General features: G+C 40.2%; 1 protein-coding gene across 1 annotated transcript; it reads right to left on the bottom strand.

The window, feature by feature from the left end:
* Window positions 1-74,992: 74,992 nt before the first annotated feature.
* CHIC2 (cysteine rich hydrophobic domain 2) lies at window positions 74,993-140,473 on the bottom strand. The gene is made up of 6 exons (XM_021701711.1): window positions 140,011-140,473; window positions 118,103-118,157; window positions 117,822-117,977; window positions 80,112-80,168; window positions 79,886-79,945; window positions 74,993-76,426 (listed from the first exon to the last, which is right to left on the bottom strand). Exons 1-6 carry the CDS (start codon window positions 140,127-140,129, stop codon window positions 76,376-76,378), a joined length of 498 nt encoding a protein of 165 aa, XP_021557386.1. The 5' UTR covers window positions 140,130-140,473; the 3' UTR covers window positions 74,993-76,375.
* Window positions 140,474-144,179: the final 3,706 nt, after the last annotated feature.

Below are 144,179 nucleotides of genomic sequence, written 5' to 3'. Positions count from 1 at the left end.
ACACACACCCCTTCCTTATCCATCAATGGAAACAGTTTGTTTTCCATATCTTGGCTATTATAAATAGTACTGCAGTAAACATGGGGATGAATATATCTTTTCAAGTTAGTGTTTTTGTTTTCTTTGGATAAATAACCAGAAATAGAATTGCTGGATCATAAGGTAGCTCTATTTTTAAGTTTTTGAGGAACCTCCATACTGTTCTCCACAGTGGCTGCACCAGCTTGCCTTCCCACCCACAGCGCATGAGGGTTCCCTTTTCTCCACATCCTCGCCAACACTTGTAATTTCTTGTCTTTTTGATACTAGCCATTCCGACAGGTTTGAGGTGCCATATTGTTGTGGTTCTCTTTTGCATTTCCCTGATGATTAACGATGTTGAGCATCTGTTCATGCGCCTGTGGGCCATCTGTATGTCTTCTTTAGAAAAATGTCTATTCTGATCTTCTGCCCATTTTTTAATTGAATTGTTTTGTGTGTGTGTGCGTGTGTGTTTTGCTATTGAGTCTATTTTTAACACAGTCTCCAATGCATAAGTCAGATTATATCATTCCTCTGCACCAAATCCTCAAAGAGTATCTAACTCTTGCAGAATAAGCCATAGTTACTAAAAAGAAAGTTTGTTGCTAGCCCCAAAATATTCTCCTTCCTCCAGGCAGACATAGTAGTTTTGCATCAGGGCACAAAGCTTGGTGAGTTCAGGCATCCTTGTGCAGTAAACAACCTGCACAATTGTACCCTGCGGTGCTACTCACAGTCTCTCTACATGGTCACATCACTTCTCACTTCGTCTATTACCCATCTCCTCACCGTCTCTGATCCAGCTGCACTTGAAGTTCTCTGAACACCCCCAAGCATGCTTCTGCCTCATAACCTTGGTACTTTCTGTCCCCACTGTCTGGGAGTCTCATCCCCTCTCTATTCTCTACCTTGCTCTCTCACGTCATTCCCAGTCTCTGCTCTAATACCATCTTTCCGGGGGCTCTTCACCTACTTCCATATTTAAAATTGGGATACTCGTCCCCCTAGCACCCCCTCATTCCCCATCCCTGTTTTATAACCTCCGTAGCACCTATCACCACCCAGCATACTCTATCTCTGATAATTTTATTTATTTTGTGTTCTTCTTCCCTTCACTGGAATATAAGTTACACAAGGACAGAACATTTTTACTGTTGCTCACGGCCGTATCCCCAAGGTCTGGCACATAGTAGGAGCTCAGTAGATATCAGGTACAGAAATGATCATCCTGAAGACAAGCCCAACAGCCAAGAAAACCTTGGCTCCTATCTCCTGCCTCCTTCTCAGCAGCCTGAGCAGCACCAGCTTTTACCTGAAGTACTGAGACATAGCTGTATGATTGCTGCCCTGGACACAGAGGGATGGAATGCGCTGCCTCACCAAGGCTCAGGCTTGGGGCTAGCATTCCCCAGAGAGGCACCAGGCCCAGAGAAGCTGTACATCCAGCCAGGAGTCCCGCAGGGGGCCTTGGCTTGGAGGAGGTGTTCGGTGGACATTGGAATGATTGGCCACATCCTCCTGTTGCTGAACTGAGCTGCCGGCCACAGAGCAGACAAGATGGTTCTCTCTCCAGCACGGGATCAGAAGGCCTGATTTCAAGGTCGCAGTCTGCATCTCACTCGTTCTTTGCCAGCTCAGTCACTTAACATCTCCAAGTGTCGGGGAAGGGGGTGGGTTAAATGGGTGATGGGGATTAAGGAGGGCACCTGTTGTGATGAGCATCGGGTATGATATGTAAGTGATGAATCACTAAATTAAATTCTACTCCTGAAACTAATATTACACTACATGTTAATGAACTGGAATTTAAATAAAAACTTGAAACAACAACTAAATAAATAAATGCAAACTATTGACCTAGCTGGGGGGAAAAAAAATACCTCAAAGTGTCAATTCTCTCACCAGCAAAATGGAGATCGTAATGTGTACACTGTTAGTATAATAGGGCTGTGATGAGGGTCAAGTGCAGTAATGGATTTAAGTGGCAGAGATGCTAAGTCTTCCCCAAATGGCCAATCTCCCCTTCTTCCACAATAATACACTTGTGAGCTGGGTATGCCTTTCCTTCCAGAAAAAGACCACATTTCCCAGCCTCCCTTGCTGTAAGTGGCCATGTGACTTAGTTCTGCCCAATGGGATAAGAGCTGAAGTATGGCAATTCCAAGGTTCTGCCCTTAGAGAGAGGGACGTGTCCTCCTCCTCTCTCCCCTTCCCAAGGATGGCAAAGCAGAGAAGGTAGTGAGCTATCTCAGGCCATGAGTAAGGCACAAACTGGGCTCTTAAACGCTTCATACGTCAAAGGCGGTATATCAGCTTAGACTTGTGTATGAGAAATAAGTAACATTTTTTTTTAAGCCACTGTTATTTTGGGTATATCTTCACTCATCCATTGATACAAAAAGACTTGGGTTGAGTACCTATTGTGTGCCAGGTAAATATTAAGTGCTGAGGCAGATACAAAAATAGTTCCTCTCCTTACGGGAAAACTAGAGGGGAGACATGGCATATACCAGTCATTGCAACATAAGGTAGTAAGAGCTTTATGAGGGAAAGCCAGGGTACCGTGGAACCCCAGAGGAAAGTACAGATGCTTAGTAAGCCCTACAACTCACTGTACTTTCATTCATTCACATGCTTGTTGAACACCTATTATGGACTAGGCACTGCCCTAGATGTGGGAGCACAATGGTGGACAAGACAGATAGGGTCCTAGCTTTCAAGGAGCTTACATGCCTTATAAACAAATAAATGATTCTTATGTCTAATAAATAAGATGAATTCTAAGAGGATTAAGTGCTACAGAGACCATAAAATGGGTTATTTAATAAAGGGTAACAGCTTGGTTGAGGAGGGGTGCCTACTTTAGACTGTGATCCTGGGAACCCCGGTGACACTGAAGCTGGGACCAGAGTGATGCAGAAACTGGGAGAAGAACACGTTATGCGGAGGGCAAAGGCAAGTGTTGGTGCAGAAGCCCTGATGAGGGATAAAGGTCAAGGTGGCTAGCGTGATTGCATATGCAGACAGTGTCAGAGGGATAGCGGGGCTGGACCCGCTATCCTTGTCAGCCACAGTAAGGAGTTTCCATTTCTCTGAGTGTGTTGGGAGCCACTAGAGGTCTCTAAGAAGGGGGGGTGGCACAGTCAGATTCATGTTTTAAAGCGAGCCCTCTGGCTGCTCTGTGGCAGGTGGACGGAGGGGACCTCAGTGGAGCAGCACAACAGGTCAGAGAGCTGATGCTTGGACGAGGCTGGCAACAGTGGGACAGAGAAGCAGTCCCATTTGGGATCTGTTTGGGAGGTAGGATTGGCGAAACTTGCTGACAGAATGGACAAAGACGTGCGAGAATGAGCATAATCAAGACAGAAGTCTGAAATGTGTGCCTCAAGCAGCTGGGCGGGTGGTGGCATCACCCACTGGGATGAAGAAGATGGGACATGGGAAAGGAGGGACATGTTTGGGTTGGGGTTGGAACACAAGTTCCCATTTCTGTGTAATGGAAGCTATTGGCAGCCATTGTAAAGACTTGGCTTTCCTCCAGATGAGCTGGAGAGCCTCAGCAGGGCTTTGCCACCCCTTCCCCAAGCCCTGCCGGCTCTCTCCATCCAACGGTCAAAGTCCCCACTGCACGACCCTACACCCCCTCACTCCCGCTGCCTCTCTGATTTCCCCCAGCAGGGCTCCTACTTGCTCCCTGGTGGCCATCTTGCCATGTCTCAATACCTCCCGTCTCGCTCCTGCCTCAGGGCATGTGTCCTTGCCGTTCTCTCAGAGCGGCCTGCTCAACCCCAGACATGCACCTGCCTCTCCCTCCACCTCCTTCAACTCTTTGGACAAATGTCACCTTCTCGAGGGAATCGGTCCCAGCCATACCACTCTGTGGAAAACTGCAAAACCATTCTTCCCCTCTTGTCAACAGACCCTCCCCCTCTCACCAACATTATTTTCTTCCAGGGAACTTACTACATTCGAATAGACCAGCATCTTTTTTTTTTTTTAAGATTTTTTATTTATTTATTTGTGAGAGAGAATGAGAGACAGAGAGCACGAGAGGGAGGAGGGTCAGAGGGAGAAGCAGACTCCCCGCTGAGCAGGGAGCCCGATGCGGGACTCGATCCCGGGACTCCAGGATCATGACCTGAGCCGAAGGCAGTCGCTTAACCGACTGAGCCACCCAGGCGCCCGACCAGCATCTTTTTAATTTATTTTATTTCCATATTGTCTGTCCCCTCCCATTTGAGTATAAACTTCATTAGGACAAGGGTTTTGTCTCCTTTGTTCACTGTTATATCCCCAGAGCCTAGAACAGTCCCTGGCACATTACTGGGAGCTCAAAAACTATATGCTATGTAAATTAAAGGGCATTATGTTCTCTTTCTTTCATCAGGAAATTATTGTTTCAATATTTACTTGTTTTTAGTAGGAAGGAAGGAAGAGGAAGTCCACGTCCAAGGTCCTATCCTGGACTGCTGACTAGTTTCCCAGGTAAACCAGGACAATCGGTCATCTCCACTATCACCCCATTTTACAGTAGAGAAAACTGAGGCTTGCTGAGATTCTAAGGGTTAGTGAGGCTTAGTGAGATTCTGATTTTTCTAGTGCCTTAGAAACATGAGCCTTGCACGGGCCTGTTTAGGTCATCCAGCCAAACAAGTATACCTGAGCAAGACCCAGCACGTTTTTCTCAAACCCCTGCTCATTTGTACTGTCAGTGAGGACAGGTTAGATCTTGGATGAGCACAGATTTGAAAAGCCCTGCCATTCATGAAAGATAAAGCTGTGAGTAACCTCTGTGTGGGATCCTGGGAAGGCAAGAAATCTTCTGGTCATCAATACAAAACCCTGGGCTTTGGTTTTGCTTCTTTGATATTTATTAAGTACTTATGACATACTAAAGAAGGCACATACACACAAATACTCATGACAGCGCTATTTATAATAGCCAAATGTAGAAACAACCCAAATGTCCATGAACAGACAAAGGGATAAACAAATGTGGTCATATATATATATATATATATATATATACACACACACACACACACAACAGAATCTCATTCAGCCATAAAGCAGGATGGAGTCATGATCCATGCCCCAGCATGGATGAACCTCAAAAACAGCATGCTGAATGGAAGAAGCCAGACACAAAAGGTCACATATGGTATGATTCCACTTATAGGAAAGGTCTGTACCTCCATAGAGATAGAAAGCAAATTGGTGGTTGCCAGGGGCTAGGACAAGTGACTGCTCAGTGAGTATGGTATTTTATTTTGGAGCGAGGAAAATGTTTTCAAATATAGATAAATGTACTGATTGCACAACCTTGTGAATGTACTAAATATCACTGAATTATTCACTTTAAATGGTTAATTTTATACTATATAAATTTCAGGTCAATTTTTTTTTTTTTCAGAGAGGGAGAGAGAGGTGGGGAAGGGCAGAGGGAGAGGGAGAGAAATCTTTTTTTTTTTTTAATTTTATTTATTTATTTGACAGAGAGAGAGAGACAGCAAGAGAGGGAACACAAGCAGGGGGAGTGGGAAGGGGGGAAGCAGGCTTCCCACTGAGCGGGGAGCCTGATGCGGGACTCGATCCCAGGACCCTGGGATCATGACCCGAGCCAAAGGCAGACGCTCAACAACTGAGCCACCCAGGCGCCCGAGGGAGAGAAATCTTAAGCGTGGAGCCTGATGTGGGGTTTGATCACACAACCCTGAGATCATGACCTGAGCAGAAATTGAGGGTCTGACGCTTAACCGACTGAGCCACCCAGGCGCCCCCATCTCAATTTTTTTTGTAAAAACAAAAAGCACAGGCATAAATTTGTTCACGCGGTCCTTACAAAAACCCTATAAATTAGATAGTATTATTCCCATGAGAAAACTGAGCCTAGAGAGGGTAAGGGACCTGGTCAAGGTCACACAGACATTAGACTTGAAGCCAGGGTCTGATTGACTCCAAAGCCTTGGCCCTCCTGAACCACTGGCTCCTCCAGCCCTCAGAGTCAGGTGTGGACCTGGGAGAACAGATGGCTAGTCGGGGGACTGGCAAAGGGGAGAAGCACAGGAGCAAAGAAAAGGTCAAAGCAGAAAGGCTCTGAGGTCTCTAGGATCCCAACTTAGTACCAGCAAAACTCAGAGTTTTGAACATTTCGGCTCCTGTTACTTTTGTCCTGTGGTACAGCTGAGCTCCTTGGCTCGGGGAACAGCCAAGAACCGTGGAAAAGGTGAGATGGGGGATGGGCAGGGCTGAGTGAAGAATTAGAAGAATACCCCAGAACCCTAGACCAAAGGCCCTATTAACAACGTCTCTATCCTTCTTAAAACGTCTGACGTCTTGGGCGCCTGGGTGGCTCAGTCGTTAAGCGTCTGCCTTCGGCTTGGGTCATGATCCTGGAGTCCCGGGATCGAGTCCCCCATCGGGCTCCCTGCTCGGCGGGAAGCCTGCTTCTCCCTCTCCCACTCCCCCTGCCTGTGTTCCTGCTCTCACTGTCTCTCTCTCTGTCAAATAAATAAATAAAATCGTTAAAAAAAAAAAAATGCCTGACGTCTTTGACTAAGTAACGGAGCACTTGAGTGACTTGAATGTAAACATATTTGGAAAGAAGAGCATATTTTAGGGCGTTCCATCTCAGAAGATTTGAATGTGGTGGAATTCAGCTTGTGGGAAGGCGCAGAGGTGGCTGGTGGGCGGACAGAGATGGAAGGATGAAAGTGAGTGTGGCAGAATGACACAGTAATAGGGCTAATGATTTCAACATTTAAAAAGTTTAACAGCTCTTAGTGAACACCAGAGAAAAGCGCCAGTGGGAGGCTTTAAAAAAAAAAATCCACTTTGACAGTTTCTGCACTTTTTTGAGCTTCTCCTGTTTGTTTCCTCTTCAAAGCTTGTTAGCACCTCCCATTGGGGAGACTTCGGCCACCTTAGGAGAGTAATGAGGCCTGGTTCCAGGGGACCCAGCCCCCAGCCAGGGCCAGGGCTGTTGACAATTCAATGTGAGTTTGTTTATAGCAGTGGGGGTGAGGAGGACAGAAAAGGCAGAAGATCCCCGGAGACCCTTTTTTGGTGCCATAACCAGAGTCTTCAGCCATCATTTCCTCTGAGACCCTTTAAGAAAGCAAAAGACTAATGCATAGAAAGAAGCGAGTACTGGTGACCTTGGCGAATGCAGAAGGGCCAAGGTATGACTGGAGATGAGCAGGGACTCAATCCACACCTCCTTCCAAGCAGAACAGAATTTCAGGAAAATGAGCCCTGAAATCACAAGACTAGCAGATTCTTCTCCTGGAACTCCGCCTGGGCAGTGGCTTTTCCTTTTGAAAAATCACGAAGCTTTAGTCCACAAAGTTGTTAAAGGGCCCTACAGGAAGCAAGCAACGTGTCTCCATTTTTGCTCCAAATATCCCAAAGCAGCCATCTGCCCAACTGGTACGGACGTCCTTCCGGGCTCGAGCTGCAGCCAGGATGGACACTCAGTCAAGAGCTTCCAATCAAGTGCCAAGAGGGTTGACTCCGTCCCCCATGTTTGCCCCAGAAAAGGATCAACCCCACTGAGTCCGTTCAGTCCCTCAGCTGTCCCACTCATTCACACCAAGGAAGAGGAAGCTGGAAGATTTGAATATGCAAAGGACCCGACTGCATTGTCCTCAGTCAGGTTAATTAAGGAGGTTGTTGGTGGAGATCAAACAGGCCAAAGAGACTGTCTACAAATTTATCAGCTGTCCAGGTTTGCAGGTCCTCTTGGTTAGCTCAGATCTTGGTGGTGTTTCTATTGGGTTTGATTCGCTAAGGATTAATTTACCAAGTTACTAAAGTCACATCTGGAGGGAAATTATATTCAGCTGCATGAGATAAAGACCATTGCATAAGGATTTTCTTCAGACACTCGCAGTGCTTTTTCTTTTGAAGGGCTCTCTTGTGCCTGATGTTTTAAATATAGTATTAAAATATGAGTGTAAAATATTTCTTGGGGAAAAAAAGATGAAATGAATCAAAATTAAATGGAATGCCAACAGATATATGTGGAAGGAAATATAATAGGGAATGTGGACCAGCGAATAAGAAACGACAAAATGGTCCTCTAGATGTTGTCAATGTCTCCAGAAGGGTTCCCTTCAACCTTTGAGTGAGCCACACAGCATAGTGGTTAAAATTTCAGGCTGTGAAGGCCGAATATCTAGGTTCAAATCCCTGCTCACTTATCAGCAGTGTGACTTTGGGCACGCACCTGTCTCTCTGTGTCCTGATCTTCTCCTTGGTGCAAAGGGGCCGCTACGACTTGTTATGAACGCTGTGAATGCATGGACACAGCCAACAGAGGGCTTGCTACACCACGTGTCCCTCGTGTTAAAAATATGAAAAATAATAAAGGAAGCATTTCCATACAGAAAGGTTGTTTCTAGAACCTTTCTAGAACCCTTGAGAAGCCTACCTAAGTAGGCCCTTTCCGCTGTTAAATACATATGTAGTGTTCTCCGCCAGGAACAGGGTAACCACTTCAAATATATTTGGGCTGAAATATAAAAATATCCACAATGTTGTTCTAACCTCTTCCGTGACTGTTTAAATGGGAATTGCTTTCCATACAATTGCGTTTTGCATTCCAAATACTGCCACAGGAAGGTTTGCACAGGTTCCAGTGAGGATGATAGGTTCCAAAAGGCTCTAGGTGGCCTACCGTTAGTTCCCAAGCCCCGGGAGAGGCACCAACGTAAGACCTGGCAGAAACAACAGTCACAGCGATTACTACTATTTCTGAGTGCCCTGCTGTACGCCAGGCACCATGCTGGGTATCTCCTACACATACTTCTGTATATGCCCCAAATGTTCTTTTCAGCTCCAGGAGGCAGATGCTATTAGCCCCGTTTGGCAGATGAGGATGGACCCAGAGCCGCTAAGTGCCACTAAGTGCCTGAAGCTGGTTTGAGCCAGACACATCTGGCTTCAGAGTCAGCATTCCTTCCAATCCACAGGGTGTCCAACCAGCTCTTGGTCTTTTCCCCTATTATTTCTGAGACCAAAAGCAATACATTTCAGGATCTTAGCATCTGACAGAAAGTTCTTCTCAGTATCTACTATAAATCTCATCTGCTACAATTTATGCCTCTCTTGGGCTTCTCCCTGCGTCCTGGACACCCCTCCCAGCCATGGTGACCTCATGAGCCATTCACTTTAATCCCCTGGTTCTCAACCAGGGAAGTTTTGCCCCCCTGGGGAGAGTTAGCCTTGGCTCCAGATATTTCTAGGGGAGGGGATGTGTTAATAGGCAGCTAGTGGGCGGAGGCCAGACGGGCTGCTAGACAACCCACTATGCACAGGACGGCCCCCCACAACCAAGAATTATCTGGGCCCAAAGGTCAATAGCGCCGAGCTTGTGAAACTCTGAAAACACAACTCTTGATTTCTGAGCCCCAAATCCACCTCTCCTGCAGTCTGCCCAATTCTCTGGGAAAGGCAACATTGCTCCCAAGGAGCTCAGGCCCCAAGCCTAAGAGTTTGCCCTGATTTGTCCCTTTGCTCACCCCTTTTTACACATAAATTTTAGCTGTCACTATTAGAAAAAGCATTGATTCTGTGATACTCGACTCGTACTTCAACCCTTGCAGTGGCTTGATGAATTCATTACGATATCCATTCATTCATTCAATCACTAAATGATTATGGGGAGACCACCAAGTGCTCAACAACCATATCAGCCTTCACTGGAACTTTGTAAAGCCTCCCAGCTTCTCAAACTTTGCAAACTTTCACACAACCACAGTTAAGCACCAATGGGCAATTCACTTAAAGGTGTTTAAAAGATTTTGCAAAAATGCCAAATGAAGTAAAGTTTAAAGATAAACATTTAATGGCATAAAGTGAAAAGAAAGCCAACCAAAAAGGAGATTCCAGGCAGGCTCAATGCCCAGGTCTTTACTAGGAGCTAGGCTGGAGGGGTAGGTTGGGGGAATGGAGAGTGGGGAGCAGTTGGAGCCTGCCTCAATCCTTGTCTTCGCGTTGCCTACAGTCTATACATAGCACAATGTGTCGGGAGGAGAAGAGAGATTATTTCAACAAGCTCCCAGAAATCGTAAGTCCCGCTGAGGGCTGCCTGCCACTGACCTCTCAAAAGACCTTCACCTCTCCTGCAGGTGACACCATTGTTCAAATCTAGAGAGAAGCTCCCACATGAGCACAAAGGCCATGCCATGAAAGGGGAGCCAAGTGCTCTAGAGACACGGTTTTTCTTTTCTGAGAAAGGCACAGGGCAGTTTCAGCCCACATCTCGTCCACTGTGTTTAGCTGCTCCTAGTAATCTACGGAGAAGCTTTTTTAAGCCGTCACCCCAAAGAGGAAACACAAAGAGGCTTGAGGCCGTAAGACAGGCCATCCCAGGAAATGATCAAGGTGCAACTCTGCCTTCTGGACCCAGAGCAACGACTCCGGCAGTACCAGGATGACTAAGGGGGGTGTTTCCATATCTGCCCCACACCTGAAGACCCCGCTCAGTGGGAGCATGAAGCCAGACAGCAAACCACGCTCTAGGAAGCTTTGTGATCCTGCCCCCAGGGAGTGAGCTGGACCCAGGACAAGCCTAAACAGTTTCCTTCCCCACTACAGATGTGGAATCAGAGGTTAGAGTCCCAGGTTAAGTTACCTTGGGAAAGTCACACAACCTTTACGAGCCTCATTGTTCTCCTTGGCAAATACCTACTTCAGAGAGTTCTGGATTAAATGAGCTGTTATATGTCAGGCACTCACAACAGTACTTTATATAAGGATTATGTAAAATTTCATAATTGCTATTGCTATTATTATAGCTTTAGCAAGAGCCTGGCACATCAGAGACGCTCAGTAAATATTAACTATTACAACTCACGCCTAGGGTCGACTTGAAAATCTTAGGTGATCTTGTAAAACCCTGAGATGCTCAGATTCAGCCAGAGTATAATCATTAGAAAGAGAAGTAGGGAAAAACAAAAGCTCATATTTTCAAAAGAAGCAAGAAACATTTATTAGGCACCCACTGTTTGCCAGGTACTGTGTAAGGCACTGAAGACACAATGGTAAGTTAGCAAAAGCTCCTGCTTTCTCAGTGGTTCTTAGGAATTGTAGGGTCACACACCCCCCTCTGAAAATTTAATTGTGTCGACTCTTCAATGATGAAATAAAGGAGGTGCTCTAGTTCTTAGTAATGTTTTCCCTTAGCCTTGGTTACAACCTACAGAGTTGAATCACCACAGCATTACCCGGTTAACTGGAAGTGAACTGTGAACGTCACTGGCTTGGCCTCCCCTCCCAGGACCCCCAGAGGTGGTTATCTAGCAGCAAGCAGATGCTTTGATAAAGGTGGGAGTGCGCTAGACCTGTAGAGATCACCATTAGGATTTCAACGGGATGAGCAGAGAGATAAGAGCAATGCATTGTGCTCCTTGGTTTGTTTTGCGTGTTTTTCTAAAGAAGTATCCAAGATAGCTAGACAGAGGCACGTGACAGTGGATCTGTACCATAATGCCTTTTGTGACTATACAATTCAGTTTTCTTATCGAGCCAGGCCCGGAGATTTCCCCAGGGCCATCCTCTCTGGAACGTAAGCCCTCCCTGCCTGTTGACCTTGCTCAGCGTAACTTTCCCAGGCTACAACTGTCTCAGAGAGATGGTCCCCGCTCAGGCGGAGCATCCCCTCATCCCGTGTTCGGGTCGTGAGATGTTCAGGGACAAGACAGCCACCCCTTGCCACCTCCACTAAACCAGCTTGTTCGGGCTGAAGAGCAACCATGGGCTGGTCTAGGGGCCAGTGTGGTCTGATGGATGCTGTGGGGCCTCCCTCTTGTCTCCGCCAACCCTGCAGGCCTCCCGGCCTGTCTCCAGACACTTGTCACCCTCTACCCGCCACCCCACGCCTTTGTCCCTCCTTGCCTTTGCCTGTGGTGTTCCCGCTGCCAGGAAGGCCCATCTCCTTCCTTCAAACTCCATCTGCCGATCCTTCCAGATCATGCTGGAGCCTCCTCTATTCCTTGCCGCCTTTCCTACTGCCCCTTGGCAGCCTTCCGTACTTCCCTCTCCTGAGGGCACCCCCCAAAACATGCCGTATACAAACACGTGCACACAGTGTTTCTCCCAGTAGCGTACATTCCTGGAGGGCTGGGTAGGGGCTGAGCTGATTTTTGTAATTTCTGGTACATGGGAGGCTCTCAGTAAATGTGGAATGAATGGATAACTAATTGAATAAATTCATGGCACTGGTTTCAAACTGTAACTAAAGTTACTCTTCTATAGGGTCACAGAAAGACTGTAGAGATCATTTTTCCCAACCCAGTTCTACTTCTTCCTATGTGGCCTTGGGTAAGTTACTTAACCTCTCTGGGACTCAGTGTCTTGATCTATAAAATGCAGATAATAGAATGAAGTATCGATTTCCCAGGGTAGCCATGAGCATCAAATGTTGTGTATATAAGGGACTCCGAACAATGCCTGGCACGCAGTGAGTGCTCCAGCCATGTCAGAGTTTACCGCTTTCATTGCAGTGACAGCATGAACATCCTGCCCTGCACCTGCTCCCCCCCACCCCACACCTGTCCCCCAGCTGCGAGAGCTGGCTATGAATGGCCCTCCCTGCCTCCTTTCTTTGCACACTTGCCCACAGCCAAAGGGAGCAGCCTCATGTAGACGGTCCCCCTGTAGGTAGCCTGTGTCTGAGCGGCTCCTCCGCAACTCATCAGCAACACCTGATTGACAGGAGGCCTGAAGGCTGCACCCTACCTTAAGGTAGGATAGACTTCAAGGGGCAATCTCTGCTCCAGAGCTCCCCATAGGAGTGGACTGAGCTGGAATCCAACGGAGCATATTCTGTCTCCCTGTCCTGCTTCCACACCCCCTTTCTCCTGAGGGCACCCCCCAAAACATCCCTTATACAAGAATCCGCACCTCAGGCTCAGCTTCTAGGGAGCTTGATCTACACCATCATCGTTACCACCGTTATCATCAGAGAGGGGGATACAGACCCAGAGCGGCGGCTTGATTTATCCAAGTCCCAGGGTTAGGAACAGAGCCAACTGGCAGGCAGGCTGATGGATTAATCAGAGGTAGTTATTTTAGAGGGGTACAGGTTTCTGAGCCTCCACGGAATTCTTTTTTAAATTTTTTAAATTTTATTGTTATGTTAGTCACCATACAATACATCATTAGTTTTTGATGTAGTGATCCACGATCCATTGTTTTCGTATAACACCCAGTGCTCCATGCAGTACGTGCCCTCCTTAATACCCATCACTGGGCTAACCAATCCCCCCTCCCCCCTCCCCTCTAGAACCGTGTTTGTTTCTCAGGTCCATAGTCTCTCATGGTTCATCTCTCCCTCCGATTTCCCCCCCTTCATTTTTCCCTTCCTTCTCCTAATGTCCTCCATGCTTCCAATAAACGAAACCATAGGGTAATTGACTTTCTCTGCTTGACTTATTTCACTTAGCATAATCTCCTCCGGTCCCATCCATGTTGATGTAAAAGTTGGGTATTCATCCTTTCTGATGGCTGAGTAATATTCCATTGTATATATGGACCACATCTTCTTTATCCATTCATCTGTTGAAGGGCATCTCAGCTCTTTCCAGTTTAGCTATTGCGGACATTGCTCCTATGAACATTGGGGTGCATATGGCCCTTCTTTTCACTACATCTGTGTCTTTGGGGTAAATACCCAGGAGTGCAATTGCTGGGTCATAGGGTAGCTCTATTTTTAATTTTTTGAGGAACCTCCACACTGTTTTCCAAAGTGGCTGTACCAACTTGCATTCCCACCAACAGTGTAAGAGGGTTCCCCTTTCTCCACAACCTCTCCAACATTTGTTTCTTTCCCTATTTTTGCCATTCTAACTGGTGTAAGGTGGTATCTCAATGTGGTTTTGATTTGAATTTCCCTGATGGCTAATGATGATGAACATTTTTTCATGTGTCTGTTAGCCATTTGTATGTCTTCTTCAGAGAAGTGTCTTTTCATGTCTTCTGCCCATTTTTTGACTTTTTTTGTTTTTTGGGTCTTGAGTTTGAGAAGTTCTTTATAGATCTTGGATACCAGCCCTTTCTCTGTAGTGTCATTTGCAAATATCTTCTCCCATTCTGTGGGTTGCCTCTTGTTTTGTTGACTGTTTCATTTGCTGTGCAGAGCTTTTTATCTTGATGAAGTCCCCAAAGTTCATTTTTGCTTTTGTTTCACTAGCTTTTGGAGATGTATCTTGAAAGAAGTTGCTGTGGGTGATGTCAAAGAGGTTACTGCCTATGTTCTCCTGTAGGATTTTGATGGATTCCTGTCTCACAATGTGAGACAAGGAATTATTTCTAACAACAACCAAATGAATTAACTAAGGGTGAGCTAGAAAAACAACAAAAAGCCTGTGGTACCTGAGTTAGGTGCAGAAAATCCCAGCCTTGGGGGGGGTGGGGGAGGGACGTTGAGGGAAGGCGGGGCAGCCTCTGTTGAGACCAGATATCCTGGGCTAAGAGCCAGCCGAGGGGCATAGGCCAACAGGGGGGCCCTCAGGCCAGCACAGCACTTAGGCGGGGTAAAGTGGAAGCAAGGCCCTGTTCCTGCTGGCCTTGGCCTTACCCTCAGGTCGTCAGCTCCCTCCAGGGCCTGACGCACCTCCCCACTCTCACCTGCACTGAGAACACGTGGTGCGCCCCCACCCCAGCTGCAAATCGTCTCCACTGATGGCCCTGGGGCGGTTATCAAAGTCTGCCCTCGTCCTGGCCACACTGTCACTCTAACCCACCAGGTCTTGGCCATGGATCTCTGCCCTGCCCCACAGGGTGACTGCTGCACCAGGGAGGAGGAGGGAAGGAAAGCCACAGACACTTGCTTGCTATGTGGCTGCAGTGGGGTGGGGTGGGGCTCATTACCACACTTTCTCTTAGGAGTGGGGGCTGGGAGCAGCCCTTTATTTCACAGCCACCCAGCTGCTGGGACTGATGAAGTCATGTCCCGCCCCAAAGTCTGAGCTAAAACTGACGAGGAAAAGGAAAATATACTCCAGGTGAGGAGTTTAAAGACAGTCGATGTAATTAGGTGAATATTCCGATGGGGAAAGGGGCTGGTAGAACAGCTTCACAGGGCATGGTGTAGGAGTTCTTTTTTTTTTTTTTTATGTGAAAGAATTTTTTTTTGGTAATTACAAAAGTAGCATATATTTGTAAAGAATTCAAAGAAAACAGTAAGTGCATAAAACAGATATTACTAGCGTCCGGTATTCCCTCCCACCCTCAGTAACAGCTACTACGAAGAGTTTGAATATTCTTCCATTTCTAATAGCCACGTCAGATGGACAGACAGATAAAATACAGACAGATCTGCCACTTTTCCCCTATTCTTTTCTCCTCTTTCAGATATTTCTCCTGTTAGTATCTCATTCTGTTTAACATCTGAAAAACTGATGTAACCATTCAGTAAATATTTATTGTGCACCTGCTATGTACCAAATAACGTGCTAGGCACTGGAGATAAGGCAGTTCCATGTTGGTAGACCTTTAGTGTAGTTTCCTTTTTTTTTTTTATTTCTTGCTCTAACAAACCAAACTATAAACATCTTTTTACATATACCCTTGAGTATTTGTTCAAGAATTTCTATAGGAAATTCTGTAGGAAATCAATGCATCAAATGCTTATTATACAATTGAAAGTTTTTGCCCATTTGTTCTCAAAAAAAAATTCATGATATATGTTTTCACCAGCAATGTATGAGATATATATTTACCCACATCTTAGCCAATAATAAGTATCACTCTTTTTATTCTTTGCCAATCTGCTAGATAAAAACTTACATCGTATTTTTAAAATTTTCATTTTAAAATTACTTTTATGATTGGTATTTTTCATATGTTCAATAACTACATGAATTTCTTCTTTAGTGAATTGCCTGCTCTACACTCATCTACCTGTTAGAAAAAGGTTTCTTATTGATTTGTTGAAGCTCCTTTTAAGTAATGGACCTCAATTCCTTTGTCATGTATGTTGCAAATATTTTTCCCCATTGGATTATTTTGCAACCTTCTTTATGGTAGGCTTTTTGGAACAGAAGTTTAAATTTTTACATTGTCAAATTTTATCTATCTTATCTTTTGCAGTTTTTGGTTTTCATATGCTAGAAAGACACTTTATTCATGGGCTAACAGGCCAATCAGGAGTTTTGATTTACAGGAATTGATTCTAGTATATGTGAAGCATTATACTGCATTTTGGGAGCATATAAATACTTTTGGGAGACAAGTTGTTTTTAAACTCCTGTAATTATAATTTAATACTAGACCAAATAATTTTTTAATTGTAGGAATAAGAATGCAAAGAACTACATTAAATTAAAAGTGAATAATGAATTGTTTTTAAACATATTTTTCTAATTATAGAAATGATACATATTTGGGGCGCCTGGGTGGCTCAGTCATTAAGCGTCTGCCTTCGGCTCAGGTCATGATCCCAGGGTCCTGGGATCGAGCCCCGCATTGGGCTCGCTGCTCTGCGGGAAGCCTGCTTCTCCCTCTCCCATTCCCCCTGCTTGTGTTCCCTCTCTCACTGTCTCTCTCTCTGTCAAATAAATAAATAAAATCTTAAAAACAAAAAAAAAAGAAAGAAATGATTCATATTTATCATAACTGGGGGAAAGGATTTCGTAAGAGCACAAAGGAATAAAAGCTTTCCTCATAACTGCATTCCCCCAAATTAGTAGTTTATATTTTACTATTTTTCATTCTGCCTTCTTCTTGTCTTGGGCACTTACAAATTTTTTTTTAACAAAATTGGGCTCATACTCCTCTGAAACGGGCTTTTTTCACTCAATACCAGGTTGTGAATTCAGGGGGAGGTCTGGGTAACTATTGTGTACTCCATTCCACAGCCTGGGATTGATTAATCTATCAGTATTTGTTTCCTAGGGAGAATCTTTTAAGATAATAAGGTGTACACCCAAACAATCTTCCTTGAAAAAAATCTCTTCCTCCTTTGATCTTTTATTATCTTGTCTTTTTTTTTTTTTTTTTTCCTCTCCTCTTGTAGGTAATTGTGGTGCTGTGCTATCTTGGGGAGATCCACTCCCTTTTCCCCATTATCAGCAGGCCTTCGTCGAGGACCATTTTAGCAACACTTCTGGCTGCTTTCAGTGGAATGCAGAGACAGCATTGACTCGCTCTTGGAGGCTTTGTATCAATCCAACACTCTCCTATTTTCCCGTGGACATCATCCCATCCCCTTTCAGAATGTATCTCCATTTCTGACGGAGGTCTAGCTTCTCAGGGGTGTCTCCTGACGTCTTGATTCTGAATTTCTGTCACACCACAGCCGCCCCTGGTTTCTGACAAATCTAGTAACATTGGTTGAGCCAGAATAGCCACATCAGCTGAACTGTGCCTGGTGGTGGGTGGAACCACACCTAAGGCAGCTAGAGGGCGCTCACGTTCTCACATTTCTGAGCAATTGGGAGAAGCTGTGAAATCGTCCTGTTTTCTCTTACCACCCAAACTCGACAAGCTTAACAGTCTCGCGGGGAAGGGGAACAATATACTAGGGCACATGAAATAACTGAAATAAAAGGGCAATATATTCGTTTTCCAGATAAAACTGACATATAATGAGTGCAGCACATCAGATGCTGTTCTAAGCCCTAAAACTCTTCCCCCAGCCCTGCAAAGAGCCAGGTACAGTACAGTGAAACCCTCCCTTTTAGATGAGGCACTGAGAGATTTGTAGTTTTCCCGAAGTCACAGGGGCAGAGGTGGGAGTCAGACCCAGGCAGCTTGCTCTAAAGCCCACACTTAATCACCAGGAACTGGCTCAAGAAAAAGGCATTTGAAGAGGGATGTCAAAGTAACAGTGGTTAGCCCTGAGCAACAAGGGGTATTGGGGAAGCACATTATTTACTTTTGACACGGAGCTCTGTATTGTCAAAAGTTATTTTCTCATGCATAAGTTATTATGGTTACTTTTAAAATTCAATAATTTGGGGGGGCGCCTGGGTGGCTCGGTTGTTAAGCATCTGCCTTTGGCTCAGGTCATGATCCCAGGGTCCTAGGATTGAGCCCCAGTGTCCTGCTCCCTGCTCAGCGGGGAGCCTGCTTCTCCCTCTCCCTCTGCTGCTCCCCCTGCTTGTGTGCTCTCTCTCCCTCTCTCTCTCAAGTGAATAAATAAAAAATCTTTAAAATTCAATAATTTTATAAGACATATATAATGAGTATAGCATGTCAGATGCTATTCTAAGCCCTAAACTCTTCCCCCAGGCCCCCAAAGAGCCAGGCATAGTTGCTCAACTGTGGTTAAGGGCAGATTCAGGTACTTCAAATGAAAAAAGAAATCACAACAAATTACAAATTTTTAGAAGGTGACAAACACCACAAACATAACAAAACCATGAAAAAATTCTATACTATACCTCTATTATACTCTTTCTCCTGGTTTTTTTCTTTTTTGGTTGCATACTCTGTATAATCATCTCTTCATATGACAACAATTTTACAAATGTCATCTTCATGGAGAGAAGAGAAAGTAATTTAAATGCATCTTAAAATGTCATTATATCGGATTGAGCCCCATAATTGTTTAATCAAATTACCCTTAAACTATGTACAATCACTTATGGGTGAATATGTGTGGGAGTTTCATCACAGGAGCACTTAGGTTGCTTTGCTGTGATTTTAGTGCTTTTGAATGTCATTTTTTCTCTAATTGCCAGGCTTCATCAGGCCAAGCTGTCTCAGATGCTAAGACTACTTCAATATATTGGGAGGTATAAAAGTGCAATTTGGCATGCATAATACTGCTACCTCACAGTTCACAGTCTTGCTACAGTTTTGGGCCTTCCTGACACAAGAACTCTGGTCAATTCTATTTTACATTGATTCTCATTTTAAACTTTTTTTTTTTTTTAAGATTTTATTTATTTATTTGAGAGAGAGAGAATGAGAGAGAGCAAGCACATGAGAGGGGGGAGGGTCAGAGGGAGAAGCAGATTCCCTGCCAAGCAGGGAGCCCGATGCGGGACTCGATCCAGGGACTCCAGGATCATGACCTGAGCCGAAGGCAGTCGCTTAACCAACTGAGCCACCCAGGCGCCCTACATTGATTCTCATTTTAAAAACATGGTAGTACGGTGCGTGCTGATTGCATAGGATTGTGATTTTCCTGACGGGTAGTTTCTGTCTTGACTAGTCATCAATGAGACCTGCATATTCCACTTCTAATTTTGTGCATCTGGTGATTAAAAGAGCATTCCTCAGACGAGCTTCTGTTTCTGCACATTTTGACTCTTTTTCTTCTCACTCTCACACACTTCCAGTTTCAGGCAGAGTGGGACACTTTTGTACTGCAGTATAATACGATGATGCCATGATGCCATGGATGAGTATGTTCTGAGGCCATCAGGAATATTCCTGGAAGTCATTCTTACCCTAGAATGGCTGACATAGAGGTAAGTGTGAACCATACGAATAGATCCATTGAACCCAAAACAGATGAATCTCCAACTCAACTTCTCCTTAGCTAGAGTCCCCCAGATGTTCAGGGTCCTTCCACTGACCCAAACTCCTCAAGGAAAAACTGATAGAGAGGGAAGCCAAGCGGGATGAGACCACATCCCTAGCCTATTGCGGTTAAAATATCTTACTTTTGCAACTTCAACCAAAGCATGTGACCGTGTGAACCCATGCAAGGACCACATTGTTGGCAGTTGCCCTTACAACGAACAAGTCTTGAAGCCTAAGCTTCTTTTGCTTGACAGAAAGTCTGCCACAACTGCAGCGAGGACGATATAATTGCAACAAGAGCTGAGACGGTGGATAAATCAGCGTGGACTGGAGTTGTCGAGAAAACTTCACATAGGAGGTAGGATTCGCTAGCCAGAGGAATAGGAAGCATCTTGGCCACGAGCTTCTCAGTCTGCCAAAAGTAGACACGCATATATGTAGACACAAAATGTGCTCCCCCGCCAATGAAAACATTTTTTTTCACCACTGGCTTAGAGCTATCTAGTAGGAGCCAATGGCAATACATTTACACATCACTAAAGAATGAGAACTGAACTTTCTTTTCAGCCCCCTCTCCCCGTTCCAACCAGCAAATAAAGACTCCGAGCCAGGATCGACCAAAGCTTCAGGCATTTGGCACACATGTGTCCACCTCGCTCCAACACAAGGATCCAAGAACGCTGGGTTTACGCTCCAGGGGAGGGGGAGGGGAGCAAGTGGGGAACTGGCTGGAAACAGAGTTTTCTGGGTAGACACAGGAAGCAAAGCCCGGCAAATGCCTGATCAACCAGTGTGAGGAAGGAAGGTCCAACCCCAACACTCCCCTGAGAGTTGACATTTAGCCATGGGCATATGCTGTGTTGAAGCCTTCATTGTGCTCCTCTTGATCCAGGTTCTACTCTGGAATATGGAAGAAATGCTCCCAGGAAGACCTCGAGTGGGCAAGGATTCTTTATACTTAAAGGAGCTCTGGGCTCAGGCAACCATAGCCATAACCATCAGCACTCCAGTCTGCCCAGTAAAGCACGAAGACACGAGGGTCATGTAATCCACAGACATTTACTCAGCATCTACTCTATGCCGGGTACTCTCTTAGAAACTACAGAAACAGAGTAGCTTAGGGTTCCCAAATTCCCCCTCCTTAAAGATCACAAATGTGATGACCCTCTTTTGGTTTCCCATAAATTGATGTCTAGTAGATTTGCAATGTGTCCTTTGCCCAAATATCACATCAACTCTAGAAGTCGGCTGGGTTGTTCCCCAGGTCAGCCTCAGGGTGGTGGCCCTGGGGCTTGTCCCCTGGTAATAAAGCAGCCATACCGTGGACCCATTATTTCAGCTTGGGGACTGAGTGCAATTCTGAACACTGGCACACATGGAAAGAGAGAAGCTTAAGGAAAAATTAATAAGGGCCAGGTTAGATTCATTTCAGGATGTGGTTCAAAGTATGAATCCGAAGCGCTTTTTCCCTGGTTTTATTTATTTTTATTTTTATTTTTTAAAGATTTCATTTATTTATTTGACAGAGAGAGACAGCGAGAGAGGGAACACAAGCAGGGGGAGTGGGAGAGGGAGAAGCAGGCTTCCCGCAGAGCAGGGAGCCGGATGCAGGGCTCGATCCCAGGACCCTGGGATCATGACCTGAGCCAAAGGCAGACGCTTAACGACTGAGCCACCCAGGCGCCCCCTGGTTTTAATCTTTGTATACAAAACCATTTATCGAATAATTCTTGCCTTCCCTTTGGGATGCTCACATCTTCTGTATTTCATTCTTTTGTGCCTTTAGATCCCTGCCAGCTCTCCAGCCAGGTTCACGGGGCTGCATCTGTATCGAGCTAAAAGCACACTGCGTTAACCTGGAGGGCTCAATCCATTTCTACACCTCACCTCCTTCCCTCTCATCACTTCCCGCCTCCCTTGCCCCTTTTTTCTAGGGAGATAAGAAAAAGACATAATCTGTATCCTCCCTCGAGGAGCTTGTATTCTATGGAGGAAAACAACCTTTATGCCCGTGCAATAAGTGAATTGCTCACAGTCAGCACTCAACATGGCTGGTTGGAAGAGGTAAGTTCAAGTACAGTGTGAAGACATCACTAACCAGCTTCTCTATAAATTACTCAGTACTCTATAAAAAGGGTTCCAATCGGGCGCCTGGGTGGCTCAGTTGGTTGAGCGACTGCCTTCGGCTCAGGTGATGATCAGGTCTGCTTCTCCCTCTGACCCTCCCCCCTCTCATGTGCTCTCTCTCTCTCTCTCTCTCATTCTCTCTCTCAAATAAATAAATAAAATCTTTAAAAAAAAAAAGCGTTCCAATCATTCCAATACCAGTGAATCTCTACTGGTGCACAATCTTGCTCTTGTTTTTCAGATTCGTCCAATTTAAATTGTATAAAGTAAAACTCAGCGTGGTGACTTCACCCAACTCACTTAGAAATAAAGAGCCAGTTATCTGAATCATTCCTTTTGTTTTCTTTTCGAGGGGAAAAATAAATAAGTTGGAACAGGAATATTATCAGATAAATAGTTTATAGAAATGTAAAGCCATGGACGGGGAAACAACTGGAATTTAGGGAATATTTCTCCATTGGCACTTTGCTGCTTTAGAAGCACAAGAATGTATTCTGAGTTATCAGATCACTTATGAACTTATATTTGGCATTTCCAGAGAAATGTAAAAGGCTGATTTAAGAAGACAAGACTTGTCCCATTCTTATGCAAATCAGGAGGCAAGATGGACAAAAAATTAAAAAGTGTTTTTTGCAATCATATTTTTCTGATTTTAAAAACTCTAAAATTAGGATGTTTTCCAATGACCCAAAGTTAATTCTGGGCTTTCAGAATTTTTAACAGGAATACTCAGCTCTTCATCAGCCATGATATAAAATCAATCTGTCTCTAGCCCAGCTCATCCGTGTCACCCCAGTTAGGGTGGAGCCTGCCTGGACTTTGAGGAGCTGAGTGGTCTCTGGATCCCTCAAAGGTCTAATTCTCTAAAGCTAGGTTTTGTGATTGGTACAGATGATACCTGCTCTCAACCAGTGTGTCTTGAACAATGGGATGCGTTAGAATCATCTACTGAGTCAGGCTGTCCTAGAGTGGGGCCCAGGCAGGCGACTTCCACCAGACTCCCCAGGAGATTCTCCAACAGGCTCCCCCAAGTCCTGGGAGCCCCCACAAGACTAGAGGCTCTCCAAGACAGAGGAGATCTTTTATTCACTCCTGTGTCCATGGCCTGGCACAGTACCAGGCAAGTAGGAAGCACTTTATAAGTATTTACCAAATTGATCATAATTGGTACTAAATTCTAGTTGGATTTAAAATTTTTAACTTTTTTTTTTTTTTTACGGAAAATAGATAATCGGAACAGCCTCCAAATGTTGTCAAAGCAAAAACAAAAGATACTCTTAACTTGATTTTAAAGAAAACACAAAAAGATATTTAAACTTTTTAATTTAACTTCAACAGTTGTCATTGCTACAAAATCAGCTGGTGTCAGGGATCACTAAAAACAAGATTTTTCCAGAAATGACAGATATTGGTGAGGATGCGGAGAAAGGGGAACCCTCCTACAATGTTGGTGGGAATGCAACCTGGTGCAGCCACTCTGGAAAACAGTACGGAGGTTCCTCAAAAAGTTGAAAATAGAGCTACTGTATGACCCAGCAATTGCACTACTGGGTATTTATCCTGAAGATACAAATGTAGTGATCCAGAGGGGTACATGTACCTGATGTTTATAGCAGCAATGTCCACAATAGCCAAACTATGGAAAGAGCCAAGAGCCAAGATGTCCATCGACAGATGAATGGATAAAGAAGATGTGGCGTGTGTGTGTGTGTGTGTGTGTATGTATGTGTGTGTGTGTGTGTATATATATATATATATATATATATAATGGAATATTATGCAGCCATCAAAAAGAATGAAATCTTGCCATTTGCAACGATGTGGATGGAACTAGAGGGTATTATGCTAAGCAAAATAAGTCAATCAGAGAAAGACATGTATCATATGATCTTACTGATATGAGGAATTCTTTTTTTTTTTTTAAAGATTTTATTTATTTATTTGAGAGAGAGAACAAGATAGAGAACATGAGAGGGGGGAGGGTCAGAGGGAGAAGCAGACTCCCTGCCGAGCAGGGAGCCCGATGCGGGACCCGATCCCGGGACTCCAGGATCATGACCTGAGCCGAAGGCAGTCGCTTAACCAACTGAGCCACCCAGGCACCCGATATGAGGAATTCTTAATCACAGGAAACAAACTGAGCGTTGCTGGAGTGGTGGGGGGTGGGAGGGATGGGGTGCCTGGGTGATAGACATTGGGGAGGGTATGTGCCATGGTGAGCGCAGTGAATTGTGTAAGACTGATGAATCACAGACCTGTACCTCTGAAACAAATAATACATTATATGTTAAAAAAAAAAAATAGGAAGGGAAAAATGAAGGAGGGGAAATCGAAGGGGGAGAAGAACCATGAAAGACTGTGGACTCTGAGAAACAAACTGAGGGTTCTAGAGGGAAGGGGATGGGGGATGGGTTAGCCTAGTGATGGGTATTAAAGAGGGCATGTATTGAAAAAAAAAAAAGAATATGGATGAATAAACATATATTTGAGTGTATATATAAAAAAAAAAAACAACAAGATTTTTCCATGCTGGCTAAAGCAAAAAAAACCACATCACTCTGTTTCACAAAAGCCAGAAGTGGGGGTGAAGGGAGCTCAGACAATAAACAGTCAGACTTTATGATATAGAATACTTAAAAATAAAATCCACCTTGAGATTGTGACCACACTTCAGTTCTTCCTTGTCTTGTTCTTTTCCTTTTTTGTCCCCAGCTCTTTCTCTTCCTTGACTCACTGTTCTCTCTGCTTGTCTCGCGCTCTCATCTTCTCTGGAGCCATTAATGGATGAGTTGTGCTCTGAGTGGGTGGTGGAAAGGCTCAGGCCAGCACTGTTGAGAGAGGAGAGAGAATGGATCCAGGGAGACCTCCTGAAGGATCCAGAGCTTGGGTATAGATAGGCTTCAGCTTTGCAGAGAGTAGCAGGGGGTACATCCCAGGATAGCAATTTGTAAACACGTGCATGACTTAGGAAGCTTGTTGTTTAAGTGGGAGTTCTACACTAGATTCAATCCAAATCAACAAAGATTCATGGACACAGCAGTGACGGTGAAGGACACAGTGTCTGCAGGCAGATGATCTTGTTTCCAAACCCAACTCCAAAACTTACTGCCTGTGTGACCTTGGGCAACTTACTTTTCTACACCTCAGTTTCCTCATGTGGGAAAGGGGGACAACAATAGAGATGACATAAAAATTCAACAAGGGTCTGATGACCTACAGATATTAGTCATGATTTTTTGGCCATCACTGCTTTTCTTTTCAAAGTAAATAGAAACAAAAGCTTATGATTTAGTTGGGGTAGTGGGCAGGATAATATGAACAACTCATACTGGTTTTCCTTTTCCCATGATTTCTGGTTTTGTTCTTAAGCAGGACATAGCTTACATCTATATATATAATGGAAGACATATTTACCAAGGCACATATCATCACCCCTATTTTGCAGATGAGGAAACTTAAGCCTGAGAGGGGTCATCAAGTTGCCCAAGGTCTCACAGCTAGTAAGTGGCCAGGCAAAGATGTGAACTCTGGTCTCCTCCCAATCCGGAAGCCCTTGCGCCACACCATGGAGCAACCAGAGAGTTTGAGAAGCGCCATTATCCCAAAGTTTTCACCTAGAGTTAAAACTGTCGACCTGCAGAAGAAACCACTTTTCTGCTAACACCCCTCAAAACCCCACCCAGCTGACTCACCAAGCAACTGAAAAGGCAGTGTCACTAGAGAAGTCACAAAAACATGGGAGATCTTGACTGGCAGCCGCCACGTTGTCCTTCAAGCCTCCAGGCTAAGTGATCAAGCTCTGGGGAGATTAGGTAATCTTTGGCAAATGCGGGATACTTGGCTGCCAGGATTCACAGGAACCTGTTGGATTCTGGTGTTTACTGGGCATTTACCGAGTTCACAAAGACGCCCTCTTGGAGCTCCTATTTTTTAGCCAGAGACAAGAATAAACTTGGAGTTAATTCATCCATTTACCAAATGAGACCACTTAAATTTGTCTACCAAGCGCATGGCATTCCAATATTTTCTCTCCACTAGGTCTTCAGCAATGGGCAAGAGTTTTCAGGTCTTGTCCCTACTGGCTAGGAAGGTCCCATTTCCCAGAAGCATTCCAGAGAGCTCTGGGGGAAGAGTGACTGCTCCGTGACCTTCGTGGGGTCATGTGTAGCTGGATTTGGATAACATCCAAGATCTTACAACTGATCTCCTCTTCTTCTTTGGATGCCATCAACCAAGGGGTGTTTAGGAATGTGTTAATAATTCCCAGGAGAAACTGGCCAGGATTACCTAGTCATGACTAATGAAGCTGTCATCCACTGATCCTTCCCGCTGTTCAATAATGCTTTCCAAGGAGTGCTTTATGAAGATGGATAGTACTGTAACACTGCACCCAAGAAACTGGCACAATGTCAATGAAAACAGAGGCCAGCTTATTTTGCATGCCACTCTATTTTTCATTATACTTCACAATAACTTGTTATTAAATGAAAATGAATTTGCCATTAGGGACTAGATACTATTTAATAACTGTTCAGAGATGTTTCATGATTCAATTTTTTTTTTCTTTTTGGTAACTAGTTGCAACAGCCATGTGAGTACGTGTCATTCTGGGTTAGGTGAGGTTGGCTTTTCTAGAACAATCTTAAATGTTTCACAGAATATGGTCATTAAAACTTGTGATTCAAAGCTTACTTTGCAAGATTCTGACTTTGAATTGGCCATTTGAAAAACAGAAAGAGTAAGGTAGACTGTCTCCATAATTACTCCCAGAAAATGACATGCAATGGGTTTAGGACAGGGAGTTTCCACGAACACACATGGCTCTCCCTAGAGGGACTAGGAGGTTTTTTGGAAAGCAGTCTCCCCAAGCTCCCTCTCCAAAGAGTATGCATGGACAGGCAGGACAGTCAATGTTATTTTGCAATAACAAAATAAACCCCCAAGATTCCAGGGGTTTAAATGGCACCGATCTGTCTCTTGCTTGTACTTTATGTTCATGACAGGGCTATATATCTGTCATGAGCTCTCTTAGAAGATAGATAATGAAGCACCTACTATCTGGAATAGTGGGAGAGGGGAAAAGAGCTCTGGAGGGTCTCAAAACAGCAAATAAAAACATGACCTTGAACTGGTCACATGGCCCCCAACCAACCCCGAGGGGTGGGAGGGGGCCAAGAATTACAGTCTTACTATGTGCCCCAAAAGCAGAAACATTATATCTGGTGATCAGCCCTAATAAGTACAAATGTGAGATCAAAATGAGGATTTTATTCCATCAGTTCAAGGCCTGAATAGAACAGAAAGGCTGACTCTCACACAAGTAAGAGAATTCTTCCCGCCTGAGGGTCTTTGAACTGTGACATCAGCTTTTCCCCTGTCTTCAGACTCCCACTGAAATATCAGCTCCTCCTGGGTCCTGAGCCACTCCTATTCAAGATGAAAATGGGCATATTCTTTGGCCCGGCAAGTCCACTTCCAAGCAGGCAAGTCCCTAGTGCCAGGCACAGTGCCTGCAGACCAAATGAAATGGGACAGTTAGAAATGTGATAGTTAGGGGTATAATATCTCAGACCCATCAACTACAAACAGCTTGACCTTGGGCAAGTAACTCCATCCTCAGTTTTTCCATCTGTAAAAGGAATGATAACACCTCACAGCATTGTCATGAGGATTAAATAGGATAAGTTATGTACAGCACAGTGCCTGGTGCGTGGTAAGCATTCAGTAATGGTGGCTCTTGTTGGGTATCACACCTCAAAACTGGTGGGTGGTCTCTTCCTGCAGGAATTGCCTCTGACTCATTAATTATGATAGGTAGTGGGAAAGAAAGTTCAGTCACTTAAATCATGGCATCTCGATCAATGACTCCTTGTACTTTTTGGTGTTAGCAAACAGCTTTTATGTACCTCAAAAAATTGTGAGACCCCCCTTCAAACACAATAATAATTGTGTATTTTTAAATCCTTGATTTAAAACATGAAGAAAACATATGAAACCGCAAAGCTTCTCTACATTTGGGCCTCAAAAGCAGCCACACACAGTAGTCTCCTCTTATTTGCAGGAGATTCCTTCCAAGACCTCTACTAGATGCCTGAAACCACAGAGAGTCCCTAACCCTATGTGCACTGTTTTTCCCTACGCACACATAACGAGAATAAAGCTCAATTTATAAATTAGTCACAGGAAGAGATTAACAACAACTACCAATAAAATAGACAATTATAACAATGAACTATAATAAAAGTTATATAAATATGGTCTATCTCTCCCCCTCTCTCAAAGTATCTTATTGTACGGTACTCATCCTTCTTCTGGGGATGATGTGAGATGATACAATGCTTATGTGATGAGATGAAGTGAGGTGAATGACGGAGGTAGGCCTGGTGACGTAGTGTGAGGCTACCACTTACCTTCTCCCGGTAAGTCAGAAGGAGGAGCATCTGCTTTGGACCACGGCTGACTGCAAGTAACTGAGACCACAGAGAGTAAAATCGTGGATTGGAGGGACTACCATGTGTCTTAAAAATAGTAGGGCATTGGGGAGGGTACGTGCTATGGTGAGCGCCGTGAATTGTGTAAGACTGATGAATCACACACTTGTACCTCTGAAACAAATAATACATTATATGTTTAAAAAAAAAAAACAACAAAAAAAGAACATAGTAGGAAGGGAAAAATGAAGGGGGGGGAATCGGAGGGGGAGACGAACCATGAGAGACTATGGACTCTGAGAAACAAACTGAGGGTTTTAGAGGGGAGGGGGCGGGGAGATGGGTTAGCCGGTGATGGGTATTAAGGAGGGCACATATTGAATGGCGCACTCGGTGTTATATGCAAACAATGAATCATGGAACACTACATCAAAAACTAATGATGTAATGTATGGTGACTAACATAACATAATAAAATAAAATTTAAAAAAATAGTAGGGCATTATGTGTGATTCAATCTAGAGACCATAGTTAGTGGACACCTGGGTTCAAAACCCCACAGTCTTAACTCCGAGGCTTAGGCACAGTGGGGGTCTGAGGCACAGTGGGATGAAAGACACTGAGTTGGTTAAGTGACTGTGCAAGTCAGAGAGAACCACCACCTTTTCCTCCTTGGGAGCTTGCAGTAAGTTGCACTTCCTTCTCAGGCTTCCGACAATGCGGCCCTGCCCAGGCAGGTGCGCACTGACCTGAGACTTCCCTCGGCCACCTCCTCTGGAGGGGCTGCCCCTCCGTGAACGTCAGTCATGTGCTCAGCTCCCGTATACACTCCAGTATGAATATGTGATTATGAATCATCACCTCGTTCTCAAAACTATATTTCTGAATGCATTTGCCAAAAGATAAAAACCTAGGGAGACCACACAGAGGCAGAAGTTGGAGAGCGGGAGATCCGGTCACTTCCACAGGAAAGACTGTCCTGAGACTGAATGGTCAGAACTGTGATTCTGGCTGTGGTCCCAAAGCCCAGGGAGGCCCATCTGGAGAGACACTGTCATCCTCTCTGCCTATGAGATTTAATTTCACCATCTCCGAAGACGACATCCCCACCCGTAGGAAGGACTCACTGGGGAAGGAAGACAAACCCAGCAGCAAGTTCACAGCCTTGCACATGAGCTGGTTCCCTCTTCTAGACATTAGGGCAAAATTGGCTTTTGAGTGGCTCTGGAGGTTGTCAGGTCTAGAATCTGATGTCTATAAAGGTAGGCCAAAAAGTTGTTTGCTCCTTGTCCCCAACATGCAGCCACACAAATCAGCAAGACCACTGATACTCCAAACGTGTGAAAGGTGTGGGGCCCAAAATGACAGATTACAAAGATCTTCATGTGTATGGCATGCAGGAAAACCATCAGGAAGAAACAGCTTTTCTCGGCTCCAACTCATTCATTCATTCATTCATTCAACAAATATGTATCAAACCCCACAATGTGTCACACACCATAGGCTAAGCATTCTACTCTGAAAAAGCAAAACAGGCAAAGCATATCTTCATGAAGCTGGCTTTCTACTGGGAGACAGACTACTTGTCAGTCACACAAACAAATGCAAAATTGCAAAAGTGACAATGATATAAAGGAGAAGTTCATGGTGCCAAGAGAGCCATAATGCAGGGTGTTAGCTAATGAGGAAGGACAGGGTAGGCTTTCTGGGGAGCAGATGTAAGTGAAGAGAAGAGGGGCACCTGGGTGGCTCAGTTGGTTAAGCATCTGCCTTCAGCTCAGGTCATGATCCCAGGGTCCTGGGATCGAGCCCCACATCGGGCTCCCTGCTCAGCAGGGAGCCTGCTTCTCCTTCTCCCACTCCCCCTGCTTATGTTCTCTCTCTCTCTCTGTCAAATAAATAAATAAAATCTTAAAAAAAAAAAAAAAAGAGTGAAGAGAAGAGGAAAGAGGTTTCCAGGTATAGGAAAGAGCTTGTGCAAAGGCCCAGGGGTGGGAAAAGTTCACGAGGAGGCGATTTTGACCTTCTCTATCCTGAAATCAGATAAATAGACAACAGTATTTTCTTCTTGCTCTTTTGTAGTTTCATTTTTTACCTTTACTTTTTTTTCTTTAAGATTTTATTTTTAAGTAATCTCTATACCTAACGTGGGACTCGAACTCACAACCCTGAGATCAAGAGTCACATACTCTACTGACTGAGCTAGCCAGGCGCCCCTCAGTTTTTTACTTTTTTTAAACCTCTCTGGAAAACAAGTCTGATGAACGATGGTTTGAACATCACTAAGAATGTCTGTTGGTTCCCTCACTGATTTGAGACACCTCCTCCCCTTGAATCTGTTTCTTTTCAGTGTCATTGACTTACTTGTGTGCAAATACTCTTTTTTTTATTTTTAAGATTTATTTATTTATTTATTTGACAGAGAGAGAGAGCGAGAGCACAAGCTGGGGGGAGCAGCAGAGGGAGAGGAAGAAGCAGGCTTCCCACTGAGCAGGGAGCCCGACGCGGGGCTTGATCTCAGGACCCCAGGATCATGACCTGAGCCAAAGGCAGAGGCTTAACCCACTGAGCTGCCCAGGTGCCCCAAAACTATACTCTTTTAATTATTGAGAATTCAAAATATCTTGCAGTGGCAGACTCCATATCCCCCTCATTCTTTTTTTTTTTGGAAAAAATAAAATAAAAACAAAATTGCAGAAAATAATATAACAACACCTAACACATATTATTAACAAATATTAATATTTTAGCATAGCTGCTTCAGACATGTGTCTTAAGAAAAAAGCACCTGGGTGGCTCAGTCGGTTAGGCAGCTGCCTTCGGCTCGGGTCCTGGTCCCGGGGTCCTGGGATTGAGCCCTGCATCCGGCTCCCTGCTAGGCAGGAAACCTGCTTCTCCCTCTCCCACTCCCCCTGCTTGTGTTCCCTCTCTCGCTGTGTCTCTCTCTGTCAAATAAATGCATAGAATCTTTAAAAAAGAAAAAAGAAAAGAAAAAGGTATAAAATGTAGCAGATTGATTCAAAGTCCCTGGCCCACTCGCCTTCCTCCCACCCTAGAGGGAACCAACAACATGAACTTGACATGGAGCCTTCAGGACATGTTTTAAAACTTTAACTTAATTTGTATCTACCCACAAGAAAAATGCCATATTGTTTTTGTGGGTTTTCACTTATTTATTCTTCCAGGTGAATTTTAGAATCATCTTGTCTAAATCCCTGTAGACTACTTTTCCTGGATTTTTATTGGAGATGCATTAAAGGCATTTATTACTTTGGAGAGAACTGACATCTTTACATTATGAGTTTTCCCCTCTAGGGACGAAGTATGTTTTTCATTTATTCAAGCCTCCAACAAGTCCCTTCGTAAAATATCTATTTTCCTTCTTGTCGGTACGGCACATTACTTGTTATGTCTGGGTAATTTACGATTTGTGTTGATGTTAAGAATAGGATTTTATTTTTGTATTATAATTGCTAATTCATTCTTACTGATATAAAAGGAAGAAGTTAATTTTTTAAATACGTGTTTGGTAACTGTCCGTTTCACTATTCTTATTATATTTCATACTGTAGTTTTTCAATGGATTCTTCTGTGTTTTCTTGGCAGACAGTTATAGGGTATACATAATAGTAGAAATTTGCAAATAATGATAATTTCGTTTGTTTCCTACTGACAGTCACACTCCATCTTTTTTTGTTTTGTTTTCTTACTCAGTGAGTTAGCTAGGACTTCCAGAACAATGTTAAAATACTTTGGCGACGTCTATTATATCATATCCAGTGAGGTATCTCCACCTTGTCTCTTTTCTTAAGAGGAGTGCCTCCAATACTGCACTTTTTTATAGAATGTCAACAGCTGTTTGAGACAGCTTTATCACGTTATCGTTTTTTCCTTTACAATAATGAGAGGCTTTTCCCCCCAATCTGTAAGTATTTACAGAGCAGAGTGGATTAAAAAGAAATTGGAACTCACTTCATTTTTTTGGTAATATTTCGCAAAATTGAAGATTCAACCCTCATCAGCTCTCTTTTCAGTTAGTTGTGTGGGAAAAAGCATGAGACTTTTTCTAGTTCAGGCTTTTGAGTCTAGTTAATGGTTTCATTTGGGGCAAGTCCTCTTACTTCTCTGGCCCTCAGCTTTCCCCCTGTAAAATGGAGGAGGATAAGATCATTTCTAAAATTTATTTCAATCTGTTAATAATTGAAGCCCTACTGGGGTGCCTGGGTGGCTCAGTCAGTTGAGCCTCCAACTCCTAATTTCAGCCTGGGTCTTGATCTCAGGGCCATGAGTTCAAGCCCCCCACTGGGCTCCATGCTGGGTGTGCAGCCTACTTAAAAAAAGAAAAGAAAAGAAAAAAAATAATTGAAGCCCTACTTTAGAAACCTCTATTTTTTTAGTCTAACAATTTTACGGAGGTAACCACACCCCATAATTTGACAAGGCTGAAGAGGATTAAATGCTTAGGTTGAGTATATAAGAAACTGAACTGAAAATAATTCAAAATAAGCAGACTGTAAACCTGCATGAAGTTCATGGCTAAAAAAAATTTTTTTAAGGTGATTTTATTTATTTTAAGTAATCTCTACACCCATCATGGAGGTTGAACTCACAACCCGGAGATCAAGAGTTGCATGCTCTACTGACCAAGCCAGCCAGGGGCCCCATGGCTAAAGTTTTAAAATAATAACTACTACTTATTGAGCATTTACTGTGTCCCAGGAATACGTGTTTTACTTATACTGTAGCCTAGTAATTGCTTATAAACAGCTCTACGAAGTAGGGACAATCATGATTCCCATTTTACAGCTGAGGAAACAGAGTGGTGGGGATTAGCTCACCCAGCACCGCATCCAGTTTCCTTTCGGTGCACCCTCCTTCCTGTTCACATAGCCTGGGAAACTCAAGTCCACAGTTCCCAGTCTCCCTTGCAAGTAAGATTCAGGATTTGATTTTGCTTTCATCCATCACCTGCCCTGGCCAGAGGCTGGATTTTGAAACGGAGTCAGGCAGGGAGAGAGGCAGAATGCCCGGCTGTGTTTTGCAGATCCTTGAGGCTCCTTTGCCTGCAGTTGTGGGCGTGGCTTCCTAATCCCCAGATCACAGTCAGGACAGGGGGTCCTGGCCCTCCTGGCTGGGATGGCAAGTTCCTGAATCTCCAGATTGAGGCAGAGAAGTCATTTCCTTCCACAGTGCCCTTCTGGAAGCCATTCCCAGAGGCCAGTGTCTGGCCACCCCTCCAGCCTTCCCAGCAACGCTGAAAGCACCCCGTCCCCTTATGAAATCCCTTTCTTCTTTTCTAAGATTTTATTTATTCATTTGAGAGAGAGAGAGCACTCGCACGAGCACATGTGTGAGGGAGAGGGGCAGAAGGAGAGGGAGAAGCAGACTCCCCCCTGAGCAGGGAGCCTGATGTGGGGCTCAATCCCAGGACCCTGAGATCATTACCTGAGCCAAAGGCAGATGCTTAACCATCTGAGCCACCGAGGTGCCCCCAAATCCCTTTCTTCTTAAACCAGCTAAAGTAATTTCTATTATCTGCCCTTGACCTTGGATCATTATAAGCCATGTAATTAATCTTCCTTTTCTCGTGTGCCTCCTTCAGCTAAATAGGAGAAGCCACATAGTCTAATGAATTTGGATCAGTGACCTGGGTTCTAGGCCCATCCTTGCTCTTTAACGGCTGCATACTCTGGGCGAGTCCACGTCTCAGGTTCTGTTGTTGTTGTTTTTTCATCTTTGACAGGAGGGAATACAGCGTCACTTCTGGCTCTCACATTCCATGATTATTGTTGACCCAGAAGAACATGAAACACCTGGAACTCAGACTGCCTGCTCAGCAGGTCACAGGAAGCCAATTCCACACCTGCCTCTAGCAAGGTGATTTTTAGTGCCCAAGTGTTGGCTCTTCCTCCGGCTAACCCATGTGGCAAAATGCTCTGTGGTGGGCCTAGGATCCAGACCCCTCCCCAGGGAGGGACTTGAACCTTTGGAGCCCCACACTGAAGGTGGGGAGGGTGTAACACCAGCAGGACTCAGCTTCATGAGGAAGCTGCCAAGCAGACAAGCTGAGAGTTGCAAAGCCAAGCAAAGGTCAGGAAACTGGAAAATCAGGACAGGACCACGGAGAATTCTGAGGGCAGAGGTCAATCACAAGTCAGGGATGGAAGCCAAGAAGTCTAGCCGGAGGCCAAGGAGTCAACAGTTCGAAAAGCTGCGGTCCAAGCAAGGATGAGGAAGGCAGTCAGTCCTCACCAGTGAGGACAAAGGATTCAAGGTTCAGGTTGTGAGTCGGCGGGGTGGGGGGGCACGCCCATCCTCCACTTGCTTGCTCAGATCTAACTGAACCAGCAACCTGCGTGGTAGGGAAGCTCTGATTGACTTGAATGGGGGAAGACCTCAGGGATCATACCAGAGCACATGCTGTCTCAGAACATGTTTCCAGCCCCAGTGATAAGCAGGAAGTGTTTTCATAAGTAAGCAGATCAGCTGCATTTGGGGAGAATGGTTCTGGCTGGCGGGAGACAAAACTAGGTGCAGTTGAATTCTGGCAAATTGTCGAGGGGGTGGGGTGTGCTCTAGCCGTGGAAGAGTGGACTTCTAGGGTCTCACATCCTTCAGGGAGGGTGAAGACCCACTCTCACTTTAGCACATGCACCTTCACACTTGCTCTCCCCATGCTTAGGGTTCTGCCCCACCCCCTCTACCCACATCAACTCCCTAAACAATTTGCTCTCAGGTCCTTCCCAGCAAGGAAGCTGACAAACAAATTTGTAACATACAAATGACTAAAATAGCACAATTTGTTTCCCTTCCCAGAGGTTGTTGCCTTTTTCTAGGCAAACTAGCTGATGATGAATTTAGAATATCAGGGGAAGACAGACAGGAACCAGGTTAATGAAATCTTACCCTGAAGGACATATAGTTAATCTGCATTATTCACCGATTCTGCACTTATGAGTTTGTCTACCCGCTAAAATTCACTGGTGACCCCAAAACCAAGACTTCACAGGAATTTTGTGGTCACTCCCAGACATGCACCAACTGGAGAAAATCTTGAGCCACTCAGCAAGACACATTCCCAGCTGAGGCCAAACAACTCTCTGCCTTCTTGTTTCAGCTCTCAGACTATAAACAATTGTCCTTTTCCTGGTCTACGTAGTTCTCTGTTTTGTGTGCTTTTTGTTGGTTGGTGATTTCACTGTTTAATGGCCCCAAACATGGTGCCGATGACATGCTGCCTCATGGCCTTAAATGCAAGCTGGCCGAAATGTGCCTTAGGGAGCAAACACATGTGTTAGAGAAGCTTCCTTCAGGCATGAGTTATAGCGCTGTTGGCCATGGGTGCAAGCTGAAGGAATCAACACTATATACTAAGTAAGGCGCGCTTAAATGGAGACACACATGCTACAAGGTTATGCACTGAGGGACTGATGAAGATGTTGGGACCAGAAGCTCGAAGGAAGCTAACTCCGCATTTCTCCAGGAGCAATAGTATTCGCTAAGCATTGCTTACAGTGATTTTATAAGACATAACTACCTGGAATAAAATGGGCTGCCCTTAGGTCTACCTCCAAACACTTCCTCACCCTAACACTGTGACTAGGAACTGCTTGCAGAGGCCTCCTGCATGATTCTTGCAAAGAATTACAATGAAAGTATGCGGAAACATTTTTTAGGATCTTTACTTCTTAACCTTTGTATGGACATGGCCAAAAATTCTCATTGACAAGCCTTGAATTTGATGGCCCCTTTAGGATTGGATGTGATGTTCCAGAAACTAAGAGAAAAAAAGAAGCTCTGCAGTAATTCTACCTGAAATTTTTTTTAACTGTCCTATAGCTTAAGGGGATCCCCCCGCCGCAACAGATTCCTGATGAATATGAAACTCTTGAAAGGGGCTCCTAAGTGATGAATAATTTCACTAAAAAGCGTTCACGCAGTTTCTACATGGAGTCTTAAGCAGCAAGCTTGGTCTGGGGCAGAGGTGGGTGAGCAGAGGTTTATACGGAGTCCTTACTCCTACTCTAGCGGATGGTAGAGGGTTTGATTCAGTCACCAACGGACGGAAATCTTTCTTTGGCCCTCAGTTCTGCACTGTTTCTACTCCTCCAGAATCCTCCTGACTGGACCTGGAGCCTGGTAACACTGGCAAGAACAAATGCGAATGACACTGGGAGACTGCTGTTAATACAGATGCCTGGCAAAGGTTCTTCTTAATCCTTAATGCACACAGCCTCAGACAAGAATCCTGTGTTTATTTTTAAGCAGTGATACCAGGTAATTCACTTCCCAAGACTGTTTAAGTGTATTGTGAGGATTTGAGGAGCTCAAATGTTAGCTGAAAGTTTTGCTTTCCTGGAGGGAAAGGCATTTCAAGGTGACATGGAGTCTCTTTTCACTGTATATCTCTGTTAAGTGGTGGTATATTTCTTTTCTTTGCATTTAAATTCATGGGATAAAAAGGAGGCTTTTTATCATCATACACTGCTCTTAAACGCCACGTATTCTGAACTGGACCCACATTTCTCACAGAAAAGCACTGACAGGCCTCTGAGTGCGGCTTCCCCAAGCCAGGCGCCCTCTGGGCCTGGCCTCCCTCAGGCCTCCCTCAGGGGCCTCCTCATGTGCCTCAGCAGCTCCCAGCTGAGCAGCTTGTGTGGCTGAGTCCAGGGAGGAATTTGTAACTGGGGGCCGGGGGGTCAGACGCCTTCCAGTTTTCTACTTAGTGACACGCTTTCTCACACAAAGGTCGAGAGTTCGGGCCTCACAAAAGCATCCTTGGAGATGAGCTGCGAGCAATGTTTTCTTAATAAGAGTCCTTTTCTTTTCCCTCGAGACCCTGAGAGTTTGAACCTCAGACCTTTCAATCCCTCGACAGACGCCATAAACCACAAGTGTGCTGCACGCTGAAAGGATGCGCAAGTGACCAGCCCTTTGGTCTTCCCCTCAGCTGAGCGCTTGGGCAGTCTGCCCACACGGGGTGGGGGGAGAAGGGGGGACACTGCTTCCTCGGCCACCAGGGAGCCGTCAGGACCAAGTCAACTCCCCAGGCCGGCTCTGGCGCCTGTTCCCAGACCTCTGCCCACAGGACAGGCGCTCCACTCTCTGTGGGTTTGTGGACGGCCTCCGTGTGCGACGCGTCCTCGTCCTCCCAGGCGCCTTTCCGAGGAGTCTCACGCGGCCCTCGCCGCGGCACAAAGAGGCCGGCCGCCGCTCCCGGGGAGCCAGCGGCGCATGCGCAGCTGCGAAGGGCCCGGTTCCCCCCCCCCCCGGAGCGAGGCCACGCCCAGGAGCGCGGCCACGCCCGTGCTCCACCCAAAGCCGCAGGCGCCGGCTGAAGAGAATTGACCACCGCGCAGGTTTCCCTCCTTCTTCCTTTTCTTTTTTCATTGATTTGCAACAATGTTTAGCAAATGATAGAATCTGTGTGTGGGGCGGGGGCGTTGGGATTTTCTTCATTTTGGAAAAGAGAAGAGCCCACAGAAAGGGCAGGGGGGTAAGCGGAGGGGAGGGTGAGGCCGGGCGCTCAGCTGAGGCGGTGAGGGCCGTCCCTGTCCCCCGGGGCAGCTCAGTGCCGAGGGGCTCTGGCCTCCGAGGGGTGACAAGGGTGGGGTGGCCAGGGGCAGCGCGGGTCCTGACGGAGCGTCGCCAGCTCTGCTGCTGGGTCTGAAGCAGCACCGGGGCCTTCCCCCCACACCCCCGAGCTGCGTTCACTGCTCCCGACATGCCTTTCACCCTCTCTGCTCCTGCACTTCCCAAGACAAGCCGAAGGAGCCTGTGACCAAGGGTGCTCTGGTTGGTCACAGGGGATCCAAAGGTGCAGCTGGATTCTAGAGAACAGGGCAGGGGGCCAAGCGCTGGGGTCCGGGGCATGAGGAAGGGACTCCTGTTCTCTCCTGGGTTCTGCTTAGTTCCCAACTGACCTAATGTTCTCTCCTCATAGCTGCTGTCTTTGGCCATAGAATTTCTCTTCTCTCAAAACGCGAATGTCCTCAGGGTGGGATAGCACTTTTAAGATTGTGACCATGGAGACCACATTGTCCAAACATCAAATCAGAATATTTTACAAAGCGCTTTCCCTATCTTTTTTTCATTCAATGAATTTTTTTTCTAGAAATCTTTTCTGTCATCAAAACAAATAATGTAAAAAAATTTTTTTTAATAAAACTATAAAAGGAAATCTAACCCAACCTACCCATACATCATCCCCTCCCATACGTTGCAGGAAGTATAACCACTGTCCCCAGAGTGTGGTGTGTCCTTCCCAGGTGTTTCTGAGTGCATGTGTGTGTGTGTGCATGTGTTTTAACAAAAACATTCCCAAGTATTCAGTTTCTTTTTCACTTACTGAATTAGAATCGTCTTTCCAAGAAGACATTTTTTTCAGTCTATGAATGTTACATGAAAAATCTTCAAAAGTTACATTTCATTTACTGCACATTTAACAGATGACCTTTGCTTTTGTTATTGCCCTTGGTCTTTGTTAAGCAGAACAAAATTAGAAGAAGTCAGATTTTCTAGAGCAGCACAGTCTATCAGCACTTTCGGCAATGATGGAAATGTTCTCTATCTGTGCTATCCAATATGGCAGCCACTACAGTGGCTGTTGAGCTCTTGACATGTGACTAGTGCTACTGAGGAAATAAATGTTTATTTAATTTTAATTTAGATGCTAATTTAAATAGCTACATGCAGCTAGTGGCTACTGTATCGGACAGTACATTTCTAGGAGATTTCAGATGATTCCATCATCTACTCCTAGAGGAGTTATAGGAAGAAACTTTGAAGCCAGACTTCCTCAATTTGAACCACAATTCCTTCCAGTCACCACTAGTGTGACTTTGGATAAGTCACTCAAGCCCTCTGAGCCTCAGTCTGCTCATTTGTAAAATGAGGATAATAGTAGAAATACCTTCTTGTGTTGTTATGGGGACTCCATGCGTTAATACTTATAAAGCAGTTGAACACATAAGTGTGCAATAACTATTGGAGATATAATTCCTTCCCAAGAATAGGAATGGATTGGGAAACATTGGGGGAGGGGAGGAGGCTAGAGAGAAGTACTTTCAAATGAATAAAAGGGTGCTTTTTTCTGTCAGGAATGGTGGGTCAGCAGTGCTAACAAATCACAATAGGTTCTCCGTTGCAGAGAACTTACCTTAACCACAGACTGTCAGAGATAGGGCAGTTAGCAAAAAGTACCATCTGGAAACCAGCAGAACTTCTTCGGCTACCTTTGGAATTCCTCCTTCCCCCCACTGAGGGTGCCTCCCCTGCAGAGCGGTTCACAACCACAACCAGGGCCCCGCCTGCACCCAGCCTGGGGCCCCCACAAGACAAAGGCCTGCCCCACAGCCCCCCTGCCTGCTCAGCCTCCCAATCCGGGTGGCTGCATAGGCCTCCGTGGTCAACAGTGGGCTCGCTGTTCCCAGCCCCCAGAGCAGTCCCCACCCTGCGGCCTTTAAGGCTAATTCCAGTAAAGGGCAGCAAAAGTAGAATCTAACTTTGTCCAAGAAGTGGGATCCTTCTCCCACAGGGCAAACAGAGTCTGTACAGTTGGAATAAATTGATGGAGTGAAGCAAGTATTTTTCTCTCGGGCTGTGTAAGAGGAGTTTACTACGGATTCATTCAGACCATTAGCCCTCCCTCCAATATGAGCACACAACTCGTGTCCAGGATGTTTGGAATGTGTCTCTCTGGCTATTGCCACCTCCTGAAACACGACTGCAGGGGGCAGACCAGCAAGAGACCAATCTGTCTCTCTCATCCCTACCCAGTGAGTGATGAGTGAGTGAATGCATAAATGAATGAATGATAATTGAGCGAGGCCCTGAAAACCCATATTCTAAAATACACATTCTCTGAACATTAACCTTCTGCACCATTAATAGAATTTACCCTCTATCTTGGGTCAGTGTGGATTGTCAAGAACATCAAGAAACACTCCCTCATCTTAGGAAAAGACACCAGCGCCAGACTGGCCATCAGAAAGCCTGGGTTCAAGTTCCAACTCTGCCCTCTGGCCTAGAGCCTCGACTTCCTTTTTCTGCCAAATGTGGGGGAGATACATCCAGGATGCCTCAAAGCTCACACACTGGACACTGCCTGGGCTCCTCAAGGTGAGCCGATCCTACCCACCCAGTGGCAATTTTCTCCGCCAGGAGGCCCTGGGAAGCCTTATTCAAGAGCTGCCGGACAGTGCTGGTTCTTGCTGCCACTTCTATATAAATAATTTTTTTTTAAGATTTTATTTATTTGGGGCGCCTGGGTGGCTCAGTTGGTTAAGCGACTGCCTTCGGCTCAGGTCATGATCCTGGAGTCCCGGGATCGAGTCCCGCGTCGGGCTCCCTGCTCGGCGGGGAGTCTGCTTCTCCCTCTGACCCTCCCCCCTCTCATGTGCTCTCTCTCATTCTCTCTGTCTCAAATAAATAAATAAAATCTTTAAAAAAAAAAGATTTTATTTATTTGAAAGAGAGAGAGAGAGAGCACAAGCAGGGGGAGAAGCAGAGGGAGAAGCAGGCTCTCCACTGAGCAAGGAGACGGATATGGGACTCGATCCCAGGACCCTGGGATCATGACCCGAGCTGAAGGCAGACGCTCAACCAACTGAGCCACCCAGGTGTCCCTCTTGCTGCCACTTCTAAAAGGACCAGTTATCCCAGTGGTGTGACAGAAAGGTCCCCAGCGATTGTCTTCTCGGGGAGCCACGCCACCCCTCCAGACACCGTTACAGCTCTGATCACCTCACTGGCTTCTGAGGAGGGATTTCCATCCACAAACCCCATTCAGAGGCTTTTGGGAAGCCTTCTGTCCGGGTGCAGTGAAGCAGGCTGCCTCTTTTTCCACCCAATGTCCCAAAGGGAAATGACATTCACCAAGAATTTGGACAAACTTTTTTAGAAAAAGAAACTGTGAAAATTGCACAGATCCTTGCTACTTAAAGCATTTGAGAAGCAAACTGCAGGAAGTGGTAGATTCAGGATATAAAGGACATCATTTGCCTGCCTTATTATCTCATTTTTCAGCGGAGCTGACAGGACAGCTGCCTGTTATTACAGGGCACACCAGGAAATGTTTAGCTGCCAAACAGAAAAGAACGAGTGAGGGATTAGCAGCCCTGCTCATGCCACACAAATAGAATTCTTGCACCTGGTCGTCATGCAGTTAGATTTATCATCTTCGTAGGGTATGTTACTTAAATCCCATTTAGCAAGAAACAAAGAGAACCCAAAAAAGGCGCCTTAATGTCATTGTAATTATGATAAGTATTAGTAACTATTTTGCAGTTTTAAGCCTAGATTAAATTAATTGGTGGTGGTTTTCATTTAATCACGCTAATCTTTTATTTGGCTTCTGTCATGTTATAAATTTGCTATTTTATGTTGCAAGTCATAAGTATTCTTAAAAATGGAAGATCGATAACAGTTTAATCCTCCAGCAGGCTTCGCTCATGAATGATGTTGTGTAACAATAGCGATCTCTTCGCAAGGTGGCAGATCACCTACAGACATGACATTTTAAAGAAAATCAATAATTTGCTTCCCAGCTTCTTTTTCTGATGCGGGGCGGGAGGTGGTGGGGGCCACATAGAGAAGTCAGCTCCCTGAGCCACATAGCACCACAGAGATCCTGAGTCTGAAGAGGCTGCAGGAGAAGGGCAGGCCGCCCTAAATGGCCTCCTTGTTCCCACCAGGAGTGAACTCAATTCCCTCACGCCAAGCCCCAGGGAGGAATCCAGCAGGAGGAAAACGTAAGTCTTAGATCCCAGGAAACCTACCCTTGAGTAGGAATCTTGGAATGAATAGAAAAGCAACTTCATCCTGGAGGCTTGTAGCTTGGAAGATTAGGGAAGAGACCCGAGAGTTTTAACTCTTTGTTCCTCTGTTGACAGTCCTTAGGGTCTCTCTGGCCAACCCTTCATATAAAGAAGAGTGAGCTCAATGTGGGCCCTGCAGGAGCTCTTCGAGGTCTGAGAGCACCCCTCTTCCTGGAGGCCTCAGGCATGTTTAGGTTCTCCTGGAGGACAGGAGGCAGATGGAGGCAACCGTAAAAGAACACACCAGGGACGCCTGGGTGGCTCAGTCGTTAAGCCTCTGCCTTCGGCTCAGGTCATGATCCCAGGGTCCTGGAATCGAGCCCCGCATCGGGCTCCCTGCTCGGCGGGAAGCCTGCTTCTCCCTCTCCCTCTCCCCCTGCTTGTGATCCCTCTCTCGCTGTGTCTCTGTCAAATAAATACATAAAATCTTTAAAAAGGAAAAAAAAAAAAAGAACACACCAGAGAGCTGAGAGGCAACTGCAAGAAGTCAGATAGAACTAGACTTGTGGCCGCGGAGGAGGCCGGAGCCAGAGAAGAGAGGGCCTCGAAGGCCCTTCTGATGGGCCAGGCCTTCGTCCTCTACCTGATGGAGAAGAGACAGCACCGGTGAAGTTGGGGTAATGTACTCCTCCAGCATGAACTTGAAGAAGCTGAGAGGGGAAATCTTGGGAGGCTGTTGGAGAGGTTGTCCGAGTCGGAGATGCTGAGGCTGCCTGGCAGTGAGCGTGGACGAGAAACGGGCCCCGCGGAGCTTCCAGACAAAGCTTTGACGAGACAGCAGCTGGACATAGGGGAGAGGGGCTGGACTGCCTTCTTGCACCAGCGGTGAAGAATGGTACCATTGGCAAAGATGGGGAATTCAGTAGAAGGATGGACTAGGGGATGAGGGAAGAGTTGATTGGTGCCATTTGGGCGTGCTGGGTCCCGGTACTGTGGGGTAGCCCACGTGGAGGTGTCTGTCGGGAGAGAGTGTTATGAGCATGCAGGTGCCTGGTGCTACAGATCTGGTAGTTAGCAGGAGAGCTCTTCTGCTCTTATGTGAAAAGAGGTAGTGGTTGTATCCACAGGATTCAGGAAAATCACTCCAGGGACCGTGGATTGTGAGACTAAACACAGTTTTAAAACAAAGGTAAAAGAATACCACTGGTTATGGACTGAATGTTTGGGTCCCCCCCCCCGCCCCCAAATTCATATGTTGAAATGCTAATCTCCAAGGTGATGATTTTATGAGGAGGGAGGAGGGGCCTTTAGGAGGTGATCAGGTCAGGAGGCTCTTAGGGAAGAGAACCCCCGGAGGGCTCCCTCCCCACGAGAGGATGCTGGGGGGAAGATGGCCATCCATGCACCAGGAAGAAGGCCCTCACCAGACTCTGAGTCTGCCAGAGCCTTGATCTTGGACTTCCCAGCCTCCAGAACTGCGAAAAAGAAACGTTTGTTGTTTAAACCGCCCAGTCTCTGGTGTTTCCTTTACAGCAGCTCAAATGGGCTAAGCTGCCACTCTTTAAAGCCAGAAAGAAGAGGCAGCAAAGAAGAACGATCAATTTTCCAGAAGCCGGTGGAGAGTCCAGTTTTCAGGAAGGACATTAGCAACAGTGCCACCTGCCAGACAGGTCTCGCATTCCTGGAGTGGACAATGCTGAGGCTGCATTGTAGCCAGAGCTCCCTCTTTCTGGGGGTGGAGGTGGGGCTCCCAGTGGGGAAGATCGAGGGCAAGGAGCAGAAGTGTCGCATCCTGAAGATGAGTGGAGCCCTAGAGCATGGGGACTACAGAGAGACTTTCTAAAGACTGGGGTAGGAAAGAAAGACCCACAGGGCGATGCAGGATAAAGGGAAGACTTTTGTCTCACCCTGAGCTTGCATATGAGCTAGAGGCAGGGCGGCAGTGAAGAGCGAGAGGAAAAAGGGTGGTAATGGGGAGCACAGGGGTACAAACTCCCGTTGTCTGGGAAGGGTAGCTGAAAGACTTGCTGCCTTGTCTCATGCTTGCATCTGCTGGTGCTCTTCTCTCCACTGGGAGGGCGTCTCTTTGTCCCTCCGCCCCCATCAGCTCCGAACCAGAATCCGCACCCTTCCAGGCTCCCTTATGTGCCCCTTTCTCTGAAGTCCCCCAATGCCTCTGGCCGCCAGTGATGTCTCCCTTGATGGCAACCTCGGCATTCCATCTGTTCTTTTCTCGTGGCTCAACCTGCTCACCCTGTGTTGCTGTTGTCGGGAATCAGGAGTTCCCACTATTGGTTATTTGGCTCTTTGAAAGGCAGAATCATACCCTGAGTCACTTTTGAGCTCCCCCCATCCGTTCACATAGCCCAAACAGCATGCTGCACCCATGGGGCATTCAATGATATACTTCAAAAGATCGAATGCATAACCTGAAACTATATTTACTCCCTACTGGCTTCAACTACTTCTTTTTTTTTTTTCCAAAGATTTTATTTATTTATTTGACAGAGAGAGAGACAGTGAGAGAGGGAACACAAGAAGGGGGAGTGGGAGAGGGAGAAGCAGGCTCCCTGTGGAGCAGGGAGCCCGATGTGGGACTCGATCCCAGGACCCTGGGATCACGACCCGAGCCAAAGGCAGACGCTCAACGACTGAGCCACCCACGCGCCCCTGGCTTCAACTACTTCTGATCCACTTCCTGCCATCATCAGTTTCTCTTTTCTAAAAATATAAAATGATTTCTGGGGCGCCTGGGTGGCTCAGGCGTTAAGCATCTGCCTTCGGCTCAGGTCATGATCCCAGGTCTTGGGATCGAGCCCCGTGTCTCGGGCTCTCTGCTCCGCAGGAAGCCTGCTTCTCCCTCTCCCACTCCCCCTGCTTGTGTTCCCTCTCTCACTGTGTCTCTGTCAAACAAATAAAATCTTTTAAAAAATAAAAAATAAAAATATAAAAATATAAAATGATTTCCATTTTAGCTTGAACTCCTAAATAAAAAATATTGGAAAAATAAATGTGCTGTGATCAAAGTCACATATAAAAATATCTGAATGATCTTTGCCACCCAGGGCAAGTTATGTAACCTCTTGGAGGATAGTTCCTCAATCAGTAAAGTGAGAAGAATAATAAAACCTCCTTTTAGTGCTGTTTCAATCATTAAATGAGACAATGCATATACAGTACTTAGCACATCTTGCATACAGTGATTGCTCAATAAATAATAGATATTATTATTATTAGCCAACTACACAATCTCTGAGACCTACTGCGGCTATGTTCTATGATTCTTTCTCCCCTAGTACAGATAATTAAAAGTAAACCATACCTATAAAATGCCCATATTTAATAATGCACTATAGCCATGAAGTTAGGGCTAATCCTATACTTGAAATTTAAAGTAGAAAAAAGAAGTCAGAACTTGAAGCAAACTGAGAAAACAACCCTTCCATATTTCTTTCTGTAAACATTTCTAATGTCATTAGGGGCTGTTATAGCTCATTCATTTTGTTCACTACACAAACAACTTGCGAGTACTTCTAATGTGCAGATTGCTCTGGAAGGAGCCACAAGGGAATACGGGGTGAATAAAACACGAGCTTGGCTCTGCGGTGTTCTGGGGTGGGGGGAACATAAATAAGAACACACCAAATACCGTGTTCTGCGATATAAAAAGGTCTTGGAGGAGACACTAGGATACACACACAAAATACACACACACAAAATGTCCTTGGCTTTAAAATATCTAAACTCACCATGTGCTGGTGGTAGTTGTGAATTATTTATGTCAACATGAGTTTTTGATGTTCTTAATAGAAGCTTTAGAGCATAATGAAGACTATTTGCTAGATACCTTGAGTTTTTTAATTAATACAAAATTTATTAGAGGAACAAATTTTAACTAATTCTGAAACCTAGTTTTCCTTAGACCATAAAGCTCAGTGTAGAAACCTTATGATTCTATTTATAGATGGAGAAAATTTTAACCAGCAGTTTCAAGGCGATTTAAACTCTGTCAATGAAAGTTACAGAAACTAAATTCTCCTAAGCCGTCTCATTTACAAACTCAATTCCATCAGAAATTCAAGCTCTACTATATATTTAATATATTGGATCATTTTTAGCCTCCAAATGCTTCTAACAAGCAAAATGTTCTCAAGTGCTTACCTGACTGTAGCGAAATATAACCATAGTGAATCTCAAGGTCTCTTAAGCATCCCAAAATGGTTTAGAAAGGTCTCTTTACACATTTCAACTAACAGAAATTACACTCTTCAAGTTGGGATTGCAATTCTCTAACAGGCCAAATCCTCCCTTATAAATACTTGAAATACCAAACAACGCACATCATACTTAAGATTATAAAACTCTCTTCCTAAAAAAAAAAAAAGAAAAAGAGAAACAAAACAAAACAAAAAAAACCCTCTCTTCCTGAACTTACACAAAAATGATAACTCTATAGATCTGATCAAGTTCACCATGTCTCTAGTTAACTCTAAATCTTAACAGCATTAAAAATTTCATTAAGGGGGTGCCTAGGTGGGTCAGTCAGTTGGGCATCTGACTCTGGGTTTTGGCTCAGGTTATGATGTCAGGGTGGTGAGATTGAGCCCTGCATCTGTGCCGAGCTCAGTGGGGAGTGTGCTTGAGATTCTCTCTCTCCCTCTCCCTCTGCTCCTCCCCCTGCTTGCACTCTCTCTGTTGCTCAAAAAAAAAAAAATCCATTAAGAAAACAATTACAGGGGCGCCTGGGTGGCTCAGTTGGTTGGGCGACTGCCTTCGGCTCAGGTCATGATCCTGGAGTCCCGGGATCGAGTCTCGCATCGGGCTCCCTGCTCTGCGGGGAGCCTGCTTCTCCCTCTGACCCTCCTCCCTCTCATGCTCTCTGTCTCTCGTTCTCTCTCTCAAATAAATAAAATCTTTAAAAAAAAAAAAGAAAACAATTACACCATCCCAAACAAATGAAAGTCACGCCATTAGTGGAATGAGCATTCATATTGGCAGGAGGTTTCCGGTCGAGGTATGAGATTTTATTCTCCCGTTGACAATGGCCAACAACATAGCGTACTCTTGTTATGATTACCATAGCAAAAGCAACTTCAAGTCCATGCCCTTTAGAGGGTGTTGGTCTCTCCCAATTTTAAGATGTATCATTCATTACCTGGGGTGCCTGGGTGGGCTCAGTTGGTTAAGCATCCGACTCTTGATTTCGGCTCAGGTCATGATCTGAGGGTCGTGAGATCAAGCCCTACGTTGGACTCTATCCTGGGCATGGAGCCTGCTTAAGATTCTCTCACTCCGCCTCCCTCTGCCCCTCCACCCCCACCCCTCTTGCGCTCTCTCTCTAAAAAAAAATAAATAAATTTTTAAAAAAGATATATCATTACCTGGTGTATCTGCACTCCAGATCCTGCCCATTTGCTTATCACTTTATTGGCTAGAATAACTGATTCATGCCTGATTCTATTCTGAATGTTTTTCTTATTCTTCCAGTCTGACCAGGCTGTGACTCTTATAAATATCTAAATGACATATTTATAAAATTCTGCGTATCTCCCTTGCCTTCATCTGGCTCTGCCTATAACTTGATCAAAGTGACGACCCCACACCGAAGTGTTTCCCTTCCCATGAGCCACTTCATCTCACGAGATGTGGGAAGGTGGACGTGGGCTCTTTTCCTCTCCTCAGTAGGCCCACCTGAAACAGAAATTGTCCCTTTGACCCCCCAGGGCTCCACCCAAGGTCAGCCACGGCAGACCAAGCCAGGTGAAAAGTGGCTCTTGTTTTTTTTTTTTTTTTTTAAAGATTTTATTTATTTATTTGACACAGAGAGAGTGATAGAGAGAAAGAGAACACAAGCAGGGGGAGCAGCAGAGGGAGGGGGAGAAGCAGACTCCCCGCTGAGCAGGGAGCCCGATGCGGGGCTCGATCCCAGGACCCCAGGACCATGACCCGAGCTGAAGGCAGACGCTTAACGACTGAGCCACCCAGGCGCCCCAAAAAGTGGCTCTTGTTAACAACACTGCCTCTCAACCCTGAGTGTGCAGGTGATGACAGACTAGGATCTCATTCAGATTCTGATGCTTGGGCTGAGGCCCGAGACTCCTCATGTCTCTAACAACCTCTGGTCATACTGGTGCTGTGGGTCTTCAGGCCGCATCTTGCATACGGAGTTTGATAGTTGATGGTATTTCAGCAGAATGGTCCATCTGGCCCCCAATTTCTATAAATTATGCACAGAAACATCCAGTTTCCCCTCACTAAATCCTTCTCTCTTATCAATCAGCAGTCCTCAGCTCATTTTCTATTTCTCTCTCTCTCTCTCTCACATACACACACACACACACACACACACAGACCCACACGGACACACACACACACACACACACACCCCCTATGTCTTTTCTCTGCCCCTTTTCAAACATGCCAGTAAGAATCTAATACGTTAGTCACCTTAAAAGTACTCGCTATGTGGAGTTGGAAAGAAGGCTTTATAGAGGAAGGACACAGATTTCAGCTATGTATTAATAATAATAGTCACCATTTACCGTGTGCTAATTACATGCCAGTGACAAGAGCTATTTCTCTCATATAATACAATCCTATGAAAAAGGTATCATTACTTACCTTTTAAGGGATGAGGACTCTGAGGCTCAGGAAAGTCATAGTAACTTGCCCTGGCTCAGAGGACTGGTACAGGTGGTCTGGTAGCTAGTCAGACACTCTTCAAAGCTCATTCTACCAGGTGGCCTTGTGACTAACTTTGTGTAGCAGAAGTGACTTCCAAGCTTTGACCTCAGGAGGCTTGAAACTTCTGCTCTCGCCTTTTTAGAACGCTGCTGCCTGGTGAACAAAATCGGTCTCCCCTCCTTGGGGATGAGAGCCTTCACGGAGAGTGAGGCCCAGTTATCCCGGTTGTTGCAGTAAACAGACACAGGAGGCCAGCAAGGCCATCCGGGACACCCCCCGCCGATCTGCCAGCTGACCTCAGATGCGTGAGTGAGCCCAGCCAGCACCTCGTGGGGCAGAGATGAGCCAGCCCGGCTGAGCCCAGCCTACATGACGAAATAAAGAGTTGCTGTTTTAAGCCACAGAAACACACGGTGGTTTGTTCTGTGACAGTAGATAAGTGAGCCAAGATTTGAGTTCCAAGGATGTTGGAGTCTAAACCTTTTCTGGGCCCAAAGCCAGAACCCATCAAACCCTAACTTGCTGCTCCATAACGGTCTTGGTCCTGCTTATTCTGAGTCCCACCTCAGGCCTAGCATAGCCCGCGTGTCACTATGGGTTTTCCTGTCTTGGACAGACTGCCTTCCCTTCCTTCTCCCTCGGTTCCAAGTCCCCTTCAACAACGCCCTTCCTGCTCTTCTCTGAGCTCTCTTCCTGGTAATCTTCATGTGAGGTTTAAGTTCTGGTCCTCCTTGGACGTTCTAGGCCAGTGTTTCTTAAATGTGGGTCTGCTTAAAAATGCTCTGAGGATTAGGCCCAGCACAGGGAACACAGTGGTGATACCGTCATAGTGATGCAAAAGGACGGACCCTGGCTAGGAGCTCCACTTGTGGGGAGCGCAGCACCATGTGTGGACTTGTCCAGTCATGATGTGTGCACCTGAAACTAACTAACACTGAGTGCCAATTACACTCAAATAAAAAAAAAATCTGAGGATTTATTAAAATGCGCACTCTGGTCTGGTGCTCTGAGATTCTGTTCCCAGGCGAGGATCACATGACTTTGAGTAGCAAGGCTCCAGGCTACTCTGTGAAGCAATGGGCGGCCCAGCTCCACCATTCACGGGAATAATGACCAGAGCTGCTGGGGGGGGTAGGGGCGGGGTGGACTCTCCAGCCAAATAGGGAGCCTCTGCTGGGCACTTGCCTACCGCCTTCAGTCCTCACACAGAGGAATCTGGAGTCAGGTGCTGCTATGAACTCATCATGCCTGACCCAGGGAATAATGTACAAGAACAGAAAAAAGATAGATTCTGTTTTCACAGCATCTATTCATTAGTACAACAAGTGTTTACCCAGCACCTACTGCAAACACGATGTGATAGTCTCTAGGCGGGGTACCCCAGGACATCCTCTTCTGGGGGCCCAGACCCCCTAAGCAAATAACATTTTATAATGACACTTTCTTTCTCTAGTCACCAGACAGTCCTCTGAACTAGGTGAAGCCAGTGGGCTTTGCCGAGAACGCTGTCTGATGCAATTTCATTGTGATCCAGTGGTGTGAGTTTAGGAGTTAACGTGACGTTTGCAATGTCAGAGTGCAGTTAGTGTTTAGCTATCTGTGTGTAGAGGAATGAGGTGTCTGAGGAACGATGTGTCTTTAAAAGTGTGTGCGTGGGGGGCACCTGGGGGGCTCAGTCGGTTAAGCGTCTGCCTTCGGCTCAGGTCATGATCGCGGGGTCCTGGGATCGAGCCCCTCGTCGGGCTCCCTGCTCAGCGGGGAGTCTGCTTCTCCCTCTCCCTCTGACCCTCCCCCCTGTTCATGCTCTGCCTCTCAAATGAATAAATAAAAACTCTTAAAAAAGTGTGTGCGTGGGCAGACCAACCCCTTTCTTAATAAGAATCAAGGATATACACAAGTGACCCCATAAATAAGGCCAGGTAGTTGTCTTATTTGATCTGAGTCCCTGAAGAGGATGTCCTGGGTCTCCCTGGAGAGGTACTACCCCATAATGTTTGGCATAGGTACTTGGAAAATATTTGTTATATGAATGAATGAATGAATGAATGCCTTGAAATTTGAATCTTTTATTTATTTTCCTCTTTTATCTGTCGAGGCCTCCTAGGACAAATGCTATCTCTCTGACCAGATGAAGGACCTCGTTTCCCTAGGGACCGATCACCTGCAAGAACATCCCCACCTTCCTCTGATAGCAACATGCATGCCCCTGCCTGGCATGGGGAGGAAATGTAATTCTTAACTTCTCTCTCCAGCCAGGGATCCAGCTCCTTTCTTTTCCTCTAGATGAGCAGAACGGGATTAAAGCTTGCTTTGTTGTTGTTGTTTTAAGATTGATGTATTTATTTGAGAGACAGAGCGGGGTGGGGGGGGGGGTAGGGGCAGAGGGAGAGAGAGTGTTAAGCAGACTCCACGCTGAGTGCAGAGCCAGATGTGGGGCTCGATCTCACGACCCTGAGATCATGACCTGAGCTGAGACCAAGAGTCAGGTGCTTAACCGACTGCGCTCCAAAGCTTGCTTTGTTTTATCCATTCCTGGGTTTGCAGTTCAGAGGCCTACGTCTGGAACTATAAACGTAACCTTTAGTTAGCCTAAGCCGGGACTGAAGAAGCCATGCGGTAGAAGATAGACACAGTCCTTCCCCTCTCAATGGCCTGGTGAGAGACCGACACAGGCATTTGGGCATAAAGTAGATCCACACCAGAATAAGCAGCATCTGGTGTTCCCATAGGAGCACTTAGTCTTGGGAATGGGGCTGGTGGTGGGGGCAGGAAAGACGGCCCTAAGAAATTATCACCTAAGCTGAGTATTAGAGAATGAGTAGCAACTGAGCTAAGCAAAAAGGAAGCAAAGGGTAGTAAGAGCATCGTGAAGGAGGAAAGCCATTGTGTAAGAGAAGTTTGAACAAACTGTTGAATCAAACTCACATCCAAGTGGCAACGCAACTGGATACATGGAGAAACTCTCAGCAGCACCATCTGGGCTGAAAATACACTTGAGCCAGTCCCTGGGGACTCTTTAGTTTAAAACAGGTATATGGTATCATTATTTATAGAAAAGAACTATTTACGGAAAGGAAAGAAATGCAAAACATTCTATTTCTTAGCATTTGGAGTGTTGCTCCATTCTTTGCAATTGTGCTTACTTCTAGAAAGTGAATTCCATCTTGGAATGCTTCCCCAGGGAATGTGTGATAATTGGACAATGCTGGGCTGACATTTACCTTTGCTGCACCTACAAAGGAAGAATTTGCTAAGTTAATGAGTAGAGGGTCTGAAAGCAGAGAATGTACTTAATCTACTTCAAGGGCACATCTTTTTCTTTCAGCATTTTGTTAAGTACACTATATGCAAATGATGTTATGCATTAAATTAAAAATCAGCCTCATCTAGTCATCAAAGCAAGCCGTGGCTTAATATCTCCTGGGATACACTTAGCCATTATAAAAATAAACTTGAATTTAATTACACAATGCAGCATTTCATAAGTGCTTTTATTAAAACTTCGTATGAATTCAGCCTGATCTTCTAACTTATCTGACTAGTGAGGTTTCACCAAATTTGATAGATGCTCGATTGCCTGTTCCTGACTTACATTTTTCTTAGCCTTGCATTATGGAAAGGAGAGTTTCCAAATCCTTCTTATATGAACAGTTTAAGCAGGACTATAATAACCAACTGATATATGTTTATTTATTAATACAAAACTTGGACCCAGCCTCTTTATCTAATTATCTCATGGAGAATTTATTAGTAAGATAATTTTTTTAATGTTCAGCAAAGGGTATCAAAAAATCATAAAATGTCGAGCTAGAGAGTAGCTCAGAAATTTTTCAAACTCAAAGTCCTCTTTTTACACTGAAAGAATTAATGTCTAGAGAAATGAATGATTTCCCCTAAATCCACAACTCTTAGTAAAATAGCACCAAAGGTTCACCGTCTCTTGTCTGAAATCTCAAAGGCTCTTAAAAAAAACAAAAGTTTTAAAACAAAACAAAACAAAACAAAGAAAAAGTTTTTTTTTTAAAGATTTATTTTATTTATTTATTTTAGAGGTGGGGGTAGAGGGAGATGGAGAGACTCTCATGCAGACTTCGTGCTGAGTGTGGAGCCCGATGTGGGGCTCAATCTCACGACCCTGAGATCATGACCTGTGCCGAAATCAAGAGTGGGATGCTTAATCGACTGAGCCACCCAGGTGCCCTTTAGTGCCAAAACTTATTAAGTAGCAAAACCTGGTCTAAGCTAACCTGAGGCTATATATCTCACTGAATGTGAATATTCATACATGTCACTGAAGAAATACCAATGTGTTTGATTATGGAAAGCTTCCCAATACCTCAAAGGAGATGTAAAGCCACAGCCTTTATACGATCTGGAGAATTCTGGATTATAAAACATATCTGGCCTTAAAGGTTTTGGATAAGGTATTATAAACTCCTAGCAACAGCTATCAATTATTGAGCATTTGCTTTGCACCAGATACGGTCCTGAGATTGTAGGTGCATTTTCATCATTTTAATTTGTTAGGTTCCATGCTGACCCCACCTCCTGTCTTTCCGGCTCACTCTTTCTAGTACCAAATTCCTCCAATCCATTGATCCTTCCCCCCTTTTTACTTGAGGCCCCAGCTTCTCTCCCTACCCAGCTTAAGTTCTTTAATTATCATGTTGTAATTACTCACTTCAGAACCCCTGAAATCCCTTGCCTGTCTCGCTTTGTCACACTTGCTTAGCAAAACCACAAGCCTGGCAAAACCCAAGCCTCTGCCTGTATCAGAACGGTTGAATGAGTCTGGTGACAAACTCACCTGTGCTGACTGGCCTCATTTTGAGTTCATGATCATTAACCCTTAAGTGGACCCTTCATACTGCCTGCCATTTCACAGTGTGTTACCAAAGTCCATTCACTTTCCTGTTCTCCTCGACAAGTACTCTCTTCTCCCCACCTCCTCTCGGCTGGTTACTGTGCTTCCTACTTCTCTAAGAAATTTGAGGGAACCAGAGGCAAATGTCCACAGACTCCCACCCCCCTATCTACCCCCTACCAGCATCTGCACCCACAGCTCTGCCCTTTACCTTATTGCCATAGAATCCCTGGGCACCCACCCAGAGCCGATCCCTCTTGCTACTCAAGCACATCCTTCCGGCAACGTTCTCTCCTCTTTCGGGCATCGGCAGTGTTCACTCATCTGGACCATTACACAACTGGATCGTCAGAACACAAACCTATTACCCCTCCTACAGCCACGTCCCTCCTCCAACCACCACTGGTGATCCTTTAAAATATTGGTCAGACAGGCTCCTCATTTCACTGTGGGTGCTGGCGTTAGCCTAATGGTCCTACCTGCTGCAGTCACTTCTCACCCTCCCAGCCACACTAGCTTCTTTGCTCTTTGCTCTCAAACATGCCTGGCACACTCCTGCCCTCTGGCCTTTGTACCGGCCGTTCCCTTTGCCCAGAACATTTTGTCTCCTGATATCCACGTGGTTTACTTCCTCACTAACTTCAAAACTTTGCTCAAGCATCACCTTTTCAACGAGGCTTACCCTGTCTACCCTTGTCTACGCTACACAGAATTGCAACCCACTCCCACCTCCCAGATCCCCTAGCTCTGCCTTTGGAACTCTTACCCTGTACTCCTGTTAGCACATAGAACCCTAACATGGCATATATTGATTTTATTGTGTTGATGGTGTTTTGTTTGCCTCCCTCCCCTCTGCCCTTGCTAGACTACAAGCGTCACAAAGACGAGGAGCATTATTCCATTCACTGATGTATCCGGAACACCTACAACAATGCCTGGCACATAGTAGGTGTTTAGTACATGTTGAATGAACACAGTATTTTACTTAAGCTTCACAATAACCTTAGGAGCCAGGTTTTATATTATCCTTATTTTATGGGTGAAGAAACAGGCTGAGAGAGGTTTTAAAAATGTGCCCACGGTCACACCACAAAAATGGAGACAGCGAGGGACCCAGTCTTTCTGACTCCATGGCCTGATTGCTAAACGGCCCTACCATGTGGCCTTCCTACATTGTGCCTGCCTCAGGGTTTGGAATACACATGTTGAATTACATCTACCATAAATAAACCACCATCCAGAGCCACCATCTTATGTCCCCTCGGGGCACATGACAGTTGGTAGTTTTCAATCTAAGATCAAATGCTACTCAATTTACTTCCATACTCCAGATGACAATAGACCAAAAAGCCAACCAAAGGGACCGGTTTTCATTCATTTATGTATTCATTCAAGGTATATTTATTGAGCACCAACCTACAGAGGCTATACTGAGCACTGGTGATGGAGATGCAATCAGGAGCCCAAATTTCTCCCTTAAGTCACCAGGAAGGAGAAAATGCCACCATCATTTCTTGGAACTAAATCCACAGATGAAAGATGATCTTTCCTTTAAATCCATCAGAACTAATGGCACTCTCCTGAGCCCAGGAAGAGCCTCTGGTCTAGCCCCTGTCCTAAGGCCTCCATTCCCAGCAGAGTCAAAAAGGCAAGTCTGCGGGGGCCGGGCCAAGTGCGTCTACCAAGTTACATGGTTGATAGCTTGCTTATTCTGAATAGCCTTGTGCTGGAATTTGGAAGGAAATTGTGTAGTGCTCAAGATGAAGCTCAGTTTGGCTTCAGGGACTATTTTAATTAAATTAATTATCTCTAGAAGAAACACTTAGAGCTATTTAAGCCTAAACAATAGGTACTTGTTCTCACTTCTAATAGGATCGCCTTGTGCAGAGTTCTGTTGGTGAGCTGAGGAAAATGCCACAAGCAGACACTGAAGGCAGGCCCTCCCCTCCTGCTCCCCCTCCTTCTCCCTTGCTCTCTCTGCACCCACAGCGAAGAGGTTTTCAGGGAGGAGGGACGCAGAAGCTGGCAAAATGGAAGTGTCCAGAATCTACCTAAATGCGCTCTCTGGCTTCCCTGACTTTCCACATTCCTCTGCGTCTTGCACATCAATCGTGGACCCCGAGTCACACCGCCTTGCCTGGATAGTCTGCATTTTTTTCCAGGAAAAATGGGCCCATCCCTAGTGGCCCTTGTTGTTACCCTAAAGGAAAAGGTGTCGCCCCTTTTCTCTTATGTTCTCCCGCCTCATTTCCTCCTAATGTTTGTTTTCAAGAACTCCAGGTTGATTTTTTTTTTTTTTTAATGTATACCTGCCTCATTGCAAAAAAGAAAAACAAAAAAGATTTGCTCTGGCTCATTTGTTCCATTCTATCTGTTCCATTTAAAAATTGCAGTGCAAAGAAGTAAAATAAGTCAACACCTCCCCCACCCCCCAATGTCACCCCTGTTCCTCACATCCAGCAATACCCTGCAACTTGTCACTAGAAAAAGGAGTACAGGGCTGGGGGTTCCCTTACCCCTCAAAATTCACTCTTCAGACCTGTGTATTATCTTTCAGTGTGCATCACTCCTTTGGGGGAAAGCCTTGACACCATGCGTTTGTTTTTTTTCATTACTGAAAGGGAGAATATTTAAAACCTTTCTGTGCCGTGCCGTGAGCCATTCCTCTGAGTTTGACTTACCCTCAACAGAGCCACAAATGGCCTCTTTGGTGGCTCTCGAAGTGCCCACTGGACATGGCACATAGCAGAGAGACCTAAAGGCAGTCACTCTGACAGACTGATGGACAATGACGCTATTAAGTGCCATAGGGGCTGGTTTTGCCGGACTGAGTGCAAAATGAGGACCAGAACTTGTCGAATTAGCTTCACATAAGGACGGTGTGCAACTGGCTCTGGAAGAAACGGCAACAGCCCAGGCCACAGGCAAAAACAGGTCCCACGCAGCTCCGACTGGAGGCATCATTTAGCAAGCAGGACGTGGTAAATAGTGCTAACTCCACTCATGAACTACAGTGATAGGTAATAATGACACTCAGGGTTATTTTAAATTTCCCTTTGGTATATTCTAATCATTACTAACAGGCAACAGAGAAAAGATGGAAAACAGATCGATTTTATGTTACGTAGTTATTTAAGAAAAAAGGTTTCGTTTTAATTAAAATCTCATGACAAAGTATTAATGTCTGTCCCCCCCCCTTTTTTTTTCCTGGAATGACCCCTACTTTTTTTTTGAAGTTAAGCTTTTTATTTTGGGAATTTTCAAATGTAAACAAAAACAGAAAAAAAAACCCAGTATAATGAACCTTCCTATACCTTTCACCCAGCTTTTTAAAAATTAATTTTTTTTTGGATGCAGTGTTCCATGATTCATTGTTTGCGTATAACACCCAGGGCTCCATGCAGAACGTGCCCTCTTTAATACCCATCACCAGGCTAACCCATTCCCCCACCCCCCTCCCCTCTAGAACCCTCAGTTTGTTTCTCAGAGTCCATAGTCTCTATGGTTCGTCTCCCCCTTCATTTTTCCCTTCCTACTATCTTCTTTTTTTTTTAAAATACATAATGTATTAATTGTTTCAGAGATACAGGTCTGTGATTCATCAGTCTTACACAATTCACAGCGCTCACCATAGCACATGCCCTCCCCAATGTCTATCAACCAGGCACCCCATCCCTCCCACCCCCCACCACTCCAGCAACCCTCAGTTTGTTTCCTGAGATTAAGAATTCCTCATATCAGTGAGATCATATGATACATGTCTTTCTCTGATTGACTTATTTCGCTCAGCATAATACCCTCCAGTTCCATCCATATGGTTGCAAATGGCAAGAGTTCATTCCTTTTGATGGCTGCATAATATTCCATTGTGTGTGTGTGTGTGTGTGTGTGTGTATATATATATATATATATATACCACATCTTCTTTATCCATTCATCTGTCGATGGACATCTTGGCTCTTTCCATAGTTTGGCTATTGTGGACATTGCTGCTATAAACATCGGGGTGCACGTACCCCTTCGGATCCCTACATTTGTATCTTTGGGGTAAATACCCAGTAGTGCAATTGCTAGGTCGTATGGTAGCTCTATTTGCAACTTTTTGAGGAACCTCCATACTGTTTTCCAGAGTGGCTGCACCAGCTTGCATTCCCACCAACAGTGCAGGAGGGTTCCCCTCTCTCTGCATCCTCACCAACATCTATGACTCTGACTTCTAACCTATTTAGTAAAACCTTTCTTTGAATGCACAGTAAAATTCCAAATCTTTTTAACATCATTTGCATACAGATAACAATCAAGGGAGTAGACCAATTGCAAATGGCCAATGTTTTTCTAATCTGCCTTGGTACCATTTGCTTCATACCCTAACTATAATGACTAGAACACTATCCCCTTTTACAGGTAAGGAAGCAGAAATCTAGTACAACTCACCAGTAAAAGGGAGCATGGTCGCAGATCACATTGAGACAAACCTTAATTCATGAGCTGCTAAACTTTAATTTAGCCGGTATGCTTCCTGTTTTCTAAGATTACCTATCTTAGGACACAGACAAGTTCCCATATTTGAAAACAAGTTCTGCATAAGAGAAAAAGAGATGAGGTAAATATGTAAGATTGGTAATCATACTCTGCTTTCCATTTGTAAATGCCTAGTAAATTTTACTCAGCACACATACATCCTTACATTAGGACATAAATTTGGATAATGGAAGACTAAGTTTCATTGTTTCACTCCCTTGAAAAATGAAAAACAAAAAACAAAAAACCTGTAATTCCAGGAAAGAATAGTCTGTGGTTGGAAAAGAGCACTGCACTCTAAACTCTATTTTGGGCAAACACAAAAAGGATAGAAATGTTGATGCTGTTTTTCTTTCCTGTGTTTTTCTTCTCAGAGGACGGACTGTGTGTGGTCTAAAGTCATGACCTGTCAGAGATTTACATATCTTCAAAGTAGACTCTGGCCTTTGTCTCATCTCTCTTCATATTACATAATACTATTACCTTTTATGAGCCCCATCAGGGAAGTACACTACTTTATTGAAACCAAGGGTCAAGCCCAACACTTGTGTAAGAGATTTTTATGACAGTGTCTCTATTTTTTGTTTTGGCCTATGTTGGTAATCTACTGATTAGTTTCCTCATGGATGTCTGTTCAAAGATCCTATTGCCTTTTTTTTTCATTTTGAAGAGGTTTGGAGACTGTAATTTTTCTTCTTCTTCTTTTTTTTGGAGATTATAATTTCTTAACAGTGGCTGGTTAAGAGTGGCCACGCTTCTCAAAGGAAGGAAGGAGCTAATGATGCCACGGACACACAGAGCCGTGGGAGAAACAAGGCACATTTCCTAGGGTCAAAGTTGTGGGGTAATGCCAGCTATATATGAAAACAAATATAGCTACAAAATTTACTTATTCATTCAACAAATATTTCTTGAGCACTTATCACGGGACAGGCAATGTTCTTGGTGCTGGGAATATAGTGCTGGGATTCAAATTGGCCAATGTCCTCAATTTCATGGGGCTGAAAATCTCATAGAAGACATACCACATGACAAAAATTAAGTAAGATAAATGCAGACACTGCAAAGTATAATCAAGAAAATACAGGGGTGCCTGGATGGTTCAGTCGTTAAGCGTCTGCCTTCGGCTCAGGTCATGATCCCAGGGTCCTGGCATCGAGTCCCGCATCGGGCTCCCTGCTCCTTGGGAGCCTGCTTCTCCCTCTCCCGCTCCCCCTGCTTGTGTTCCCTCTCTTGCTGTGTCTCTCTCTGTCAAATAAATAAATAAAATCTTAAAAAAATAAAAAAGAAAGAAAATACAGTAGGGTACAGACCAGGTAGAGGGGCTAATTCAGATTGAGTGGTTGGCATGGGTTTCACTGATGGAGATGTTGGTGCCGAGGCCTGAATGACAAGAAAAGCTAGTCATTCTACTCAGAAAAGACCACGTGTCCAGACTGCAGTTAAGTGAGGTCAGGTGCTGGGAAGGAGATGAAGGCGAAAGGTAGGCAAGGACCAGATTACAAAGGAAGTTGGAAAACCGGTTAAGAGCAACAATTCCGCTAAGAAGTGACAGAAGGTAATGGAAGCTTAGACAACAGTGAAAGCAATGAGATGGAGAGAGATTCAAGTACGGAGGATGTATTTCTGAGGGAGCATACGGGGAGTAGGGGAATGGAGGGTCAACGACAACTCCTGGGTTCTTGTCTCAAATATCCAAGTGAAAGGAGAAGTCACATACTGACCTGTGGAAGGAGACTGAAGAAAGATTAGTTTTCACAGGGAGAAAACCAGGAGTCCTGCTTTGGCCATTCCGAGCGCGAAATGCCTTTTAGTGAGTCCAGCAGAGAAGTGTTAAACTAAAGTTACAGTTCAGTGGAAAGGTCAGGGCTGGCTATAGAAACGTGCATCTAAACCATGGGATTAGAGGAGATCGGGTACAAAAAGAGAAAGGCACAAGTCAAGTCCTGGACCTGAACCCTTGAAGCCCTCCAGCATCTGGGGAGCTGGAGCCAACGGATGGAGTGAGGAGCAAGTGACTGGGAGAGCATGCTGTCAGAGAAGCGGGAAAGGACAGCACAGAAGAGGATGGAATGGTCAACTCCAGAGTAACAGAGAATCAACCGCTGATTGGGCAAAGTGGTGTCGGTCACCTTTCAGGGGAGAGGGCAACCAAAACCTTGTCAGGGTCAGCACACGTCAGCTGGGATGTGAGGAAGCTTCTGAGAAGCGCTCCGTGAGGGGTGAGAGAAGCGCCAGAAAGGGATCTGAGGTCCGGGGAGGGTTTTGTTTTGTTTAAAGATGGGGGGAGGAAGAGAATGTTTGTACGCTGATGAAAAGATCCAGTAAGAGGCGGCCAATGCTGGACACTTAAGAGGGAAGTGAAGGTAGGGCAAAGCAATTTTGGAAAGCAAGGGACACAGGTTATTTGTGAAGTAGAGTAACAACTCTCGGTAGTAACTATTTGACATTTGTGGGAATGAGCTAAAAATGAAATTAGCACCGATTGTAGGTTTTTCTCGCGCCGCATTCAGCGGCTAGGTGGAAGCACAGCCGGGGACAGCTATGTTTAAGACACACGGAGACTCCGGGGTGACTACGACAGAGGGAGAGCAGATGAAGGAGCTGCTGTAATTAACAAGGCAGCAGATGCTAATGACGGGCTCTGAGAAGTTGAATTCCCCGTGCAATAGGAGTGTTTATTAAATGTTTGATGAATAACACAGATCTGAAATAGAGCTTAATCGCTTCCTAGAAGAGCAGGTTTCTTCGGCGTGCGTCAAAGCGTCCTTGGCGGAATAGAGAAATTATCCTTTATGTCCAGGATTTCACTGTAACTTTTGTAGTGTCTAAAACCACCCCTGGCAATGAGGAACCAACCACTCAATGCATGTTAGTTTCAGTTCCGCTTTCCAAGCAGTTTCTTTTCCTCCTTCAGTGACTCAACAATCATTTCCTCGACAGTCTGTGCCAGACACTGTACGGAGGGCTAGAGATAAAATAACAAGGCAAACTGGGACTTGCTCTGGCAGCATATCTGGGAACACAGATATCATACAAATAACTACACTTAAGTTCAGTCATGATAAACACTATAAAGTGTTATACTTACAAAAAGTAGAGATGTCGGAATTTGATTTTTAGACTTTCACTTAAACTTTTGTATAAATGTTCCAAGAATCAGAAGTTTAACATTCTGATTTATCCTTTCTGAGTATGAAAAATACTAACTCAAAGTAAAAATCTAAAACGTAAGAAAAATCTATTCACATAGAAGAGGCCAACAGAGTTGGAAAACAGTTACATTCATTCCAAAAATAGGCCGAACTGTCCACTCTGCTAGATTCAGAATGCATTTCTGAGAGTTGGGCTCAATGTTACAATTCCTTAAGAAATATTTCTTAAGCTTGAACTTTAGGCCAGGCATTGTGCTAAGTGCTGAAAAAGGGAAAAGCAGCCCCTAGCATGGGGAGGCTGGCCTGCTACCACCAGCGAGGCCTTGGTGTTCTCCTGCTGAACATAAACTGAATCTCACAGAACACCACTACCAGGCAAGGTCGCTCTGTGACCCTGATGAAATGAGGCAAACAGGTAAGACCTCTTCATAATTTTGTCTGGCGGACAAAAAGCCACAGTGCAAAGCACAAATTCCAAACACCCCCCTTCTCCCCCCAATACTAGTCACTGCTGCTTTTTACCAGTTACAACTTTAACTTTGCTTCATTCTTCCCACCTCATAAACAAGATCCAATCATAAAATTACCCCACTTCCTGAGAGAATCTAAATCCAAAGCAAACTCTTGCTTCCTTGAACTCTTCCAAATTACCTGAGTCCAAACCCCAGTGCTGATTGCAATACCCTCACTGATTCCCCATAGTGTGTGCTCTGGTTTAAACAAGCAACAAACCCCATTTTGTTCAACTCCTACTCGTCCTTGTGGTTTTGGGTTGGGTGGCATTACCAGCGGAACATATGCATTATGTTATTTAATCCTCACAGCTATTTCTTGGAACAGGTGGTATTATACATCTATTTTACACACGAGACACAGAGCTGTTAAGTAACATCCCCAAGATCACACAGCTACAAAGTGGTACCAGAATTAGATTCCAGGTTTGATTCCAGAGATTCCTTGATAAATTCCCAGATAATTACCCTCAATTGTTAAAAAGCTAGTCTTTCCGTTAAAGGGCAAAACCATTTTTCTACACCTCCATTCCTTTTATCTTACCTATTATTTAGTCTTACTGCTAGAATAATGAGCTATGGAACAAAGGAGTTATGACCTGTTAGCTTTACAAGTTAAGACATTAACAATGGAGCTTATTTTGGCTGATTTCACAGTCAGAATGAGTATTATCAATGACAGATTGATCGGGTCCATTCATTTTCCAAAAATCTCTCTCAACAGCTTCAGGTTGGAGTTAAAATTTCAGCATGATATACGTTTCATCGTTCCCTTCTGGCCTTCCCTTGATGCTTCCTCATAATTTATTAATTTAACATATAATTACTATATACCATTTTTCCCTATTTTCCCATCATGGCGAACGCCATTTTTGTTGTTGGCAGTGTGTGTGTGTTTGTAGTTGGCACACAATTTGTATGAATTCCGGCTGTACAACGTTGTGATTCTACAACTCTGTATGTGATGCTATGTTCACAAGTGCAGCTACCATCTGTCACCATACAATGTTACTACAATACCACTAACTTCATTTTCTGTGCTGGACCTTTCATCCCAGTGACTTAATTCATTCCTTAACTGGAAGCCTGTACCTCCCACTCCCCTTCACCGATTGTGCCCATCCCCCCACCTCCATCCCCTCTGGCAACTATTTGTTCCCTGTATTTCTCAGACCAACCCCTCAGTTTTTTAATGCACCATATTTATATCAGTCTCTGCGCATGCCCATTAAGTTTCCACTGATCCTTCAAAATCACCTTTACGATCTCTCCTGCAGACTTCACTGAACTTCCCACCCAATACAAAGTGTATTGCCCTTTGGTAGCCCTTGCCATGCCATGTGATTGCCTTGGTTGTCACCGTATCACATTACATGCTTACTCCTCCAGCCTCAACTCTTCAGAAGCAGAGAGATGTTATTTCCGTTAATATCCTTTTCCCTTGGTACAATGTCTGGGAACGGGCCAAGCTTAATACATCATTTGAACCCTTTCTTCACCAAACCAATTTAAAGTAGGACTCTATTAAGGAGAACAATTTTCATTAGTAACATATTTTTAGCTCTGTTACCTGCAAATCTACATTAATCATTTAGTAAACTGTGGATTAGCCACAGTGAGGGGCAATTGGTTTTCAGACTACTTTCCGAAGATCTACTGTGGATTGGAAGATAACTTGTTAGCTTGATTTGTCTCAATCAGGAAGGGAAGTTCAACAGGTCTTTAGGTTACAGCAGTGTCATCTCTTAGAAATACCCTTCAATACACTTTTTTTTAAAAATCCATGTGTTTTTTTGTTTTTTTTTTTTTAAGATTTTGAGAGAGCGCGTGTGCGCACAAGGGGAAGGACAGGGAGAGGGAGAAGCAGACTCCCAGCTGAGAAGGGATGATGACCTAAGCCGAAGGCAAATGCTTAACCAACTGAGTCACGCAGGCGCCCTTCAATACACCTTTTTTAAGGAAGTTGTCATCTGCTATTCCAGCCCACAACTTACATGATTTGGGGGCACTGTAATAATAAATCTCTTTGGTAACCAGTAGGAAAAGAAATACTAATAACAAAAACAAAACAAACTTCACATCATGTAAGGATTACTTTATGGAAGCAAACTGAAGAGAATGAAAACTAGCAACTTCTTTTATGCCTTCTGAATTCTGAGCTGATGCAAAAAAAAAAATGATGAAGGTATTCTTTAAAGCTGAAGCTATAGTTGGAAGAAACAAAGTCATATAGATAGTGTGAGATAAATGAGACAAGTTATTTTGTTTACTTAAGTGTAATGGACAATCCTATGAAGAAAAGTATACTAACAGGGCAGCTTTTAATAGTAGATTTAACATATTGAGCTGGACTCCTTTGCTTTAAGAAAAAAGATTCGGTAATCATCTATTTTTAAACTGTTAAAATTGGAGTCAAAGAAAACACGCTTAAAGTGGCATTAAAATGACAGTAATAAATTTGTAAAATATGTTTCCCTCTTTTGTTTTTGAGAAAAAGGTATCTCTGAAAGGCAATTTTGTGAGTAGATGGATTTGTTGCAACAGTAAATTCTAACATTTATTTTTGACATTCCCTTGGATTTATTTTCAAAACTTCAACAATTAGATCTAGCAGTTTCAAAAAGTTCAAAGCCTTAAACCTTTTCATGTTGAAGAAAGCAAAATAAGCATTTTGTCAAAACAAACATGAAAATAAAACTCAAATTCTGAATCTAAATGTTATTCCAAGGCAGAACGACTACTATCTTTGGTCAACACTTCGAATTATTTAAAAACAAAAATCATTTTTTATTTTATTCCTTCTGTTTTAAACTATATCAATAGTCCCCCAATTAATTTTAGACATCACCCAAAAGCGTACTTCAGACAAATTTTAACATACTATTTAAGTATCTAGGTTTCAACATTGCCAGCTTCTGTACGTCATCTTCCTGTTTAATTAAAAACATTCTCTGGTTGATTTAGAATGAGTTAATGAATTTCATTTGTGATCTTAATACAAATTCACCCCAAGAATGCAACTGTGATGAGTAAATCAGAGTAGTTTAATGGAGGAACCACAGAGATAACCAAGAAATTCTTCAAGTTTACCCATTCATGTCTGAAAACGTGGCATTCAGTTACAACACATGGAAAGCCCAGTGATAGGGGCTCCGTACCGCTGGAAGGAGACAGAGTTAAGAAAGACAACTGTCAGAGCTCAGTAATCCTACCACATCAAAAGGCTGTATTCTTCACTGATGGCCGCTTCTTCAAGCAGAGAACTCCAAACTATGTTAAGTTTCTGAGAATGCTCCAAGGATTCAAAGGAAAAGCACATTCATAAAAGTAAATCTTAATTCTGTGATTTTTAAAGTTTATAGTTTTATCAAAAATATATCTAAAACTGCTAAGTTTTTCTCAAGCTGCTAAATTTTCAAACTACACAAGAACAAGTTCTTAAATGAGAGATTCTGGTTAAAGGGCTTTCAGGTTTTAGATGCTGTAACTTCCTGCAACTGAATAGTTAACACACTTTAAATTCGTATGATACACGATTTTCTTCTTCAATCACAGCCTAGAGCCATAATGCCATTATTACTGATGCCAATAACTAAAACTAGGGCCTTTCCTATCATTTCTCAGGCACCTGCCTGTCAATTACCCTCAACCGGCAGCCTGCTGGACAGCCGGCTCCTTGGGCAGAGTTCTTAGTTCCAACATTCCCATTCATTACATCAGCCAGCCACTATTTCCTCAACCCTTTCAAATTCCTTGTAACTTCACAGAACTTCCCAGAGTACAACATGTTTAAAAGAATGACAAACTGAAGTTGAATAATTCTAATCTCTAGGGAATATTAATTGTCAAACATTCCATTTTTATATTGTCACTCATTATCAAGACAGTTGATTGCTATCCATGTGGATGCAGAACTAGAGTGGCAAGTCTGTGGAGAATTGCTTTACTACATAGCTGAGCAATGATGCTCGGACTACACTTCATTATCCCCAAGCATTTGTTACATAAGGGAACATTACATGGAGTTTATGTGCACAGATCTATAGAAAATGTAAAGTGCAGTTCACTGAAATTAATGTTGCTACACATTACAGTTAGCTCACACTTTAAAATAAAAAGGGAAATTAACGGTAAGGAAACAGGATATAGTTAAGTTAGCATTACGTTATTCAGTGTTTGCTTGGAAAATGCAATGAGAACACACACATACAAATCAGTATTTGTAGACCTGCCTTTGTAATTTAAAATGTTAATGAAATGTAAATTTTTTCAATACAAAATTCATGAATGTTCATCTCTAGGCTACATTGTGTCCAACCTTGTTGGAGTCCTTTTTTTATTAGTACCGAAAGTCCCTCATTGTCCATTTCTCTTCCATCTCACCACCACCAAAGAAAATACACTTGACATCAAATCACAACCAGAATGGTGGCAGTAAAACATAAAATAATTTTAATTTAGAAAACAACACACCCCTTGCATTTTTTGTAACAAAATCAAGTTTTTGGGTTCCAAGCTATTCATCATGGAGAGAATGTGTTTAATTTGATGTGAAGTTGGCTACCCAGCAGTCTAGTCAGGCCGTAGAATGTTTAACTCAGGGCCTGGTAGGCTGCCAGCCATTCTAAATGTTTTCACACGGACCAGCAATAAATAATTAAACGTCTAAGTCACAGTTCTCAGGTTGGGCAGTAGATAAAGCTAAAAGTTCCTCACTTCCAGAGATAAGAAATTTGGGGGATTTTTTTTTGGTCCAACAATTTACTTTAGGTGATCCTCTTTCAGTTACACAATCAATTTTGATAATGCTTTCTGGATTTCAAATAATTACTTTTAGGGTTTTTTTTTAATTGCTAAGTTTGCAAAAAAGACTCGGAAAGACCCCACATTTGTGAACCAGAGAGCATATGACTGGGGTTTTAGTCCTGGTGCTGTCACTAACCATCTAGGACTGCAGGCAAGTGACAGACTTCCTAGGTCATAAGGTTAGAATGGGAAGGGACAGTGTCTTACCGTAATTGAGAACATTTTTCACAATACACAAGCTCTCCTTTCCTCTCCTCCCAATTCTAATGGGGGTGGTAGTATAGTCATGTATATTTGAAAAACAAAAACAAAAACAAAAACACTCCCCAGTTGATTCTAATGCACACTCCCATAGGGCACGTTTGGGGTTTCTTCCAGCTCTGAAATCCCACACTTTTAAACAATGGATGTGGACTATGGCTAAAGAGCAAGACCCACTACTGACAGAATTGGAAAAGATGATAGTGCTTTTCTACACACATCCTTTTTTCAAAGCTCTTTTTCCAGCCTCAGTGTTGATGATTTTGATAGTATTTACAAGCATGCCATGCATTTATAAATACCCTAACTCATCTTTGCCCTAAGCTGTAATACAGAACAAATACCGATCAAGGCAGAGTGGCTGATTTCTTACACTTGCATTCTTTTACAAAACTACCCTCCAGCAGGTAGTAGTATATTACATACAGAAGACTAACTATGAAGAGCTAGTTTATCAGTTTATAAATCTTAGAATACTTCTGGTAAATTTTACCTATATATGCAAAATAATTTCACAAAAGTTTCTGGTACATGTTGGATGCTCAAACTATACTGCTTATTTTTTGCCTACATGAACAGAACAGGTTTGTCTACCTCTTCAGGTCAGGCTGTCCAAGTATATGAATTCTAAAGTTTAAAGTAATGTAAAAGTCACTTTCAATGGATTAATATCAATTTGGGAGGGAGCTCTCAATATATAATACAAAAATACTATGTTTCTCACTTCTCACTACCTTTTACCTATAATTAATTCTTACCTACTTTCCTCATTCTTACAAATTCTCAATTTTAGGATTACAGCATGGAAGAATGGTAGCATTAATATAGAAACCATTGACAAATACAGTCAGATATGCCAGGCTGAAGATATAAGTTCATCCCTATACTTTTCAGCTTTAGTCTTTAAGCTATAGGTAATTAATTTTAAACGCTTTAAAAATATTACAGGGCAAAAAACACACTCAGGAATATGGGTATACCAAGATTTTGGAATGTAAGACAAAAATTCTTACCAGATTTAGTCTGGAAATTAAGATTTTATCTATGAAGCATAGTAGTTGATACGCATCTTTTAGGAAAACCATCTAATGAAAAGGTACTATAAACACAGGAATTAAGGATTTCCTTTTCAGATGTTCCTTATAAATTTCCTATTTCCCACTGGTAGCAGAATGCCTTTGGAATTTATGCTTCTTGCCCAGATCATTCAACATTAAAGAACTATTAGAGTTTTTACTGATGTAATTGTTTTGACAGAAACAGTCATTTCTTGTCTCCAAATAATGCAGGCTTGTCCTTTTAACACTTGAGATACTTCCCTTGTGATCAATTTTAAATTTGCTCAGACTTATGTAGCAACTTTTCTTCATAGTTTCCATATTATTTTTGACATTTCTAATTTAGAATGCCTAAATGTTCTTCAACTTGTATCAGTGCAGTATTTGTGCTGATTAAAAAACAGAGCAAAGCCATATGCATTAAGAGCAGACTGTGAGAATAATGTAAACCACGGGTTGAGCCACAAAGGTGTTCCTCAGCTCCTTCAAGAGCCTGCCACCCAAGCAAATCACTTCACTGGTTCAAGACATGTCTACTTGCATTCTCCCTCCCCTCAGAGTATTTGAGTTTTATAGTGAAGAGAGTCTTTGAAGTCTAGAATAGGACACCAAGTAAGGAGCATGTAACTAAAACCTTCAATCTGATAATCTAGTTAACATCCTTAGCACCTAGTGACGTACCAACAACAAAATTTGAATATGCTAATCCTCACAACCAAAAGAACTGGTTCATCCATAGGGCTTCCTTTAAGGGACGAGGACGTCACAACCTAAGGTCCTAAGGTGTAGAAAGTATAGCCTCAGTCATGCGCTACGAAGAATTCAAAGAGATTTGGGGGTGAAAGGGAACCATGTCTTTGCCACTTGAGAAAGAGTTTCTCACTTTTTTAAGGGCCCTATATTAGTCAATGAGGTAATCTATGGTATGCAGCCTGGGGTCCAAAAAGTGGGTGGTCTTTGCAGAGGGAGGTGCTCACTCACTCTACCTCTGGCCAGAGCCAGTTCCTGCAGCTGGACCGAAGGCAGCCCACAGACTACACTCGGCACATTTCTTCATTTCTCACTTGAGTGCCCTTCTTTAGTTCCCTTTCAACTGCCCACTTTATATCGGCTTCATTACACCACCGCTCCATTTGTAATGTAAATTGGGAAACTCGGGGAAGTTTTTCTTTTGGCCTTGTCTACGGAAGAATACGGAGAGGTATTCAAAACGTATTAACACAAATCAATGGCACCAATAAAAGCAAAATCTCCTTAGCAACATAATCTTGATTGCAAAAGGAGAACTGAGAGCATTTAGCAGAACAGTGGCCCACATGGAATACGCATTTGTCTGGAAGAATCCAGCACAAAGCCTAAAAGAGAGATTTTGAAAAAATCCAAAATTAACTCACAGGGAACAGTTACTCTTTTTTTCAAAAGTACACAATTGGCTACATTAAATCTATCGTGTGCTTTTGGCTCAGCAACATTGTATCACACCACTTTGCAAACTGAAATTACAACACCCTGCATGCTTCACATGAGTTACAGGGTGTTTTTTGTTTGTTTTGTTTTTTGAGGTTTTTTTTTTCTTTCTTTCTTGATTTCTTTAGTAAAGCAAACAAAAGTCTCAAGAAATATTCATCTCACACACAATGCAAAGAAAATTGAATGGCTATCTAACAATATCTAAGACTGTAGGTACAAAAGGTTGAGCTATCCTTTTAGGCTTTCTGTGCTGGGTTCTAAGATAGTAATGCCTGCCAGGGGTAATGGCATTTTTGCTTAGGTCTCCATTTGTGAAAAAGAAAACTGAATACACTTCTGAGAACTCTCATATTTTTCTCGTCAGAATGAAAATAAGGAGTGACTGAAAGAACAGGAATCCAGAAAATAAGGAATCAATTCTTTCAAAACTACAATATTTAGATGATTTGAGGAAACAATCCACAAACACAAAATTTCCCTCTTAGTTTTTAAATGTTTCAAATAGAATTGTCCTTTTGTATTTTAACTAAAGCAATCCAGGTGACGGGGATGAAAGCATCTTTACCGCCTAACATCAACTGAGTTACAATTTATCTTAGAATGAAGTGTGTGTGCATGTGTGTGTGTATGCACATACATGTATTTTTTCTCCCATATGTGTGGAATTATTTCTTAAAGGTTTGCACTAGAATCTGGGTCAACCAAGTAAAACAAAAAAGTACAAGTGTGTATGACAAGTATTTATTTGAAACAATACAACAGATAAACTTTAAATACTGCTAAATATGTGTATTTATAGGAGTAGTGATTAGAATTATTTCCGCCTCCCCCTGAAAGCTTAAAAACCAATGCTAAACCTAAATAAGATAATTGAGAACCCTATTTTAAAAGCTGTATTGCCTTTTAAACAACTTAAATAAGATCTTTGGCGAAAAAAGATAATATATAAGTTGTACCTTTTCTCTATTTTTTTCTATGTGCACGTTTATGAACACATAAATACAAAAGTTTCTTTATTATGCATGGTTCCTAAACTCATATTCATAATGTCAATTATTTTATTCCCAGATATTTGTAAAGATCATATCTACAGAAGAAGTATTTGTGTGTGTATTCATTCATACGGTCATTTCAACAGACATCATTAGTTTGGCCAATTTCTTTTAAAGTGATTTGATCTCTAAGCACCAGGCTCTCTTTTCCAACTTCACCTAAAGTGGCTTAAAATTTTATTTAATGTAGTATAGTCTTTAAAGACCAAATGCTGTAAATTAGCCCACATTTTAGTTTCAAGCACAGAATCACATATTGAAGTCACGCATTACAACCAACTCACTTAACAACAAAAACTCAACTAGCCAAAGCAAGCAAGCAAAGTAAAAAAAAAAAAGTCCCCTAGCTCAAATTAGAAATCCATTTGTTTACTAGAAAAACCCTGTCAATTAGGACTTGATTTTATAAGACTAAATATACTGCAACCAACATGGGACCAAAAACCAAACCACTTTAAATATAACCCATCTACATATTTCTTCACAATTATGAAGGCCAACAAATTTTTATCTAAACCCCCCATCTTGTTTTAACACAAACAGATGTTTGACAATGGTGTCAATTTCTTAATAATGAAAGAAAAATATGATACATACCTTTTAAGATCCAACTATATATTTTATAGAAGTTATTTTCATTTTTTAAAATGTTACTAGACTTACCTGAATGTAACTAGAATTACCTGAAAACATAATAGGGACCCTGATCTTGGGTCTGCATAACTGCTCCCCTACCATAAGTTTCTGATTATTTTATTTGAAAACTTTCCATGCTTATTAAGGATATAGGAATAAATTCCTAAAATTCTTTATTTAGTGTTTTTTTAAAAACTGTCAAACTTACATTATAAAAGATAAATAAAAGAATATTCAAGGTAGCCTCCCGTTATCTTCTCGAAGGACAATAGCAGAGGAAAACTCTATCTAGAACAATATTTTTTCTTTAAAAAAAAGTTCCATTGTAATACATAAAGAATATATAAAAGGAAGCATAAGGCTCTGTGCAATTCCCCACCATTGCATAATTTTGCCCCTTGTAAACCAAAGTGTAGGGAAACAATATAGTTATTTCTCTCAGCCAACAGATTTCAGCACACTGCTTTCCAATCAGGTCTACCTTGCTTCCACTGCCAACTTCATAATGCTTAACTCTTCTGAGAGGACAAAATGTTATTCATTAGCTCCAACAAATGTAAAAAGAAAGAGAGACTTTAAAAGAGCTTTGATAACTTCAGTTAAAACAAACTCCTGTTTATGAAGACTTCATGGCAATGCAATGAGACTATTGTAATTACCTAATTAAATAAGCTGCTACTAGAAGAGAAAGAAGGAGGTGGTCTTTTATTAGTGCAAAAGGTTTCTTGAGGGAACAGAATGTTCGTTCCTTCTTGAACATTTTAAATCCATACAGAATTTATGTCAAGAAAGAACTAGAACCAGTTATACTAAATTACGAACCAACAGGAGAGGAAATCTGCAGTTTGAGAATGTATTACGGTCCAGTAGAGTAGCCAAAACACTGATCCGTTACTTGTCTTCTCTTAAAGGCTGGCTGACTTTCTTTAAAAACAAATACACACAATTTGGCTTATCTGCCAAAATTAAGAATGCCTGGTATGGATAGTTTACTGAAATATTTCTGAGATAAAGAGCTGAGAAAGCGATACACTATCTATCCTTCATAAAGAGAAAAAAGCAGTCAACTCTCAAATTCAGAGCACCATGTTTATGAAGTAGAGGAGATGCTATTTAAAGGGGGGGGGGCATGATTTTGCTTAAGTATCTGAAATGTAACTACACCTTAAAGGGTCTTATTAGAAAGAAACTTTTCTCAAGTATTGTACTTAATGTCTTTGTGATTTTTAAACATGCAAATCATTACTATAAATATATACATAGGGAGTACTCTAATTTTAAATGCAAAATTTGATAGTAACTCAGGTTTCTGCTGACTCTGTAAGTAAGTCAAAAAAGATACTTATTCATTTCTACTTTTATATAGGACTTAGTAAGTAACAGCAAAATAAATGACTTAAAATATGAGGTAGTCACAGTATCTTCCTTTTGTGGAAAAAGATAAATGCAAAGAAGCCAAGTAATTTGATGATTTCTCAGAACATCAGAAATAACTTCAAAATCAGGATTAGCATTCTGAATTTCTATTTTCAGTATTGTCTATTAAGGCTACAAACAACCTCTGTTGTTTACCATTGTGGGAGGAAGGGGAATATTGCTCCCTAGTACACAGAATTATGACTAATAATATAAACAAATTTTAGGTTTCTCTTACATTACTATCTAAACATCTCTGTAAAAGTACAGAACAAGATAATAACTCAAGTTTTAAAGACAAATCACCTTCACATCTCAACTTATATAAAAGGCATGTTCCTAAAAATAACATAAAGTTGGTTATTATATCTAAAAGTGTATTTAACACAACTATTATGGGATAATTAATAGTTTGGTTTATTTGGTTTAGGATTGGCCTTGAGCCTATTCTTTCTGCCATAATAGTAGATATAAATCAGCTTTCTTCAGAAATGGTGGTTTGAGAAGCCCCACATGCAACCATCCTATTAATTCTTTCCCTGCGAAGTCTGGACCAATAGGGTCTGTTGCACCACTGTTCCAATGGGAAATCTGAGTTTAGAAACTTTTAAAATGCAAGTACCACCTTAGCAGAATGGAGAGTCACCCATTAATCACTTAATGTGACTAATTCACTTTAACTGGCCTTCTAAATACCTAGCTAAGAATGCAAAAGAATTACCATTTGTACTGCGAGCTCTGGGGAAGGAAAACAAAAGGCAATGGTGAACTATGTCTGTATCTGGATGAAGACTCTGGACATCAGGAGGGCAGCAAAAGGACCCACACTGCTTCAGCAGGATAGAAGGAAAGAGGGTTCCAGGACTAGATGTTGGAATTCAGTCAAAGACAGTTTTAAACAGATTGTACTTCTGATTTAGTACTACTGACCAATATTGAACCAAACCAAATATTTACAGTGAAAATCAGGCATGCAGCTAAACGTTATAATTGTGAAGCAGAATACCACAAAAGTTAAAACAGTCTATGTACATAATGTTATGTAAGACTACTGTAGTTTGAACGCATGCAACTGTGGATCCAGCTGTACATGTTACTATTAGTATCATTCTTTTATAACCCAAGATTGATATGGAATGTTGTCAAAGTTTTCTATAGTTTGCCTGTGTCTACTAATATAAAGAAGCAATCAGAGGTTGTCTACAAATAACACTGAAAACACAGCCATGGAGAAAGTTGTAGTTCTTCCTGATTTAAAATGTTCAATTATAAAAGTAGTTTTTCTAATAAGGAAAGGAAATTATTGCTTACTATTAAAGGTTTGAACATTTCTTGATTTTAGGCCAAAATTACATGTTTATATTTCAAATGAATGGAACCTAGCCATTAAAGAGTCTTAATAAAGCATCTGATGACCATTTTATATAGGTAAGGTGACCCTCTTGTGAGCAGGGCCAGCATCTGCCTTAGAAGCTAAACATATCACTTGAATTTTACTTATAGCCTTTAGGTTCTAGAGTATATATTTTAACTCAGATATATAATAGTAGTGTATTAAAATATAATAAGCTTTGGAAAAGTAAATGTTTCTACACAAGAATGATGGACTACCTGTAAAATGCCAGTAATATATCAAAGATCATAAGTTATTCACTTAGCCTATGCAAAATCTATACGCTAGATTTTCTACCAATGATACCTTTTCTTGGCCAGTTTTAAAAGTACCTATGGTTCATGTCTCACAAACTTTAAGTTAGAAAACAGGAACTGAAGAACAATTACCATTTTAAGTACTTCCTTTGGACTAATGTTCATACAACATAGGCATCTCTGACATTTCTAATTTCCAGCAACATGGGCACTTAGATTCATGAATCAAGAAAGAATAAGCCAGCGGGCTTACTGGGGGCTACTAATAAAAACCCAAACATGGAAATCTAACTGCTCAAGGCATAACTGGCTAATGGTAATGCCACATATTAAGCATTCACGGTTCTTTTCTATATACACATTGGAGATTTAAGAGTGCACATTTCTCAGGACCTTAAAGCAACTGCCATGCCTCTCAAAATCAGAAAAGCTTTAAAGGGATTCCTATACCTAAATACTATCAACTGTGAAAATTATCTTACATTAAAATATTCTTATGGGAGTAATTTTTAAATTAAAATTTCCAGAAAACTAATAACAGGAGAAAAAAATTATGTCGAAATAGGTACAGTTCTTCTTATAAAGCTGATCAATACAGTACTCTACAAATTTACAGAATTTTAGATATAGAACACTGTGTTGCAGAGCCTACAGAATTATATTTTTCTGCTCTTTCTGAATCCTGAGGCAGATTTTAGCCTTCTCCAGACAATAATTTTTCACACTGAAACCATATAGGAATACTAGTTTTTGTAATAGCATTACCTTTTAGTTCTACTACTTTAAGGTGGTAGGACATACCCTGGACACAAGGTCAATAAAGCGAGAGGGGTCTGAATTATTTGTACTTAGAGCTCTTCATAGGAAAAGTGGTTTATAAATTCAAGTTGTTAAGTGTTTTGGGGAGCAATGGAAACAAATAATACTCAGGTGAAAAAAAAAAAAAACCACCCTAGTTTTTAAGATAGTTCCTGATGTCCAATATAGGATATAGGATTTAAGATACTAGAATCCAACTATTCAAATTTATATAGAATTACAGTACTTTGGAGGAGTACAGAGAAATACTTTTAAAAAATACAGGTATATAAATTAATGAAACTGGTATTTAAAAGATTTAATACAAGGAGAAAAGATACTGTATAGTGGTACCAATTCTTAATACAAATTAGTAAGCATAGTTTATATAATTTCAAAAGTTATTCACATTATTGCTAGATACCACAGTTGTATGGAACAAGTTCTTGACACACATTAAAACCTTTATAATTTCAGGTCTATAAAAACAAAAATTTACACACAGGCCATTCAGAAATTTAGAAAGTTTTAAAATGCATGGAGATATGTACAACAAAAGGAAGGAAAAAATATGTATGTTTGTATATATTTAAAAGAAACAAGCTAATCTGATTAAACTTATATGTCACATTTTCAATCAAAAAAGTATACATAACTGGACTGAAAGCGAACTAGTGGATAAAAACAGTACTAAATACGTCCTCCATTTCTTAGTAATAATCTCTTCTAAATATCAATGGGGTATTAAACACCAGCTTACTTTTAATTCTACAACTTTTGCTTTCTTTCAAAAACCTTTCAGAAACATACATCCATTCTACAATTATGTTAGACTGGGAGAAATATTTTCCTTAGAAATTTTTAAAAGGAGTATTTCCATACTTTGCTATATAAGATTTGATAAACAATAAAAAATAATGCAAGTAAGGCCATTATTATCATCTTGATTAAAAATATACACAGATTGTAATGCTACTATATTTTGTGATCCTGAGCTCTAGTAACCATTAGGTGCATGCATACCATTCATTATTTGTCTATTCTAATAAAAATAATTTAATCCTGCCTTACTACCTCTGAAGACAGAAATACTGTCAAAAATTTTTGATAGGTCTTCATAATGTTACAGATATTTCTGCTGTAAACAGAGCATTAGGAATTGTATGGGAAAGGATATGTTAGGTTCCAAAAAGCTATTAAAGAAAACTTACTATTTTAAAATAATAACTGTTTTAAATTTTAAAAGGAAGAAAAATAATACAAAGAGTGTGCTTGCTAGAATAGGTAAGTAGAGCCTTACAAAAGTGTTCTTCTATATTATGGAATTAATAAATAAAGGACTGTGTGTACCTTGGTGATAAAATAAAAAAGGCTGGCCACTTTTTATGCTAATTTCAAATGTATTTTTTCGATAATACAAAAAAGTAATCCTTGAAAATCAGAATACATAACAGAAAAGAGCACAATAACTTAAGTATTAAACATCTGTATGAAATAATTTGCAAAGTTTGACAAAAATGCACACTTAGAACATGCGGTTATTTAAAAAAAACAAAAACAGAAAAAAACACCACACGATTCTGTAGAACCAATGTTATGTCACCACCAGGAGAGCACCAAGCAAGGCACCATTGGAAAGACAACATACTTGGAAAGTCTCTATAAATAAAGTAAATGCTAATCTGGTCGAAAAATCGGTGTCTTTGGTAAAAATTCTATGAGGATGACCTGTAGAAGGAGAAAAAAAAGTTTTAAAAAGATTTAAAAACATTTTTATCTTAAACAAATTTCCGTTCTATGCCATCACTTACAGCAATTTTGACAGTGCCGCTGAAGGAGAATGCATGCGGGGTAAATGACGAAGGGAGCCAGAGCCAGCATTTCTTAAGAACTCACTACATACCAAGTGTCTCACACTCTGTATATCTTTTTAATCCTAAGAGCTTCTTCATGAGGCAAGTATTATTACCCTCATTTTACAGATGAGGATACTGATGATCCAAGTAAGTATAACACCACGCACTGTGGGGTCAATATTTGAACACAGGACTACCTTAACTCCAAAGCCTTGCCCTTTCTACTGCACTATGTGGTTACAACCAACCTAATGTTTATTTCTTTGGCCTTCCTCCTTTTTATCTCACCCAATTCCATGGGTCTTTGGGTTCTAGATTTGCTCTCACTTTACCCTACCATGATATGTAATCTCTTGATAAAGGGTCCTTTATCTCTTTAATTTTTGAAAAAAGTTCTTTTCTTCTTAGGTCAGCAATATTAAAGACTAAATTTGTTCCAAAGGACCTTTTACTATGAAACTAAAGGAAAACCAATAAAAACAAAACACATTAACACAGAAAAACACAAGGTGACCAGAGTTAATTTTTATTCCAAATGTGAGTTGCCTTAAACGACAATCAATTCTTTCCCTTGTTCCAACTCTGTATGAAACTGATGCTAAACAAAACATTATTTGAACAGCTTCCAAGTTTGGTGAACTCCTCATTTTTCTTTCAGAAACTTGTCCTGATATAACCTCCAGGTTTGGACACTCTTCTACATTTAGCCAAATGAGCCAGAAACTTTCATTTTCACTCTTCAATTCTCCTGACTTTTTATCTGTCTCAATAAAGAAGGCTCTTCTACACACAGCTCAAAAATACTTCTCTCCTACTTTAGTTATCCTGTACTAAGCCTTCAGTGCCACCCTTTGCCACTCTTCTGACCTGGCATTTGCCAACAAAATGTTCACTGGTTTCCTATAGCTTTTTATTTGAGCTAGACTCCTGTTTCTCAGTTTCCTCATATAATAAATAAAGGGATTGGACTAGATGACAAAATTCATTGCAGCTCTAAAATTTGATGATTAAACTACCTGATTTGATGTTTAAACTACTTATGAGTCAACATTCAATAAACACTTCTATATTTCAAACATGTCCTCATCAGACAGTTTCATAAATTTCAGTTCTTAGGTGTAGGCATCACATTTTACAGTGTTTACCATCTAATGCAAAATAAAGGCTACCTTTGACTGTATTTGAATTATCATTAGTTTTTAAAGAATATATCCTACAACCTCATTTCACACACAGAAAGAAGCCACACATAGAAACTGGCCACTTGTCTTATTTCTTCTAAATCACACTATTCTACTGTATCTGAATAAAAGAAAAGTTGGTATCAAGTTGGTATTTTTTCTAGATTGTCACCAATATTCAAAATATAATCAAGGAGAATCATTTTCTTTTAACTAACAAATGAAATTTCTGTAAGTTAAAGAAAAGTTGAGGTCAAAGAGAAATATGTGGTAAAAAGGGCCCCAATTCATTAGAAAAATGAAGCACTCTTCTTCTTACTATTTTGCTATCTTAACTTTTGAAAATTATTTCTTAAGGAGTTTTTGAAATTATGTTATTCTCCCAAGCAACTATCACAAATATACATACTCTGAGAAAACTTAGAAAAAAACACATTTTTGTAGCAATTTTTATATATTTTTCCTTTAAAAAAATTGTATTTTTAAGTAATCTTTATACCGAACATGGGGCTCGAACCCACAATCCCGTCACATGCTCCACGGACTGAGCCAGCCAGCCACCCCTATATTTTTCCTTTGAACAACTGTTTTGGATATCTTCTATGATGGTATACAAAATAATATGGCTTTAGGAAAAGTGTTTATCTAAAAATTCATGATAAATTACACTATTTTACAAAGTACATAGTTCAGAATGTTCTGGACGGTTAAATTATTTTATTTTTAGTTAATAAAAGAATGTCATAAAAATAAACATGAATATTTGAGTGCATTTTATGAATGAATGATGTTCTTATAGTTCTATCTGGAAATAACAGCACTGGAAATAACTTTCATGTTTTCCTTTCCCAAGTAAATTTAGAAATGTGTTAGTATTTCGGTTCATAAATATAGCAAGTATTTTTTCACAAAATCCTTTAAATCATCCCTCCCCCCAAAATATATAAACTCTTACCATCTATGATGAAAGCACTAGACTAGCATTTCTTAATAAAAAAATGTATCAAGTATCTTTCTCATCATCATAAATTAACATGTTTGATATAATAGATAATGATAAAATCTACATTCTTTGATTCAGTGAATAGAGCTATTCTATGAAAAAAGACATTTTTAAGATGTCTTTTATGTTCAAGGCTAGAAATGGGATTTGACTGTATGATAATGAAAGAAAGGGAAAATGCTACAGAGAAAAATGATTTTATGATAATTTCCAACTATTTAAGCACTGTTTTAATCAATCTCTTGTTCACACACACTCTCACACACATGCACACACATACATATACTATCTATGATGGCTATATTGTTTCAGAGAATAGACAAAATCTGCCAGAAGTGTGTCTGGTTACTTCACAAAGACTAAGACTTTCATTTTCAACAATTAACTCTTCCACAGATCTTTTTCTTTTAATATAATAACCTTTCCATATTTAAAATAAAACACCCAAGCTCAGGGGAGAATAAATAAAAATTCATGATTTTCTACAGTATTCTGAACTTGAAAGGAAAAAATTGTTCAAGTAAATCAAGGAGTCAGTAAATTAAACCCCATACTGAATAAACTCTAAAATTCATTGTATACATATGCCAATTAGATATCTTTTAAAGAATACAGGATGAGCAACCTCTCCTCTCCTGCTTTAAGATAATTTTTACAAAACAATATTCTAGTAACATTTTGAAAGATTCTTTAGAGGCCACTGAGGTATGGGCAGTTAAAATATATAAAGGCTAAAGGTTTCTTAAGCTCCAACGGCTTGGCTGAAAGGTTTTCTTCCATACTTGGAAACTTGATTAGCATTATATAAAAAAGCCATATCTGACTTGCTGCGTAACCAAAGTTGTGGTTATTCTTTATACAGCATCTAAAATTTCACACTCCATCAACACATGTTCAGGCTATTTTATCTTGGCAATTAATTTATTATTTTTCAGAACACAGTGAAGCCTTGTTTTCAAGTCATTCATAACTTTATAAATCAGTCTTGCACATGAAACCATGCATCTGTGAACCGTAGAAAATCCTTGCGCTCAGGAGATTAAGCTCCTGACACCTTTGCTGATTAATAATCATGGAAAGAATAAGATCAGAAGCAAAATAAATGATCATTTAATAGAGAAACTCACAAAACAGCCCTTTAACTTACATATTCCATCATGTTATTCGTTTCACATTTCCTTTTGCTCAGTCTCCAGTGCAAGCACAGCTAGACAAGTAGGAGAGTAAAAGAAGAAAAATGAGCTCGATTTTATTGCAGCATACAGACTAACCCATTTGTCCACCTTTCATATTTTTAGTTCAACAAAAGCATCTGTTTCCATACTGTGCAATTCAGACCCCAACAGTACGAAGCTGCTCCCTGTGGTACTCACCTTGTGGTATAACCTATTGTTTTCCCATTCTAATAACTTCTCAATCGATCTTCGTGTCTGGAAGACAAATGAGAAAAAAGTTTACTCTTGACTGGTTTTAGAAAAACTTTGTTTTGCAGCTGTTTTTTGTGTGAAAAGGAGAGAGGTAGAAGACAGTGACTGAGTGAGTACATGGTGGTCTGTAACACTTTCAGCATTTTAGTACTAAGTAGTACCCTGAACAGAAACAGTACTCTATTTTAATAAAGATATGGTTTTATTCTTCAGCACTGTATCTTTTTTTAACTGTTTCAAACTTATCAGCCTCTGATATGAAACTATCAAAGTCTTTTAAAAAGCTAATGTCAAAAAAATAAATAAAAATAAGAATAAATAAAAAGTTAATGTCATCTACCAAATGATATAAATTTTAATCCCCATTTCTTTCAAAAATATTTTTGCAGTACTTAGTGATAAAAGTTCCTTCATACATATTTTAAAACTAATTATTTAAATATTAGTTAACAAAATACAAATGACTTTAGGGTAAAATCAAAAAGAAAATAATTAAACATTAATAGATAAAAAAATCAATTAGCTATCAAAACAAATTCTCACATCATACTTAAAAATAACACCCAAATTTAAAAGCCTGTTTATTAATTATTCCACAGATAAGGATTTTCAGAGGCAAAATATTATATATAAACCAACAAAAATGATACTGAAATGCTTAAATCAATACTACTGTTAAAGGAATCAACTGAGAAATTTATGTTTCAGTACACTTGATTTTTGCAGTATCTTATGCAGCATAAAATGGGTCTTGCCTGGAAGTATGAATAAAGGAGAGGATAATTCATGACGCCAGGTGTTAGGATGAGACTGACACAGCTGCAGGTGCAAAAGGGACAGACAGTGTTGCCACAAGAATCAACTGCAACTTGGTGCAGCTGCAGCTTCCTTGCAGGGGAAGGAAAAAAGCATCTAGCGCTATTAATGTGCACAACTAAATGAGTACTAATAATCAAATATGAAAATTTGCATGTCAAGCAAGGATGAGGTGAAAAATTGTTAGGATCAAGCTGGTTTTGAATAGTTTAATGTTACATAACAAATGGTTAATATTTCTTTAAAGTATCTACTGTAATCTAAGTTACCATACTACCTTTTAGCATGTTGTACATACTAAAGATACACTAGTCACATAGGTGCCAATTATAATTCATAACTACCAATGAATTACCCGCTATTACCATTTTCCAAGCTTATGTCATAAAAATCAGAAAATCCCCTAACTCTGAGCAATAATATGCCAATGACTAAATTATCACATTACTTTTTTTGAACAGTTTTTTTTGGGGGGGCAAGAATTTTAAAGGAAAAAAAAGTGCCCTTGTTAACAATGATCAGCAGACCTCACTTGTTTCTTTGTAAAGATAGCCTTTTAGAGGCAGCTCTCCTTTTAAATGAAAATAGGGCAGCAGTTATGGTCACACTTTTTGTTAATTTAGTTGCCAGTCAGCCCCAAATCAAAAGAAAATAAGGCTGCAGAGTGTAATTAACATTCAGTTCAGTCGTTTTGTCCCTTGTCTAGCCCCCAAGCTTTGTTAAAATTGCCATCTGAATGCTGAAGGCTGTAGGAAAATCGATTTGATTCTAATCGCACCATGAAAAGAACATGATCTAACTGCTTTCAGCCCTCCGTAAATCTGTACTAGGTCTTTAGCACAATGCAACTTCCAATTTAAAAAGCACTGAATGTCTCGTCAATGACTTTGTGAAGAAAAAAGAACAAGGAGCAGACATAAAAATTCCAATAGTTGTTTAAGCATTAAAGTTCATTTGCATCACAGCGAACCTGAAAAGGGCTGACCTCTCAAACCGCCTCTCAGGTCTATGAAGTTGTAGCCTTGACAAGCTCACATTGACAGAGCTCATTGACTCTGAAAGGCTACTCTATCAATGGTGAAAAATGGCAATAGGTTTTACTCTGAGCAGGCATCTGCCTGCCCACCCGCTGCTAAACCAATGGCAAAACCGATTCAAAACCTGAATCTACCTTGTAATCTTCCTTTCTAGGACTTTTTAATAATAGATTAAGATTACTATACAATTTGAGGTTTTACTTTTACTGATGTTTAAAAAGGGGGGTGGAGAATGAAATAACTAGGGTGGGGAGAACAAGCTATCCAAGTCCAAGGTTTTACATCAACATATAAAAAGTAAAAGCTTAATATTACATTCAGCAAACATTCATTACTCAAAGAAAAAAGTGTAGTTACCATCATCAGATTTCATCACAAATTTAAACCTATGTTATATTATAATAAGAATGGATCTCATTAGAAATGGATCCCAGGGTACATACAAAATCAATTTAGATACTTGAAAATAGTTACTTTAAGTAACTGAAGTCAACTAGCAGTTTTTGGATAAAAGGTAATTACAAAGTATAAACCTAAAATTCCAAAATATTTATGTAGGAATTCTGAATTTACTCTTCGCCTCTAATTAGGAGTTTAATGATAGGGTTTGGTATAATAATTGTATCTTACAATATTTAAGAACTCAAAACAAAACAAACCCTGACATGCAATATTCTGAATAAGCATCTAAATATAAAATATTTCTACATACTTGACAGTCTGGAGAAAAAGCTGTGAATTAGCAGCATCTAATCTTGCGATAAGACTTCTTTCCTGCTTGACAGGTGAAAAAAAAGCACTTGCACGTGCAGCTTAATTAATCATTGCACTTGACATCTCAATGATTTACAGTGAGGAGCAGGTGAGAACATACAAAACCAGAAAGGAACCCTTGATCTAAGTGGAACATTTCTAGGACACTAAGGTGACAAGTATATAGATTCTAGCAGTCATTTAAAAAAGGAAAGAGAAAAGAAAGAAAGAAAGAAACTGTGCCACAAATTATTTGTTAGTAACAACAAAAGCTCAAATTAAATGGAAAAAAAAAAAAAAAGCTTTAACTACCAAGAATGTTTAATACTCTGCAATTACTTTAGCTAAAAAAATCAAAATATATTTTCAAGCTTAAATACAATACCAATTTAGCAAATACTGAAAAAATATATGACACCTCAGCATTTATAAAAGCTATTTAAAAGCCTTTCAACATGAAAAGAAAGCACCTTATAATTGCAGTCATCTAGAAATAAAAGTTAAGAGTTTATGTCCACAGGGTTGTTAGATAGCTATTTCTAAAGAAATATAAGATTCAACACTGCCAAACTCTATTAATTACTACTAGACAAGAAAACCTAACCATATAAAAATCTGTTCTTGATTTTTAAAAGTTTGTATCAATCATCAAATTCAATATAAATTAAAGCAAACTAAGATGCATCAGAAAAAAATTAGTACGTACAGGGCCTGTCAACACAAAATACCAAAAAATCATCTTTCAGTATTCTAGGCCAGTGGATTTCTAAAAATAAGTCATCTTAATTTTCTGAAAAGAATTTGGTGCTTGTGAAAAGCACCAGATTGATAGTCATGGGAACTAAAAATCTTCTATTTAACTGAAAAGAACAGGGGAAAGGGCAGTACAGGCTTCAATGTTAGCTTCCCTACAGTGGGCCTTAATCCTTTTCAGTGTTCACACCCCGGGGGTGAGAGGACAGGTTAGTGGTTCTTTACCAATGAATCCTCAGTCCTGTAGCATAAGATGATCAACAAGAAATCTAATTTTATCATGGATTCTTAATTAAAAGGACCCAGACCACCAACTCACACCGTGCAAGCAAAACAAGTTTTTAAGAGAATAATATGCCATTAACCTGGTCTAGAAGGGGACAACCCCAAGAATCTGGACTCCCACCTATCTTCCTTATCACAGAGCTCACTTTAACTTTTTTTCACACATTTCTTCATTTCAACACCTTGCTAATTATAATTTTCTCACAGGTGAAGTAACTATAATATAGCCATTTGGCAATGTTACAGTAAAAAATAACAGATTCAAAACCATTTCAATTTCTAAATAAACAGACCTTTAAGTAACAAGTAGTAGTAATAGAAGGATAGAAATTTTGGCTTCTATTTCTATTGCCTTTGATTCCTTTTAATTTTTTGATAGAATTGTGGAAATAAGTGAAAACATGAAAACCTTAATAGATGTAAAATGGCCTGGATAATTCACAAAATGGCTAATTAAATAATGATTAATAAAAAATTTACATTAGGTATGACATGTTCTTACCAACTTCCAAAGAGGCATCTAAAGTAAGCTTACAATAGTAAAGTACCTATAAAGCACCTAGAAATACTTAAGTTAGCACAACTGAAAATTAGGGTTTCTTGAAAATTCAAATTTGGCTTATTATGAAGCATTTTTGCCATTTTTTTCTAAATATCATTACTTTCTAAGGAATAAATTAGTATCCCCTATAAGCAAATTACATGCCATTAGACATAAATAAGTCATTCAGGGCAGCAAGGAATCATTTAGAAAACGTTGAGTGTATTATTCCCCTACTTTGTTAACACTATTATTTAATAGTATACTCATTACCAGTGATTCGTTTATCACAATAAATTGTTTGAAAAGTGGTTTTTCAAAAAGTGGCTTTCTAGAAGTTGCTAATAAAATCAATGGAAATCTCATGAATTTTAAAGTACTTCAAAGCCAAAGGAAAAAATGTTAAATGTGCAGGCTGTAACAAAATTTCTCTGAATTTTTCCCAAGGAAACAGCATTCTTATCAGTCTTGAAAACATAAAGATGCTAAAATATGTTAGCAAGATATATAAATAGAATATCTCACTAATACTAATAACTATAAAAGTTCAGCTATTTCAACTTAAAAATTTAACTCAATAAACTCAAACTTTATTTGAATGAGATTTATTCATATCACAATGTCAAAGAGCAATTTCAAATGCTCAATTTCTTTTTTAAAACAAGTTTTAGGGGCGCCTGGGTGGCTCAGTCGTTAAGCGTCTGCCTTCGGCTCGGGTCATGATCCCAGGGTCCTGGGATCGAGCCCCGCATCGGGCTCTCTGCTCAGCGGGAAGCCTGCTTCTCCCTCTCCCGCTCCCCCTGCTTGTGTTCCCTCTCTCGCTGTGTCTCTCTGTCAAATAAATAAATAAAATCTTAAAAAATAAATAAATATAAAATAATTAAAAAAACAAGTTTTAATTTTAAACTTCTAAATTTATAATGCATTAAGCTTTAACTAGAACGCTTTAAATACATGCATAATCTCATTTTTTAAAGTATTTTAAGTATTTTCAAGTAAGAACTATATTTTCTTTTGACATCCATACAAATTCAAATTGCTAAAATAAGTGACTCAACAATGTTTCTAGTTATAAGTCATCAGAAGGAAACCATATAAAATTTTAAATGAATTAACAAGAGAAAATTACATAATTTACCTGTTTCTTTTGGATTAGTATGTCTTATATTGCAGTGATGTGCAGAAAATTAAATGGCGTACCTCAGTATTGTGACACATGAAAAATCTGGATTCAACAAAAAGACAAACTAGACTATGATCAGATTCCTCAAAAGGATGTTTAAAGAGGGGCGCCTGGGTGGCTCAGTCGTTAAGCGTCTGCCTTAGGCTCAGGTCATGATCCCAGGGTCCTGGGATGGAGCTCCATATGGGGCTCCCTGCTCTGAGAGAAGCCTGCTTCTCCCTCTCCCACTCCCCGTTTGTGTTCCCTCTCTCACTGTGTCTCTGTCAAATAAATAAATAAAATCTTTAAAAAAAAAAAAAAAGGATGTTTAAACAAATTCCCTTCCTATACTTAAAGGCTCCTTTTAAAAACTTCGTATGAACATTAACTTTTAAATAACCTAGATAAACTAAAACATCCACCAAAGTATCATTAGAACAACACTTTTAGTACTGTTTGTCCAAAGTAGTATTTTGAGATGAAGATAAGCTAAGCAACTGCAGGTATTTTGTGTATCAAAACTATAATTAAACATGGTATGCGTAAATACAATTTCATCAAGAGTTTATGACTTAAGACTAGTGATTCTTAACTTTTTTAGGTTACTCTATTTGGTGAATGATGAAAAAAGTACACATACATAAATATATAAAATGTTGCACATGATTTTAAGGGAGTTATCCACTAACCTCTGATAACATTTCAGTAAATACCGATAACATGTCAAAAAACAAAAACTGCATTCATTGTGAGTCCACTGTACTCAAATAAATGTTTTTAAAAGCTAAAACTGAGTTTTAACTGACATCAGAAGATCAGAAAAACTGTTCATAAGGTAAGTGAATTTCATTAAGCTAGTATAATCAAAAGTATTACTATCAGGGATTCTGACAAATGAATTTCACTAAGCTAGTATAATCAAAGTATTACTATCAGGGATTTTTAAAAACTATGCAATTACACAAGAATGAAACACTGGTTAGGACCAACAGATAAAGGGAAAAGTCACTTGCTAAGTGATCATAATGGACAGCTAGAGAAACAAAAAGGGATAAGGAATACTATCTATTGATCTTCACACCCAATGCTAGGTGTCTTCCCTTTGTTACCTTATTTAATATTCACAAAGCATCTATAAGGCATCTTGATTTACTTTCATTGTACATATGAAAACTACAGCTTAAATGGGTTAAGAAACTTAAAGCTGCACTAGAAACAGGTAGAGCTGGGATGTGAAACCAGGATTGTATGGCCTTCAGTATGATGCTCTTTCCATTATACACCAGAGCTATGAGTTTGTAAAGAATCTGTAACTTGTCAAATAACACATCTATGACATGCAAAAAGTATCGAAGCTACTAACGAGGCTACTGGCCTTGACCATCCAACTTACTCTAAAACTAAATTTAATAATTAAATAAATTAATAAATTTAATAATAATCTAATATTCTGTGATTCTAAGGTCTGAAAAACACCCATTCTACTCTATTCCTCAGTCTCAATGAGATTCACCCACAATGTATTTTATTTTTTATACCTTGCCTCATGCAATAAAACATGACTTGAGGTATATTTCTATTTTATACATTAAGTACACAGACTTACAGAATTTAAATGGTTTGTCCAAGGTCATGTATACCATTCAGGGAAATGACAGGATTCAAGCTCAGATCTCCAAACTTTAAAGCCAATGTTCTTCTTTTTTTTTTTTTTAAGATAATATTTATTTATTTGTTTGTCAGAGAGAGAGCACAAGCAGGGGCAGGAGCAGGCAGAGGGAGAAGCAGGCTCCCCACTGGGCAAGGAGCCTGATGCGGGACTCAATTCCAGGTCCCAGGGGTTCATGACCTGACAGAAGGCTGATGCTTAACCAACCGAGCCACCCAGGCATCCCTAAAGCCAATGTTCTTTCCACTTTGGATAACTATTTCTACTTGCACCTGAATTTGAAAAAGTTTCAAATAAAATGTAAAAATAAGATAAAAACAATCATCTAATTCTTTTCCTTCAATCATGCAAAGAACAGCATCATTCTTTACATCAAGTAAAAGTAGCTGCAGACTTACACTTCTGAGTAGGATGTAGTAGCTCGTGTCAAGCCAACACTCCACTACCAACAGAAATAGATAAATTGAAGAAGAAAAAAACACATTATTTTTAAAACATTAGAAAGTTCTGAAAACAACACAGAATAGATGAAATAAAATCCAGGGAAGAGAAAAAGCCCTTCCTAAATCATTTGATGATTACTGGCCATTTTCTCTGGTTGATTCTAGGGGTGGGCTGAGGATCAGACTTGGCAACAACCAGCGGGACTCAACAGGGGAAAAGGGAAATCAACAAAGCTTTTTGCAGGTTGTGCATGCGACTCAATGGATTGGAAATTAGATGTGCCCTAAAATGCAAAGCCTGTTCTCCCTAGAGACATTATTGAGTTCTGAGGCAGCATGGCATAAGGGTCGGGACCAAGCCAGAAAGGCAGAGAAAAATTACTCACAGTCTCCCAGGGTGTAGGAGAAAAAATTCTGCTGGAGGGAGAAGGATCTGCAGCAATCCAACACTTGATTGGTCTCTCCCTCAAGACACTGGAACCTGCAGGAGATGGAAGGCTAAAAAGCCAAACTCAAAATATCCTAAGGGTACAACTTTTAGGAGAAAAAGAGGAGAAAAAGACCTGCCAAACCTCAATCAAACGTCTAAGAAGGGCCATACCCAAGAAAAAGGGAAAAATCCAAAGGTGAACTGAATCTTACTAAACTTGCAACCCATGCCAATGCAGCTCAATCTCTGATTAGACCAAACTGATCAGTATTGTCCTCACCCTATCTGCCTAATAGAGAAAAGGTGAGACCCTTGATTGTGGAAGATTTCATCTGGAGCTTCTCATTTTGTGTATAATATCTAGCATAAAATAAAAAACTATAAAAGGCAGGAAAATGTGACAAATAATCAAAAAGAAAAAAACCCACAGTTTAAACAAACCCGTGAATAATCCAAGTATTGGTGTTAGCTGAGAGGACTTTAACTACGGTTAATATGTTCAATGAAATAAAAGGCAAAGATGGACAAATATGCATGAAAAGAAGAAGATTTCAAAGAGAACTGGAACTCTCTAAAAACATGAAATGGACATTCTAAAATTAAAAAACACAGTGTCTGAAATTAAGAACTCACTGGAAGGTTAAAAGCAGACTGGACACTGAAGATAGGCAAAGCAAATTTTTCTACAAACCACATCAATACTATGTCCTAAATATTCAAAGAGAACTGAATGTCAGCCACCCCTTGGCAAAAATACATTTTCTAAGTTGTCTAACACCTTTTTTTCTTTTTTTTTTTTTTTTAAAGATTTTATTTATTTATTTGAGACAGAGAGAATGAGATACAGAGAGCATGAGAGGGAGGAGGGTCAGAGGGAGAAGCAGACTCCCTGCCGAGCAGGGAGCCCGATGCGGGACTCGATCCAGGGACTCCAGGATCATGACCTGAGCCGAAGGCAGTCGCTTAACCAACTGAGCCACCCAGGCGCCCGTCTAACACCTCTTTCTTTAAAGTCCCAGTGCCACCACCTCTGCATGTTTAAGGCTTAAAATTTACTTTTTTGACTATCGTCTTTTATGATGAGAATTTAGTAACATGTTTTTATTCCAATTAAAAACTAATTACCAGCACTGTTCACACTAATGGCCGTAGTTTGTTTGGTTTATGTAAATATCAGTTTTCTAAGTTTCAAGCCTCAAGTATTCTTTAAAATGTAATAACAAGTATATTCCTCATAATGTGAAATCTTTTACATCCTTTTCCAAAGCTATTCACATAACATTTCAAAGAGGTTACACCTATTTCTTTATCTTGCACTTTACAATATGGGAGATGCTGGGGAAGGGGCAGTAACCCACAGACCCAACACCCAGGGTTGGACATAGAAAACTCAACTCTGAGAGTCCCTGTCCTGCCTACACTGCATTAACTCATTACATCGAATTCTCATTCTCTCTAAGAGTAAATATACAAGTTTCAAGGAAGGATGTAGTATTAGGGGGAAAAAAACTTTAGGGGGAAGGAGCAAGATGGCAGAGGAGTAGGAGACCTGGATTTCCTCTGGTCCCAGGAATTCAGCTGGATAGCGATCAAACCATTCTGAACACCTATGAACTCAACCCAGTCGGAGATCGAAGAAAAGAATAGCAGCAACTCTCTGAACAGAAAAGCGACCACTTTCTGGAAGGTAGGATGTGCAGAGAAGTGAATCCGAAGCGATATTCGGGAGGATAGATAGCGGGGGAGGGGGCCTCCGTCAGCCGCTTCTGGCAAGTGATAGAGCAGCGGAGCACAAAATTGGAACTTTTAGAAGTGGGCTCCGCTGAGGGACGTCACTCCAGTGGCTAAGCGGGGGGTGGAATCCTCGCGGGACAGTGTAGTCTCAGGACCCTTGGGGTCACAGAAAGACCGGGGGTGCCTGAGCGCGGCAGAGCTCCCAGGTATCAGAGCAGGGAAGCCGGCTGCAGAGACGGAGCCAAGGAGTGGGATCTTAGCTCGGGGTTGCCATAAACCGTGATCCGTGGCTCAGCTCAGTCAGGCCACTGCTCCTCCAGCAGGGACCCAACAAGCGACAGATGCGGGGAGACTCCCCTTCCTCCCCCGGGAGGAGTAGCACGGGAGCACACCGCAGGGATCTGCTGGGTTTGGAGACTCCACACCGAGTAGGGTGCCAGAGATAGAAATGCTCGATCACAGGCCAGGTGAGCACGGAGGGCGGCCGGAGATCGGGGAGAACGAAGTGACTGACTGCTTTTCTCTGGGGGCTCACTGAGGAGTGGGGCCCCGAGTTCTCGGCTCCTCTGGGGCAGAGACTGGGAGGCCGCCATTTTCACTCTCGTCCTCGAAAGCCGAAGGGAAAGCTTGCAGGGAACAAAAGCTCCGGAGAGCAAACCCGAGCAGATGACTTAGCCTGGAGGGGGCAAGGGCGAGGCAATTCCGCTCCCGCAAAGACCTTTGGGATCCATGGCAATAGGCCCCTCCCCCAGAAGATCAGCAAGAACCACCAGCCAAGACCAAGTTTACCAGTCAGTGAGAACGACAGAACTCCAGCGCTAGGGGAATACAGCACATAGAATCCATGGCTTTTTTCCCATGATTCTTTAGTCTTTCAAAGGTAATTTTTTTTTAACTTTTTTTTTTAAATTTTTCTTTTTCCCTTTTTCAACCAACATCTTATCAATCCCTTTTTTAAAAAGCATTTTTATTTTTCATTTTTAGAGTCATATTCTATCCCTTCATTGTAGTTAACCTTATTTTTGGTATATATATAAGTTGTTCTCTCTTTAAAATTTTGGGATACAGTTTCTTCTAACAGACCAAAATATAACCTAAATCTCTAGTGTATGGCTTTGTTCTAGTCTCCTGCCTGATCACATTCTCTCCCTTTTTTTTTTTAAATTTCTCTTCTTTCTTTTTTCAACCAACTTATCAATTCCTTTTCTAAAATCTTTTATAATTTTCATCTTTACAGTCATATTCAATCCCTTCATAGTACTTACCCTTATTTTTGTACATATGTAAGATTTTCTTTAAAATTTTGGGAGGCAGTTTCTTCTAACAGGCCAAAATACACCCAAAATCTAGTGTGTGGCACTGATCTATTCACCAGCCTGATCATATCTGATCATATTCTTTTTTTTTTCTTCTCTTTTCTTTCTTTCCCTTTCTTTTCCCCTGGTTTCAGGTCTCTTCTGATTTCTTTAGTGTATATTTTTCTGGGGTCATTGTTACCCTGTTAGCATTTTGTTCTCTCATTCATCTATTCTCCTCTGGACAAAATGACAAGACAGAAAAACTCACCTCAAAAAAAAAGAGTAAGAGGCAGTACCGACTGCCAGGGACCTAATCAATACGGACATTATTAAGATGCTGGAACTAGACCTCAGAATGACGATTATAAAGATACTAGCTGGGCTTGAAAAAAGCATGGAAGATACTAGAGAAACCCTTTCTGGAGAAATAAAAGAACTAAATTCTAACCAAGTCGAGATCAAAAAGGCTATTAATGAGGTGCAATAAAAAACAGAGGCTCTAACTGCTAGGATAAATGAGGCAGAAGAGAGAATTAGTGATATAGAACACCAAATGCCGGAAAATAAAGAAGCTGAGAAAAAGAGAGATAAATAACTACTGGATCATGAGGGCAGAATTCGAGAGATAAGTGATACCGTAAGACAAAACAATATTAGAATAATTGGGATCCCAGAAGAAGAAGAAAGAAAGAGAGGGGCAGAAGGTATATTGGAGCAAATTATAGCAGAGAACTTCCCTAATTTGGGGAAGGAAACAGGCATCAAAATCCAGGAGGCACAGAGAACCCCCCTCAAAATCAATAGGTCAACACCCCAACATCCAATAGTAAAACTTACGAGTCTCAAAGACAAAGAGAAAACCCTGAAAGCAGCTTGGGACAAGAGATCTGTAACCTACAATGGTAGAAACATTAGACTGGCAACAGACCTATCCACAGAGACCTGGCAGGCTAGAAAGGACTGGCAGGATATATTCAGAGTGCTAAACGAGAAAAATATGCAGCCAAGAATACTATATCCATCCAGGCTGTCATTGAAAATAGAAGGAGAGATAAAAAGCTTCCAGGACAAACAAAAACTAAAAGAATTTACAAACACGAAACCAGCCCTACAAGAAATACTGAAAGGGATCCTCTAAGCAAAGAGAGAGCCTAAAAGTAACATAGACCAGAAAGGAACACAGACAATATACAGTAACAGTCACCTTACAGGCAATACAATGGCACTAAATTCATATCTTTCAATAGTTACCCTGAATGTGAATGGGCTAAATGCCCCAATCAAAAGACACAAGCTATCAGACTGGATAAAAAAAACAAGACCCATCAATATGCTGTCTGCAAGAGACTCATTTTAGACCCAAAGACACCCCCAGATTCAAAGTGAGGGGGTGGAAAACAATTTACCATGCTAATGGACATCAAAAGAAAGCTGGGGTGGTAATCCTTCTATCAGACAAATTAGAGTTTAAACCAAAGACTGTAATAAGTGATGAGGAAGGGCACTATATCATACTTAAAGGGTCTATCCAATAAGAAGATCTAACAATTTTAAATATCTATGCCCCTAACATGGGAGCAGCCAATTATATAAGCCAATTAATAACAAAAGCAAATAAACATATCGACAACAATACAATAATAGCAGGGGACTTTAACACTCCCCTCACTGAAATGCACAGATCATCTAAGCAAAAGATCAGCAAGGAAATAAAGACTTTAAATGACACACAGTACCAAATGGACTTCACAGATACATTCAGAACATTCGATCCCAAAGCAATAGAATACACATTCTTCTCTAGTGCCCATGGAACATTCTCCAGAATAGATCACATCCTAGGTCACAAATCAGGTCTCAACCGGTACCAAAAGATTGGGATCATTCCCTGCATATTTTCAGACCACAATGCTTTGAAACTAGAACTCAGTCACAAGAGGAAAATCAGAAAGAACTCAAATACATGGAGGCTAAAGAGCATCCTACTAAAGAATGAATGGGTCAACCAGGAAATTAAAGAAGAATTTAAAAAATTCATGGAAACAAATGAAAATGAAAACACAACTGTTTAAAATCTTTGGGATGCAGTAAAAGCGGTCCTAAGAGGAAAGTATACAGCAGTACAAGCCTTTCTCAAGAAACAAGAAATCTTGGTCTCAAATACACAACCTAACCCTATACCTAAAGAACCTGGAGAAAGAACAGCAAATAAAGCCTAAACCCAGCAGGAGAAGAGAAATAGTAAAGATCAGAGCAGAAATCAATGAAATAGAAACCAAAAGAACAGTAGAACAGATCAATGAAACTAGGAGCTGTTCTTTGAAAGAATTAACAAGATTGATAAACCCCTGGCCAGACTTATCAAAAAGAAAAATGACCCAAATAAATAAAATCATGAATGAAAGAGGAGAGATCACAACCAACACCAAAGAAATACAAACAATTATAAGAACATATTATGAGCAACTCTATGCCAGCAAATTAGATAATCTGGAAGAAATGGATGCATTCCTAGAGATGTATAAACTACCAAAACTGAACCAGGAAGAAAGAGAAAACTTGAACAGACCTACAACCACTAAGGGAATTGAAGCAGTCATCAAAAATCTCCCAAAAAACAAGAGCCCAGGGCCAGATGGCTTCCCAGGGGAATTCTACCAAACATTTAAAGAAGAATGAATACCTATTCTTCTGAAACTGTTCCAAAAAACAGAAATGGAAGGAAAACTTCCAAACTCATTTTATGAGGCCAGCATTACCTTGATCCGAAAACCAAAGACCCCATCAAAAAGGAGAATTACAGACCAATATCCCTGATGAACATGGATGCAAAAATTCTCACCAAAATACTAGCCAATAGGATCCAACAGTACATTAAAAGGATTATTCACCACAACGAAGTGGGATTTATTCCTGGGCTGCAAGGTTGGTTCAACAACTGCAAATCAATCAATGTGATACAATACATTAATAAAAGAAAGAACAAGAACCATATGATCCTCTCAATAGATGCAGAAAAAGCATTTGACAAAGTACAGCATCCTTTCTTTTTTTTTAAAGATTTTATTTATTTATTTGACAGAGAGAGACACAGCGAGAGAGGGAACACAGGAGGGGGAGTGGGAGAGGGAGAAGCAGGCTTCCCGCTGAGCAGGGAGCCCGATGCGGGGCTCGATCCCGGGACCCTGGGATCATGACCCGAGCCGAAGGCAGATGCTTAACGACTGAGCCACCCAGGCGCCCGTACAGCATCCTTTCTTGATTAAAACTCTTCACAGTGTAGGGACAGAGGATACATATCTCGATATCATAAAAGCCATCTATGAAAAACCCACAGCGAATATCATTCTCAATGGGGAAAAACTGAGAGCTTTTCCCCTAAGGTCAGGAACACGGCAGGGATGTCCACTCTCACCACTGCTATTCAACATACAACTAGAAGTCCTAGCCACAGCAATCAGACAACAAAAGGAAATAAAAGGCATCCGAATCAGCAAAAAAGAAGTCAAACTCTCACTCTCTGCAGATGATATGATACTTTATGTGGAAAACCCAAAAGACTCCACTCCAAAACTGCTAGAACTCATACAGGAATTCAGTAAAGTGACAGGATATAAAATCAATGCACAGAAATCAGTGGCATTCCTATACACCAACAACAAGACAGAAGAAAGAGAAATTAAGGAGTCGATCCCATTTACAATTGCACTCAAAACCATAAGATACTTAGGAATAAATCTAACCAAAGAGGCAAAGAATCTGTACTCAGAAAACTATAAAATACTCATGAAAGAAATTGAGGAAGACACAAAGAAATGGAAAAATGTTCCATGCTCGTGGATTGAAATAACAAATATTGTGAAGATGTCAATGCTACCCAGAGCAATCTACATATTTAATGCAAACCCTATCAAAATACCATAAACTTTTTTCAAAGAAATGGAACAAATAATCCTAAAATTTGTATGGAACCAGAAAAGACCCCGTATAGCCAGAGGAATGTTGAAAAAGAAAAGCAAAGCTGGTGGCATCACAATTCCGGACTTCCAGCTCTATTACAAAGCTGTCATCATCAAGACAGTATGGTACTGGCACAAAAATAGACACACAGATCAATGGAACAGAATAGAGAGCCCAGAAATGGACCCTCAACTCTATGGTCAACAAATCTTTGACAAAGCAGGAATGAATGTCCGATGGAAAAAAGTCTCTTCAACAAATGGTGTTGGGAAAATTGGACAGTCACATGCAGAAGAATGAAACTGGACCATTTCCTCACACCATACACAAAAATAGACTCAAAATGGATGAATGACCTAAATTTGAGACAGGAGTCCATCAAAATCCTAGAGGAGAACACAGGCAGCAACCTCTTCGACCTCAGCCACAGCAACTTCTTCCTAGAAACATCGCCAAAGGCAAGGGAAGCAAGGGCAAAAATGAACTATTGGGACTTCATCAAGATAAAAAGCTTTTGCACAGCAAAGGAAACAGTCAACAAAACCAAAAGACAACCGACAGAATGGAAGAAGATATTTGCAAATGACATATCAGATAAAGGGCTAGTATCCAAAATCTATAAAGAACTTATCAAACTCAACACCCAAAGAACAAAGAATCCAATCAAGAAATGGGCAGAAGACATGAACAGACGTTTTTCCAAAGTAGACATCCAAATAGTCAACAGACACATGAAAAAGTGCTCAACATCGCTCGACATCAGGGAAATCCAAATCAAAACCTCAGTGAGATACCACCTCACACCAGTCAGAATGGCTAAAATTAACAAGTCAGGAAATGACAGATGTTGGCAAGGATGCGGAGAAAGGGGAACCTTCCCACACTGTTGGTGGGAACGCAACCTGATGCAGCCACTCTGGAAAACAGTATGGAGGTTCCTCAAAAAGTTGAAAATAGAGCTACCCTACGACCCAGAAATTGCACTACTGGGTATTTACCCCGAAGATACAAATGTAGAGATCCGAAGGGGTACATGTACCCCAATGTTTATAGCAGCAATGTCCACAATAGCCAAACTATGGAAAGAGCCAAGATGTCCATCAACTGATGAATGGATAAAGAAGATGTGGTGTATATATACAATGGAATATTATGCAGCCATAAAAAAAAAAACCCCACGAAATCTTGCCATTTGCAACAATGTGGATGGAACTAGAGGGTATTATGCTAAGTGAAATAAGTCAGAGAATGACATGTATCATATGATCTCACTGATATGAGGAATTCTTAATCTCAGGAAACAAACTGAGGGTTGCTGGAGTGGTGGGGGGTGGGAGGGATGGGGTGGCTGGGTGATAGACACTGGGGAGGGTATGTGCTATGGTGAGAGCTGTGAATTGTGTAAGACTGATGAATCATAGACCTGTACCTCTGAAACAAATAATACATTATATTTTAAAAGAAAGAAAAAGATAGTAGGAAGGGAAAAATGAAGGGGGGGAAATGGGAGGGGGAGACGAACCATGAGAGACTATGGACTCTGAGAAACTGAGGGTTTAGAGGGGAGGGGGGGTGGGGGAATGGGTTAGCCTGGTGATGGGTACTAAAGAGGGCACGTATTGAATGGAGCACTGGGTGTTATACGCAAACAATGAATCATGGAACACTACATCAAATACTAATGATGTAATGTATGGTGATTAACATAATAAAATAAAATTTAAAAAAAAAAACTTTACCAGATATCATGTATATCTATTTGTTAGTGAGAACCTCACAAGTAATTTTTCAAAGACAGGTATGTTGATTTTTATTTGTTCTTATAAAAGTAAAATAGAACCAGAAGCACTATATCAACTCTTAGTTGTCCAACTGGAACTCTGTATAAAATTTGATTAAAATGTACTTTTCTCCTGTGTCCACTTTAACAGCTTTACAGCCTCCTTCCTTAACTGAGACTCTGTATCTTCAAGAAATACAAATTTATTTAAATATTAGGGAAAAAATTGGAAAGATAAATTTGCTGAAAAACCACAGTATTATAAAAGCTGATATAAATGCTTGAACAGAGCACTGGGTGTTATACATAAAGAATGAATCATGGAACACTACATCAAAAACTAATGATGTAATGTATGGTGATTAACATAACATAATAAAATAAATAAATAAATGCTTGAACATTATTACCTTTTATAAATAAACACAAACTTAGGTAAATTTTTTTTCCAGATAAATTAGGTAAATTATAACATTCTATGGGCTTTAATTTCCTAACTTGTGAAATAATGATCTTTTAAGTTCCTTTCAAACCTCTAAAATCTCCCTGCTTCTAGGTATAAAATCAAATTATAATTAGTAATTTTTAAAAGCTTGATTTTGGGGCGCCTGGGTGGCTCAGTTGGTTAAGCGACTGCCTTCGGCTCAGGTCATGATCCCGGAGTCCCGGGATCGAGTCCCGCATCGGGCTCCCTGCTCGGCGGGGAGTCTGCTTCGTCCTCTGACCCTATCCCCTCTCATGTGTTCTCTCTCTCTCAAATAAATAAATAAAATCTTTAAAAAAAAAAAAAAAAAAAAAAAAGCTTGATTTTGTATTCTTATTGGAGAATTAAAAAAAAAAAGTATGAGATTTGGAGCCGTAAGCCTGGGATTCTAGTTGTGGCTTAGCTTTAGGACTGTGGGGCTTCCAACAGATCACTTAATTTCTGAGCCTCAGTTTTCTCATCCTTAAAGGAGAAATAATATGAGCATCTACTCTTGGAATTTGGGGGAAATTAAATGGCATGGTGCAAGTAAACTGATTAAGCCAATCCTTGGCATATAGTGAGCATTCAATAATTATTAGATGTTAAAATATTTACCACATACGACTACAGTAAAGATTAAATTAAAAGAGGATGTATGGGTTTTGAAATATATGTATATATCAAATCATCATGTTGTTTACCTTAAATTTATACATGTCAATTATATCTCAAAGCTGGATAAAAAAGAGAATGTATGGAATAGATTTTATGTTAAATGTTCACACAAACAAAATACACAAAGCAAAATACACACAAATACACACACACAAAAGAGGGAGGGAAGGAGGAAATTATTAGAGGTGATGGTATTGTTTATGGTGACAATTTCACAGATGTATACTTAGCTCCAATTTATCAAGTTGTATACATGAATACGTACAGCTTTTCTGTATGTCAATCATACTTCAGTAAAAAAGGAAACAAAAAAATCCAAAGAGAATGATGCATATAAAATGCTTTGCTAACAGCAGGTGTACAATACAGGTTTCCCCAGCTATCCAAGAGTGTTTTTTTGTGCATGTGTGTGTGTGTTTTTAAGAGAAATTGAGAGTGTGCACGAGCAGGAAAGGGGTGGGCAGAGGGAGAGAGAGAATCTTAGGGAGAGAGAGAATCTTAAGCAGGCTCCACGCTAGGCACAGAGCTCAAATCAGGGCTCTATCTCACGACCCTGAGAATCATGACCTGAGCGGAAATTAAGAGTCAGGTGCTTAACCAACTGAGCCATTCTGGCACCCCTATCCAAGAGTGTTCTTAACAAAACCTTTCATAAAATGAAATAGCATAAAGAAGCAATTACAATTAATTTATATAGAAAGATGTTTGACCTTTCCCAGGCCCAAAACATAACTCTTAGGCTTTTCTGGTACCCTAGGACACATCTTGCTAACAAATGTACAAAATAAATAAGAGATAAAACACAGATGTTCACAGACACAGTTCAAAGCTATGGTGGCTTGATGCTGAGATGTTGACTGTATAGTGTCTGGAGAAGGAGTCTGGTGGGCCCACTCTTGCTGGTCAAGGTGCATGCTGCCTCTGTAACAGCTGGCTGCAAAACAAACACTAAACGCTATTTTTGCTTTTTGCCTTTCTTCTTAAAAGCAAAAATCCTCTTCAGATTTCCTTCAGTTAACAAAAACAGGTAATAATATAGATTTTTGTAAAACTCGAAGTGGTCATAATGTGAACTTTCAAGAAGCAGGGGCTACTTACAACTATTTTTCTCTTCATTTGCTCCTTGGGGTCTATTATTCCATTACATATCACTATAGACTTTATTTGTTAGCAAAATATTTTCAGTTATGCAAATATCAGGAATTTAGCAATTTGGAGTGACTTATAAACCAAATGTTATATATCTTAAATTACATTTAAAAAGGGGCAAACGTCAAATATCTAATATAATATGAAAGGTTTTTTAAAAATATAACACTAAGACGTTTCTAATTTAAATACATAAATGTATAATTCAAGTTTGTTTCTCCTGCTTTGTAGGATAGAAATTTCTGTAAATCATATTTTATATTGCTATGTCTATCACTGTACATTAGAACAGCATTAAAACTTCCTTCACAACAAAAATCAGCTTCCTGAAAAACCTCTGTAATAACGGCATATAAAGGGGCGCCTGGGTGGCTCAGTTGGTTAAGCGACTGCCTTCGGCCCAGGTCATGATCCTGGAGTCCCAGGATTGAGTCCCGCATCGGGCTCCCTGCTTGGCAGGGAGTCTGCTTCTCCCTCTGACCCTCCTGCCTCTCATGCTCTCTGTCTCTCATTCTCTCTCAAATAAATAAATAAAATCTTTAAAAAAAAAAATTAAATAACGGCATATAAAGTCAAGAAAAAAAGGATATTGAAGACTAAGAACATTACTGACCACATGAAAGCCCTTATAAATATGTGTTATATTTACAGAAACAAAGCAAATTGGATAGCATTCTAAACAAGAAAAAAAAAAAGTTAGCATTGATTTTCTACATCTTCAATTAATAATAATGGCTGTCATAAGAACACATTTCATTCATCATCCCTTGTTCACTAGAAACTTTTCAGGATTCCCCTTTAATAAAATTTCATTAAGGGGTACCTGGGTGGCTCAGTTGGTTAAGCCTCTGCCTTCCACTAGGGTCCTGATCCCAGGGTCCTGGGATCGAGTCCCACATTGGGGTCCCTGCTCCGCGGGGAGCCTGCTTCTCCCTCTGCCTCTGCCTCTCTCTCTCTCTCTGTCTCTCATGAATAAATAAATAAAATCTTAAAAAAAAAAATTTCATTAAGATGCTTTTAAGTTTGGGAGCGCCTGGCTAGCTCAGAAGAGCACGCAACTCTTGATCTCAGGGTCATAAGTTCAAGCCCCACACTGGGTGCAGAGATTACTAAAAAAATAAACTTTAAAAAGAGATGCTTTTAAATTTATGTTGCTTTGTTTCATTATCTGCAATCTGTTAAAAGACATTTTTGTTTATCTAATTCTTTATCCAAGGGGCGCCTGGGTGGCTCAGTTGGTTAAGCGACTGCCTTCGGCTCAGGTCGTGATCCTGGAGTCCCGGAATCGAGTCCCGCATCGGGCTCCCTGCTCGGCGGGGAGTCTGCTTCTCCCTCTGACCCTCCTCCCTCTCATGCTCTCTGTCTCTCATTCTCTCTGTCTCAAATAAATAAATTAAAAAAATCTTTAATAAAAAAAAAAAAGAATTCTTTATCCAAATGTTCAATGCCATTCTCATTTTATGATTCGGCTACCAACTACAAATACTCAAATTACAAACACAGAGTAAATTAGAAATCTGAAAGCTGTGAGTAACTTTCAATACCATCAGTATAACTGCGTAAGTATATTTCAAATTCCTCCCATATAAATATTTGTAGCTTCCCAATCATGATTCCCCCAGGTTGACTTTCCCTTGAATTTCTTTAAGTCTTTAAAGACTACATTCTCACTCAAAAACTACTCCTAACCTCTCCCATTTGGATTTTCAACTCCTACAACATCCCAAGGAAAGTAACGCACAATTAATAGATAACCAAACTGTGTTTGAAAAAAAGATATCCAAAAGTGAATCTAAGCATACTAAATTTAAAGAGAAATGCAGTCAGACTGGATACAGACCCTTTTCATCAAAGTTTCAAAAACTAAATAGCAATTATCTTAAAAAAACAAAATAAACGTTGGAGTGCCTGTCTGGCTCAGTCAGCGGAGCATGCAACTCTTGATCTCAGGGTTGTGAGTTCGTGTCCCATGGTGGGTGTAGAGATTAACTTTAAAATCTTAAAAAAAAAAAAAACCTCAGAGAAGCAAAAAAAAAAAACAAAACACTACGTGAAAATTTTCACTAAAATGTTAATTCTTTAGATTTGAAATAAAAATCAACGTTGAAAACGTCTTTACTTAAAGCTTAGAAATACAAGTATTTTTACAGACCAACACAGCTCTCAATATTCAAAGGATTCAAAGGAAGAAGAGTAGGGGGTAGAAAAACTCTAGGCTCAGAGAGGTTTTTAAATGACTCACTCAAGTTCATCCAGCTTCAAACAGTGATTTACTACCTATTACACTTTATTACATTGTCCCTGCAGAAAAAAATGTCTGTTATTTACTCTAAAAGACAAAATGCTTTTATTTACTTAGGAACCTTGTTTTAAATAGTAAGGACTATATCTTCTGAAATCTTACAATCTTACCACTCAAGGATTTCAAAAGCGAAAGAGTACGTTCATTCAGCAAATATTTATTGAACATAAAGTAGATGCGAGGCACTGGGGATACAATAGTTAGCAAGACAAAAACTAGGAAGAATAATAATAAAATGATAATAATAGCAACTGCCATTAACTAAGCACCTACTACAGGCAAAATACTATACTAAGTATTTAATATGCACTTGCTCTAATTCTTAAAATAACACTGTAAGAAAGTAACACCATTCTAGACAGGTGAAAACTGAAGTTTACTCAGAGTAAGTTCCACTTTCCAAAAGCCAAAGTGCAGGTCCCAGGTACCCCATGTTAGAGCCTACTTCCTTATTCCTAAGCAAATGAAGCCCTGTATAAGACTAAATACATATAAAAGAGTATAAAGGGAATGGAAATATACACTATTTACAACAAATCCATATAGAGAGCACTTTTAGAAACCCACATAATTCTCATCAAAGGTAAGAGAGATAAAGGACTAAAAAAAGGAGGTAAGACAACTAACAAGTTTAAGAAGTTGTTGTATTGAACAGTCAACTTAGGGTTTTCAGTCAAAAAGGATAATGGCTGAGAGCATATACAAAGTCTATAAAGTCACTAAAGTTGGGATAGGATATATATATGTACAAAATCTCAGAAAACTAAAACTAATAGTTACTTCAATACAAAAGACGAATCAAAACAAAAATACGGTTAACACAACAAACAGTAAAATTATGAAACTTGTTTCCTCAAAAAATCAGCCAAGCTGAAAGCACATACAAGTCATAAAGAGTTCACTTACTTGGACATTAATTTTCTAAACTCTAATACTATAATTAAGGCACAATCAAGTAAAGTATAAATAAATGTATAAACAAAAATAAGCTTTTGTAAAGAAAATGTCATAAAATCCATTTAATGAAGCTGAAGCGTTTTATTCACTTGGAAGCTCCTCAGGCATTTACAAAGAACCTACTAAAAGGCTGAGGTTTCCTGTTTATTGTCTCCCAAGTACTTATCATTATTTATAATCACCTCATTGCTTTTTGTCTACCTTTTAAGTCCACAAGAGGAACCATATAACCTCTAAATAGTATTTAAACAGCATCTAAAACAGTACCAAGCCCATAATGTGGTTTCAGAAATATTAGCTGAATTAATGAATAAGTAATTTCCAGAGAATGGCACACCAGCAGCATAAAGAAATGGCAGCTGAAACCTGCATTTTCATAAGACAGATATGCTCCTCTTCCAATAGTTACCGACTTAATAAGTCATTTTAAACATTTTCTATAAAACAAATATATGTTATATAATAGAAAAGTTCAAATGAATATTTGAGATTAAGACAAGACTTCAAATATGTTTTATGATTATAGGTGGCCATTTCATATTTCTAGGCCCTAAGGACACATATTTATTGTCTTTGTTAACAGAGGTACTTCATGAAAAATATGACAAGTACCTACAAACTTAAACTACCTCTGCACTCAGCCAATTGTCCAAACCGACTACATGCCATCTGAGTAGAGCATTAATAAATAATACATCTTTCTATCCCCAGCATCTAGTGCAGTACTTACATGTCAAAAATGCTTCTATAAAAAGAAAACATTCAGACTTTCATTTTCAGCAAAGATACTGCAACAGGTACCAGATTTACCCTCTGGCCTGACACAACAAAAAGGAGGGGTGTCAAGACATATGAAACTGTTTCAAAGACAATGGACAACAGACAACAAAAGACACTGAATTCCTGAGACATCAGAAAAAATGAGACAGGCCCCATGATTTCCCAAGCTTATTGATATGAGACCTTTCCAGACCACAGCAAATGGAGAGAGCCCAGACAAAGCTTGGGTACTCCCTAAGTTAAGGAGACAGAGCTGAGAGTCTGGGGAGACCAGGGAGGCTAGAAGCCACAGAACAGAGTACCAGAGAGGAGAAGGCTACACAGAGAATGAACTCCAAAGATCTGCAAGCAGTCCCTACTGAGTATTAAGGTGAGTACTGAGCAATACATTCAGGTAAAGAAACTACCAGACGAGGAGCAAAAAGAACTACTAGAAAGGATTAGAGGTTAACAATGCCCAAAGCTTACAAAGATCCAGCAAATTGCTTCTTTCCATCAGCCACACTAGAAAATATCACAATTCACAGGCCATTATGAGGACTATCCAGGATAGGGGCTCCTGGGTGGCTCAGTCACCTGAGTGTCTGACTCTTCATTTAGCTTCAGGTGGTGGTCTCAGGGTCGTGAGATGGGCCTGCATCAAGCCCTGCACCATGCTCAGTGGGGAGTCTGCTCATCCCTTTCCACCCACCACCAATCCCACTTGCACTCTCTCTCTCAAATACATACATAAATAAAATCTTAAAAAAAAAAAAAAATTATCCAAGATAGTCTGGCCTCACTGGGGGGAAATAATTAGCCCTAGACTAAATACTGCTCTGGTTCCCCAAGAAGTTAAACATAGAGGGGAGCCTGGGTGATGCAGTTGTTAAGTGTCTGACTCTTGATTTCAGCTCAGGTCATAATCTCAGGGTCTGGAGACCAAGCCCTGCCTCAGGCTCCACACTGGGCATGGAGCCTGCTTACGATTTTCCCTTTCGGGGCGCCTGGATGGCTCAGTCGGTCAAGCAGCTGCCTTCGGCTCAGGTCATGATCCCAGGGTCCTGGGATCAAGACCCGCATCGGGCTCCCTGCTCAGTGGAGAGTCTGCTTCTCCCTCTCCCTCTGCCTGCCTCTCTGCCTACTTGTGCTCTCTATCTATCTGTCAAATAAATAAATAAAATCTTTAAAAAAATAAAAAGATTTTTCCCTTTCACTTTCCCTCTGCCCCTCCCCACCCCTCTTTAAAAAAAAATAAGATAAAATAATGGGGTGCCTGGGTGGCTCAGTTGGTTAAGCATCTCCTTTGGCTCAGGTCATGGTCTCAGGATCCTGGGATTGAACCCCGTGTTGGGGTCCCCACTCAGCAGGAACTTGCTTCTCTCTGTCCTCCCCGCTTGTGCGCTAAGTAAGTAAAACATCTTTAAAACAACTTTGTAAAAAATATATATATAAAATAAAAAGAAGTTAAACATAAAATTACCTTATGATCCCCCACTTCTAGGTATATATCCAAAAGAACTGGAAACAAGTATCAAATACATGTACACTCATGTTCATAGAAGCACTAATCACTTTTGGGTGAAAATAGTCTAAATGTCCATCAATAGTTGAATGGATAAACAAATCGTGGTATATACATACAATGGAATATTATTCAGCCATACAAGAGAATAAAGTATTGACACATGGATGAATCTCAGAAACATTATCCTAAGTAAAAGAAGCCAGACACAAAATGTCATACATTGCGTTTTCATTTATATGAAATATCCAGAATGGATAAATCCATAGAGACAAAACCCAGAATGATGGTTGCCAGGACTGGTAGGAGAAGGTAATGAAGAGAAACTGTTTAATGGTTAAGGAGGAGTTCTACTTCAGAGTGATGGAAATGTTTTGGAACAAGGTAGAGATGATAATTGTACAATACTGTGAATGTACTAAATGCTACCAAATCATTCACCTTATAATGGTTAATATCTGTTATGCGAATTTCACCTCAATAAATTACTATTTAGAAAAATAAAAAGGCAGAAAATGAGAATGGAAACTAAAAAATTGATGAGAAAAAAAGAAAATAGTAAAATGAAATTTTAAATTTGGCCTTATCACTAGTCAATAAATGTAAATGGTCCAAAATCCCTAAAAGGCAGAGACTGACAGACTGAATGAAAAAGCAAGACCCAACACTGCCTATAAGAAATAAATTTATTTACTTACTTACCTATTTATTTATTTTAAGTAGGCTCCATGTTCAGCCAGGCTTGAAGTCACGACCCTGTGATCAAGACCTGAGCTGATGCTTAACCCACTGAGCCACCCAGGCATCCCAAGAAATGAACTTTAAATAAAGGCAAAAATAAGTTAAAAGCAAAAAAAAAAAAAAAAGAAAGAAAGAAAGAATATATGCCACACGAATATTAATCAAAAGAAAGTAGAAATGACTAAATTAATATTAGACAAAGTAGTTTTCAAAAAAAATATTGAAAATAAAGAACGTCAATTTCATAATAATAAAGAGGTCAACCCACAAAGTAGATACAAAACCTAAAAGTTTATGCACCTAATTACAGTGTCACAATACCTTAAACAAAAACTCTAACAGACAAATCCACAATTACATAATTACAGTCAGATTTTAATACTACTCTCTTGAAAATTGACAGAATAGTCAGAAAATCAGGGAGAATACAGATGATCTAAACATATCAACAAACTTGATTGATATTTATTAAAAACTCCACCCAATAATAGATGAATACGCACAATTTATTAAGATAGCTCAAATTTTAGAAAATAATCCTTAATATATTTATAAGGATTCAAAGTGTTATCTAACCACACTGTTAATTTTTAATTTAATTTGTAAATTAAATTTACAAAAAGATCTCTATGAAGTCCCCCAAATATCTAAAAGCTAAATAAAATACTTCTAAATAATGCATTGGTCACAGAAGAAATCAAGAGAAATATAAAAATAAAATGAACTGAATGAAAATTAAAACACAACATATCAAAACTTGGGCAATACAACGAATGTAGTATTCAGGAGGGAAATTTATAATACTAAACACCAGAAGAAAAGTCTCAAACTAATGACCTTTGTTTCCACCTTAAGAAACTAGAGAAAAAAAATTAAACTCAAAGAAGAAATCATAAAAGTGAAACTAAAATCCAATGAAATATAAAACAAAATCAATAGAAATAGACAAGGAAACCAAAAGCTGGTCTCTGAGTTGATTAATAAAATTGATAAACCTCCAGCCAAACTGGCCAGGGAAAAAAAGAGACACAAGGAATAAATTAACAATTTCAGGAATAAGAAAAGTAATGATCCCTAGTGATTTTACAAAATGTAATTAGTAATTATTATGCCTATTATAAACAACTATGATAGAATGGACAATTTCCTTGAGAAACAGAAACTATGAAGCTCAACCAAGATAAAATAGATGTCCTGAAAAGTCCCATACCTATTAAAGAAATTGAATTTGTATATAAACTCTTCCAACCAAAAAACTTCCAGGCCCAAATGGCTTCATCAGTGAATTCTTCCAAAATTTAAGGATGAAACAATGCATATTCTGCACAAACTCTTCAGGAAAACAAAGAGGAAAGAATATTTTCCAACTCATTTTATAAGACTATCATTACCCTGATGCTAAAATCAGATATTACAAGAAAAGCCTACAGAAAAATATCCCTCATGAACACATTTTTTTTAATTAATTTATTTATTTAAAGTAGGCTCCACACCCAATGTGAGGCTTGAACTCATGACCCTGAGATCAAGACTTATACACTCTACTAGCTGAGCCAGCCAGGAGTCCCTAGGTTATATTCTATCAAATCCAACAGAAATATAAAAAGAGAAATAGACATGACCAACCAAGTGGGGTTCATTCCAGGAATGCAAGGTTAGTTTAACATCAAACAATGTAATTCAACGTATTTCTAATCTAAAAATCTTTCTAAAGAAGAAGAAAGGCAAAATCCAGTAAGTATTCCGGATAAAAACTTTCTGCAAACTAGTAGAATAAAACTTCCTCAAGATGATTAAAAAACATTTACAAAAGCCCTACAATTGGGGTGCCTGGGTGGCTCAGATGGTTAAGCATCTGCCTTTGGCTCAGGTCATGATCCCAGGGTCCTGGGATTGAGCCCCACCTGGGGCTCCCTGCTCAGCAGAGAGTCTGCTTCTCCCTCTCCTTTTGCCCCTCCCCCCCTGCTTGTGCATGCTCTCTCTTCAAATAAATAAATAAAATCTTTAAAATTTAAAAACCCTACAATTAAGATGATACGAAATGAAGAAAGTGTAAGTTCATTTCTCTCAGGAGCAAAATAAGAATATCTGTTCTCACTACTTCTAATCAGTGTTTTTCTGGAGATTCTAGTCAGTGCAATAAGGAAAAGCAGCAAAAAGCATCTATATTACAAAGAAAAGCAATACTGTCTTCATTGCAGATGATATGATTGTCTATAAAGAAATTCAATACTCTACAAGTAAGTTAATGGAAAAGGTGAGTTTAGCAAAACTATACCCTAGCAAGAAAAAATAATTGAAATTCTAAAAATATATACTATTTATGTAATTCCAGACTTCAGGTTATATTACAAAGCTGTAGTGATCAAGACAGTATGATACTGGCTCAAAACAGACACATAGATCAATGGAACAGAACAGAAAATCCAGAAATAAACCCACAATTATATGGTCAATTAATCTTCAACAAAGAAGAAAAGGATATACAATGGAAAAAAGACAGTCTCTTCAACAAATGATGTTGGGAAAACTGGATGGCTACATGCAAAAGAATGAAACTGAACCACTTTCTTCTACCATACACAAAAATATAAACTTGAAATGGATTAAAGACCTAAATATAAGACCTGAAACCATAAAAACCCTAGAAGAGAGCACAGGCAGTAATTTCTCTGACATTGGCTGTAGCAACATTTTTCTATATACATCTTCTAAGGCAAGGAAAATAAAAGCAAAAATAAACTATTGGGACTACATTAACATAAAAAGGTTCTGTGCAGTGAAGGAAACAATCAACAAAATTAATAGGCAACATACTGAATGGGAGAAGATATTTGCAAATAACATATCCAATAAAGGGATAGTACCCAAAATATATTAAAAACGTACACAATTCAATACCCAAAAAATAAATATCCAATTAAAAAATGGGCAGAAGACATAAACAGACATTTCTCCAAAGAATACATACATACAGATGGCCAACAGACACATGAAAAGACACTCATCATCACTTAGCATCAGGAAAATGCAAATCAAAACTAAAATGAGGTATCACGTCACACCTGTAGAATGGCTAAAATCAAAACAACAAGTGTTGGTGAGGATGTGGAGAAAAAGGAACCCTCATGCACTACTAGCGGGAATGCAAATCTGTGCAGCCACTCCAGAAAATAGCTGGGGTTCCCCAAAAAGTTAAAAATAGAACTACCCTATGATCCAATAATCACACTACTGGGTATTTACCCAAAAAATACCAAAACACTAATTCGAAGGGATACATGCACCCCTATGTTTACTGCAGCATTATTTACAATAGCCAAATATGGAAGCAGCCCAAGTGTCCATCGATAGATGAAGGGATAAATAAGATGTGGTATACACACACACACACACACAAACACACACACACACACACACTGGAATATTACTCAGCCATAAAAAAACGAAATCTTGCCATTTGCAACAACATGGATGGAGTCAGAGAATGTAATGCTAAGTAAAATAAGTCAGAGAAGACAAATACCATATGATTTCACTCATACGTGGAATTTAAGAAACAAAACAAATGAGCAGAGGCAAAAAAAAAAAAAAAGAGAGAGAGAGAAGGAAACCAAGAAACACTCTTAACCATAGATAAGAAACTGATGGTTACCAGAGGGGTGGGGGGGGTGGGAGGGGTGAAATAGGTGATGGGGTTAAAGAGTACAGTTATTATGATGAGCAATGATAACATACAGAACTGGTGAATCACTATGTATTGTATACCTGAAACTAATACAACACTGTATGTTAACTATACTGGAATTAAAATTTAAAAAATTTAAAAATAGGGGTGCCTCGGTGGCTCAGTCGGTTAAGCATCTGCCTTTGGCTCAGATCATGATCCCAGGGTCCTGGGATTGAGCTTCGCATTCAGCTGGGAGCCTGCTTCTCCCTCTCCCTCTGCTTGTCACCCCCCTTGCTTGTGTTCTCTCCCTCTTTCTCTCTGTCAAAGTAAAATCTTTAAAAAAATTTTTTTTAATTAAAAAATAAAAATACAGGGCGCCTGGGTGGCTCAGTCGTTAAGCGTCTGCCTTCGGCTCAGGTCATGATCCCAGGGTCCTGGGATCGAGTCCCACATCGGGCTCCCTGCTCGGCGGGAAGCCTGCTTCTCCCTCTCCCACTCCCCCTGCTTGTGTTCCTGCTCTCGCTATCTCTCTCCCTGTCAAATAAATAAATAAAATCTTTAAAAAAAATAAAAAAATAAAAAAATAAAAATAAAAATACATACCATCTGAAATAGTATAAAAAATAATACTTGAGTATAAATCTATATAAAGATATGCAGGACATGTCCACTCAAAACTTAAAACATTGCTCAGAAAAAAATGTTAGACTGAAGTAAATGGAGTGAGACACTGTTTCATGGGTCAAAAGACTAAATATTTTTAAGATGTCAATTTCCCAAAATTGATGCATAGATTCAATGCAATCCAAACTAAAATGCCAACAGCATTTCCTTTGTATAAACTGACAAGCTGATTCTAAAATCCGTATGGAATACAAACAAACAACTTTGAAAAAGGAGTATAAAGTTGGGGAACTAACACTAAGATGTAATTATAATTATAAGATGTAATTATAAAGCTAATTATAAGATGTAATTATAAAGCTACAATACTCAAGACAGTATGGTATTGGCATCAAAATAAACAAATACATCACAGAACACAACAGAGCTAAGAAACAGATACAGATATATATATATATATATATACACACACTGACATCTGATTTCCAACAGAAGTACAAAGGCAATTCAGTGAAGAAAGAAGAGCCTTTATAACAAATGTGAATGGGAACAATAGGATATCTATATGCAAAAAAAAAAAATTTTTAACTTCAATCGATACACTGCACCATATAAAAATTTTAACTCAAATGAACCTTAGACCTAAAAGTAAAACCTCGAACTATAAAAATTCGAGAGGAAACACAGGAAAAAAAATCTTTGTACTTAGGCTTAGGAAGAGTCATTAGATATAACACTAACAGCACAATCCATAAAAGAACAAATGAACAAATTGGATTTTATTAAAATTAGAAATTTCTGCTTTTGAAAAGACGTTAGGGGATGAAAAGTCGAACCACTAACTGGGAGAAATCTTTTTAAAGCATATACTTGTACGTGTAATATATAAACAATTCTCAAAACTCAACAATAGGGCGCCTGGGTGGCTCAGTTGGTTAAGCGACTGCCTTCGGCTCAGGTCATGATCCTGGAGTCCCGGGATCGAGTCCCACGTCGGGCTCCCTACTCAGCAGGGAGTCTGCCTCTCTCTCTGACCCTCCCCCCTCTCATGCTCTCTATCTCATTCTCTCTCTCAAATAAATAAATAAAATCTTTAAAAAAAAAACTCAACAATAAAGAAACAACTCAATAAAAAATGGGCAAAAAGTTGGAACATTTCAACAAAGAACATCCACAAATGTTAAATAAACATGAAAAGATGCTCAATGTCATTTATTATTAAGGAAATACAAATCAAAGCCATAATGATAACACTATACTCCTATTAGGATGACTAAAATTAAAAAGACTAACCATACTAAATGTGGACAAGAATACAGCAGAAGAGACACTGCTGGTAGAAATGTAAATAGCACCACTTTGGCAAACAGTTTCTCAGTTCCTTAAAAAGTTAAACACATATACACTACATGATCAAGCTACTCTATTCCTAGAGATTTTTACTCAAGAGAAAAGAAAGTACATGTTTACAAAAAAACTTGAACAAGAATAGTCATAGCAGCTTTATTTACATAGACGAAAACTGGAAACACAAATGGCAACCAAATAAATAAATGTGGTATATCCACACAATAAAACATTACTCATCAATACCATTGATCCAACAACATGGATGAATCTCAAAATAATTATGAGTAAAAGAAACAAAGAAAGAACACATATTGTATAGTTCCATTTATATAAAACTCTAGAAAATGCAAACTAATCTATACTGCCAGAAAGCAGATCAGCAGTTGCCTGGAGGGATGGAGGGACTACAAAGAGACACAAGGAAACTTTTGGGGGTGATGAAGATGTTCCCTATTTTGATGTACACATGTATGTGTTAATTATATGACAAAACTCATCAAATGGTACACTTTAAATATGTGCAGTTTATTGTATGTGAATTATATCTCAATAAGGCTGCAAAAATAAAAAAAATTGTAAAGATGTTATTAACAAAATACACTATATTTGAGGCCATAAAATAAAACAACACATTTTAAAAAATGAAATCACACAAAGTATGCTCCCTGACAACAGAATTAAACTAGGAATCAGTAACACAAAAGTGTCTGGAAAATTCCTAAATATTCGGAGGTTAAATAACACACTTCTTAGTAACACATAATCAAAGAAGAAGCCTCAGGGAAAATCATAAAATATTTTGAACTGAGTGAAAGTAAAATATGGAATGCAGTCAAAGCAGTGCTTTAGAGAAAAATTTTAGCTTTATATGCATATATCAGCATATAAAAAAGAAAACTCTCACATCAATAACCTCTGCATTGATTTTAAGAAACTAAAAAATAGTAAACGGAATCCAAAACAAGAAGAAGAAATAATAAAAACAAGAGCAAAAAATCAATGAAATTGAAAACAGAAAAAATCAGGACTGAAGCAAAGAGTCCACTCTCATCACTCCTATTCAACATTTTACTGGAAGTCTTCCCCAGTGGAAAAAAAGAGAAAAATAAATAAAAGGTATGCAGATTAGAAACTAAGAAATAAAACTATCACTATTCTCAGACAACATGGTAATTATCTACATAGAAAATCCTGTGGAATTTACAAAAACATTCCTGGAATTTAATAAGTGAATTTGGAAAGGTCACAGAATACAAAGTTAATATATAAAAATCAATTGTTATGTACTAGCAATGAACTAGAAATCAAAATTTAAAAAGAAAATGCCATTAACAATAGCACTAAGCACAAAGAAATACTAACAAAATATGTGCATGATCTGTATCTTATGCGAAATACTACAAAACACTGATGAAAAAAATCAAAGAAACCTAAATAACTGAAGAGGTATGCCATGTCCATGCTATGGAAAACTTAAGATGTCAATTTTCCCCAAAATTGATCTATAGATTCAATCCCAATTAAAAAAAATTTTAGACATAGTACTGGCCTGCTGATTCTAAAATTTACACGGAAAGGCAAAGAAATTAGAATAGCCAAAACAATCCTGAAAAATAAGAACAAGTTTGGAATACACCCTACCTGATTTCAAGACTTACTATAGGGCTTCCGGGTGGCTCAGTCATTAAACATTGGCCTTGCCTTCAGCTCAGGTCATGATCCCAGAGTCCTGGGATCGAGCCCCGCATTGGGCTCCCTGTTCAGCAGGAAGCCTGCTTCTCCCTCTCCCACTCCCCTGCTTGTGTTCCCTCTCTAGCTGTCTGTCTCTGTCAAATAAATAAATAAAATCTTAAAAAAAAAAAAAAAAGACTTACTATAAAGCTTTAATAAAGAAGACTATATGGTATTAAAATGTAAGATAGACACATGGAAATCAATAGAACAGAGTTTAGAAATAGATCCACATAAATATGGTCGACTGATTCTTGTCAATGTACAATGGCAATTTTTTTTTTTTTTTAAAGATTTTATTTATTTATTTGACAGAGAAAGACACAGCAAGAGAGGGAACACAAACGGGGAGTGGGAGAGGGAGAAGCAGACTCCCTGCAGAGCAGGGAGCCCGACGCGGGACTCGATCCCGGGACTCCAGGATCATGACCCGAGCTGAAGGCAGTCGCTTAACCAACTGAACCACCCAGGCGCCCTACAATGGCAATTTAATGAGGAAAAAACAGTCTTTTCAACACATGGTGCTAGAAAACCCATTGTCCTATGCAAAAAAATGAACTCTGACCTGTGCCTCACACCTATACAAAAACTGACTCAAAATGGGTCATAGATCTGAAAGTAAAATGCAGAAGAGATAGGAGAAAAAGTCTGTGACCTTGCTTCAGGCAAAGAATCCTTAGATATAACACCAAACACATAATCCATTTCTTAAAAATTGATAAATCAGACTTCATCAAAATCAAATTTTGCTCTGCCAAAGACATTAAGAGAATAAAAAGACAAGCTACAGACCGGAAAAATATATTTGGTTATAAACCTGACAAGGGACTTATATTCAGAACATATAAAGAACTCTCAAAACTCAACAATAAGAAATTACTATTTAAAAATGGGCAAAATATTTTAATAAACTCTAACAAAGAGGTTTTACAAATGGCAAGGTGCTCAATACCATTAGTCATGAGGATAATGTGAATTAAAACCAGAATGAGATACCACCACATCTATCAGAATGACTAAAATTTCTTAAACTAACAATACCAAGTCCTGGCAAAGATGCTGAACAACTGGCACTCTCATATGTTGTTGGCTGGAATGTAAAATGGTAGAGCCACTTGGGAAAACAATCCGGAAGTTTCCTATAAAATTAACCGTACAGTTACTATAGGATCCAGCAACCCGACTCCTAAAAGTAAAAACTTATGTTCACAGAAAAACATACATGTGAATATTTATTGCATCTTTTTTTTTAATAAAGATTTTATTTATTTGACAGAGAGAGAGAGCACAAGCAGGGGGAGTAGCAGCAGAAGGAGAGGGAGAAGCAGACTCCCCACTGAGCACATATCCCAACGTGGGGCTCGATCCCAGGACTCTGGGACCACGACCCGAGCCAAAGGCAGACGCTTAATGACTGAGCCATCCAGGCACCCCCATATATAGCATCTTTATTCAAAATCACCAAAACTGGAAACCACACAATGTCCTTCAGTTGGAAAGTGGATAAACAAATTATGATACATCCATACAATGGAATACTACTCAGCAAAAAAAAAAAAAAGGAATAAACTACTGATACATGCAACAAAATAGATGAATCTCGAATGCATTAATTAAATGAAAAAAGCTAGATTCAAAAGGCTACATATACTGTATAATTCCATTTATATAACAAGCTAGAAAAGGCAAAACTGTAAGGAGAGCAACAGATCAGTGGTTGTCAGGGTTTAAGAGCTGAAAAGAATATAACTACAAAGAGGCAGCACAAGTAAATGTGTTTTTGGAGAGAACAGTAATATATTTTGGTTGTGGTGATAGTTACACAACTGTATGCATTTGTCAAAAATCATAAAACTATACACCAAAAATAGTGAATTTTGCTGTATAGTAAATAAGTTTCAAAAATAGCTCATAACAATTTTTTTAAAAAAGGAAAGGCAATTTATAAGGAACAACAATAATAATACTGATTTAAAAACAATGTCTCCAGAACAAGGTCAGTTCATAAAAAGGGACACTCAGCTGGAGATGGATTTCAAAATTAAGGAAGGTATCTAGTTACCCAAATTATTGAATAATGTCCTGAAGGTGAAAATGCTGAGCTGATACTTTGGTATGCCTTTGGTCCTGATTTGTCTTAAATATCTGAGACAATTCTAACCATATTCCACATCACAAATGAGGGCAAAGGAAAGGTTCAGAGGCTAACAACCAGGCAGGGTTTTAGCCTTTATTTATACTAGTACCTCTCAATCAAGGGTTCTTATTCTTAACATGGAATACCTAGACAAAATTCTAGGAATCCATGAAAGTGGATGAAACATCTTTATTTTCACTAACCTCTAATTGAAATGTGGTATAGTTCCCTTAGATTATGAATGTATACAACTAACTGTGGTAGACTAAATAGGACTGTATCTCTATCACTCATAGAAATCAGATTTTTCCTGTCACATCATATTACCATTGATTCTTTGCTATCTTATTTTGTATGCATTAATAAACATTTATAAATAATGTATTTGAGGCATCTTTTTAAGATTTTTATTATTTATTTGAGAAAGAGCGAGAGATGGAGAGAGAGCAGAGGGACAGGGAGGAGAGGGAGAAGTAGACTCCCCAATGAGCAGGGAGTCCCAGGACCCTAAGATCATGACCTGAGCTGAAGGCAGATGCTCAACCTACTGAGCCACCCAAGGCACTCCTAATTGAGGAGCTTTAGTACTTTGATAAGTTTATTTCATATAATTGGTTTCCTTTATAATCTCGTGTTCCTCATTTCATACATTTAAAATACATTATACCTTTTAAAATACAAATAAAACATTATTCCAAGAGAGGGTTCATAGACTTCCCTGGAATACCAAAAGGATCCATGACAAATAAAAAGTTAAAAATCCCTGCTCTAAATGATCCTGCTCCCATCGTACACAGCACCACTTTTTTGAGGGTCTCTAACACCCTCATACATGCATGAAGTGTCACTCTCTCCATGGGTATATAATAGTTTACACCCAAGACACGGAAATGCACAGCATTTTATTTAAACTGTAATCATACTTGTTTGCACTCACTAGACAGTAAAGTTCATATAAAATTAAATCATATACATACAAAGAGAGACTTTAGACTGAATACTACATTGTTATATAAAATGTACTTTCCAAAACTATAGATGAGAAAAGCCTAAGAGATCTATCCTATGACTCAAATAAAAAGGAATTTAATGAAATCATCTGAAAAATGATCATATGTTGCTAAAAATGCATGGAGAAGAGTAAGAAGTTGAGTTTTATTTTCTAAATCCTACGCTGTGCACACATTGCAATATCTTGTTTTCTCATTTAAAAAGTAAAAAACAGGGGCGCCTGGGTGGCCCAGTTGGTTAAGCATCAGACTCTTGATTTTAGCTCAGGTCACGATCTCAGGGTCGTGGGATCAAGTCCCACATTGGGCTCTGTGCTTAGTGGGGAGTTTGCTTGAGATTCTCGCTTTCCCTCTCCCTCTGCCGCTCCCCCTGCTCGCTCTCTAAATAAACAAATAAATACATAAATCTTCAAAAAAAAAGAAAGTAAAAAACAAAAGATCTCAAAACCTCAAAAAAACTAGATCACACAGATTTCTAAAATAAAATTCTTATGATTCCTTGGGTTAAGTAAGAGCAAATTGCCAACCAAGCGGGATACAGCAGTTATTTATTTTTTTTAAAGATTTTATTTTCTTGAGAGAGAGAGAGCACAAGTAGAGGGGAGGGGCAGACGGAGAAGCAGGCTCCCCGCTGAGCAGGGAGCCCAACTCGGGGTTCGATCCCGGACCCCAAGATCATGACCTGAGCCCAAGGCAGATGCTTAACCAACTAAGCCACCCAGGCGCCCTGAGATAGCAGTCATTTAAACAATGAAAAAGCCCGAAGAGTAGGAGGTAGTGAGAGAATCTAAACTCCAAGAGCTGCAAATTCAATTGTGGATCAAGTGACAAATGAAAATTAAAAAAAAAATTAAAAAAAATATGTGGTCTGAAGATGATCTGGTCAGAAATACAGGGGAAAAAAAGAAGAAATATTCTTGGAGAAAAATATTACAAATATTACAAATATTACAGTAAATATTACAAAATCAATTCTATTACAAAGGCATTATCTTCTTCTTATCAATAAAATGTATCAGTTAAAAATTTTTTTCAGTAGTAATACATTGCTTATTTTACAACAGAAATCAAGGGACAAACAGCATTTGCTTTTCCATATTTCCTATCATTATTTGATGACAAAATGAAATGTAGCCACACAAACCATTCAGTTTCAAAAGTATTTCATTTTTATAACTATAGCTACCATAATTTTTTAAAACTTAAACAAAAATGTAATGTGTTCCATCTATAACAATTTGCCATACAGAATCACTAGAAATCTCAGAAAACTTGTAAAATACAAAAGAAAAAATTTCTTAAAAAGAAACCAGAATTCCCCATAATCTTATCAACTAGAAATAAACATTGTAACCATGTTATTTCTTCTATGGGTACGACCTTATGTATTAGTACTAATGCTATTAGTCAATGTCTATTAGTTATTTGAGCTATTTAGCTAATAGCTTTATATACACTATTTCACTTTATACTTAAAACAATCCTACTCAAGCAGGTAGGTGAATAGTGCCATTTTACAGATAAGTCAACTAGAGATGACAGAGGTTAGGAAACCTGCCTAGAGTCACAGAGATAAGTGGTAGACCTGAACCCAGCATTCTCAATCACTATGCTATACCACCATAAATGTATATACAGAGAGAATGCTGTATTCTATTCTACTCTTGGGTAATATCTTAGATCATGAAAATTATGAATGAAATTTATAATTAAATTTAATATAATAGCATGTGGACATACCATAATTTTACTTAATCACTCCTCTACTGGACCAGATCATTTTTTATAGTATTCGGCAGCATGGTGTGACTCATTCAATACAAAAAATAAAAACTAAATAAATGCAAGACTTGCTTGTCTACTTCTAAATTTAAATTAAAATATATTAATTCAACTTACTCTTTTACTGAGGCAAATAACTGGCCACATACTGCAACCTAATGTGCAGCAGCAACAAAGGCAGCCACAAAGTAGCCAACGTACATTAACAGGAAGGTTCTTCTTAAGACAACTGTTAACTCTGTTGATGCTGGCTTTAAATTCTTCAGGAGCTACCTAAAGAAAAATTTTAAGAAATAACAATACCGTAATATTAATGTCAATAAACATGTCTCATTTGCATAATTATTTCTATAACTTGTTAGGAAAAAATAGTACCTAAGTAAATGATAGACACTCACTTTTCCAGTTAATGAAGAAGGGAATTCTGATTCAAATTTGTTGCTCAGTCCAAATCTATTTTTAAAAAAAGGAGAAAAATATGTTATTACATGTCATTGTTGAGAAAAAGCCATTTAACTTAATCAAAGGTCAAGTAAATAGATGCGCAACTTGATATACAGAGTAACAATGGAAGTTTGAGACACACTGTAATCAGCAATTTATGAAATGTAACAAGCAATCTTAGCAGCTGAATCAAAACTTTTGTATAAGAGGCTGAGAATACAGAAAAGAAATGACTTCTTTGGGGCTCTGTTTGTAAGCAAAATATTAATGTAATAGAAAACAACACAATTATCTAATTTGTAAAAATTACTGAGATTCTTCCAACTAAGTACTAGAAAGCTACGATCTCTGCTATGGATTATTCTTTAGGTCAAAAGCACGTGTTAACACTCAAAAAAGCAGTAGCATGTCTAAGAATGCAAGTTGATCAGTTAGCATTTTCTGAGGCCAGCATATCCACACTGTTGTTACAGCCAGAAAATGTTAAAAAAAAACACCTAGAACAATGTGATAGCTGCCTGCCTACTTAAACTTACAAGTAATACAACACTTGCTATTCTTTGGGGAAAGTAATGGAACTGAGGTAGTACATTTTAGTATCTTTAAGCTTTTAAATGTCTGCAAAACTCATAAGGATTGATTGGGCACTTGACTATTTCTTTGTGTAAGTTATTAGGAAAGAATAAAATACTCATGAACACACTGGTAATGGCAGATTGCACCTAGAAATAAAAACTTAGATATTTAAGTAGGACTTCTGTTGGATCCTGAAGCCAAAATTGTTTTCAGTTTTATTGAGATATACTTGACATATAACACTGTATTAGTTTAAGGTATACAACGTAATGATTTGATACATGTCTATATTGTGAAATGATTACCAGGATAAGTTTGGTTAACATCCATCTCCTCACATAGTTAACAAATTTTTTTTCTATGATGAGAACCCTTAAGATTCACTGTCTTAACAACCCTTATAAATACACTGTACTGCCCTTTAGGTAATCTGCACTAGTAAGAGGGATCTTCTGAGATACTCTGCCTCAAACAGCTGGCCAGGTCAGGGGTTTTTAACTCAACCATCAGTACAGCTAAACAGGGAAATCGAATTAACATGGGCTGTGTGAAAGCAGTAAGGAATGGTGGAGACTGGCCAAGTGGAGGGTATACAGAATGGGGCGGGGGGGGGCGGGCGTCATGGGTCAGATTCAGCTGATTACTATCATATTAGAATGCAGGCCCACGTCTGAGAGATTGTATGATTTTCTTTCTCTAAGAGGAGTTGGGAAACCAGATTTCTATGTAAACTTTCCCATCTTTAAAATACTGTGCAAGGCAAACAAAACACTTCGGTGGCCAGGATGTGGTCTACATCACTATCTAGACTTCCCTACATGTGGATGGTGGCATTGGAGACCATTTTATCACCATCTTAAGTAATTTTATACATTATTTTATAGCACTGAATGACATTAATCTGTCTTTATAAATAATGGATACTACTTACGGAAAAGATCACAATGCAACTACCTAAGTCCAAGCCAAAATTCTTTTCATACTAAACATGTACCTGCAACTGTTATTCTTCTACATAATTCTGGCATTAATGCCATTCTAAGACTGACAGACTCAATTAAATTCATTTTCTGTCTATACGCCTCACTGCAATATGGTTCTACTTGCCCCAAGAGATAACTCACTTCCAACCTCAAAACTCCTGAAATGAGGAAAAGATGTGAAATGCTAGGTGATAGCTCTCAGTGAGGTCTCTAGATAATGTATCTCCTTTTCATCCATTTCCCTTAGGGAAGAGGACAATCAACAAATGTTTATTGAGTATAAATTATAAATTTCCATCTCCTCAAGTATTATCTCCATTGGTCTGAAGGTTTTCTCTATGAATCATCTCCATTTCAACCATGTTTATTTTTTTAAAGAACTTATTTATTTATTTGAGAGAGAGAGACCGCGAGCATGAAGGGGGGGGAAGGGGGAAGGGCAGAGGGTGAGGGAGAAGCAGGCTCCCTGCTGAGCAGGGAGCCTGATGTGGGACTCAATCCCAGGACCCTGGGATCATGACCTAAGCCGAAGGCAGACATTTAACCAACTGAGCCACCCAGGCGCACCTCAACCATGTTTATTATTGCAATTAACCATCTCCTTCCAACTGTCTGAAATTTTTTAGAAAAGCAACAACCAGATACCTCCAAGTCTCCTTTGTTTTTTGTTTTTGTTTTTTTTTTAGAGAGAAAGAGAGCACAGGCACACAAAGCGGGGGAAGGGCAGAGGGAAAGAATCTTAAGCAGGGTCCATGCCCAGCGAGCGCAAAGTCCAACCTGGGGCTCCATCTCACGACCCTGAAATCATGACCTGAGCCAAAAAGAAGAGTCCGACACTTAACTAACCCACCCAGGAGCCCCCCTCCAAGTCTCCTAAATAGAAAAGTCTTCCCCTTTCATCCCAGCCATTAAGACATTTAACACAGATTAAATTATTTTATTGAATACCTATAGTTTGCTGCCATGTAATATGCTAAGTTGGAGGGAGCAGTCCAGGATGAGCTTAAACCCTAATTTCCTTTCTTTCTAGAGCCTGAATATTTCCTTATTGGCCATGCAATTCTTTACCCAGGGAGCACAACCAGCTAATTAATTGCCCTGTTGTTCCTGCAGGTCAGGGCTCCTTTTAAGTCAGGCTAGTTATTCTTCAGAGTAAGAATTTATAGTTCCAAGTACATTCACTCAGTTCCTCTTCAGTCATATTTTTTTGTTAAGTTGTATCTTAGGAAGATAGTAAACCTTCCTCTTCCTTCATCTCACCCCCCAAAAAATGTCCCAAGAAAGATTACCCAGTGACAAGATTATCACTATACGAGAGTGCTTAGCTTTTCTACCAGCCATTAACTTGGTGCTAATGATTTTTCCATTTCCTTGCTCACATTTCCCACCCACTGAACAAGAATACCTGGAACAAGTGTCAAGATAATGCTGTGCTTAAAGTCCTTGAAGTCTCCCCGGCCCATAGGAGTGAACCCCAACTGTACTCTGCTTTCTCTTTTAAAATCTCTAAACAACAGGGCACCTGGGTGGCTCAGTCAGTTAAGTGTCTGCCTTCAGCTCAGGTCATGATCCCAGGGTCCCAGGATGGAGCCCCACATCGGGTTCCCTGCCCATCAGGGAGTCTGCTTCTCCCTCTCCCTCTACCCCTCCCCCCACTGCTTGTGCTCTCTCTCTCAAATAAAATCTTTAAAAATTTTTTAAACATAAATAAAAAATAAAAAAATAACAGACTGAAAGTGAACTAACCAGCACTACATAAACAAAAGAAAAAAATGATTCATTTAAAAATATTTGAGCTACCGCCTATACCTTAAAAACTAACTCAAAGCATATTTTTTTTTTTTAAGATTTTATTTATTTATTTGACAGAGAGAGACACAGCGAGAGAGGGAACACAAGCAGGGGGAGTGGGAGAGGGAGAAGCAGGCTCCCCACAGAGCAGGGAGCCCGATGCAGGACTCGATCCCAGGACCGTCGATCATGACCTGAGCTGAAGGCAGTCGCTTAACCAACTGAGCCACCCAGGCACCCAGCATATTATTTTAATAGTTTTTTTTTTTTTTTCTAGCTTTGAATGTTACTGGTGGAGATGAGCAATGGCTGTTAATTTTAACAGGTCTCCAGGGTACATACAAGCAATAAAAGCAGAAGAAGGAAAAATGTAAGGAAAAGTGGGGAGGGAGAAGTAGGAGAGGGAGAGAAGAAAAGAAGAAAGTAAGCACTGACAAAGTGCTACCAACAGTTATCTCACTTACCATTCAAAACCTACTGTCAATCCATTAGATGGTATAAAGGAAAATGGAGACATGTAGACATGTGCTATATCTACATATATGCCTATTACCTAACAGACCCTTTCCTCAATTATGGTTAAAACACTCATGGCTTCAGAAATGATAAAAGATTGAAACTTTTTTCCAAGAATGACAAATATGACAAAATACATTAAACTTAACCTATTTTACTCTTACCTATTACAAGTTTTCAAGTCTACCAGTACTTGAAGAAAAGAGAATTCATTCAAATCACAACCACTGAACATCTTCTACGTAATACTTCATGATAACAAGATCCTACAATAGGGGCGCCTGGGTGGCTCAGTCGGTTGGGCCACTGCCTTCAGCTCAGGTCATGATCCCGGAGTCCTGGGATCGAGTCCCACGTCGGGCTTCCGGCTCAGCGGGGAGCCTGCTTCTCCCTCTGACCCTCTCCCCTCTCATGCTGTTTCTCTCTCTCTCTCAAATAAATAAATAGAATCTTTAAAAAAAAAAAAAAAAACAAGATCCTACAATAGAAGACTTGTATCGCTTTTTTAAAAATTTAAAAAGAAAGCATGTACAAGGCCAATTTTGCTTTTATGTAATTTGAGGTAGTTTTGAAAGTTCATGTAATATACCGAGTAAAGCTTTATAGAGAAACAGCAAATTTACACCTAAATCTAAATGGAATCTTCAAACAGGCTTCTTTTACACCTCTCCCACCTTCTTCCATTTCACTGTCACCTCAATTCCTACAATTCTATAGCTATAACTCAAAGTGTAAGCCACTCCAATCTGTTACCCTGCACTCTCATCTTTATCTAATTCAGAATCTCCCTTTCCCGGGGTGCCTGGGTGGCTCAAGCCAGTTAAGCGTCCAACTCTTGATTTCCGCTCAGGTCATGATCTCAGGTTCCTAGGATCAAGCCACGCGTCAGGCTTCACACTTAGTGTGGAGTCTACTTGATTCTTTTTCCCTCCCTTCTGCCCCTCCCCACTCATGCTCTCTCAAATAAATAAAATCTTAAAAAAAAAAAAAAAAAAGAATTTCCATTTCCTAATAGATCACTTCCCTTCCAAATCCCTTTTAATGTTTAACTTTGGTACCCCTAATCTGTTGATCTACTACCTGGATACCTCCTTATATCTTCCCTTTAAAAAAAATTTTTTTTTCTTCTTCAGTGTAACCAAAATTCTTAGAATGACACTCTTTCCTAGAAATTCTCAATTATAGCTCATTCCCTGAAGTCCACTTTCCAGACTCCATCTTCCATGTTCGCCTAATACCTGACTACATTCTCTCTTGTGCAGTCCTTATCATACTTATTATAATATGTTTACAAGTCTAATTCCCTACTCTGATAAATAATGAGTTGTTTATGGGAAGGTATGGTATCTTAATTATCTTTATACCCCAAACATCTGGCCCAATGCCTGATAAATAAATACTCAATAAATACTTGCTGAATAATCAATTTCCAAAACAGAAAATATGTCTACACTCCACTAACTCTTCATTGCACATTTTCACGCCATTGTTCTCTCTTCCTCTGATGCCCATGATTTCTGTTTCTATCACACTGTTCCAAATCTCAACCATCATTTTCAGCCTTCCAGGTCACTCCCTCTGTGCTAGAGGTCCACAAAACTACCCTCAGGTTTGATGATTCACTAGGAGGACTCACATGACTCAGTATATAGTTGTACCCACAGCAAAAGGACACAAAGCAAAATCAGCAAAAGGAAAAGGCACATAGGGAAAATTCCAGAGGAAACCAAGAGCAAACTTTTAAGAGTTTCTTCTCAGTGAAGACACAAGGATGTGCTTAATGCCTGCAGCAACTAGTTTTGACAACATGTATACAATATTGTCTACTGGGAATGCTCATTAGACACTCAGTGCCCAAGGCTTTTATCAGGAACTGGTAAACATACACCTTCTACTTAGTATACCAAAATTCCAGATTCCCAGAAGGAAAGCAGGTGTTTGGTATAAACCACATTGTTTGTTCAAAACAGTTTAGGCTCAGTGAACCCTTCCTATCAATTTTGGGAATACTGGGGACCCTCCTAAAGTCTAAGTGCCCAGACACCAGCCAAGAGCCAACACTGCAAACAAGTATTTCTAAGGGCAGCAGTCTGGAGCCTGCTCTGTTAACTCTTTTCTCTACACCTTCCTACTCTCTAAGGACAGTTTAGACCTTGTCTTCATCCCAATTAGATTTACCTAGGTCTTCAGTGTATTTACCATCTTTCTCAATGGAGGCAAGCTTCCCAAAAGCTAACCATTTGCTCCTGGTTGTATCTCCTCCAGTCTTCTCTGCAATCCACTGTATTGCTCCCTCTCTTTTGGCTCCTTACACATAGCCTACAAACTTGCGTAAGTCTACCCAGTCTGAGAATCTGAACCTCTATTTTCTTATCCCTTAATGTATGACAGCATCCACCTCTTTTCCTTTTTCATCCAGTATCCTGAAAGAGTCCTCACATTAACTATCTTTATCTCACCTTTCATTCATTATTCAAACTACTACAATCCAGACTTTAATCTACATTTCTTTACTGATGAGACCACTCAACAGAGTAGTTGAAAACAACTCTTTTCAGCAAGTCGTCCTTCTTAGAGCAGGCTTTCTCCCAGCAAAGAGCTTGAGTATTAGAGTGGGGAATGTTTTATTTGGCACAGGATACAGCAAGTAACTCCTGTGCAATGTCTTTGATTTCTGCCAGACTTTTTGTATATGTATCTCCTATGTTATTAGTTTGCAAACTTCATTTTTTTTAAAGATTTATTTTATTGAGAGAGCTTTTGTTTGTTTAATTTTAGGCCAACCAAAGAAATACAGATAAAGTTTTAAGATCATCTTATTTTATTAAATGTATAAGAAAAGGCACACTTCATATTTGTTAATGTAACTGCAAAATATCATCTTAAATGTTTTGATGTGACATAGGTTACTTAGTTTTGATACTACCTTAGTTCCAGTTTTGGGGAGTGTTTTGTTTTGTTTTTTAAGTTTGGCGGGAAGTGGGGTCTGTTAGCAATGAAAATGAGATACATGTTTCACCTTAATTTGACATTATAAATTACTTAGTTTTTTCTATTATGCTCTACAAGTTTAAAGTTTTTAAATATGGCAAAAAATAACTTTCTTTATTCTAAATCAAACTACAATTAGCCCTGGACAGGACCAAAAAAGCCAAATTTTATCGCATAAAATGACAATTTGATATGCCTGAAAGAAGAGCAAAGGGTAGGAAGCTGAATTCCCTTCAGACCTAATAATCTAACATTGTATTAATCCAAAAAGCTGCAAGTAGCATTTAATAATTTCAAAAGGTATGATTCAAGGTGGGTGGAATCTTAATTCAGTTATCTACAAAGATTAATCTATAAATAAAACTAAAAAATATTTGGCAAGAGGGGCACCTGGGTGGCTCAGTCGTTAAGCATCTGCCTTCGGCTCAGGTCATGATCCCAGGGTCCTGGGATGGAGCCCCACATCGGGCTCCCTGCTCTGCAGGAACCCTGTTTCTCCCTCTCCCACTCCCCCGCTTGTGTTCCCTCTCTCGCTGTGTCTCTGTCAAATAAATAAATAAAATCTTAAAAAAAAAAAAATTTGGCAAGAGGTCTTACAATGGAAAATATCACGCACTGTCAGTGGAACTTTTAATTATTACAACCATTCCAGAAATCAATTTGACATTACAAATATTTAGACCTTTGTTATAGTAATTTTTCTGTCAGGAATCTAGCCAAGAAAATAATCTCTCTCTCAAATAAATAAATAAATAAATCTTTTAAAAAATGAAGTTTGCAAACGAGTAACACAGGAAATACATGTTATACTATTAAGTAAAAAAGAAAAAACTGCACATACACTGTGATCTCAACTGTAAAGAAAAAGAACTTACAAATTAACAGAAACTTTCAAAGTACAATTTGATAATATATGAGTCAAAAAAATATTCATACCTTTTGACCCAGGCACTACTGGGTCAATTCTACTTCTAGAAATGGATCAACTAGCAATAATCGCGCCTCGAATAAACCTCATTGGCTACGATACTGCCACAGAAGAAAACAGTTACAGTTGGCACAGATATGTTAATGAATAATCAAGTCTTCTACAGTGTTATTTTGGTAAGGGAGTATTACACATTTTATTTGCTATTTCTTAAGATCTAATTTTCAGATGTACAGTAGTTGCTAAATAAATATTTTAAAAACATTTTATAATACACAATATCATCATCATAATCCTCTATATGAGTCTATTATTTGTTATTAATTAGGTAATTTATCATAAATAAACAGGGAGTTTGGTTTCACTAATCAATAGTTTTTCTAATGTATTTCAACCTTTCTACAATTCAAGCCCATATAATCGCCAGTCCTTTTTACTTCATTTTTAATTCTTCCACGTTCCACGTATCTCCTCCTATTAATGCCTTTTATAATTCACTAATGCATTGTTATTTTGAGTGGAATTATGTTTTGCTCTCATGATGAATTTTACCTTTTAAATACAGAACTGCAAGAATTTCCTTCAACTTGTTTTGCTTTGTGTTTATTTTTCTTCTCAGTTACAGAAATGTCCTACGATTATATTAATTATAATACATCAATTTGAAAAGACACTGTACAACTCAAAACCAAGTATATTAGAGAGTAGCCTGTTACTGGATGCCTGACTAGGAGCTCCCCTATACTCTGGTGAGTTAGACTACGAATGGGCTTCTTATCTAAGAATAGCTAATCCCTGGGCTGGCTAGCAGCATATGGGATGGCAAGGCCCAACAACCCCACCCAACTTACAACATTAACTAACTCAATCTGATCCTCTTTCCTGAGGTATCTAAATAGGAGACAATAGTTGATAACACGAAACTTAAACTAAAGCCAAGATACAGTAAAGCCATGAATAAGTAGAAGTAAAGAATAAGCTGAAACCAATAGTAAGCAGACACTATGAGACAGAGGGGAAAAGCAGTCAGCCAGTTCACATTGCAACAGAAAAAGCTGGAACTGGAAGTAGGTAAGTCACCGTGACAGACCACTAGATCAGGGAGCAAAGGACACAAGCAGTTGAGAAAAACAACAGAATAACTTCATAACCAGACTGCACTATATCCAAAAACAGTATCATCCCAGGCTCCTCGAAGCCTGGTTGTACAATGGCAAAGCTTCCTGTCTTCCTTAGTGTCCATGCATTCTTATAATAAACTTCCACTGCTTAAGGTCCCCTGAGTGATTCTGTTCTTTGCAATCTAATAGAGCCTTATATTTCATACTTTAAGAACTCATAATGATACTGGCATATGTTCCCAATATATTAAATGAAAAATACAGAATACAAAATAAGTATGGTCTCGATTTTTTAATATAAATATTTACATATATGTAGAGAAAAATTTAAAAAGTTAATCCACCAAAATATTAATCGTGGTTAATCACAGGCAATAAGCTTATGGGTAGTATTTCATTTTCTATATTTCCATGTTTTCTAAAGTCCCTGTAACATATATTGCTATTTTAAACTAAACGGGGGCTCCTGGTGGCTCAGTCGGTTAAGTGACCAACTCTTGATTTCAGCTCAGGTGGTGATCTCGGGGTTGTGGGATTGAGCCCTGTGCTCACCAAAGAGTCTGCTTATCCCTCTCCCTCTGCTCCTCCCCCCACCCTCCCACCCTGGCTCACTCTCGCTTGCTCTCTGAAATAAATAAATAAATAAATAAATAAATCTTTAAAAAAATTCCTAGAAAGAAAAATTTAAAACCAATACACCAAAATATTAAATGACTTTAGTCTCTTGGTAATTATAGACAGTTTATTTTCTGCTTCACTGAGACATACTATTTCCCAGTTTTTAAATAATCTTTGTTTTTCATTATAATTAGAAAAAGGATTTTTTTAAAAGATTTTACTTACTTATTTGAGAGAGAGCACAAGCGGGGTAAGGAGCAGAGAGAAAAGCAGACTAGAGTGGGGTGAGGGGCAGAGGGAGGGAGGGAGAAGCAGACTCTCTGCTGAGCAGGGAGCCCGAGCAGGGCTGGATCCTGGGACTCCAGGATCATTACCTGAGCTGAAGGCAGATGCTTAACTGACTGAGCCACCCAGGCGCCCCGAAAAAGGATTTTTTTTAAAAAAAGAAAAAGGAGGGATGCCTGGGGGGCTGAGTCGGTTAACCATCTGCCTTTGGCTTAGGGCATGATCTCAGGGTCCTGGGATTGAGTCCCCCCATTGGGGTCCTTGCTTGGCGGGAAGCCTGCTTCTCCCTCTGCCTGACGCTCCCTCTGCTTGTGCTCTCTCTCTCTCTGACAAATAAATAAGTAAAATCTTTAAAAAAAAAAAAAAAAAAGGAAGAGGATTAAACCTGAAGAAAAAAATAGATGATTAAAGAGGCTCTGTTTTGTTTTTAAAGATTTTATTTTTAAGTCGTCTCTACACCCAACATGGGGCTTGAACTCACAACCCCAAGATTAAGAGTCACATGCTCCACTGACGGAGCCAGCCAGGCGCCCCAAAGGGGTTTTGTTTTTAAATCAGACTAAGGAAATACATGTGCAATCGACATGCCTAGATTTCAAAATAATTCTACTTTTAAAATATATTGTAGAGTATATTCTTTAGGATTTTTAAAATAAGTTTAAATACATAATAAGTATATTGTAAAGAATTTAGAAATTAAAGAGAAAAAAGTAATTTCTAATTCACAACAGTAGAATCTCAGAATCTGAGAGCTGGAAAAAAAGTTATCATTTAGTCCAAACATTTCATTTTAAGATGAAAAAATTAAGTAATAATATATAGGCTCTAGTCCAGAGCCTTACTTTCCTGAACCCAAGCCTGGGGCAATTTCTACTAGAGGACAATGCCTCTATAGTAACTCTCTCTGTAAGCATAAGAAAATGTTTATTTCCTTGAACTAGAAACTTCTAGATTGAGAAAATATATAAGAATTGGAAGGGGAAAAAGTTCTTTTTCCATCAAACAAATTATAAAATTAAAACTAGTACAAAATAAATGTTAACATTCTCATATGGATCAAGAAAAATAAAATGTTGCTCAGCTTTTCACATTTGTACCTAAAATCCCAAAATATATAGGATTTATAAATGTTTGTGTTGTTGAATAATATAAAGAATGCATAAGTTTGTCGATTTGGTTCAATAAAATAAAAGAAGCAATTAAGCAAACAGACTCTGGAGCCAGCCAGACTGCCTGGAATGAAATCTTGACACTGCCATTTACTAGATGTGTCACTTTGAGCAAGCTAAGTTACCTTTTCTGAGCCTCAGTTTCCTTATTCATACACTGGGAAGAATAATACTGCCTAACTCATTAAATAATATAATAAAGCACCAACAGTGGATGGCATAAACGCTGTATGTTGTAACTGCTTTTATTATTATAAAACAACATAAATGTCTGGTGTGCTTTTATTATGGTTATCATTCTTCTAGTAAAGTGGGCAATATCATTTAATAGCCACTATGGATAACTTGATAAATTAGAGAACGCCCAAATATCAATGACTTCACAAATATCCCCTTCAAACAGCTTACCAAATAGAATAGCCAATGATCAAATCAGCTAATGTTAACTGTGAAAGATTTTCCAACTTTTTGCCAACCTCTTCAAGGTCGGGGGACAGTATAAAGGAAACAGGGTACCCAGGGAGGTGATAGTTTAGGAAAGCCAGGCACAACTAAAGAGTTACAAACTCCACAAGCTAATATGGGCAAGCCATCAGGCCAGAAATCCAGGCAGGTAAGACAAAGGCTGAAAAGCACAAAGAACTTATTGTGGTAAAGATGGAAGAACAATACAATGGAGAGACACATGCCCAAGTTCGAATCCGGGTTCAGAAAGCAACTAGGTATGTTGTCTTAGGAAAACAAATCTCCCTTCTGACTTTATTTGCTTCAGGTAAGACAAACTGCCTCTCAGGGTCATATATAGCCCAAAGGTCAAATGGTGTACCAAAGTTTTTAAATTTAAATTAAAAAAAAAAAATAGCAAGGCTTTCTGAATACACTACAGGTGGGACAGCTGCTGTAAAATAGGAAGAAAGTTTAAAACTTTATTCTTGTCAAAAAGTCTTCTTTTTTCTCCTTTCAAGAGAAGGTTGTCAAAAGTTTGTACTCTTTTTCAAGTATGCCTGATCTCAACTTTCTGACTGAGAAAGCAATTATAAAAAATATTTAGAGTAGGGGGGAAATGAATGAGTTTTAATTTTCAATGGGGGGTCATTAAGACGACAACTGTGAAAAGAAAAAAGAAAATAAGTGTGAAAGATCTGAAGGTGAATGAACTGGCCATTTGGATATCTGGAGGGAATACACCAGAAAGTGGAACCGGCCAGTGCGAAAGCCCTAAGCCAGGAGCGTGCCTGGAGAATAGAAAGAATAGTGTGACTACAGTCGGGTAAACAAATCAAAGAATAGTAGAGGGGAGCCTGGGTGGCTCAGTCAGTTGAGCATCTGACTTGATTTCCACTCAGGTCATGATCTCAGGGGGTCCTGGGATCCAGCCCCACCTCAGGCTCCCCACTCAGTGTGGAGTCTGTTTGAATTTCTCTCTCTCAATCTCCTTCTGCCCCTCCCCTCCCCTCCTCTCTCACTCTCTCTCTCTCACACACTCTCTCTCTAAAATAAATAAAATTGTTTAAGAAAAAAAAAAGAAAGAATAGTAGAAAAGAAGTCAGAAAAGTAACAATGGGTCAGATCACATAGGGTCATGTAGGCCACTAAAAGGGACCTGAACTCTGAGAATGGGCAGCTTTGGGGAGGCTTGATACAAAAAAGAGACAGGATCTGATTTATATTTTAAAAGGATCACTATGGGAGATGTACTAAGAAGACTGTAAAGGTTGAGAGGCAAAGGAAGGAGGGAAAAGAAAATTAAGTGTACAGAAGAGAGATGACAACTCACACCAGTAATGGAGATGATAAAAAGTGGCCAAATCTTGGATACATTTTAAAGCAGAGCCAATGGATGATTTTTTTTTTTTTAAGATTTTATTTATTTATTTGTCAGAGAGAGAGAGTACACAAGCAAGGGGAGTGGCAGGCAGAGGGAGAAACAGGCTTCCTGTTGAGCAAGGAGCCTGACACGGGACTTGATCCCAGGGCCCTGAGATCATGACCTGAGCCGAAGGCAGATGCCTGACCGACTGAGCCACCCAGGTGTCCCCAATGGATGATTTCTTGACACCCTGGATGCAGTGAAAGAGAAAGAGAACTTAAGGATGTGTCAAAGATGTTTTTAGTCTAAGCAAATAGGATGCCAGATCAGCCATCAACTGAGAATAAAAAGGCTACAGTTGAAACTGATTTGGGGAAAAGATTATGAAATGAGTTTTGGGTATTTTGGATCCTGAGACACTCAATCTGTACAAATCTAGACTCATAGGATTTTATCTTCCTATAGATGTGACAAGACCTATAAACATGAACGAGATATTTCAGATTCAAACTGAAAACATCAGCTCTGCAGATGACAAGTGAAGATAGCCTAATGTTGAACTCTGAGCTCAATGGAATCAGCTTTTTCACTATTTGGGGGGATGAAGTCAACTATAGAAGAAATTAACAGATATTAATTCATAAAAGCCACGCTTTAAATTCACCTGGCTGCCTCAATATACATCTGAATATCGATGTGGCTCAAGGAAGAAGGGCTAGAACTGAAAGTGTACTGTGTTTACCCAGAAGATGCAGAACCCCTGGAGTTGAGAGACATATATATGAATCTCAAAACACGTCTAAAAATTTTAACTGTGTGACCAAATTCTGAATATATGGGTTCATCCAGCTCTGTGAAAATATAATCTTATTAATAAACTAGTAAAATCAAAGATTTAATTATTTAAATCATTTATTAATTCACTCTATCATAAACCTCATCACTATATAATTCTATAATATTCTAATTAGAATTTTACTCAATTATTAAGATTACATCTTCAAGTATTTACAGATGATTATGTATGTTGTTAAACAATGGAAGTTATGTAAATCTATACTGATTAAACTTCATGGGTAGTAACCTCTGATGATATACGAATTCAACTAATCTAACTCAACTATCTAATTTATACATATGTTAGAATATTCTTCACACTTACATAAATCTTATGAGCAACACAATAATGATAAACTATGTTCATTTAAGAAACAATACATGGTTGAACGGGATTATAATATAAACTACCAAAAATATCAGTTTCAAGTGACATTTACAATAGTTTAGAAAGAGTAGAAAAAGAAGGCTGGGTACACAGGAATTCCTTTACTAGACTAACCAAGGACTCCACTATAACTACAACACAAGATCAAAGACAATTAAAAAAGGAGGTCTTGCAGGAAGCATACACACACACACACTCAAAAAAAACCCCAAAAAACAAACAAAACAAACAAAAGGTAGGTTATCCCAAAGTCCAACCAACTCTAACCTAAATAAGTTTAGGTCTACTTAGATGGTAAGATCCTACATAGATGGCAGAATGGAGAAGAGCTTAAGGAGAAAATCATTTGTCCAGGTCTTTGTGAGAAAATTTCAGCCTTTGTGTATTCAATTTAGTTTTAAGTGTAAAGACTTAAAAAGCACAGTCCTTTCCTCAAATCTAATAAACAGATCATTGTCAAACACCACACATCTTGTATCTAAAGGGTAAGACTTTACAAAGTTCCTCACTTCAAAAATCTCTGATCTTGTGGGAAAGCCCCTTCCTCCTTCCGGCACATGCTGTTCCCTTGCGTGCTAACTGCCCTGTGGTAGCAGAACAGGAAATGCAGGTATATCATCGAGACAGTCTCCAGTCAACAGTAAGGGCAGCCACAGTTCTCTGACCGGACTCCTTACAAAGCCAAAACAAAAAACACAAAACAAAACATGAGATGGGAATGAGAATGAGATGGAAATGGGGAAAGAGATGGCACATGCAGTCACCGCTGGCTTTCCAGACCTCATATGAAATTTGATGACTTAGAGACAGAACTCAAAACATCTCTTTTATCTAGAGACCATCACCACGATCTTGTCTCATCTAGACCATTCAATAGCCTCGTAACTATTCTCCCCAGTTTTACTCTAATCCCTCTACAATCCTTTCCTGCCCCCACTGAGCTCACCATCCTCATGTCAAGGCTCCATCCCCTTTACTCACTATGTTCTGGCGACAGCATACAAGTAGCCTTTCAGTTCCTCAGGCCAGCCAGACTTAATTTTGCTGTTCTCCACACCTGGGATGCTCTTCGCAGAACACTTTCATCGTTCCTAAATGTTACCCCTCAGAGAGCTTCTCCCTAATCACATTATTTTCAGTCACACCACTCTACTGGGCTCCCTCAAAGCAATTTGCTCAGATATAATCTGTCTCTTAACTATAAGCTCTGTGAGGACAGGGTAACTAGGTTTGTTTTATTCATAACGATGTACCTAGTGTCTCAAATAATACCTACCATAAAATTTAATAAACGCTTGTTATATTACTTACCAGGAAACCTCAATTAAGACAGCTGATAAGGAAGGATTTAAGCAAAAAAATTCTCTGAGGAAACAAGTATCTTAAAACCCAAGTATTAAAATTCAAGCATCTAAATCCAGTACTCAGAACAAACTTCTCTTTATTCGTAGTTCTGATAATGTTGCTTGTCTCATTCCCAACCTACAGTTCATCCATTAGATAGACAGAAGAAGTAAAACACAAAGGAAAAGCCCACACATGTGAATTTAAAAGGAAGCGCCAATTAGAGATCTTCAAACCCCAAAATACCTCAATGGCCCCTAAGAATATCACTGGGTACCAACCTGATAATATCTGCTTTTGATTAAATGTTTCAACTCAATCGAGTAATTCTGATTTATGCTCAGGGTCTTGGTTAAAAGCAGGAAAGCAAACGTTAACTTTTAGATGGATTTCCAAGAAAATGGTAAAGATTAGCCAAAAAATGTGCACGAAGGGATAAACACCAAAATATGTAGTAAGTAATAATTTGCTTAATGTCTACTGTGGGTCCATGACATTAAATTATTTTTGACTCCCACATCTAATCCCTGAGGTAGACATTATCCCTTTTGCAGATGAGAAAACTAAAGCTCAGAAAGGTTAATGGTTACAGTTAGGTTACAGTTAGGAAATATCTGAGAATTAAAACTAATCCGCTTAACAGCAAAGACCATACTCTTTCCACATACCATCACTTGCTTCTAAATGTGTCTGATATGATATGAGAATCGCCTAAGCTCTTATTAAAAATAACAATTCCTAAACTCTTCTTAAAGATTCTGACCGGGGATGTCAGAGCTAAGAACCTAAAATGTGTATCTTTTAAAATGCTCTTAGTGATTCTGATAATCGGGCAAGTTTAAGAAATCTTGCATTGGGATTAAGCTAGACTACCTGAACACTGAAAGTCTGGTTTAAGATCTGATTTTATAAATGGATTCTGAAACAAATTATGAAAAGTCACAAAAAATCTTACACAGAAGATAACAAAGGACACTAAAAAGTTATCTGTTGCTACATGTTATACTTAAAGTCTAATTTTATTGAGAATAAAATCTTAAGTAGCTTTATAGATTAGAAAGCAAAACCAGACACAGATACTAGAGAGACATAAAAGATCCCCTCTGAGTACAGTTGGTCCAGTATCCTGAGCCTTTAACCTATTAGGAATATAAACTCAAGTTTGAGCTCAAGAGCAGCTCTCAAAGTAAAAATGCTATTCTTTAAAGAAATATTATTATTCAGAGTAATGTTATTTAGAATAATAGTATTTGAGTAATTACCATCATAAATAATTTCATGTAACTTATTTTTCACCATTTAGTCCCTGTATTCCACTTAGCTAGTCACATAAAATTTTAAGCACCAGTCAATTTTACATTTGTTAATAGGCAGAAATCCAACACTGAACTGTTTGGACTGAAACACCATGTAAATTTCAAACTCAAATACAGTAAAATTTTGGAAACTTCAGTTTACTACCACATTCCTCATTTCTTCAAGAAAGTTTACCCACTGAGAAGTTTTAGTAGTTGGTCCAATTATTTAGCATTTTTTTTCCTTTGTATTCTCAAAAGATATGTTCAATGCTATATTCTAAATCAAACTAACTTCCTTTCAAATGATAAGGAATAAGAAAAATCTCTGGGGGAAAAAATGTCTTAATTTTATAACTTCCCCATAATTATCAAATTTTGTTTAAAAAAAGAGAAGCCGTTTATCTTCTGAATATGATTTTATAAGAGTTCTATTGTAAAATATTGTTTACCTCAGTAGGAGGTTCAGAAGGGAGGAAAACAGTTACTCCTTTGGCACCTATGACAAGGTCCAAAGATGTATGCAATTACCTCATTTATTTAGAGAACATTTTAGGACTTATAATATTCCAGACACTGTATTAAACAGTGGAGAAATAAGACCAATAAACATAATTCCTGCCCTCAAAGAACTTTATAGCTTTATGGAGAAACATCAAAATAAGGTCTTCAAAAATCTCAAAAACTTTAATCTTTAAAAATGGAATATGCCTTATATATTGTGCTGGGTGGGAGAAAGGAGGTGAAAACAGTAAAGTTAAAAAAAACTGTTTAATCAAAATGATTGTTACTTGGGCAAATCATGTTCAGATCTCCTGTTGCCAAGTACAGCATCTGATAGCAGTCTTGAAATACTGATACATTTCAAGATAGACTATTTTTTATTAACTCTACCATTTGAAAGGTCAAGGTGTTCTTGTGATATCTCCTATGCAAAGATCTTATTGTGCCCCAAAGTAGTTTCCAAGTTTTTTCATTTTAAGCCACATTTCTAAATCTTTCAATTTTCCACAGCATACCTGAGATGAAGACAAGCAAAGAGAGTGAGTTCCACAGCCATTGGTAAAAACTGGTGTTGAAGGATGAGGAATTATTTGTGGAGATGGTAGGAAGATTATACCTCAGAAGAGAGTACATGAAGATACAATAATTTAGTGAAATTAAAAGAGAATAACATTATTAGAAACAAACCTTAGCAAAATAACTTGGCTCTATGACAGGGCTTAAGTTAGAAGTCAAAGATTATGCCCTAGGAAAGCCCCAAGTGTGACTGTGATATAGGAGGGCACGAAGTGATACAGAAGTAAATAATGTCAGTTATAGTGATAGATCAGCTAGGGAATACTGGCCTAAAAACTAGATTTAAATTCTAATTTTTAGGTTAACATCCTTTAGCACTATCATCATCGTGAAAAATCAGTCTTCAACAATGATCACTATATGTTGCAAAATTTACTGAGAGGTAAAAAACTTCATAATTTTAAAATATTAACCAACCTGGCCTACACCACCTAATAAGTTAATCACTTTTCCCCTCATCTTCATTACATACATAATGAGAAGACACTCTCTCCCTTCCCCACCTCTCTCTCTCTCTCTCTCACACACACACACACAAACTTAATTGAAGTGTGAACTCAAGTTTTTTGAATTACATATATATAAATATTAAGGAACTTATTTCCCTCTTCCTTCAAGTACCACTTTTCCTCAAAACATGCTTCTGTGTATCTCCCTTTTGGAACTGCCACGTTGTTCCATACTGCTACATGCAAATCTAACAATGAAGAAAATTATTAAACTCATCCAGAAGGATGTCAAAAAAGAATACTGATCATGATGGAAGTACAAAGTATAAGTCTGATTTGCAGTCAATATAAAAATATTTACAAGGCGCCTGGGTAGTTCAGTCGGTTAAAGTGTCCAACTCTAGATCTCAGCTCAGCTCTTGATCTCAGGGTCGTAAATTCACACCCCACGTTGGGCTCCACGCTTGGCGTGAGCCTACTTTAAAAATAAATAACTAAAATGAATATATTTATATTACAAACCACGTTAAAGCAGACTTTGTTTAGACAAACTATTATTTCATATCCTTATATCCCCAAAATCTGATAATTCCCCCAAACTGACCTTGTGTAGTAGAAAATGGAAAATAACTTACTTTCTCACATCACTATAATGGCATACCAAATCATGTCATATGAGAATACAGTGATTTCTAAAATAAGAGTAATACTATAATACAATACATTGAAGTAGGGAGGGGAAAAAAGAGCAAAAATATTCAACTATAAAGTATAAAGGTCCACTCAAAAGTGAAATCTATGAAAAACATAAGTGGATGAATCTATATCTTTTCAGATTGATCTGGTTTACAGCTGATTCAGTTTGCAGTATCATTTACTTCCAAACCAGTAAGGGAAGACTGCTCTAAAGAGCTCCTTAGTTTTAAACAGGTGGGGTGGGAGCGGTGGCAGTTTTACCATAACTGTTTTACTAGTTCTTCCCATTTATATTTAGAGGTAAGAAAAACAGAACATGCTCAACAGTTAAAGTAACCCATAAGCACCAATTTCAAAAACCTTTATAGGCACTAACTGGGCTACCAACTGGCATAGCATGTCTGTGAATTATGCATGACAGAGTCATGTAAAAAAAAAGTTCCGTATTACTATTACTCTACTTATCTATGTCACCACAAAACAGGTTTAGGTTTTAAATAAAGAAAGATTTGTACTAATTTTCATCAAAGTACTTCACATAGCAATTTAAATATATAAATTGTTTAGAAATGGAAAAACAGGACTAAAGTCAATCACTGTTAGGTCTGAAAATGGCAGTTCTGATTTCTTAGTACTGTGCTTTATGCTTATGTTTCTCAAAGTGGAGCACTGTAAGTGTGGAGGATAATTAATGAAGGTTAATATTGAGCACAGTATCACATAATGTGATGAATTCTTGGCATATATTGTCTAATCGTTAATAATCTTAGAAGTTAAGAACTATAATGATCCCTGTCTTAACTGAAGAGGCATAAATAATCTACCCAAGTGGCAGAGGATAGATTTGAACCCAGAGCCTAGAACCAAGGTAATGGGGAAGAGAGATAAAGTGACTGAGATCACAGAATTAACTCCCAATGTAGACAGGCATACTGCTTACTGACGGCACATAATTCCTCCTCATACTCTGGAATAGTGGTTTTCATCCCTGACTATACATTAGAGTCACCTGTGGGACTTGCTTAAAAAAAAAAAAAAACCTATCCTTGCCTGGGGCCCTCGCTCAGATACCTGGTTGTTCAACTGACCTGGCCTGGGGAGAAGGCACCATCTTTTGTTCTTTTGTTTGTTTTTTTAATCTCTCCAGGTAGTTCTAAAGGGCAGTAAGACTGAAAACCACTAATAATTCTTCTCCACCCTGTTAACCTAAGTACCCAACTACAATCAAATTTACTAATCACCTATTTGGTTCTGCGCACTTCATCTATTCTATATTCTATTTACCCAACAAAGTGCTTAGTTTTTTTTTCCTTAAACAGAAGAAACATTACAACTATATTAGCACCTTTTTAAATAACAAAACTTTGCCAGCTTTTCTTTGACAAGAGGAAAACAGGAGGAAAGGCAGACAGCATGAAAGAGATTGAAAAATCCCTTCTTTAAGCATCCATATACTCCTCAGGTTTAAAACAAGGTAAAAAGGTCCTAAGAGTCAAACTAAAAAATTACATGGCAGGCTATGAGACTAAAAAAGTTCTGTGATATATGTTAAAGAGAGATTTAATATCCACGATATCTCTTAATTCTGCTGGAGATGACAGTTAAAACACTAAGTAACTGCTATTGTGGTGATAAATCCCACTGTCTTCCCATGGCGCTGTGACAAGTGATTATGCAGTGTTTTTACCCTATAAGTCACCTGAACATAAACTAACAGGTGCTAAAGAAATCAAAGCATTACATAACCATACCCAAACAACAATATGGCTGGTCATAACACGTAGTGAGAAATGCAAGGATTTTGCTGACAATCTCAAAGGAGAAGTCTTACCATTTCACTAAAAGTTATTCACTGCACATCCCACTCACCCTACACCAAAAGTATAATGGAAACTGTTCCAGACAGTCTCAGACTTGCTGGCCCTTTTATTTTACTAAAAAGGTGAAGTGTGGAGATACCTGACAAGCATTGAAGTATGACTTAGGATTTGAACAGGAGATCTAAAATGAAGAATATAAATACTTCAAGTTGTACAAAACTCTGGACTTCTCAGAGAAACATTACAAAACTTCCTGCTTCCGGACAGCTCATTATTTGGTTCAAGTCTTCACATTCCTTTATTACTCATGACTCTTTACAAAGCTCTCATTCCTTATTGTCTGAATATCGGACTTTTAAATGTTGCAAATCAGATTTACAGGAACCCTTATCAAATGAAGAAACCATCCCAGAGTTCATGCCCAGAGGAGACTTAGATTACATAGAGCCCTCAGTAACCTGAGCAGTGTGTGTCCATCACGTAGATTTCTTTTTAAAAACTGGTTGTAAACATGTATCGTTCTGCATATCTCAAATATAGGTTCATCTATACATTTTTATCATATACAATTACAGGAACCTCCATTACGTCCGCAGAAATTGACTCCGCAAGAAACTGGGAAGACCTCTGAGTGTGTGTGAAAGGCACAGGCACGACAGTGAACCACTCAATGCCAAATGTCACTGGGGTCTCATATGGCCCAGATCTGGCCACAGAGCCATATGTCAATAGGCTCAAAGGCACAGACGAGGAGAGAGAACCACAGGGTAACTGGGTAAGAAAACAAGGGGGAGGCACCTCATAAATATGTGTACTTCCACCCCGAAGCTGAAGGGGTGGCCCAAAGGGCAGACCCTAAGGAAAAACCTTCCCTCCTGGGATCCGTCACGTCGCCCAGGCCTAAAGGGCCCGCTAAAGGGGGTATGGGGTTGAGGGGGGGGTGGGGGGAGGAAGGGCAGTGTCTGTCCCCACTTCAGAGACCGAAACAAATTAAATTAAAGCAAGTTCTCACTTCCTGGTCGCCTACTCTTCTCGAAGGCCTCGACACAAGACGGACACCGGGTATAGAGGGCTCCCCAGGAGTACGGGGGGAGGGGGAAGGGAAGGGGGGCCCACCCCAGCCCTGCACCTTCCCGTCCTCGCCCTCCCCTCCTCCGGGCCTTACACGGTGACGTGACCGGAGCCGCGGACCACCACTGGGTCCGGCGAGTACTTGAGCAGCTGCTCCTCCAGGGCCCGCTCTTCGTCCTCCTCCTCCTCATAGATCTCGTCGAAATCCGCCATCCTGAGCCTCCAAGGCCCCCTGCCCAAAGGGGCCTGACTCCAGGGGCTGGGGCCGGGATAAGGGCTGGCGAGGAGGCGGAGGCTGAGGGGAGTCGCTGCCGCGGGCTCAGAGGCCGCGGAGATCGATCTTGGCTGCCTCGGCTCCGGCTACAGAGGAGATGGGGTCCCGGCCGTCGCCGTCGCCGTCGCCGCCATTATCATCAGCAATAACAACAACACAATGTCAACATCCGCCCAAGGGCCGACACCTCCACCAGCACCGCCGCCGCCGCCGCAGCAGCAACTCAGGCAACCACAGCAACAGCCAGAGCCACCCGCAGCGGGAGCAGCCGGCTACGGCATCGCGAGACTTCCCGGGAGGAGTGCGGGCGGGTGCGTGGGCGCCGATGTGCGCAGGCTGGCGGGCGGGAGCGCGCACGTGAGGCCTCGCGCGCTCCCAGGGCGCCTTGCTTCCTTCCTCCGCCCCACCCCGACCCCCGCCGCCGCCGACGCCTTGGGAGCGCGCTCCCGCCGGCGCGGTCCCGCCCTCCACGAAGTGGGTTGCGGTCCCGCAAGGGATGTCTCTGAGGCCCGAAGGCGTTGACCCCGACTCAGAGAATGGAGCTCGGAGTGTCCAGTGGAGCACTTAGTCACCCAAAGTAATCTCGAATCAAAACAACTAAAAATAAAAACACTGATTGGAATAGAGAATTTATAGTGCGTGTCTGCCTGTTTATCTAATAATTGAATCTCGCTTTTTGTCAGTTTTTTAGTCTTGATGAAAACCAGAGTCTGTACTTTCCTAATTTAGGGAGCCCAACAGAAACACTGCAAATATTTTTGCCCACTTTAATACAGGAATTTTCAAAACATGTCCAAATTCAAACCTTGTGTCTTATCATAATCCCTTTAAATATAGTCCAATATATGAAGCCAATGATGCTATTTTTTTTTTTTAATAAGAAAACCCACTGTAGTCATGCCATGAAGCAAAACTGACATTCTCTGGATTCCAGAGATGCAGTTTCCTGCCACAACTCCCTCATCAACCGTAACCTGTTTTCTTCAGTTAGGACTATAGGGAATCCCTTTTCCTTCCTTATAGCTCCTCCCACCAAAGGGAAGAGTGGAGAAGAGAGGGGAGGGCAGGAAGAGAATAATGGATTCTACTTACCTACCTAGACAACTAGTAAAGGCCTAAGGGTCACTTTGGGTACTTAGTTTCATAGTCAAGAAACTGTCCAGACATACAAGAAGTTCAGGGGGAGGAGTGAGCCCCGGAGAGTCCTGGATAATGATTATACACCGTGGAGGCAGGAGAAGATAGCCACACTGGATCCGTGTTCGCATTCTGACGTTTCCCTTTAGATGGGTCACTGTTGAACTTGAGAAAATGCAAAAGAGAACAATAAAGTCAGCAAGAAATACCATTTTCTTATTGGAAATGGTTGAGGGAAATGAGCGTAGCTAGCCAAGAAAAGATAAAGGAAAAACACAGTAGTTGTATCAGACTTGCTGTATATCTCCCCAGAGGACATTTATTCATTCAACAAATATTTACTGAGCTCTAACTATGTGTCAGGCACTGTGTGTGTGTGAGATACAGTCCCTCTAATCTAGTAGCTTATTTATCACTAAGGTAAGCAATTATAATTCTGTCCAGTGCTCCCAGAGGAGTTTACAGAGGGTACTAAGGAAGCACACAGAAGGCAGCTTAGTTTGGAGGTTTGCAATGGGGTCTGAAGCGTGACTGCCTGCCTTTGAATCTCAACTCTGCCACTTACTATGTGACCCTGAATAGGTCCTTACCCTCTCTGTTCCTCATGTGTAAAATGAGGATAAAAGTACCTACCCCCACTGGTCTGCTCTGCAGATATATGAAATGCTCAGAAGAGGGCCTGGCACACAGAAACTCTGGGGCAGCAATAGGGATGTCTAAGGCCCCACCTCACTAATCAGCTCTATGAGGATGAGCACAGTTGTTTGCATTATGTAATGCTTTGCGGTTTATAAAGCACATACATAACAAATCATTTAATAATCCCCAAGAACCCAATGAGGTAACTAAGGAGGATGTAATTTTTCTTCCTTCACTTCAGAGATGCTATGTGACTTTCTCATGGCCAAATGGCTATTTAATAGTCAAACTCAGGGCTTCAACTTCAGTGCACTGGTAAGCCAAGCTCCTGAATTTCCTTCTTGGCAGGAACCAAGAGGCCGGTGGCGGCACTCTGTTGAAGGAATGGCTGCAAATGGGAGGGTGAGAAAAGGGAATGAGAGGAAGGAAGGTCAGTATGTTCCAGGCCTGGCCCGCACCCAGCATACCATAGCTGAGAATTCACCTTTCTGTGGAAACAGTGGCCAAGACAAGGGACTGGTGCCCCAATGTACCTAAACCATCATATAGCTGACAACTTCCCGAAGGCAGAGGAAGTCACTCACAGCTCCTTCCATCTCAACGGTTTCCCAAGTTCCTGCTTCAGAAAAGGAACCCAATCGAGGTTCTCTGAATTGAGACATGTTGTTACTAGTACTGGCTCCAGAACATCATGAGTTAATTAGGCTTCTGAGGACTATGAGAATGTCACCCTTTATCTTAACACTGGTTCTGTGTGGGAGAAATGTTCTTATTCTAAGATCTATTCAACAGGGAGGTTTTTGTGTCTCCTGTCTCAGTGTAAGGTGGGGGCTGTCTTATTTTTGTTCTTCCTATTTTGCTCTTCTTTTTCCTGCTCTGAAAAACCTGTCGGAGCTAGCAAAAGGGTGTGGGACCTGGAAATGAGGTGGAGAAGATGAGAGAAGATGAGTTGAATATTTCCCTGATGGTGGTTGACATCATAATCCCAGACTCCACCCCTACCCTCCAGGGTCCAGTTTCCTGTCAAGGAAACTCCTGCCCAAGTCTCTTCCTGGGGGCAAACTCCCCTTTCTCGGTATATTTTCCCTCAGTATCCAGGTGTTCCCCTGCTCTGTACCGTACAGACGCCTCTCCGTTTGCGATCCCCTTTACATTCCTGCTTCACACACTTACCACATTTCCCTTCAGACTAAATGGCTCAAAACCAAACAAGATAATGCCTCATGAGGCAACAGATCTTCAGTTGATTTTAAGGCAGATATTCCTAGGTTTGAAACTTCCAAGTTCTGTCACTACCTAGCTAAGTGGCTGTGGGCAGATTCAACTTTCTAAGCCTCCTTTTCTTCATCCTGAATCAGAATCTATGCCATGAAATTATCAAAGACCAAATGAGGTAATGCTATGGACTGAATTGTGTCCCCCAACAAATTTATGTGTGGAAATACTAACCCCCATTGTGATGATAGTATTAGGAGGTAGGGCCTTTGGAGGTAATTAGGTTTGGATGAGGTCATGAGGGTAGGTCATCAGGATGGGATTAGTGCTTTATGAAGAGACCAAAGAGCTTGCTCTCCCCACCACTCTCCACTTGGTGTGAGGATACAGAGAAAAGACTGCCGCCTGCAAGACAGGAAGCTATCTCTCACCAGGAGCCAAATAAGCCAGCCTTTTGATCTTGGACTTCCAGTCTCCAAAGCGGTGAGAAATCAACTTCTGTTGTTCAAGCCACCCAGTCTATGGTATTTTGTCATGACAGCCCAAGCTGACTCTGACAGCATGTAAACCCTCACTTTTTCACTCATTCCTTCATTAAGTATATATGCACTGAATTACTCCCATGTGCCGTATTCTGTTCCAGGAACTAGGGTTTAGCAATAAGATATTAAACAAAACACAATCCCTGCCTTCATGTAGCATAAAGTCCATTGTGGAGGGCTGACCAGTAATTACAAAAAGGATTAGCTATTAGAATTGTAGTCAGTCCTGTGGAGAAGTACAGGGGACCATGAGAATAGTTAATGGTCCTAACCTCACTCTAAGAAATCAGGAACTCTTCTCTAGAGAAATGACATTTAAGATGACGAGTCAAGCAAAAATATGAGGATAGGGAAATAGAAGGGAAGAGAAAGCTCCAGGCAGTGGGACCAGCATGTTTGTAACAAAAGTCTGGGCCACTATAAGAGACTACCATAGACTTATAAACAACAGAAATT

Source organism: Neomonachus schauinslandi, chromosome 2 (genome assembly GCF_002201575.2).
Source record: "Neomonachus schauinslandi chromosome 2, ASM220157v2, whole genome shotgun sequence".
Lineage (NCBI taxonomy): Eukaryota > Metazoa > Chordata > Mammalia > Carnivora > Phocidae > Neomonachus > Neomonachus schauinslandi.
Note: the sequence above shows the minus strand (reverse complement) of the source record. Positions and strands in the feature narration are given on the sequence as shown.

What these genes read in the sequence shown, in the direction of transcription:
- CHIC2 (XM_021701711.1), bottom strand. Translation starts at nt 140,129, where the DNA reads ATGGCGGATTTCGACGAGATCTATGAGGAGGAGGAGGACGAAGAGCGG. An exon ending in GGCTCCGGTCACGTCACCGT is followed by an intron (nt 118,158 to 140,010) that starts GTAAGGCCCGGA and finishes TTTTAAAAATAG; the next exon opens with ATTTGGACTGAGCAACAAAT. An exon ending in TTATTTGCCTCAGTAAAAGA is followed by an intron (nt 80,169 to 117,821) that starts GTAAGTTGAATT and finishes TTTGTCTTCCAG; the next exon opens with ACACGAAGATCGATTGAGAA.